The 144,179-nt window shown below is 41.2% G+C and overlaps 1 protein-coding gene, 1 long non-coding RNA gene and 1 pseudogene across 2 annotated transcripts; 2 read left to right on the top strand and 1 right to left on the bottom strand.

The window, feature by feature from the left end:
* Window positions 1-53,760: 53,760 nt before the first annotated feature.
* Window positions 53,761-54,179, bottom strand: LOC145798915 (uncharacterized). Its single transcript, XR_014340789.1, has 2 exons — window positions 54,103-54,179; window positions 53,761-54,009 (listed from the first exon to the last, which is right to left on the bottom strand). It is a non-coding gene; the product is annotated as an uncharacterized LOC145798915 (long non-coding RNA).
* Window positions 54,180-61,705: 7,526 nt separating this feature from the next.
* Window positions 61,706-62,665, top strand: LOC145798914 (Stigma-specific Stig1 family protein). The gene has a single exon (XM_082888275.1). It carries the CDS (start codon window positions 61,968-61,970, stop codon window positions 62,433-62,435), a length of 468 nt encoding a protein of 155 aa, XP_082744401.1. The 5' UTR covers window positions 61,706-61,967; the 3' UTR covers window positions 62,436-62,665.
* A 4,761-nt stretch (window positions 62,666-67,426) lies between these two features.
* Window positions 67,427-139,451, top strand: LOC114285377 (putative pectate lyase 2; annotated as a pseudogene).
* The last annotated feature ends 4,728 nt before the right edge of the window (window positions 139,452-144,179 follow it).

Below are 144,179 nucleotides of genomic sequence, written 5' to 3'. Positions count from 1 at the left end.
CTCCAAGCACAAACCCTAAACTCCATTGTTATCCTTCTCAATTCTCCAAAAAACCCTAACTTCTTAACCTTCATTCCTTCTACACCACCAAGCTCTACCACCACCATCTCATTTCCAGTAGCAAGGGAGGATTCTTGAAGGCTAAAGAAGCTGCAAATCAACCCAAGAAGCAACAAAAGCTTGGATCTTCAAGGGTAAGTTACACTTTGATCCTTTTGACCCTTTTCCTTGATCTATTTCTAAGCCTCATTTATTTTTGGTTTCAAGCTTCGGCCCTAACTGAAAAGGGCCATATTTTGAGCTCATCTTCACTTCTCATTAAGGGCTCAACCCTGTTTGAGCCCTCCATAATACACTTGCTTCATTGATCATCTTGTATGTCATAGTTTTGCATGCTATTTTTGACCCATGAGCAATTTATTTTCGAGCATGTTGTAAACTGATATGAGGCATATTTTGAGCCCCTCTTCAACATTGGAGAAGGGCTCAACATTGTTTGGTGTTTCCATATGTCACTTGTAGTTATATCCCCTATTTGGCCCCATTTTTGCATAAATTAGTATCCCTCTTTGCTTCTGTTTTTGGACCTTGGTCCGAACTGAAAGTGGTCTTATTTTGGCCTATACTTCATGTTTCATTCACACTTTTTTTCTGTTTGGTGATTATTTTATATACTTCATGTTATAGCACCTTTTGAGCCTTGTTTTGCATCACATTTTTAGCATGTTTGTATACTGATTTGAGGTCTGCCATATACTGTAAATGTTCATATTTTTGGTTCATCTTTAGTGTTATAGAAGGAAATTTTTCAGTTTGAGTTTTTCTTATACCACTTGCTTCATTACCCCTCTTTTGGCCCCTATTCTTGCATGCTATTTTTGCCATACCTATACTGGCTGTTTGGCCTTGTTTATAACTGGAAAAGTGCTTATTTTTGGGCTTTCTAGCTTCTGTCTTTGCATTGCATGTCCATGTTGTGCATGTTTAGCATGGCTATAGGCCATTTTGGGTGCCTAATGTTGCATTTCGGGACAATTTCATGCATCTGGTATCATTTCGCTACATTTCGGGACTGTTTTTCCCCATATTTTGTTGCTGAAATTCTGTTAGTATGCTTGCATATCTTTTTTTGCCATTTCCATGTCATTTTAGCATCGCCTCGGTTTGCGTGCCCGTGTGCACGCATTTCGAGGCACTCCATTTTTATCCGACGGCATCCGATGTGAGTGTGGCTGAGGCTCACTCATGTTGGTATAAGCCCATTTGCCATTTTCATGTCATTTTAGCGTCGCCTCGGTTTGCGTGCCCGTGTGCACGCATTTCGAGGCACTCTATTTTTATCCGACGGCATCCGATGTGAGTATGGCTGAGGCTCACTCATGTTGGTATAAGCCCATTTGCCATTTCCATGTCATTTTAGCGTCGCCTCAGTTTGCGTGCCCGTGTGCACGCATTTCGAGGCACTCCATTTTTATCCGACGGCATCCGATGTGAGTGTGGCTGAGGCTCACTCATGTTGGTATAAGCCCATTTGTCATTTCACTGCATCTATCATCGCCTCGATTTGCGTGCCCGTGTGCACGCACTTCGAGGCATCCCATTTTTACTGCATCTATCATCGCCTCGAATTGCGTGCCCGTGTGCACGCACTTCGAGGCATCCCATTTTTACTGCATCTATCATCGCCTCGATTTGCGTGCCCGTGTGCACGCACTTCGAGGCATCTCATTTTCACTGCATTTAACATCGCCTCGATTTGCGTGCCCGTGTGTACGCACTTCGAGGCACCTCATTCGCATCGTTTCTGCCATCGCCTCAGTTTGTGTGTCCGTACGCACACACTTCGAGGCACCTCATCTTCATATCATTCTGCCATTTTCTCGGTTTGCGTGCCCGTGTGCACGCACTTCGAGGCATGTCATTCCATAGCATTGTGTATGTTAGGATTATATCTTAGTTACATTTCATGCATATCATGCATATTGCATCATGTCCGGAATAGGAGTTAGCCCGGGCACGGGAAACGAGGTACATTTCGTACTCCGAGTGACGGAATGTGTCTCAATTCCCCAGTCACCGACACTCCGGATTATCCATGATGGAGTTAGGTTTTAGCTGTAATTTCATGTGCATTCATCCTATATTGAGTTGTGCATTTCGATTTCTCGGCCATCATGCCTCGGTATGCGCGATTGGTGGCACGAGGATCGAGACATGCATATATCTGTGCAAATACATTGCTATGCCCCTTTCCTGCTCTCTGTTGCAGCAAAACGAAGAATCAGCAATTTTTCAGGGCTCAGCACACATTTCAAGAACAGGTGTAAACAGAGGCTAATTGGGGCATTCCGGTGGATTTCCGCGCAAGACAACCCGGACATGCATCGTCCATCAGAAGCAAGACAGTCCCTGGCCTGCACGCCAGTTTTATCTGCTTTCTTAGTTAATGCATTAATTAATTAGAAATTTGTAATATTCTTTTATTCGGGACTGTAATATTTGGACTGTATATTTATTCGGACCCTCTGTGCGAGGGCACAACTGTAATAAGTGTGCGTGGGTGTGTTGTATGTCTTCCAACCCCACGTCTTTCTCCCTTTTATTTATCCGCTTATGATGGTTAGATTAGGGCATATTTAAATTAGCATACGGTATGACAGCATGTTTGCATCATTCATCTGTATTGCATGCACCGGGCTCGGCGCATCATACTAACTGCATTGTACTTTCAATTTCAAAGTTGAATACATGATAGCTGTAGCATCTCATATACCATCTTAGAACAGCCGAGCCTACTATAATTGCATTTTTGCATATGTTGCGTTAGGCATTTCTGTATACTTAGGATTCATGCATGATTTCTAATAAGTGTCTATTTTGGCTTGGAGTACTCGGTGAGTTTTTATGCTTTAGCATCCTTGCATGCGTGTGAGTGAATGCCATGATAGCATGCTTACCATGAGGCTATGTGCTTATCTGATATAACTGCCTGAATGCCTGTGGGTGAAGGTTGGGTTGTTTAAATTGGAATAAATCATCAAATGTGTTAAAGCCTACCTGCGGGTAGCAAACCCTCTTTCAAAAACAAACATGAAATGTTTTCATTCCAATTCAGGCGACCCGATCTATATTTATATGTTGTGAGCATCACATAGTAACCTAGGCTAATAAACCGGAATAAGAACACACAATGTTTTCAAAAATTGATATCATGGTTAGTAGAGGCCGGTCTATGACCGGGTGAGCGGGGGTGCTCACGAAGTGACCTTCCCTAATCGTACCCAAGTTCCCGAGCCGAGGCAACTTTGGTGATGACGGACACGTGGCCTTTTGGCACCGAGTCAGGGTTTCCTAAATTTCCCAAAATAAAATATTTAGGTGGCGACTCTGTATCTGGCAAAGCAGTCCATGTTTGGCACTTCTTTCAAAAATCTGTTTTCTCAAAACGATTTGCCGGATTTGGACTCTTTGGTTCAGATTAGGAACCGTGACATTTTAAGAGTCCGAGCTGTAGTGACCCCAAATGAACAGAACGGGAGCTAAACCCTTCCGGGGCGTTCGGGGGACGTCTACACTTCGCTCCGCTTTATATGCCCCTGTCCAAAGCTTTGGGGGTTTTGATCAGAAAAGGGCATCTGAAGCCCCTAGAGCCGCGGCCCTTACCGGAAAGACTCCACGCTGCCCACAATCCAGCCAAGTATTGTGCATTTCACCAGCAGCACGGTCACGACACCGACCTGTGCTTTCGATTGCGTCATGAGATTCAAGATCTCATTGATAATGGGGTGATTTTACCTCCTGAGAAACCCAATATTACTACAAATCCTCTCCCCACACATAACCAAGCTCCACCACCCAAAAGAATCAATTTCATCCACACTGGGGTCGCATCCTACGATCCTAGTATCTACTTCACACCCTCCTACCTGCCTAAGCTGAAGGTTTTCCTTCCTGATTGCACCGATTTGTGCATGATGGATGTCTCCATAACCAACCCAAGCCTATGGTGGTGACCATCGAGAGCAGGAGAGAGAAGACTCCAAAGGAGAAGGGGGTTATCGGGCCAGAGTCTACGGAATCTGGGAGTGATGTTGGGAATGCTTATAGTCCGAGTGACTACATTTCACCGATGGGCCAGAATAGACCAGATGTGGAATTTCCAGCAGAAGGAGAGCTGTGTCCAATCCAAGGGGACAGTTCAGGACAGGGAACGGATGATTTGACGGCTGTGGAAAGGGATCTTGCCAAGTTCCAGTTTTACGATAACCAAGATCCAGAAGACTCAGCCATCAACTGGTTCGATTATGAGGAATCGGCGGAGGCCACGGGATGGTTGGACGATCAGCCAGATGTGGTAGGAGAGTTTCAGTTAGAACAAGGCCCGATAGGGGCAGGAATGTCAATAACAACCGGGAGGGTCGGAGAGCAGAATACATCGTCGTAGAGCGCCGGTGTCGAGAGTTTCGCTCGGGAATGGAGCATTTTGAGTACAGGGATCATTGAACAATCTACTGCATTAACACAGTCAAAACAGGAAAGATTCGAAGATTCTGAGAGGATCAGGAAGGCAAAAGCCCACGTGGGGGTTGAGACTGCCACAAGTACAGAAATGGAGAATGCTGCGAGCATAGGAGTAAAAGGTACTGCAGGTATCGGAACAGTCATGCCAGAACCGGACAGGTGCCTGTCAGCTGCAGATGGCATGTGGTGGGAAGACGATGATCTATGTCTTGCCCACACGGACGAGGATTGGGGAGGTAACCAACCAGATGATACCTGGTATATCGGCGAAGTCGATCACATGACTAGGAGTGGACGGTACTTCAAGCATCCACACCTAGATCAACCGGAGGCGTCTGGAAAAGATAAAGAGGCAGAGAAGCAAAAGGAAAAGCAACTCGAAGATGAGGCCGTATTGAGACAATTAAAGAAGATACAGGCAGACATCTCCATCTGGGGACTGCTTATGGCTTCTCGAGTACATAGACAGGCTGTCCTTTCAGCCATGGACAAAGCCAAGCTTTCTATAGACACCACGCCCGAACAGCTGGTGGGCCTAGTTTTTTCGGGAGGAAGTTCCCCGGCATTGAGCTTTTCTGACAAAGAACTGCCACCTGAGGGTGCGAACCACAACAAGCCACTCTACATCTCTGTGGAATACCGAGATAAATGGATACCCGTGGTGCTTGTCGACACGGGGTCCGCCATCAACGTCTGCCCAGCAAGGACAGCCTATGCGATCGATTTGAAAGTCGCGGACTTTGTGCCAACGGCCCAGGTGATTCGGGCGTATGACAACACAAGCCGGGAAGTAATGGGAACAGTTAAGATTCAAACAAAGGTTGGGCCGGGACAGCATGAGATAGATTTCCATGTCTTGGAGGTTCCTACAACTTTCAACCTGCTTTTAGGGCGGCCGTGGCTACATCAGGCAAAAGCAGTCTCCTCCACCCTACATCAAGTGGTGAAATACCCCTATGGGAAGGGAGTAGCTATCGTTTTCAGAAATTCATCGATTCATCCGCCGCCAGAAGTATCTACGCCTGTTTTAGAAATTGAGCACAGTATGGAAGATGTCTTCATATCGAGTTTTACCTTGGCTGAGGCTCGGGTTGTACAGAACATTATGGCTGCTAGTGAAGGGGTATATTTCAGTGCTCAGGCAGTCTATCTCATGAACAAGCTCCAACACATCCCCGGGATGGGATTGGGCAAGAGCGGCCGGAAAGGCGTCGCAGCATTGGCCGAAGTGCCACACAACCCTCATACCTTTGGATTGGGTTATCTACCCACCAAAAAGGACTGGATAAGGAAAGGGAAGGAAATGGCCGGAAGAGCCAGAGCAAAGAAGGCTGGGAAGCCTTTCGAGTTGATGCATAGGCCCATTCAGGGCACCCTAAACGGACGCTTCGTCCGGGAGGGGGAGGACTTTCCGTTTTGTGGCTTCCCAGAACCATGGCTGAACGCGGAGAAGAAGCGCGTGCCGGGTTTTGAGATTTTCTTTGACCTGCAGCTACCTGAGAATGACATCGCCGAAGGGCGGGCAGATCTGTCGGCCGAGACTGAACAGAGTAAGGAAGAACAGTCTGAGGACGCTGAGAATGAAATGGGGTTAGCACTGGCATGTCTACTTTCAGATCCTCCGATCGAACAGAAGTGCTTGAGGGATAGCTCCTCGGTATGTGTGATAGGGAATGAGACGGCTGCGGGCCTACCATCAACTATTTTGGATGCATCCATCACACCCTCTCTCATTTGGCAGTACGAAGAAGGATTTTTGTCCAGCAGCACCGGGTCAGGTAGTGAGCCGGAATCTGATTCCACCGAGTCCTGTGAGTCGGAATCAGGTTCCAGCTCGACTGAGTCTGAGTCCGGTATTCCTGGGGGTGATAACCCGGATGCCACAGTCCTGTCTAGGTCGTCATTTTCTTTCTCTTTTGAGTCTGTTGTAACAGAAGAATCAGACGGCTTGGAAGCATTTAATAAGAACGACGTGGATGTGGTTTCTGAGTATTTTTCTGTGCCTTTGATTTATTGCTTAAATCAGGATTTTCAAAATTTTGATGAAAACGATGAGAAAGAAATTCTTCCGGTTTTGCAACGGTTAATTGATCAAGAGCAGGAAAGATTTGTTAAACCCTTAATGGATGAAATCACTACCGTGAATGTTGGTACTGAGAAGGACCCGCGGCTGGTCCAGATCGGGTCCACGTTGTCTTCGGAGGAACGCGAGCGCTTAGTCGCTTTATTAAAAGATTTCAAAGATGTTTTCGCGTGGTCCTACGAAGACATGCCTGGAATCGATCCTGAGATTGTACAGCACCGGATCCCTCTTGATCCCGAGGCCCGACCTGTCAAGTAGAAGCCCAGAAGGATCCGCCCTGATTGGGCCATTAAGATCAAGGAAGAGGTCACCAAGCAAATCGATGCAGGCTTCCTACTGGTATCCGAATACCCGACTTGGTTGGCCAACATTGTTCCGGTGCCGAAGAAGGATGACAGAATTCGGGTATGTGTAGACTTCAGAGATTTGAACAGGGCCAGTCCAAAGGACGACTTTCCCTTGCCGCACATTGATGAATTGGTGGATTTCACGGCAGGACACGCCTTGCTTTCATTTATGGATGGCTTCTCAGGCTATAATCAGATAGTAATGGCACCCGAAGACCGGGAGAAGACTGCATTCACTACCCCGTGGGGTACATATTGCTACAGAGTGATGCCATTTGGGTTGAAGAATGCTGGAGCTACTTATCAACGGGCAGCAACCACAATATTACATGATATGATCCATAAAGAGGTCGAGGCGTACGTGGACGACATGATTGTCAAGTTCAAAGAAAGAGAGGGCCACCACACCGCCTTACAAAAGTTTTTTCAAAGGATCAGAGAGTTTCGGCTGCGGTTGAATCCCCAGAAGTGTACTTTCGATGTTACAACAGGAAAAATGCTTGGGTTTCTGATTACACAAAGGGGCATCGAGGTCAACCCTTCAAAGATCAAGGCCATCTTAGGAATGGCACCACCAATGACTGAAAAGGAGGTGCGAGGCTTTCTGGGTAAGGTGCAATTCATAAGACGGTTTATCTCGAAATTAACCTTGACTTGTGAACCACTTTTTGGTCTCCTGAAGAAAGGAAAGAAGTTCCAATGGGACGGCCGATGTCAAGCAGCTTTTGAACAAATCAAAGAATATCTATAGAACCCGCCCGTGTTGTCACCACCAGAGCCGGGGAGACCGTTGATATTGTATCTTTCAGTTACTGAGACTACCATGGGCTGCATGCTCGCACAAGAGTCAGAGGACAAGGTGGAAAGGGCCATCTACTATCTGAGCAAGAAGATGCTGGATTACGAGACCCGTTACACTCCGCTGGAGAAGGCTTGTTTGGCCTTGGTATGGGCTACTAGGAAGCTGCGGCATTACCTGTTCGCTCACTCTGTAATGTTGGTTTCACGCTTGGATCCCATCAAATATCTTTTCGAGAAACCGGCACTTACGGGTAGGCTAGCTCGTTGGCTGCTGTTGCTTTCCGAGTTTGATCTGAAGTACATAACACGCAAGTCAGTGAAAGGAAGAGCAGTAGCGGAGTTCCTTGCCGACCACCCGGTTGAAGGGGATGAAGCGGTTGAGTACCTGTTCCCAGATGAAGCCATTCTGCACATCGAAGATGAAACTTGGATGATGTATTTTGACGGAGCATCGAACCAATATGGGTATGGGATAGGAGTGTTGCTGATAGTGCCAGACGATTCCCGTATCCCTTTAGCATTCAAGCTCCGGTTCAAAGTCTCGAACAATGAAGCAGAATATGAGGCATGTATTGCCGGCCTAGAAGCAGCCCTAGAACTAGGGGCAAGACGGTTGGACGTCATTAGGGACTCGAACCTTGTTGTATCCCAAGCAAAAGGAGACTGGAAAGTTAAAGAGGAAAGGATGATAATTTACCACCAAACCTTGGATTTGTTAATTCCTCGGTTTGAGAAGCTAAATTTCACCCACCTAGTAAGAGAGAACAACAGGTTCGCAGATTCACTAGCAACTCTATCTTCCATGATAGACATCCCGTCCGGAGTCCGGATGCGTCCAGTCATTATTGATCAGAAGTTTGCGCCAGCATACGAGTCAATTTCCGCCATAGATGAGGCTCAGGACGACAACCCCTGGTATTACGACATTTGGAACTTCTTGGAAAAGGAGGCGTATCCACCAGGGGCAAATGCCAAGGATAAAAGGGAAATCAGAAGAATGGCTGTTCAGTTCATCATCTGCGGGGGTAAACTGTATAAGAGAGGTCATCTGGGAATGCATAAGCTCTGTGTAGAAGCCGAAGAGTCGAAGCGCCTGATGGAGGCCATCCATGGAGGGGAGTGCGGTGCACACATGAATGGAGTAATGCTGGCCAGAAAGATCCTCAGACAGGGCTACTACTGGTCTACCATGGAAGAGGATTGTATCGGTTTTGTTCAGCGATGCCACAAATGCCAGATCCATGCGAACCGTATGAACATCCCGCCGTCAAGGCCATACAACATGACGTCCCCATGGCCATTTTCCGTTTGGGGAATTGATGTGATCGGGGCTGTTACCCTGAAGGGATCGAATGGGCATGAGTTTATCCTAGTAGCGATAGATTATTTCACAAAGTGGGTCGAGGCCCAATCATACGCGGTGTTGAAGGCGTCGCACGTCACAAAGTTCATCAGAAACAACATCATCTGTCGTTACGGGATGCCAAACGAGATTATTTCGGATAACGGTTCCCACTTCAAGAAGGAAGTGATTGACTTATTGGAGAAATATAACGTGGCTTTTCATAAGTCATCCACATACCGGCCGCAAACCAACGGAGCAGTTGAGGCCGCCAACAAGAACATCAAGCATATACTGCGGAAGATGGTGGAAACCTACCGGGATTGGCCAGATAAGTTGCCGTTTGCTCTGTGGGGCTACAGGACTTCAATTAGAACTTCTATCGGAGCGACTCCGTATTCATTAGTTTATGGAATGGAGGCCGTTCTGCCTATCGAAATTGAGGTTCTGTCCTTGCGGGTATTGGCTGAGTGTCAAATAGCCGAAGCAGATTGGCAGCAGAGCAGGTTTGAGGAACTCATGCTTTTTGACGAGAGAAGACTAAAAGCACTGTACCACGTTCAAAGTTATCAGCGCAGAATTGCCCGGGCTTTCAACAAGAAGGTTAAGTCCGAAAATCTAAAGGAAGGGGATTTGGTGCTCAAGGACAACCGAGCTCCCATCCACGACCCAAGGGGCAAGTTCAGACCCAATTGGACCGGTCCCTACATCATCAAAGCTATCTGGTCAGGTGGAGCTGTGGTTCTGATGGACCTAGATGGCCTGGAATTTTCCCAACCGATCAACATGGACAAGTTGAAGAAATATTACCCTTGAGAGGCTCGCTAGGTCGAAAACCCGAAAGGGCCACCTAGGCAAAAGTTAGAGCACAAAAAATTAGAAAATATAAAAACTGAGCTCGCAAGGCTGAAAACCCGCAAAGGGCGGCTTTGGCAAAAGTTAGAGCGCAAAAGGAGAGTGAAAATACTCGAGCGAACCTAAGCCTGAACTATGTAAGGCTTGATTCCCATCTTTGGGATACGTAGGCAACTTCATCCTGAAGTTCAGCCATAACACTTCCCCGATCAACTTTGTCCATTCGATCGTCTCGGCCATCTTTGTCTATTCAGCATTCAAGGGTTCGGTTATAATCTCCAGTGCAGTGCCACTCAGACTAGGGGCAACTTTCCGTTGCTGTGCAGTACTGCAATGCTCTTCAGACTAGGGGCAAATTTCCAGTTGCAGGGATCTGGGATTGTGCATCTCAGTGACAGATCTCAGGCGTGTCCAGTTCTGATCCACATCGAAAATGATTTTTGAGAAGTTTTAATAAAAGCCGACTTTGTTCAAATAATCTTTTTACAACTTTGACCATTTTTGGACCAAAGCGGAAAATTTTCAGTACCACAACCTTCAATTTCATTGATTTCAAAACAGAGTTCTCCTGCTTTCGCATACAATCGAAGTTGCTTTTTATTACATTCATAAAGAAAACTTGAAAGTACTAATAAAGCAATAAATTTGGGGCATAGTCAAGTCAGGTGCTCCTGTGCCCCCTCCCAGAGCTGGTCGAAGCCTCTGATGCCAAGCTAGGCCCAATCTGTGCTTCTTCGTTGAGCCAATCCACGCACTTGTCAGACAAAGTGCAACTGAAAGTAGGAGCGGGGGCCAGGAGTTCTCTCATCCTCCACGCGGTGGCCTGCCAAGCAAGCTGTGCGCCTCGGGCTGGGAATGCAGCAGGATACTCTATCCCCTCTGGCGGGCAAGTCTGATCATGGCCAAATTGGCGTCGAATCCGAAATGGGAAGTAGAATACACAGTGAGTGAGACCAACCAATTGAATCCCAGTCTTCCGGTGCATATTGTAACTCATTGCCGGAAGGCTCAGCCAAGGGCACCACCAAGCGATACGGTCTGCGGACAAACGGCACATCCAAGCGAACCACCATCCCTCATCCAAGGCATTGACTAGATGGTGCTGGAAGAAGTAGCCGCGAGCTGAATATGCTAGGCAAGAGTCCACAACCTGCAGTTTGTCCATCAACCATACCTGGGGAGGGATGAAAAATGAGAGAGTAAAGAATAGAGAGATGTACGAGGAGAGAAAAGTGAGAATAGGGTTTTGTGAGAAAAGACCGAGCTTGAGGGCCGAGTGATGTGAGCAATGCATAAATGCAAGATTGGGTGAGAAATATTACCTGTAGTAGTAGTGGACTTCCTTCTAATCTGGTCGTCTCATGACGATAAAAGGCGTCTAAGCCCATTAACGTCTCGGCCAGAGTCATGGCAATGCAACTCTTGCCATCCTTCAAGCCTTGGGCAACCTCAATCAACAGGACACTAGCCCCCCCAGAGCCTGAGACGAATAGAAAATGGGATAGCATGCACAAACAGAGGGCGTGTCGCCGGAAGCCTTGCCAGTGATGGTTGTTGCGATCACCAGCATCAGAAAATCGATTGGTCAAACTCGGAATGTCCAGCATCCCGTCACAAATCAGAGACCGAGTGTCGCGCACGCTGAGACCACACATTCGCCTTAGGGATTGGGTATAGCCAAAATTAAGTTGGGGCAGAAGCTCCTCGTCGCACTCGGACTCCATTAAGGCTCGAAAATCTTCAAAGGTAGGACATATCTCTTGCCCGGCGAAGCTAAAGACATGTGTCACCGGATTCCAAAACCTTGCCGCGGCTTGAAGAAACGGAAGGTGCAACGGGGTACGACCCAGAGTGAATAGTGCATTTATGCCGAAACCTCGGAAATTCAACTTTTCCGGGCCATCCAAGCTAGCAATCCAAGTTGTGAGATTTTGAGCTAGAAACTCTTCCATTAGAGCAAATCAGTGTGGAATTGAGAAAAACTACGAAGTTGGGGTCTTTTGTAGGAGATAAGGTTGGGTGGAGGACAGGTGTCAGCATTCTGGTGATTCCCTCATTCATAGCCGGCCGGCCAAACATTCTGCCGACCGGCCATCATATTTTGCCGACCGAACAAATTTTTGGCCGATGGCCATTCCTCGTGGCCGATGGCCTCTCCCCCTGGCCGATGGGCTTCCTTCTGGTTCCCTGAGCTGTTTATGCTAGGGATTGGGGAACTCCACCACCTCCGATCCCTCCCCCGGTGATTGATTCTTCCGAAGTCACGCCTGTCTGCTTGTCGAGTTTTTGAACATTTGCTTATCGAGTTGTATTTCACTCTCTTTGAGTCTTTGATTTATTTATCGAGTTGTACTCACGCTTGTTTGGTCCTATCATGCCTTTGTACATTTGCTTATCGAGTTGTAAGTCGGTTCACTGCCTGATTATTACGATGCGAATACTCGGTGTTTAAAATGAGTTCAATTTCGTTCACATTGTGGTGTGATACCTTGCGATGCGATGCATAGAAAGTTTACAAACGCAAACATCTTTTGAATAAAATGGTTGTTTCATTCCCGTCACGTGCTTTGCAAAATGTGTAATTTTGAGAAAGAATAAAACCTGCCCGAGGCAGTGCAATGTGTTTAAACTACTAGTAAAAAGGAAAGTAAAACATAGAATGACAGGGTAGCCAAGTGTCGGAATAGATACCAGCAAAACTCCCCCTGCGGTCAACGCACCTTCCATGCCTTTGTTCGGGCCAACAACGCGGTTTCGCACCTTCGTTACTTAAGACCATACGGGGACGTGCACTTTTGAAACGTGGACCTTCGAGTTGACCTCAGGCCACAACTTCTGCGAATGATGCTCGATACGCACGAAGAACGTTCCTTCCCGTATCCTTTTCATATCTTGAGGATTCCCACAAATCGCTTCAATTACGCTGTGTTACAGTGTTTTACATCTTTGCATTATGAATGATATGTCCTCACTCACATATGCTCAAACATGTTAATTACATTACCTGCGTAGACCGCATGTTTGTAATCACTTTCTTTACTTGCGTAGACCACATGTTAATTACATTACCTGCGTAGACCGCATGCTTGTAATCACTTTTTTTGCTTGCGTAGACCGCATGTTAATTACATTACCTGCGTAGACCGCATGTTTGTAATCACTTTCTTTACTTGCGTAGACCGCATGTTCCCTTCAATAGAACTTACTTGGCTCCTTTCCTTACTACGGCAAGCAGCGAAAGCAATGATGGTTTCAATATGGAAGGATCAAATCCATCATCATCCTCGGTGTGTCTTTGTGTGAGCACAACCGAACCTTCTGGTGAACAAAAAACGCTTTGGTATATAAGCAATTTCAATGAAACAATATCTATGCTTGGCCCCTGTCACAAAGAAAATGTCAAGAAAATGGAAAAAGAAGCCAAGAGAAGAGCCAATCTGGTTAAGAAGATAACTGAGATGTTTATTAGTGGAGGAAAAGCAGAGGAGATGGAGGAGTTCTTCTCCACACCGGTCACTCCGGTGTATGAGACCCCTAATATGGCATTTGGTTGTTTCTGGACTACATTAGGATAGGTTGTATACCGCTTTGGGGCCACACGATGTAGTCACAAAGTCAAGTATTGGGACCTTGCAAAGATTCAAAAAGGCATGGAGGTAGTTCCTCCTATGATTAGCCGCCGAAGTTGTGGTAAAACTGTGGCTATTGATAGGAAAATTTATGTCTTTGGAGGCACTATGCCCTAGGGTGGTTCTAGCACCAACTATAGTTCAGAGGCGTGGACGAAAGTGTTTGATGCTTCCAATAATGAATGGAAGTCATTGAAGCAACCTTCCTTCCGTGTGCCCTCTATGTATTTGTTTATGTTACCAATGTATAATGAAAAAATCATTATTATTGGATCACTGTATAAGCGCGGGTTGTATGCTTATCATGTTTGTCAAGATTTGTGAGATGTGGTGGATGAAAAATTTGGGTTCATATCTCCTTATTGTGATCCAGTATTGGCTGGTCATATCCTTTATTAGATTGGAGATGAGATCATTCACATGTATGATCTCAATCAGAAAAAAATATTTTTGTGGTAGTATTCATTTTTGGGCATTGAAACAAGTTTTGTCAGTTTTGATTGATGATCCATGTTTTCCACTACTCTTCTTCCACTTACATGATGAAACATTTTGCTTGATATATGAGGATTATGAGTATTCTGCTGGATGTGACCGTTCCATGCTTGTTGTTCATCAGTTGTGTGTCTCCAAGCACATCAAGGAAGGAGAACTCGGTTTGAGTGTGAAGCCATTGTCTACCGAATATTATCTCCTTGATGGAATTGCTTTCAAGTCCTTCGATGGCATAGTGTTGTAAGTTCATCTCTTTAGCTTCTTCCTTGGCATTTTTTCCCCCCATGCACTGCCAATAAATTAATTTGATACTTGAAAATTTGGAACAACTTGACAAGCTGATTGTTCAAGCTAAGCTTACCATGACTAGGTAATTTTCTTCATTTTTCCTTTTTAATCTATATCTCATGCTCTAACCAAATTACTTTTTGTATGATGTTTATGAACATACAATGTCATTGTAATCCGTGTTATCCAAATTCTTAAACCATTTTGTCAAATTCTTGCGAAAAGTATGTTATGCCAAATAGATAGTCGACTTTGTCAATCATAACATTGTATTAATTCATGGTGAGGTTTAGATGCTCATTTATGTATTTTTGTTGTATGATTTTCCGTGTTGTGCTCATATTGATTATGTGCTTTAGAGGTTAGTTTGTTGTTGCTTGCTGCTGTTACTACTTTTATGTGTAATTTTTAATGCATCGATGCACATCTTACAGTAACATGGGTGGAATGGGGGCACCTTCTGCTTCTTATTGAAGATGCAGCATTGTGGGAATGATTGGGGATGGTTCTTTTTGGAAGACTTTTTTAATACTAGTTTTTGATTTTGTGATTTTTTTTGGGAGGGGGGGTACAACGGAAAAAATTTGTGAACTTGATGAACAATTTATTTTTAATGCTTTTTTTTTAATGTAACTTATGTCTGCTTGTTGCTGTGTACTTGTTTTTCCATTGGCTTTAAGCTCGTACATGGCGTGGTGTTGCTAGACTATATTATTCAGGATATTCAACTATTATGTAATGTATTTCAACTTTTTATTATCCTTGTTAAGGTACTAGGACAAGTGGTTTATGTAAGCCCATTTTGGGCCAATGCTGTTCTATCTTAGTTTTCATTTCGTAAGTAATTTTAAAAATGTACATTTGGACTGAGATATATTTATTATGTCATATCATGCTTTTGAAGGTACATTGAAATACTTTAATAAGAAAAATGAATGTGTTCGCATAGTAATGTTCAATGTGTAGACGTTGTCTCTTTTTTTGGAGTGGGATATGTTAGGATTCTTTTGAAAGTACATTGAAATACTAATTTAGGAGAGGGGAAAAAAAAAGAGAATGTGGTCACATATTTTTATAGTGTAAAACTAGGAAAAGAAAAATATTGGTTTCAAAAGAGATTAATTTCATTCAATTATGGATCATCTATTTATACAGGAGGTATCCTACAATAGCTCTAACAGTGCTAATCTATTTTAGGAATACAGATATTTACTACAAACAGTACATATTTACTTCCTTATCTATCCCACAAATCTTGGGATATATCTTTGATCTTTTCAACACTCCCCCTCAAGTTGGAGAGTGGATATCAAGAACTCCCAACTTGCGTATCATGGTTGAGAAAACTTCCTTTCCCAAAGGTTTAGTGAACACATCTGCAAGCTGATTTGCTGAAGCAACATATTTGGTGACAACTAAACCATCTTGTATTTTGTCGCGAATAAAGTGACAAAGGATTTCTATGTGTCTGGTCCTTTCATGAAAAACAGGATTGGCTACTATGTGCAAGGATGCTTTGTTTTCACAATGTAGTGTTGCTGGTTTTGGATGAAAAATGCGTAGATCCTTCAACAATGAACGTAACGAAGACAATTCACAACACGTACCTGTAGACGTCCCCGAACGCCCCGGGAGGGTGAGTCCCATTCTGTTCATTATTAGGGGTCACTACAGCTCGGACTCTCAAATTGTCACGGTTCTTAATCTTGAACCAAAGAGTCCAAATCCGGCAAATCGTTTTGAGAAACAGATTTTTTTGAAAAGGAGTGCCAAACATGGACTACTTCGCCAGATACAGAGTCGCCACCTAAATATTTTTTATGGGAGAATTTAGGAAACCCTGACTCGGTGCCGAAGGCCACATGTCCGTCATCACCAAAGTTGTCTTGGCTCAGGAGCTTGGGTACGATCGGGGAAGGTCAGCTATGAGCACCCCCTTTCGCCCGGTCCGAAGACCGGCCTCTACTAACCATGATATCCGATTTTGAAAACGTTATGTGTTCTTATTCCATTTATTAGCCTAGAACTACTACGTTATGCGCACAACAAACAAGTATAGACTAGATTGCCTAATTTGGAAACACGCATTGCATATCCGTTTGTTTTGAAAAGCACTTTGAAAATTGCTACTCGCAAGTAGGCTAAAACACGGATTTCAACGAGTTTTTCCAATTCAAACAATCCAACCTTCACCCACAGGCATTCAAACAGTTTATAACAAATAAGCATCTAGCCGCATGGTAAGCACGTTATCATGGCAACATTCACACGCATGCAATATGCTAAAGCGAAAATACTTACATCGCACTTCGTGCCAAAACAACAAACTAGTTAGCAAACATGCATGTCCTAGTTCATGTCAAGTTGACTAATGCAGCACATACAGGATGCAATTAGATAGGCTCGGCTAACCTAAACATGGTATGTGAAATGCAACCAATTGATGCACGTATTCAATTTGGAATTGAAATACAAATGCAGTTAGCGTGATGTACCGAGCCCGGTGCATGCAAGACAAATGTATGAATGCACGCATGCATTGCATCCGGTATGCTAAATTAAACGTGCCCTAGTCTACCATCATAAGCAGGTAAATAAAAGGGAAGAAAGACGTGGGATTGGAAGACATACACCCCACTCACACACACTTATTACAGATTTGCCCTCACTCGGAGGGACCGAATAAATATTACAGTCCGAATAGCAAATAAATTAATTATTACAGAATTTCTACTTAATTAATAGAAAGAATGCAAAATAAAGGAGAGAGATGGCCACAGCCTCCACCTCGAGATGCGCGAATGATGCATGCTCGAACCCGCCTTGCCCGGAAAGTCCGTACCATACCAAAGCTGTCTCTGTTTACACTGTCCTATCTCTCTGAAAAATTCCAAAGTGCTGGGACAGGTTTATTGCATACTGCAGAGGACCACCGGCTGGGGGAAATTCCCACCGGCAGTACACAATTTCCATCGGCTGCTCCTGGATTTATCGGCCATTCATCAATGGCCGGTCGGCACTGAATTCTGCCGGTCGGCAGAAACTTCCTGCAAGAGACAGTTTTGACAGCAACAGAGAACAGACAGTATATGGCATGGGATTTTCAGGCACATGTGAGCATGGTCATGTTTCCCATCATGTGTTGAACTCAGGGGGAACATGGCCCTCGATACTCGAGCCATCAATGGTGCATGATAGCCCAAGAGATCGAGCTTGCCATTTGATGAAAGGAATGCATGCAACACACAAATGAGGACCAAGGCCTTATCATGTTGAAGTCAAAGGCCCCGGTGACTGAGAGTTAAGGCACGTTGCATCACTTATGGTATGAACGCCCCTTTACCCTCACACTTGGTTTGACACCCCAAACCAAGTAATGCAATGCATGTTATGCATAACATGGCTCAAAATGCAACATGATATCAAGATACAAGGCATACCAAGTGTCATGCAACTAATATGGCAAGCATGCAATGTTTAGGCATCAAATATGGACAATTTAAGCAATGGAATCATCATGCTACAACACCTAATGAAGCAACCATGCAACAAACATGAAACAAGCATGCGATGGTGGCTTAAAATGGTAAAGGGGCAGACCTTCACCCACCTCAAAACAGTGGCCAAAAGTGTCCAAAAGGTGGACCAAAACTCATGCCAACAATCAAACCAATGGTCCTAAGGTTAAGGCACAAAAATGAGGCATTTCACTCCCACCAACATGGCCACTCATGGCATGACTTGGACAAGCCAAAACAGAATTTTAACATGCAAAAAGGGACTCCAAAACCTCCTAATATGGCAGCTAAAGTGGCTCCAAAGAGATGTATGCACTAAGGCTCATATGTAGGCATAAAAGGGCACACCCTCAAGGCATGAAAGAGGTCTCACATGCACACATATAAACATGATTTATAGGCTGAAATATGACCCTAAATGATGGTAAATCATGAGGAGGGCCTAAGTTATGCATGTTGGAGGTCAATATGCTCAAAGCTTACAAGCCAAAACACAAAGAGATGACATCAAACAAGGCAAGCATGACTGAAATGGATGGCCAACAGACCTTAAACATGGTAAAATAATGCCGACACCTTCATGGAACCAAGCCAACACATGCAAGAATCATGGCCTAAACACAAGGTACAATTCTAGGCCAAATGGGGGAATGTAAAGCAAGTATATTAAGCATGCAAATGGGTACAAATCCGGCCAAAAACAGAGATCACATATGACCCAAAACACCCAAAAAACTTCTGAAATGGGGCCAAAAATGATCAAGCATGCATGTTACCCTTTTAAGCCAAAAAACAAGGAAACAAGACAATGAAGGGAGAGGGGTGTCCCTCCCCTATGCAAGGATTCAAACCACCTTCCTCACCACTGAAAATACACTGGTTTTTAGTGGTGAGAAGACCAAAACACTTAAGCAAACAAGGCCTTACCAAAGAGGCAACAAAAAGGCCAAATAAGGCCTAAGAGGGTGAGTTTGAACTCAAACCATGAAAGACTCTTAATGAAAGTTCTTAAGCATGAAAATACAAGCCTTTTTTATGTTATGCACAAAAACTAAATCAGCAAGTAAGATGGGTAAAAAGCTAGTGCAAGTTTGGGGAAACTAAAGTAAAATGCTCACCCTTGAAGCACACTTCAAGAACAGCCAAGGCAACCTCCTTCTTTTGATCAAAAACAGCCCAAAAACTCAAGAATCAACCCTCAAAGTCCTCAATCTCGAAGCAAGGTGTAATAGTGTGTGTATTGGTGCAAAAGTAAGGTAAAATCACACTTTTAGGCCAAGAAACACACACAAAGGAGGAGAGAGAGGGAAATATAGAGATAGGGTGTATCTATATGTGGGAGCTCTGGTTTTACCTTCAAAGTCTCTAACCTAAAACAAGGAGAAGACCCCTCCTCTTATAGAACTCCCTCTTACAAAGCTTATACAACAAGCTTGCTTAGAAGGAGATCCCTCCATACACGTGTATCTGGAGGCAGAGTTGGTGCCAGCTATCACAGCTGGCACAAAATATCTACATAAAGTAGATGAACAGTGGTCGGCTGCCCAAAAATGTCATTTTGACAAAATTTAGTGCCGACCGGCAACAAACAGTGCCGACTGGCAACAAAAAGTGCCGATGGCAACAAAAACTAGCCGGCGACCTCTAGCCACTGCCGGTGGTGTGTGGGGATGCCTCACAAGGCATTCCCTGCCCCTCCAAGGCAAAACACAGGTGTTTGGTGCAAAACCAGACACAAAACGGTCAAGTTCGGAGATCCTGAGGCAGGGCGCGTAGCCGAGGCCTCCGGGAACTCCAAACGAACACAAACATGGATGATCACCGAGTGTTCAAACGGTGGCGTCCAAGTCTTGAGGACGGTAAAAAATGGGGTGTCTACAGTTGCCCCTCTTTGACAGAACTCGAAAGTCATAACAATGACGGGAGTGAATGTCAAAGCCTAGAGACGACCCATTTTTGACAAGGCCGAAGACTCAGATAAACATGCAAGACAAATAAGATATGTGCCCGAAGGCAGGGGCAAAATGCAAGACAATGTACAGAGCCGGACATAACTTATGATCATGCAAAGAAAGCTGTAACGAAGCACACATGCGACAATTTTAAGCTAGCATACACCGAACTACACTACAATGCAGAAGGGATGTAAGAGAATTATGTAATTCTCAATGCGTCTCACTCAGAGGATATAATACCTGTGCGGCTCGTCTGGTTACACCAGCCTCAAATGAACCGTACATACAATATCGTGCCTGCAAAGAAAACAAACTTAACAGGTTCAATATCGTTAACAACATGCATAATAGTGTACTCGAAATGCGTGACAACGCAAAGCAAGTGGGGAGCATAACAATGCTGCGAAGGTACAGATGTGTAAATGGGACATGCGGTCTACGCAGGCGATGAATTTGATCATGAGCATGCGGTCTACGCAGGCAATGAAATTGGACATAAGAATGCGTTCTACGTAGGCAATACATGCGGTCTACGCAAGTAATGGAATTGATTAATCATGCGGTCCACGTAAGCAATACATGCGGTCTACGCAAGTAATGAAATTGATTAATCATGCGGTCTACGCAAGCAAAACATGCGGTCTACGCAGGTAATAAAATTGATTAATCATGCGGTCTACGCAAGCAAAACATGCGGTCTACGCAGGTAATGAAATTGATTAATCATGCGGTCTACGCAAGCAAAACGTGCGGTCTACGCAGGTAATGAAATTGATTAATCATGCGGTCTACGCAAGTAAAGAAAGTGATTACAAACATGCGGTTTACGCAGGTAATGTAATTAACATGCGGTCTACGCAAGTAAAGAAAGTGACAGGTAATGGTTGGGTTCAATGGAACGCCGACATGGCCACTGGGAACAGTAAGCTTGGAGGTGTAGGCGGGCACCAGGAAGGTAACAACAGAGTTCACCATAATCGACACACCCTCTCCTTACAACATCATCTTGGGAAGGCCATGGTTGCATGCAATAGGGGCAGTTCCCTCAACATTGCATCTACTATTGCGATTCCCAATAGAGCATGGGATAGAAGAAGTCAGAGGCGATCAACTGTAGGCGAAGAATTGCTCCATGGAAGCAATGAAATCTACTTGTAGCATACGAGAGCCAGAAAAGACAGAAATTGAAATGAGGACGTGGAAGTCCTAGAAGATGTCGGCAAGGAGCCAGCCGAGAAGAGCGAAGAGGCACTAAAGAATATCCTCGTCCAGGATGGAGATGAAGAATGCTTCTTTCTTCTCGGCTCGGGCTTAGCCAAAAAAGAAGAAAAAGAGTTGGAAACTTTTTTGAGAGCAAATATTGAGGTGTTTGCTTGGACACCTTACGAAATGCCTGGCATTGACCCCGAGGTCACTTGCCACAGACTGAATGTTGACAGGCCAGCTAAACCTTTAATTCAACGAGCCAGAAAACCGACGTTGATGCACGTCAAAACAGTAGAGAAAGAAGTAGACAGACTTCTGGAGGCCTGGGCCATTAGAGAAGTTCACTACCCGACATGGCTATCTAATATAGTGGTGGTAAAGAAGGAGAACAGTAAATGGAGGGTCTGCGTAGACTTTACCAGCCTCAACAAAGTCTGTCCCAAAGACAGCTTTCCTCTACCCAAGATTGACCAGCTAGTAGATGCCACTTCAAGGCATGGAAGAATGAGCTTCCTAGACACCTACAGGGGATACCACCAGATAGCCATGTACCCCCCCAGACAAAGAGAAGACGCGTTCATCACCCCAAAAGGCCTGTACTGTCACAAAGTAATGCCTTTCGGGTTGAAAAACGCAGGAGCAACTTACCAAAGGCTGGTAACCAAAATGTTTAAACACCTGATTGGCCGAACAGTAGAAGTCTACATCGACAACATGGTCGTTAAGACCAAGGAGCCTGAGGGTCATCTTGCTAATCTAAAAACAGTCTTTGAAATCCTTAAAACATATCGGCTCCGACTCAATGCATCGAAGTGTGCATTTAGAGTTGGATCTGGAAAGTTTCTAGGATACCTGGTGACCAGAAGGGGCATCAAGGCCAGCCCAGATCAGATCAAGGCCATCCTAGAGTTGAAGACCCCGACGTCAGCAAAACAGGTGCAGATGCTAACTTGAAGGGCCGCAGCCCTGAATAGATTCATCAGCAGAAGCTCAAATAAGTGCAGACCTTTCTACAACTTGGTGAAGAAAGCCACAGACTTCCTGCGGACCGAAGAATGCGAAGCCGCTTTGGCCGACCTGAAGAAGTACCTGACCACAGCTCCAGTTCTTTCAAACCCAGAACCTGGGAAGGAGCTGTTCCTATACTTAGCCGTTTCAGAACATGCAATAAGTGCAGTACTAATCCGACAAGAAAAATAGGAGCAAAGGGCTATTTACTGGAGTACAGGCCAAATACAACAATCAAAGGCCAGGTTCTGGCCGACTTCGTGGCTGAGTTCACGCCAGATTCCATCGAACATCGGGCTCAATTGAGCCAAGATGAACGATGTCCAGACAAGCAAGGAGAAGCCCAGGCAAAGGCAAAAGAACAAAAGAAAGAAGAAAAACTCAGACCCTGCAGCATCTACATCGGCGACTCCTTTCGACTGTTCGTTGATGGGAGTTCAAACCGATAGGGAGTGGGGACAAGAGTAGTATTGATATCCCCAGATGGGCAGGTACTAGAACAAACAATTCATTTGGGGTTTAAAGCCTCAAACAATGAAGCAGAGTCTGAAGCACTCATTACAGGACTGAAACTGACAGCAGCAGCGCAAGCAGATGAGGTAATAGTTTTTTGTGATTCACAACTGATAGTTAACCAGATAATAGGCGAGTTTACAGCCCGAGATGAACGAATGTCAGCCTACGCAAAGGAGGTCATCAGGCTGTCAGCCTTGTTTCAGAACTGTCAACAACTTCAGGTAAGCCGAGATGATAACAGCCACACCAATGCATTGGCCAACATAGCTAGTGCAGTACAACCTGAAAAAGCAAGAACAATAATGATTGACTATCTGTCGGGCCCGAGCATTGAACCAGTAACCACAGAGCGTGAAGCAATGTGCGTAGACATGGGACCAAGCTGGATGGACGCAATTGTTGCATTCCTAAAAGAAGGAAAGCTGCCAGATGACCGCAAGGAGGCACACAAGATCAGATTAAAGTCAGCAAGATTCAGTCTAATAGCAGAGGGACACCTCTATAGAAGATCTTTCACTGGACCCCTTTTAAGGTGTGTACACTCTTTGCAGGTTGAAGATTTTTTATATGAAATCCATGAAGGAATTTGTGGAAGCCACGCTGGGGGCAGATCACTAGCTCACAGGGCCATTACCCAAGGATATTGGTGGCCTTACATGCAAAAAGATGCAAAAGCCTACGTGAAGAAGTGTGAACAATGCCAAAGGTTTACACCCTTGATACACCAGCTAGCTGCTGACCTGAACCCTGTATCTAGCCCTTGGCCATTTGCCCAATGGGGTATGGATCTCGTTGGGCAATTACCCCAAGCAACTGGACAAAGGAAGTACTTGCTGGTAGCAACGGACTACTTTCACTAAATGGATAGAAGCTGAACCTCTTGCCAAAATCCGAGATGTGGACGTAAAGAACTTCATTTGGAAAAACATTATCACCAGGTTTGGGATTCCAAGAGCAATTGTTGCAGACAATGGAACTCAATTTGACAGTAAACTAATCAAGAACTTCTGTGCAAAGTTCAAGATCAAGAACTACTTTTCAACCCCAAGCTTTCCACAAAGCAATGGACAAGCAGAAGCATCCAACAAAGTAATTTTGGATAGGATAAAGAAGAGGCTGCAGGCAGTAAACAGAAAGTGGGTAGACGAACTACCCAATGTACTCTGGGCATATCGGACTACGCCGAGAAGATCAACAGGGGAATCCCCCTTTGCCATGGCTTATAGGACAGAAACAGTCATTCCACTGGAGGTCGGCGTCCCTGGGATCAAAACCCAGGGGGTAGAGAACGGGACTAATGATGTACTCTTAGCCCGAGATCTAGATCTCCTAGAAGAACGAAGGAAGAAAGCTGCAATTCAGCTCGCAGCATACCAGCAACAGCTTGCCAGAGCTTATAACAAGAAGGTTAACCTAAGGGAATTTCAGATTGGTGACCTCGTCTTAAGAAAAGTCGTCGACAACAAGAATGATCCCAGAGAGGGCAAACTTGGCCCAAATTGGGAAGGACCTATAGAATCATCTCGGTGCTGGGCAATAGGGCATATCGACTTGAAGATAATGAGGGCAAAGAGTTGCCAAGACCCTGGAACACTTGTAACCTGAAATTTTTCTATCATTGAGATTTGACTTATTTTTTGCCGACGTCATAAATAAAATTTTAGCAAGATTCTTCAACACTTGTGATTGATAAAAATACATAATGTTGTTTCTGGAATACATAAATAATGAGAACCCAAGTGGAACTCAGGTTCACATTAGGGGACAGAGAGAAGACAAAGATGTTTAACACTTGTTGAAATTTGTGGACAATTTACAAGTTGAAATTAAACCGAAATCATTGTTTAACACTTGTTGAAATTTATAGAGGCACCCCCATGGTTCTAAGGTTCATAATTTATATTCTGTCTAGTGAGTTAAGCACTATTGATTATCTTTGAGAGATATACTGACTTGATTGTCGGAGTGCCCCCGGGTGGACGAACCACCACCGAAATCTTCTCTTTCTGTTACAGGTTAACTAGGTGTCATCTATTCTGTCAGTGTTCTCCAGCTAAATACTGAGTTGGCCAGTGTGATCAGAAAATCACTCACACAGTTTCAGAAAATGATAAGGTATGCCTTAGCACTAAGTAGAAACTATCATTTTATTGCAAGCGACGAAAGCTACTTTTACTTACAACAATTTATCATGTTACTGGAAACATTGTAATCTGTCTTTATTCCCATCAATTTTTATAATCAACATGTTGGTATTCTCTATTTGCATTTATTTGGGGGCCCTGGTTTTTTGGTGTTTTGGTTTTTGTTTTTTTGTTTCTTGATTTTGTTTTTTTTTTTCTTTTTTTGAACATGTTTCCTTTCTATTCATTATTGTTTTTCAAATTTTATAGTCCAACGGACTAGCATGACTCGTTATTCATGTCATGGTTACTGGTCTAAACTCTAAAAATCTAGAACATCATTTATTAAATGATAAGTTAAATCTAATAGATGGATGAATAAAAATATAATAAGAAGATGCATTAGAGCCATCAGATTAGAGGTATGCGTACTAATGAGCTTTGAAATTGATGTATTTTTAGAGAAGTTAGTGGTTAGGATCAACAGCTGCCCCAATGACGAAGGTTTCTGATCAAAATAAAGCCTTTATAAGGCAAAGAAATGGACACAGAATAATTGGTTGAGACTACCTCCCAGCTTTGGCATAAATGGGATGATGCAGTACATTCAGCATTAGCTTATAACATTGGTTGAAACTTTGGGCGCCTTTCTGATGTTTAATTTTTGAACTTGACCATGTTCTGATGACATGTTCCTTTAGCTCTTGGTGTATTCATGCTGTGAAAGTGTATATGATCATCCTTTGGTAGATGGCACTTGTTCAGGTCTGAAGTATAGTAAAACCTTCATGAAAGTGGTGTAGATGGAAGGTTATTGAAGCTTCATTAAGTTAGTGGATGGTAATGGTTAGATAAAACTTGCTACTCAAAATGCTTAATTGAATTTGAGAATGTGATATTGGAAATATTCTGTCTATGGGGACAATTTCATTGGAGATAAGCCGGGGATCTGCTAATTAATTTTGGGGGTGCCATGTGGTTGGGTGGTGATTGTCGTCGAAACTGACAATTCCATTTTTATCCCACCTTTTTGAGTTGACAATTCCATTTTTATCCCACCTTTTTGAGATTTTGCTGATGTTAACAATTTCATACCATTGTTGGTTACAAGTAGGACTGCAAATGAACCAAGCCAAGCCGAGTATTATAATGTTCAAGCTCGGCTCGAGCTCAAGTCAAGTTACATTAACTAATCTCAAGCTCGGTTCAGATTAGCTCGATTAAGGTAACTTTTGCTATTGAAGCAAATATTTGAGAAGGGAAGCTTGCTCCCATCCCCGCTTATCAAGAGCCAGACGCACACTTATATAGAGGTGCTTTAGTAACTATTAACCTTGTTGGAGACCTATGTGGGACTCAAAGACTATAAAAAGACAAATGAGCATTCTAAGGTATTTTATATATTTGTACTTGTAAAAAAGTTCAAATTGGGTCTCAAAATTCAATTGCAATGTATCCAATACAAGAATTATGTGGATTAATAAGTTCATAACAAGTTGACCGCCAACCTAGTTGGGATCTAAACGTTTCACTGTGATGCTTTTTGCACCCTCTTCTTTACTGATGTAAGGATCATCTTGTTATTTTTCTTTTTCCATCAATAATATTTCTCTTTTGCCGATCAAAAAAAAAAAACAAGTTGACCGCCAAAAACTCACAAGAATTATATATTATCAATCTTAAAACCATATTATATGGGGAATTTTATACGTTTTGTGGTCTTTGGTTATGATTAATTGTAGTGTTAGTTATGATTTGGTTATGACTCATTGTGATTATTATTTTAGTTATAGTTGCAAAGGTCTTTAGTTATACCTTATGTAATGTTTGGCTATGATTCATTATTTTTTTAGTTATGACTAAAATTGATTTCATTATGAGATTTATGATAATCAATACCATAAATGTAAACTTCACCCACTCCATCTCTCTCCTTACCCTCTAGTCTCTATGTTAACTCTTTCCCATTTAATTTGCTCCGTGTTAGTCAATTAACTAAAGTTCTTCACTGTTCTGTAATATTTTCTCCTTCTTCATGTGTTTTACAAGACCTCCAGACTTGCATGATACACATCCTTTTGAGGGTTTGTATTCTAGTATGACCTCAATACACATCCTTTTGAGGGTTTGTATTCTACTCATATAGTTCTCAATTAGGGATTACTTTTTCACTCTCTTTTTTGTCTTTTGATATTTATCAATAGATTCTATAATTCTCTGATATCTAAGTTCAAAATTCATGGTTTCATTGTAACACTTTTTAAGCTATACAATAGATTCTAAACATTTTATTTCAACAAATATTTACACTCCATTTGGTTCCATTGAAAGGGTTTAGGCTTTCCTCACATGTACACTTGAAACCCAAATGCCCTCTTGTGGGTGCTTCTATGACCATTGAAGAAGAAGCAACTCTCTTGACGTCTAGTTCACTTGGAGGACTTCTCAATTTTTTTTTGGGTAAAAATCAATCCTCTCATCTCATCTCTTTAATTTTGTGGTAAAAATTAAAGGGTATGATTTTCTAAAGTAAACATGTTTACGGTGTTCTTAATTTTAAAAGCATTTTTTTGTTATTTTGTTCTTAGATGCGGAATTTTGTGATGTTCCATGTATGTATTTTATTTTCAATATTAGGTAATTTAAAAAAATCATGAAAATGGGATGTTTGATGCTACTACTTGTTAGATGCCATGCCTTGGGTGTTTTATCTTGAAAGTCTATGAAAAAAGTAGCACTCAAAATTAATTTATCTTGAATAATTATGATTGGGAATTTTTCCAGAGTAAATATAGAATAATTACTAACTTTTGGATTCAATCAACAACCTCGGAATAATCACAGAGAATGCCAAGGTGTTGACTGAAAATTGGTGGACAAGGAAATTTTAAAATAACAAGTGTTTAATCTATTTTCATGCTAAAATGAATTAGTATCATTTTTCTAGTCATCTTAATTTCAGAGCAACAATTGAGCAAAGAGGGTGATTTTTTCAATTCAACTGATGATTGTCATTAATATGTGTTACTTATATCATTATTTTGCTTCATTATTTGCAATGAAGCAAATTCTAATAATCTAATGACTATTAAAGATACGAAAACACCTAGAAGTTACAAAGTTGAAGATTTCTATACTTCTGAGAATATTTCTAAGCTTTCCCACTCTACAAATTTTCTGGTCAAAAGAAATTTGAGACACCCTTTATGTCTTTATTTTTTTAGAAGTCTAGAAAATAGTGGTAGTATTTTTGTTGATTTTGAAAGCAAAGCGACAAGTAAAAAATACAAGAAAATGCACAATCGTTATTCTTGTTGTTTTGATACAATATTATAAACCTTTAAATTATAAGTACTTCAGCTCTCAAATTAGTTGTTTTTGTTTAGGGGTTGCATTTGCTTGAAATCATAGTACTCCGAGTAATGTGCAAATATTTTCATAAAAAAATTACTTGACATTATTTTTGTTTTTCTTTTGTACAGATGGATGAACTCGTGCATAAAGTTAAATTGTACAAGACTATTTGACACTTGTTACATTTTTTGAAGGATTATATATTTTTGGATAGATGTGTATGGAAAGTATTTGGATAGACGACTATTTATATTTTTGGATAGATGTATATGGTTAAAAATTTAAAACATAATAACAACTCCTTGTTATGTTTTAAATTTTTATACTAGATGAATGTGAATTGGATAATTATATAGATTACATGACCATTTTAATTGGACGGTTATGTAGTTTGGAATTACTTGTAGATGAAAACTTATAATAGTTGATAACTTTAATTAAACAAGTTAAGTATTGGATGATTTATATATTTTGTTGGATGTTCATGATTTAGTTAATTTTGTTGGTTTGAATGATTCTTGCAAATTACAAGTTATATTGAATGGTTTAGATGGATTATTATATATCATACAGGTCAAATGAAATTCTTTTTATATTTTGTTTCTATTTTCATAAACAAAAAGATTTGAATTGGTGACCAAAATTTGGTTTGGTTTTCTATCTTTTGGCAACCAAGTGATTAGTCGGTGTTTCACTATTCACATTTGGCGACCAAAAGGTTGGTAGGCGAGAAATGGTACATTTGGCGACTAAATAATTATTCGGCAAAATTATTAATTTTAGTAACCAAAGTGTTTGGTTGCGAATAGGTCTATTGAGGACTAAAGTTTTAGTCATGCAAATATTACTTTTGGCGACTAACACTTTTGGTCAAGAAATGTGGCAATTGGTGACTAACATATTTAGTCGGGAAAATATCACTTTTGGCGACTAAAGTGTTTTAGCAACAAAACGGTTTAGTCATGGTAATATAACATTCAACAACCAAAAACTTAGTCGGCAAATATAACTCTTTCCCAACTAAAAAAATTTTTAGTCGCTAATTACTTATCTCGCCCTCAATTGGCAACCAAAGTGGCTACCAAAAAAATTAGTTGCAAATAACTTTTGCCGATTAGATTTTTAGTCGGCAAAAATGAGATTTCCTGTAGTGTATGCACTCATGATTCCTCGCTGGCACAGCTCCAATATTATAAAATGGGCTTTCACTAAGGTCACCCAAAATCTTTACGACCACTTACTTTGCAATGGGTTTTCAATAGGATCACCTACCAACCTTTTCCACAATTACTACTCTCTCAAATATAATAATAAACAAGGTTTTCTCAACTCTCCTAAAACTAACAACCACTAAACACAATCCTAAACACTTCAACAGGGATGCTCATCTAGAGCTACTATGGTGTCTATGTGCGTGACTAGAGTATAGGTGTGTGATAGAATGAGTAATTATACCTTCCACTAGACAAAAGCTCAAAGATTACGCCAAACCAAGTGTTGAAGGTCACACAACAAAACACACACACAAAAGGTGGAAAACCTCTATACGATGTGATCTAGAGTGTATAGAGATAGTAGAACACTCAACAATCATTGTAATGAAGTGCTAATTTTATTTATTATGCAATTGTGGGCCCCATTCTCCGTAAAGTCTTTTTGGTGTTATGAACTATTAATAAAAACATTATTTGAAATGCATTCAGTTGATTTTTAAATAGATATAATTAGTTTTGCACATGATTAATGCATGAAAAATCACTTGATAAATGTTTCTACTTATATATATATATTGACGCTTTTATGGGACTCTTGCTCTCAAGATATTTTTTCAAATGGGCACTCAAACTCGCACTTAACTAATTGATCACTTGATGTTCAGATCTTCCTGTTCTTTGATTTAGTAGTCTAAGTTACTTGTTAGCAGTGGTTGAGTTTAATACCATCGCTAGTTACACCAGGGTCAACTCAAACTGCAAAAATAAGAATGGACATTCAAACAACAAAACCCTCATCCACTTCTAAGCTATAATATTGGGGTTTCAAGTGCTCAGTAGAAAGAGATTTTCTAAACTACCAAAGAGATAATTCAATATTCAATCTAGGAACCCAAGGTAACTCTTGTGCAGCATTTAGGCAGAGCACAAAGAGAATTGCATAGAAAAAATCCGTGATAACTACAATTAACATAAAAGAATGATTTAAGCATTTAACGATTGAACGTACCAAGATTGTAAAAGTTAAACCAGCAACGACGCATATGGCAAACCCTTGAAGCCTCTGTTAACATGTACGAGTAAAAGAGAGATCAATTAATCAAAACCCATCAAGGATCTTAGAGTGAAATCTATCTTAACAGTATAAACAAAGTATAACTAAATCTTAAGTGAAACTTATAATTCAACACAAGCACCACAGTTTAACCAATAATGAAAACTAAATGCAGTTCCAAGTCATTACTAGTTGAAGCTGAGCTTAGACCCCAATTTCCAAGCAATTATTCAAGTAACAACATTACATAAGGAGTTGCAAATTTTTATATCTTTTACATGGCTAATGACAATAGTCCTTTGAAACCACTTGTTTCCCAGCATACAACAACAATAATTTTTTCCCCTGTATTAAAACTGCAGTTTTAGTCCCTTCAAATGACTCTTGTAAAACATGAAACATCTTCTACATCCTACTACTAATAAACCAATAATGTTTTAGTTTCCCTCTCCTTAATACCTCATTCTTCAAATGAATCTACCAAATCAAAGAGAGGTTGAGAAACAGAGTCTTTATTTGACTGGCAAGGCAGTGGACATGGAAGAAGTCATTGGAACTGTAAGAGAGTGAGAGAGAGTGTGTGTGTAGTCACAACATCAAACCCGCAAAAAAACCCAATAAACCCATAAAACTAAAATCCATAATTTCAATTCAAACACAATAAACCCATAATTTCATAAGAACAAAATCAAACTTACAAAACTAAAATTAAACCCATTTTGGACATGAAGAGTTAACTAATTTCGTACAAATCAAAAACTACAACCAAGCCCATTTACGAAATCAACACAAAAAATAAACCCTAGATGAAGTGTGAGAGATGGTAAAATACGAGAAGAAAGTGAGAGAGAGAGAGAAACAGAGAGATGGCTCAAGAGGGAGAAGACCCAAATTGACAGAGAGGGAGAAGACCGACAACGACACAGAGAGAGAGAGGGAGACACACACACACACACAAACCTGTGATTTGCAACAGTGGCGGTGACGATTTCTAACGGTGACAGTGGCAACCTGTGATAGTGGGGAGCGATAGTGGCCAACGACGTACGACGATGGAGCCGGCGTCAGGTTTGGTAGTGAGTGGTTTGTGTGTTTGTGAGTGGTCTGTGTGTGTGTGTGTGTGTGAAACAAAGGGGAGGGCACCAATATTTATGCTTCCCTCTGAAGCAAATTTCTTGCCTTTAGCGACTAAATATTTCTTTTTGTCGGCAAAAACTAATTAATCAACGACTAAATTATTTATTCAGCAAAGAGTTCCCAAAAAAACTAACCCTTTTTTAGCGATGAAAATTTTTTGGCTGGCAAAAGGCAGCGTATGCCAACTAAAAGCAGAATTGGTAGCCTAAAATTTTGACAAATGCCAACTAAAATCTTTTTAGTCACCAATAACTATTATATGGCTACTAAAATACTTTTTGGTCGCCTATTTTGAATATTTTTAGCGACTAAATTTTGTTTTAGTAGCCAATAGCTATTATATGGCTACTAAAAAAATTTAGTAGCTAAAATTCACAACATTGCCGACCAATAGGAAAATTAGTCGCTAAAGGTCTGACTTTTGGCAACCGAAAATGTTTTAGTCGCCAAAGGTGCATTTTGTTATAGTGAAGCCACTACTTTTCTTTTTTTTTTCCCCTTCTCTCTCTCTCTTTTTTTCTTTTTTTTTAACACACAATCTTCCATTTAAGTACTACTTTTTAGAATTTTAGTTTTATGTAGTTGTTGGCTTTTTGGCTTTCGAAGGTTATTATTGTAATTATGAGCGTGCCAGCAAGGATCAATCAGTCCTTACAGAAAATTAATTGCCAACCAATTATCAGACGATTGTGTTTTAGTTCTTTCAGCCTCAATGAAGATGACTTTTACTAGTGGTTTGATTTAAGAGAATTAAGCAAATGACAATCAAATGAAGAGCAATTGAAGCATTTAAATAAAATGAAAACTTACAATGATCCAATTCAGCCTCGTAGAGGATTACAACAACAATCTACTTGAAACTACTCCTATGAACGAAGTGCAGTGTAGGAATTAAAGTACATAAATGTAAAGAACGGGAAATGTAAAAATTGGAAAGGGAATAAAGTAGAATAAAGCTGATTTTTTGGATCTGAGTCTGGGGCTTTTTCTAGGGCCTTCTCTGCTATTTATACTTCTCAAGGAGAACCATTGAACTGTGCTTCCAACCGTCAAACTGCTCCTCCATGATTGTTGATCATGTTGCCTTATAATTAGCTCCACTATGCCAATACTTGCAGTTAGGGTTCCCTCCTGATTTTGAATTTGAATGTGAGCAACCATTGAAACCACATCACTTTGTATCTCTTTGCTGATCCAGTATTACGTAGGTCTCATGAAAATCAATATCAACTGCCACGTGTACGATCATGATCGAAGGTTTGGATTGTCTTCCCGTATTGCCCTCAACTTGCCATGTGTCAAATTGTAATTGACTTATACAAAATATGTAGCCAACTTTACCCCCCGCACTAATATACCCAGTACTTGGTGATATTAGTGGATCAAGGACTTTTATTCACGTTTCAAAACGTGCATGGGCTTTGCATTTTTAGAAACACAACCGGCATTCATTAATGAACATTTGCATTAACTCCTCTTTGATTCCTTAAACAAACTCACCATCTTAGTATTCGAACAGACTGATACATCTTTTATGGCCAAATCAACTCTCTTTTCTATTGATCGAGTATACGAGGAGTCATCTGATGATGTTGTTTTTCCTCGAAAAAACCTTCATGCATTATTTAGCTACCTTTACCCACCTTCATATATTCAAGTCATGGAAGCTTTTGCAAACTACCAACCTTTGGATTACGCACTTGCTACTCATAATTTTCTAACCCAAAATTTTGCAAAAATGGACGTTGGAAGCTCTTCCTCTAATCCACAATCTTCCGCATGGGATGAGGCTGTGGCTTCTTCTTCCTCTAGGGCCTCTAGTTGGAAAAGCTGGTCAGAACCTGAGGCATGTTAGTTAAGAGAACGAGTTAATCATCACTTTGTCGAATTCACTAATCCTCTAGAATTCCCTTCTGATGCTCGAAGTTCGGTGGTTTATCTTTACGTGTCCATCGACCGCCGACGCAGTTTAGAAGACAATCTGCTTGTAGCATGGTACACACCATCCATTCCTACAAAGAGAGTACAAGCTACCCGACGCCTAGAAAAGGCACAAGGGTATAACCCATCGTTCTTAGCCTAGAAGGCGAAGCTTTGCCCTTCTGACTGGCTTGATTGTGTTAATGTTCCTCGTTTTCTCCTTCTTTCGAAATGGAAGCCTCTATACCGCTTCCTCCACAAAATCCCTGCTGGACAGAGAGACTACGGTTTACCCTTTTTACAGACAAGGTTTTTCCTCCTTATAAGCCTCCACCTTCTCCTACTCCAACTCAGCGAAAGCAAGCCCAACTTCTGCTTGCGGCCTTTTCTCACTTGCTTTTCAATGTTCTTGAGGACAATGTTCCTCTCAAGAACCTTCGATGGGCTTGTGATATTGTGACTCAGGGTCATGTTCTCAACCCCATTGCCCAAGCAGAACTACACATGTTTTTGGACGAACTCCCATTGCTTCTTCATTGGCACCAGATTTCTTTGGCCACCACCCAATCTTTGGACCAACATTCATCCTCCAAGTTCATACCCAGTATGAAGCAGAGAACCTCGTCGAGGAATACAATGACTTCAAGAACAAAGACTCTGCGTACTGGGATGGCTTGGATATGGACGAGCTGGAACAAGGGTTAAAAGAAACAGCGTTCGAAATAAAGACTGAAGAACTGGAACAAGGGTTAAAAGAAACAGCGTTCGAAATAAAGGCTGAAGAGCTCTTTTATCAAGTGAGAGCACATCAACTTCAGTAGCCAAGCCTGGACAAAATAGAGGATAAAATAAAAAAGGAACAGAAATTTATTGACCATAGTTGGACTAAATTCCATAATCTCGTTATTTATTTCATTCCTTACTTTTATGAACTTGAATTTGTACCCAAAGAGGAACTTTTAATGTAATTGCTTTTGTTTTAATACAGCTAAGTCTTCTCTCTTTGTTTGGGCATGGTTCGAATTTATCTTTGTTTGCCTTTATAAGCAAATTTAGGGCTTCAAACTAACCAATCTCATCCTTCGAATATGGATTCAATCATCTCAAATGAAACACTGAAAAACCAACATGAATTTTCCAATTTATGGAATACGGTTGACAACTTTTGCTAATTTTTGTTTAGAATCAGTGCTTCAAATTTTAACAATCTTGCCCTTCAAAACTTGTTTTTAAACATATCCAACATATGGTCATATGGTTAGTACAATCAATTAGTTTTAAATTGACCATTCTTCGAATCAACGGTCCATAATTTCAAAAATATGGAAGCCCTTCTCAAGGGTTGCATTGTTGAAATTCGAAAAAACAAACTCTTCTATATATTGCCAAACCAACTATTGGTTTTGATACTTCAAACAACAATTTCCATTGCTTCGAAGGATTTATTCTTTACTAAGAAACCAGAGAACAGGTTCTTAATCCTTTGAAGTAAACAAATATCAAAACATTCTTTCACCGCGAGGCATGGAATGTGCTTCGAAGTAAGCTTTCAACGTTCGAAGCCGTTTGTCATTTCATTTTGGCGCCAAAAATTGGCTTCGAAGCCAAACAATTTATTTCGAAGCTGACACTAGTATTTGAGATGTGTTACCCTCCAAAACTATCAACATTGAGGGAAACCTTTCGCATCCATATTTTTAGTACTTTTTGTGAATTCCGTCTGTGTCACACAACCAGGTATATTTTCAGACACAAAAGTTTTAAAACCCTTTTATTTTGTACTCTGAAATCACTCGTTTGCTTAACACACAAACCCTTCCCTTCTATTAACCCTCTCTTCCTTGTTACTTGCCACCAATGGACTCTTCTTCTCTAAAAGTACTACTTGGCGACCGTATAAGCCCAACAATGGCTTTGAAGAGATGTATTAAGGAAAAGATCGCCAAACTTACAGCTGATGGGCCAAGTGCCATAGACGGACGCCTCTTTGTTCCTCGCCATAGTGATAAACGAGAATATGTCCTAGGTCCCATCTTTCGAGAAGCTCCCACTCAACTTCCAGCTTTATACCCTCGCTTGGAAGACCACTTTCTTCTCTATGAAGGGGGGCTTGACTGGGGAAATTGGAGAATGACTCGACCTCACCGTTGTTGGCCGACATTGAGAGCTGAGTGGGAGGAATGGTACGACAGAGTTGTGCTTGCAAGAGAAGGTGACATGCAAGAGCTCTATATTTTCGACACCCTTCGTCTTTCCAGGTTTATCATTCCTGAAGACCCTTTTTTGATTCTTGCTGCTCTTTGCTTTTGGAACATGGCTTTTAATTTTTTTCAGTTTCGATGTGGTATGATGGCCCCCACCGTTCTTGATATCTATCATCTCCTAGGGCTTTCACCCCTTGGTACTCCTTTTACACCCAGCTACCCAGACCTTTCTATTGAGTTTTCCCTTCCACCGTTAAATTCCCCTTACAGTGATTTTGTAAAGGCTGAAAATAAAAGGGAAGGCCTGTGAGAGATAGAAAATTTTTTTCCTTTATTTTATACTGGTTGTGTAAATTTCTCTTTTGTACATTATCTTAGCGGATTATACCTGAATTCGCCCCACTTGCGAAGGCCCTTGTTTTGAAGAAACGCATAGCCTTGGCCTCATATCTCTTAGGCCATGCTTATAGAGCCTACTCCCAATTTTGTGAGAAACCTCTTGACATCAACCAAGGAGGCCCCCTTTGGGTGTTCCAACTCTGGCTCTTTGCTTACTTTACTGATTTGCATCCCAAATGCTTAAAATTCCTTGTTCAGGATCCTAGCACTTATGGGGAGAAATATGCTAGAATTATTCTTTATCCTGCTTCATTTGCCTATTACCTCACCTTTTTTCATCAACTTTCCATTTCTCCATCTGCCTCCTTCTTCTGCCCCTTTGATGCCAACAAAGGACCTGCCTGGCTGCAAACATTCTTGGCTGATAAAGAGTGCTCCACCCCACAACACAAAGATATGTGGGCTTCTATTTTGTTACCGAGGGAGCTGTTCATTGGTACTTTAAACCCTCGAGCTTATAAGTGTATATCTAAGGTATACTGCCCTTCTCAATTTCCCAGGCAATTTGGGTTTACTCAGGGGATTCCCGTTCCACTTTGCAGCCTCTCGAATGTCCATCTTACAGCCAGAGACCTGAGAATACCTAAATCAAAACTAGAGGCGGCAACATTTAAACTGTTGAAAGAATTGAGTGAGTTCAAATTTGTCTCATTCCTTCCCTCTGGCTTGGCTTTGAAAAAATTTCAAAGCTGGTGGACAGCCAATATAGAAGTGCCCCTATCAGTACACCCTTATGATTTGTTGATAGGGCTAGGAGTGCCTTCTAAGGCTAAACCAACAACAGTCGAGAACATTCCCTCTCTTTCCACAGATGCCCAAACTGTTCCTGTAGCCTTACCCACTCCAGCTAGACTTACCAGAGCTACTTCGAAAAAGGGTAAGTATTTTCAGGTTCCTTTTCTTTTGGACTCTTTTGTTTGTTTCCTTTACACTCATACCTCTTAGTGCAAGGTCTCCACAAGAAGAATCTCCTAAGAGAGCTGAAACTCTAGTTGCTCTCAAAGACAAACAACAACATAAAAAGAAGAGGAAGCTAATACTCACTCCTGAAGAATCTGAATCGCAGACTTATGAGAGAGAGATTGAGAAAGAGCAAGAAATACTATTACAGAGAACAAAGAGGAAAAAGATGACTGTCTCTCCTTCTGATTTGGTCGAAGACCCTACTCATGAGACAGCTGCCAAAGCAGTGGAAAAGAAACTTACTCCTGAAGAGCCTGAATCCCAGATTGAATAGAGAGAGAGAGATTGAGAAAGAGCAGGAAATACCATTATCGAGAAGAAAGAGAAAGAAGGTGACTGTCTCTCCTTCTGATTTGGTCGAAGACCCCACTCATGAGGTGGCTGCCAAAACAGTAAAGGAGGAACATTCCAAAGAAATAATTGTTTTTCAAAGAGCTGAGAAGAGGCGGCAACAACAACTATTAAGAGATGAAGCTGACGCTGCTGATGCAATCCAAAGAGAAACTGCGAGAAGGCAACACATTGCTGAGCACTATTCCCTTCGTAGCTCTCCCATCATTACTATCATTTCTACAACAAGTAATTTCTTTAATGTCTCTATTCTTTTATTTTCTTGTCAAATTCTTGCCATTAAGACTTGACATTACCTTGTATTCCTTCTTTTGCAGCAACCACTACTGAGCTTATTCTTCAAATAAGGACTCCCTCAATTTTGGTCGAAGTTGATCAATCTCACAATGTGAAGTCTATTCAAATAATACTCCCACTTTCTAGGCCTATATTCTCCGTACCCTCCTTATAGCCAAGTATTCCTACTACTTTTCCCTTGCGCTTAACTCCATTCCTCCCTCATTTATCTTTTGATTTTACTCAATTTGATTCTCTCTCGAGCCCTGTTTCTCCTTTTCTTCCAAAAGAAATTCCAACTACTACTTTATCTTTAATGGTAGTTGATTCCCCTGTAGAGGGTACTGGTAGGTCTCCAACTTATGGTCTATCACCTCTTCCTAGTTCTAGCCCCTCTTCCCTCGACTTATTGGTGGCTAGAACTATAGATACTACTGAAGATGCCCCACCCATTTCTCCTATCCGTATGCAGTCCTTTGTGCCTTCCACCAAAACTCTTTCTGCACCCTTCATGTCCACGGATGAGGTAGACATCTTCGAAGCTAGACTAGCTAGTCTCTTCGAAATACCTTCCACCTCTCCAATGACTAGTGATGAGACTGAGCCATTAGCCCTGGCTGATTCCTTACTAGAAATTTTTTAGAGCTTTTCCACCAGTAGTAAGACTTCTTCGCCTCTGATAGACTTGGACAGCTGTCTGGAGCTGTTGACATCCTTTTCGAGGATCCCTTTCGAGGCCTTACAAAGGCCTATAATAAGAAATGGCTTCCTTCAGTGCTGCAAGATCGTTGAGCAATCTGGCATGACTGTCTCAAGTAATTTATCTCAGGCAACAGCCACCATTGACTTTTACATCAACATTTGCCATGCTGCCAAGGCTGCAGAGGAGAAATTGGTAAGAGACCAGAGCTTTGTTTCCAAAGTACATACTGAAGTATCAGAGCTAAAGGAACAACATTCCTCTGTCTTCCACTTTCGAACTCAACTACTGAAGAAGAAAGATCAACTTCAGGAAGAGTTATCCGCAGTTAACCAGGCCTTAGTCCGAACTGACACCAAGTTACAGATTACCAATCAAGGACTGGCCGACCGAAAGCAAAAAATGACCACAGCCATCCAGTTGTTTTCATCATTTAAGAATAAAACATCCATTGTAAAAGAACAACTGAGGCATTGTACTGACTTTTGGGCCAATTTATGGCAAAATGTATTAAACTCTTTATGAAAAGCAAATTCTTATTTATCATTTGAGTATTCTTATGTTCTCGTTCTTAGCATTTATTTTATTCCTTGTGTTTCCCATATGGTTGGAAAATAATGCTTCAAATATCTGCCATTAATCTTTTTGGGATGTGTGTATCCATTTAAATTTCTCAAATGGTATGCTCCAAAAGGCAGGACTCTATGAACTTGATATGGTCCTTCCCAGTTAGGTGACCATTGCCAAACTTATGGCTTTTAATCCGTATTGGGAGTATTGTCCTCTATACCAAATCACCTTCATCAAAACCAATGTGTTTGATTTTCTTATTATACTTTTTGGCTGCTTTCTTCTTTTGGAAAAGAATCTTATTTAATGCCAGAATTCTAGCTACATCTATACCTTCTAACTCCAAGCACATACTCTGATGTTATTGCTCAGGATTGAACTAATCCTGGCATCTCACCCTCAAGGACTTAACATTAATTTCTACATGTAGCACTGCATCATGCCCATACACTAAGGCATATGGAGTGATTCCTGTATTTGATCTTGGTGAAGTCCTATAAGCCCACAATACATCTAACAACAAGTTATGCCAATCCCTAGGATTATCTTCCACAACTTTCTGAATTCCTTTTTTCAAAGATTTATTGGATGATTCAGCTTGACCATTGGCTTGTGTATAATAGGGTGTAGAATTAACAAAACTAATCACAAACTCTGCTTCAAAAGACTTTACTATTTTTCCATCGAATACAGTCCCATTATCAATAGTTATAGTCTGTGGGATGCCAAATCTATGGATTAAATCCTTAATGAATCCAATGACTTTAGTCTGGTCTACAGCCTTGTATGGCTTATCTTCGACCCACTTAGTGAAGTAATCAGTGGCCACTAAGATGAAACAATGATGCTTCGAAGAGGGTGGGTGTATTTTCTGCATCATGTCTATAGCCCATCCTCTAAATGGCCAAGGCTTCACAACTGCATGCAGGTCAGTTATGGGCACGTGCCTTATTGTGCCATGCTTTTGGTATGCTTGGCAACCTCTTGCATATTCTATGCAATCTTTAAGGATAGTTGGCCAAGAGTAGGAATGCCTTCAAAGTAACCATCTCATCTTCACACTGGGCTGATGAGCACCACAGATGCCTTCATGAACCTCCGTCATAGCTGTCAATGCTTCCTTTGGGCCTAAACATTCCAACAATAACCCATCTTCCCCCCTTTTGTAGAGAGCATTACCATACATTATGTATTGCATAGACTATAATTTAATTTTTCTGCTGGCCTTCGAAAATGGGCCAGCCAGATACTGCATTATTGGATGCCTCCAATCTTGTTCTTGTAAGTCATCATGATTGACTTCCAGGACCACATTCTTTTTATTCAAGGATAGTATTTTTTTCTGATATGTTGCCTGGCTTATATCTCTTCCAGTATTATCCATTCTCTTGAAATTCGAGGCTTTCTGAGCTATATCATTAGCTTTATTATTCAAGAATCTTGGGACATGAGTTACATTTGCTATCTGAAATTGAGAAAGCAGATGTAATGCAACAACATAGTATGGAAACATGCTTATACTTTGACATTTGAAAATCCCTTTCACCTGGTTAACTACCAATTGAGAATCTCCAAATATGTCAACTGCATGAGCTTATAATCCAATAAGTATTTCTAGTCCCATTATTAAGGCTTCATATTCAGCTTGATTATCCACTCTGAAACAATGCGTGGTTTCTACTCCTTGTGGTGACTTAATTACTATACCAATTCCAATTAAACCATTGGCTTTTGATCCATCGAACCACATTTGCCATGGTTCAACACTAGCCATACCAAGTTCCATTATCTCTTGGCTTTCTGCTTGACATGGATGGTTTTCTAAAAAATTACCTAAAACTTGTCCTTTTACTGCCTTTTGGGGAACATAGTCTAGATGAAATTCTGACAAAGCTAGTATCCATTTGCTAATTCTTCAAATAACATATATTTAACCAAATCTGTGGTTACAATTACCAAGACAGTTGTAGGTAAAAGATAGTATCTTAATTTCATTGCAACAAAATACAGTGCAAGGCACAGCTTTTCTACAACTGAATATTTACATTCACAAGAATTTAGAAACCTACTAAGGTAATAAACAGTTTGCTCCTTGCCTTCTTCATTGTCTTGGGCTAAGAAAGCTTCCAATGAATCTTCTGCTGCAGCTATATACAACTTCAAGGGCTTATCAGCCTTTGGTGGCATCAGCACTGGAAGGTTGACCAAGTAGGCTTTGCTTCCTTCGAAAGCAATTTGATGCTCTGCTGTCCACACAAACTCCTCTTCATCTTTTAGCCTTAACAAACTCCTCTTCATCTTTTAGCCTTAACAAGGAAAAAAATACTTTAGTTTTCCCTGCAGTATTAGAAATGAATCTTCGAAGAAAATTAACTTGTCCAAGGAACTTTTGTAATTCTTTCTTACTTGATGGAGGTCTGGCTTCAATGATGGCTTTGGCTTTATTCTGGTCAATCTGTATTCCTTTCTTGTGTACTACATAGCCCAAGAAGTTTCCAGATGATACACCAAAAGCACATTTAAGAGGATTGAGTTTCAACTTAAACTTTCTTATTCTTTCGAAAGCTGCTTTTAAGTGAAACAAATGTTCCTCCATGGACTGGGATTTCACTACAATGTCATCAATATAACACTCTAAATACCCTCTGTAGACACGCACCCCGGGAACTCCCCGACATCCGCGCGCGCGACGAGGCGGCGCGATATCTCGCTTTGTTCTCTGAGCTACTACAGTTCAGACTCAAATGTCACGGTTCTGAATCTAATCTTACAATGTGCGATGTAAGACCAATAAATCACCAAAAAGTCCAAATCTGGCAAATCGTTTTGGAAACTAATTTTTATAAAGAAATGTCAAACATGGACTGCTTTGTCAGATACAGAGTCGCCACCTAAATATTTTATTTTGGGAGAATTTAGGATACCCTGACTCGTGCCTAAGGCCACGTGTCCGTCATCAGCAAAGTTGCCTCGACTCGGGAACTTGGGTACGATTGGGGAAGGTCATGTAATGAGCACCCCCGCTCGCCCGATCAAAGATCGGCCTGTACTAAGCATGATATTTTGTTTTTGAAAACACATGTGCTTTTATTCCAGCTAATTAGCTAATCTTACTACGTGATGCACACAGCATACAAATATAGACTAGATCGCCTAATTTGGAACAAAACATTGCATATCCGTTTGTTTGGAAATGGTTTGAAGTTTGCTACTCGTAAGTAGGCTAAATCGAGGATTTTAATGAATTGTCCCAATTCAAGTAATCCAGCCTTCACCCACAGGCATTCAGGTAGTTAATCAACTAAGTAGTTAGCCTCATGGCAAGCATGCACACATGCAGTAAGCTAAAGCGTAAACACTCACAGTGTACTCCGAGCCAAGACAAAGAACTAATTAGAAATCACGCATGATCCTAGTTCATGTTAAGATGGTTAATGCAACACATGCGATAATGCAACTAAAATAGGCTCGGCTATCTAGAATGTCATGTGAAATGCAACTTAGTACATGTATTCAAATAGGAATTGAAATACAATGCAGTTAGTATGATGCGCCGAACCCAGTGCATGCAATACAGATGAATGGATGCACGCATGCAAACATAAGGTATGATAAATTAAATATGCCCTAAAACTAACCATCGTAAGCGGTTAAGTAAAAGGGAGAAAGAAATGGGGATTGGAAGACATGCATTACACACACGCACGCTTATTACAACAATGTGCTCTCTCAAAGGAGGGACCGAATAAGAAGCTAACTAGCTAATCTAAGCTAATTAAACTAATATTTACATCACAAATTAATTAACTAATCCTAGTTAACTAACTATTACAAAACAATTAAGCCGCTAAACGCATTAACTGCTTAAATACAAAACAAAGCATAAGCTAGCTATCTAAGCATGGCAGCTAAGGAAAGAAATAAAAGCAGGAGGTTCTCAGAGAGACAAGACTAAATGCATGCACGGTCTCGTCGTTCGGAAATCCAATGCGATGCCCCGATTTGCCTCTGTTTTCAATTGTCCTCAAAACACTGCACCAAGCTCTAGAAAGTTGAAACTTCAACTTGGGAGTCCTTGGGAGGGTGGCCGACCACTTTTGGTCTCTCCAGCCACCTGCCGACCACTTTCTTTGTTGAAAGCTAGAAAAAGTGGTCGGCCAGCTAGTTTTTCTGGCGAGCCGACCAGTTGTTGCTGCTGAATTCCAGTTTGCTACAATAGAGAGCAAGAAAGGGCATGGCGATGTATTTGCAAGATATGTGTGCACAACCACCCTCCTTATCATGTCATGAACTCAAGGGAGAGTAGTTCTCGACCCTCAGGCCACCAATCGCGCATTTCAATGCATGATGGCCCAGAGGCGAAGTTGCACAATTCAATATGAAAATGAATGCACAAGTAAACACATAAGGCCTAAAACTCTATCATGTCTGATCAAGAGCGTCGGCGACCGGGAATTAAGGCATGTTTCATAACTTCAATTATGAAACGTCCCTCTTTTCCCGTTTTTGGACTAACACCTATTCCAAACACAATGCAACACAAGAATGGCATACACAATGCGACTCAAACATGTAAACATGCAATGTAACTAGAGCATGCAAACATGCAATGCAATGAAACAAGCATATTAACAATATGCATGAGACAAGCATGCAAACATGCAAGGCAACTTAACATAGCATACTCAATGCTCGATGGCATGCATGCTCAATGCAAAGCAACTTTAAATTCCAAATACAATGTAATGCGTGCATGCACAATGCAATGCAACAAGGGCAACTTATCAATGCTAGGGACATGCATACTCAATGCAAGCAACAACTAGCATACACAATGCGATGGACCTCATGGCATACACAATGCTCAATGGACTTAAACCAAAATGGATGGGCCTCAACCATGCCCAAATTAGTGGCCATTAGTGATGCAATTAAGGCACAAAAGGCAAGGTATGCATGCACAATGCATTGGCCATCCAACTAGGCCCAAGAGCACAACCCTCAAGAAGGCTCGAAGAGTGACAAATGTGCAAGTGTGGCAACACTAAGTGCACTGAAATTAGACAAGAAATGATGCCAAATCACTTAAACAATGCAAGTAAAGCATGCTAGGGTTCTAAAGCATGAAAGCTAATAAAGAGGACTACAAAGGAGGCATGCAATACATGGAAAATAAGTATGAACTAAGCATGGACAGAGCTCAAGGAGGTCAAAACAAAGACCTAAACCTACTGAGATGAGGACTCAAAGACCTAGGCATGCAAGCATACAAGCTAAGCCATAAATTAGGCAACAATGCACAACACTCAAAGGCACTTAAAGGGTGAATGAAGTGGGAACATGGCGATGCTATAAGCTCTGAAATGAAGTATTAAATGATGCCAAAATATCTAAATAGCTCAAAAATAGCATGCATGAGTCAACAAAACACAAAGCTAGCAAGGCCAATTGCACTACAGCTATACAAAGCATGAAGGATATGGCAAAGGCAACCCAAAACAGTCCTAGAATATGTTAAAATAAGTCTAAAACATGCATGGAAGGAAGCCAAAATAAGCTAGCATGAAAGGCATAAGTCATGATGCATACAAGGCAAATAAGGTGGATTGCACTACACCTATTAAGACCAAGTATGGGGTGACTTAACTAACAAAAATCAGAGTTATATCATGGCATAATAATCCCAAAAACACATTGAAATGATGGCTCGCAAGCTAAGGCATGAAGGCATACACAATAACTCATGTTAAGACATACACAATAGCTCATGTTAAGACATAAAGGGGCAAACCCTCCAATGCATTGAATGAGTGATAAATGCAAGTGCATGACCATGAAACATGGACTGAAATCACATAATAAATGATGCCAAATCATTCAAATAGTCCAAGTAATGCATGCTAGTGGACTTGATGCACAAAGCTAACAAGCTAGAATGAACCAAAGCTATACAAAGCAAGGCATGCATGGTCAAAACAACCCAAATCAGAGCTAAAGCATGTTAAAACATGGACAAAAGTTTCATGAAGTTAAGCCAAAAGCATGCTAGAATGACATGTTAAAACATGATACATGTTAGGCTGCTTCATGGAAATACACTACAAGTGCATGGAGCTTGCAAAGGGTGACCAAACCAAACCCTAACAAAGGTATGACATGGCAAAACATCACCAAAAACATGCTGAAATGGAAAGAAAACAAGCTAGAATGACATGCTACTTCATGAAGCATACAAAGCTAGTGTGTGTGATTTACACTACAAGTGTATAAGGCATGCATGGAGTGAAAAAACCAAGCAAAAACAGTGGCATGCCACAGAAAAATAACCACAAATACAAGCTAAGATATGGCCAACACAAGCTTAAAACACATGCTCAAACAAGAGGCTAATGAAGACAAGTATTTAAGACACAAGGAGAGGGGATGACCCTCTCCTTTTTGGGACCTCAAAACACCCTTGCCACCACTGAAATCCCTTTGGATTTCAGTGATGAGAAGGCCAAAACAAGGTGATCCCAAAGCTCACAAAGAAGGCACAAAAGCAAGGCCAAACAAGGCCTAAGAGGGGGTAAACAACCCCAAGCACAAAAGTAATCTTAAACAAACTTCTTAAGCATACAAAATCAGAACTTTTTATAGTTTAGAGTTAAGCTTAAAACAGCATGAAAAAGGGCTCAAAAGCTTAAGCAAAAATAGGGGTTTTAAGGGTTAAAGACTCACCCTTGATGAACTGCTTCAAGGCTACAACTCCAGCAGGTTTTTCAATCTCAAACCAACCCAAGAACACCAAACCAGCTCCTAAGTACCTCAGTAGCAAAATGATGGTGTTTGAGTGTGTGTTTGTGTGTAAAGTAAGACAAAATGACCCTTTTGAACACAAAACAAGAGCAAAATGAAGAAGTATAGATACAAAACTATATGCATCACTCAAGCCCCTTTTTTTCTGAACCTAGAGGAGGGAGGAGATGGTTCTCTCTTATAGAGAACCGAAAGGAAAGCTTCTTGGAGAAGCTAAGGTTCAAGGTAATCCCTCCATATGGAGGATAGCTTCAGTGCCCTCCAACTGTGCCAGTTGGAGGAAAATATCTCTAAAAAGGTGGCAAAAAGCAGTCGACCACTTGAAGTGGTTGGCCAGCTACTTTAAGTGGTCGGCCGACCACCACAAGTGGTCTCCCAAGATAACAAGTGGTCAGCCATGGTGGGAGATGATCAGCACACTGAAAACAAGCCAGAGGTGGGGTGGTCGACCAGAAAAGATGGCTCAAAGACCTAGAAGACTAGTTGTCAGATCAGAAAACTGGCTGGCGGGAAGAAAAGTGGTCTCTAAGGAAAAAAACTGGTCTCCCACCCTTGTACCGCCTTCGAAACAAGGAAAACAAGGTTTGTACCAAAAACAAACCAAAATGGATGCAAGACGAAAGTTTGGGAGTTAAAGCGCGCAGTCGGGAGCCTCGAAAACTAGCTGACAAGCACCAAAAGTGGTTTACGACCACAAAAGTGGTCTCCCAAACCACAGTGGCCCTCTAGGCCAAGGAAACAAGGTGTGGTTCAAAAACCACGCCAAACGGAGAACGTTAAGCGGTCCCGAGACAAGGCACGCGGTCAAAGGCTCTGAAAAACTGAAAACTAGTCTCCAAACGGGAAAAGTGGTCTATGACCATGAAAAGTGGTCTACGACCACAAAGAGATGGTCTACAAGACTTCTCCCTCCCTCAGGAAAGAGAAACAAGGCCTGGTCCGCAAATCGAGTCGAAGCACAAAGAGTTAAGAAGCCCGGGAGCAAGGCACTCAGCCAAAACTCCAAGAACTCGAAACGAGCACAACATGCACTATCACCGAGCGCTCAATCGATGACGTCTGAGTCTTAAGGTCGGTCAAAAATGGGGTGTCTACACCCTCTAATAAGGTCATGAAAGATAGTATTCATAACTCTCTGATATGTAGCCGCAGCATTCCTCAGACCAAATGGCATCTTAACCCATTCGAAGGTGCCAATATTCCCAAGAAATCTAAATGCTGTCTTGTGGACATCCTCCTCTGCAATGCAGATTTGGTTATAACTAGAGTGCCCATCCATCATTGATAAAATTTGATGCCCTGCTGAACTGTCTACCAACAAATCTACTATAAGCATAGGATACTTATCTTTTGGAGTTGCTAGATTTAAGTTTCTGAAATCGATGCATACCATCATTTCACCATTCTTCTTAATTACAGGCACAATATTAGATAACCATTCAACATACCTGGCTATCCTAATAGAGCCTGCCTTGAGGAGTCTAAGAATTTCCTCTTTAACTTTCTGAATCACTTCTGGACTCATTCTTCTTGGTTTTTGCTTGTATGGTTTGAAATTAGGCCTCATAAGGAGCCTATGTTCTGCTAATAACCTATCCAATCTTGGTAGTTCATTATAAGAACATGCAAAACAATCTTTGTATCTCTTTAAGACCACCAACAACTAGTCCCTGTTAAGAGCATCCAAACAAGCACTCATATAGGTGGGCTGTTGTATGGAGCCTTCCCCTAAGTCCACTTCTTCCAAGGGGTCTTGTACCTAAGAACTCACTGTTACTTTTTCTTTGATTCCTTCTGACTTCGAAGCAATCTCCTTACTTTGTTCTGCCCCAGTTTCTTTGGTTCGACATCCTTACCCTTCTCCTCATAGACAAAGTTTGTCCACAAGGCATCTTCCTCCTGTATTTCTTGGACTTTTGTTTCAATGTCCAAAGCACAATAGTTATCTAAGGCCAAAAATATGACCTGTTGTTGTTCCTTCCTACAACCAATCGTCATGGCTTCTTTCTCTTGCTCTTGCACTTTTTGGATTATTGATTTTACATCCAATACTGAGAACTTAATTAAAGCCAAAGACTTGGCTTCTTGGGCTTCATCTCTTTGCCTACAACCAGGCATCATTGTCATCCTTAACGACAAACTCTTCATCAGCACTCTCCTGGACCAAGTGCTTTAGATGTGCAAATTCTTCATTAGCCGTCACATCGGCTGATCCATCAGGCTTTCTCAATATACTGAGTGGCGCCACTCCTTCAACATATAATTTGGCGTCTGCAAAATCTGCACAAGCTATGAAGGGTTGAGGATCTGTATTGATCTCCTCCGTCTCTCCATTGCACAAGGCCATCATGATTTTCTGATGTAAAGAGAAAGGCACACATTTGTTGGTCTGAATCCAATCTCTTCCAAGTAAAGCATTATACTTAGCATTGTTGTCGATAACGAAGAATGCTATCATGCAGTCCCTGGTTTCCACACTCAGGTTGATGGGTAGAATACCTTGGGCCATCTGTTTGTCTCTTGCAAAACTAGCAATGGTTGTACTGGTTAGGATTAGTCCAGGGTTCTTCTTTCCTAGTTTCTTCAACGAAGATTTTGGAAGCAAGTTTACTGCTGCCCCGTTATCCACCAGCACTCAATTCATTGGTATTCCATCGAAAAAGGCCTTGATATATAAGGGTTTGACATGCTGTGTCATGGATGCCGTGGGATACTCAAAAGGGTATGAGAGGTTAATACTTACCTCTTCCTCACTCCCGTCTTCAGTTTCCATTGGTGTGGCTGCTTCGGATTCATCTTGCACCGTACTTACTAGTGAGTCTTCACTGGATACTAGAATTGGGTCAACCTCCTGACCTTGATTTTCATCTTCAGCTTGAAACTCCTACGGTAATATAAGTACCATATTCACTGGCACCAGAAGGAACAAGCCAAATTGGACAATTGGTTGTACCCGTTTTCCCTCTTGGTCAACTTGTTCAATTACTTCAGAAGCGTCCTCCATGTTGCATTCTGGCACTTCTGTGTTAATAACTTCCTTCAAATGATCTGTTTCCGTTGATTTTTCGACCAAAAATGTCTGTTCATCCATGAAGACTTCAAACATTTCTTCCTCAACCACCCCTTTCCTTTGGCTTGGGATGACCTCATCTTCTATTTCACTATCACTTTCCATCAGAGATTTTTCCAATCCTACCAAATTGGATCGTTCCTTGGCCTTTAGCTCAAAATGAACTTTGGCTAACTGCTCCCTGCTACAACTCCTTTTGTCTGGAAGAGTCAATTTCAAACTATGGTCTAGATTTGAATCTTCTCCTCCTTCTGCCTGGCTCTTTAGCTGAACCAATGAAGAACTTTCTCCACCTTCCTTCAGATCCTTCTGGTACTGGGTGTACCTTCGTTGGATCTTCCTTCTTTGGGACGTAGAAATCACTGGAACCATATTTGGTTCTTTTGTTTTTGGGTGCTTAAGTAACAACCAATTGTTTGGAGATACCAAAGGACGTTTGACCATCCTACCTAGGTTTCCAACCACATTTCTTTGGGTAGACATTTCCTTAGGTTTGTTTTCCATGACAAACCAATCTGGAACTCCAGGTACCCACGAACCTCTGACCCAGCTGTCGAATTGTTCCTTTCTTCCTTCGAAGCTGGCTGTAAAGGCCACTACTTAGCCTTGACTCCCTGCCTCTAGCCTAACTCAGGCCTTTAATGAAGGTAGCCACTTTCCATCTTGCGTGAGGCTGGTCTAGGAGGAGGCCAATCTCTGCCTTTGATTCCATAAATTGAACCCTTCTCCGGCCTCCTTTCAGGATGACTGCTCTCCATTCTGTAATAATTAGGTGGTCAAGATTCATATAAAGGCCTCTTGCCTTTAGAATGCATTCTAGCGGCTGTCGGCTCAGCTATTAATGGTTGCTGCCTAATGCTAGTTGGATATGGCTTTTTATTATAAGCACTAGTTGGTTTGGAACGCCTTTGCACATCCTTGTAGTATTATTTCCCATCAATTGGAAGCCCTTTCAACCACTTATAACTCAGCCTGCATCTGGGACACATTATTTGCATGACAGCTGCTTCTAAATAATCGTCATCCAGTGCTTCTTCATCAGAGTCTTCTCTCTGGCATGAGAAATCTTGTCCAATAATTGGTAGATTTTCATTGTCTTTCTTGACAATTGTCTGGCTGGCCACATGCATCTGCACATTGCCTTCTTCCAATTCTTTCAAGGTCAAGTTCTGGAAGTCTGGCATAATAACATTAGCTGCCACCTCTCCAATTTCTGGAAATAGATTAGTATCAATCCCCATGGCCTTTTCCGCTTTACCTGGGAATTTTAAACTTCCCTTTCGAATTTGCTCTTAGATCTTGTCTTGAAAAACAATGCAGTTTTTAGTTGAGTGAGACCAAGAATTATGCCATTTGTAATACACTTTTCCTTTAAGTTCCTCTGGAGGCAAAATTTTGACTCCTTTTGGTAACTTCAGAAAATTTACAGCAACCAAACGATCAAAAATGTCATTTGCCTTTGTTAAATCGAAAGAGCATTTCCTATGAAGGTCTTTCTTTTTAAACTGCTGGTCAATTGTTTTATCTTTATGAATTAATACTTCATAGATCACAGGTTCTTTCCCTACAATCTCTGCTGCATCAATCTCATAATTAGGATATCTATAATACGTCTTGTATGATGCATTACTTTGATCTTGTTCTTCTTCTAGTAATGCTTCATACCTAGACACCTTATAGGTTAATTCCACTAAGTCTCTAAACTCAGTTGAGTCAAACTTTCGAAGCCTAAACTCTAGACCATTTTGAGCCAATCTCACAAATTCAAGCTCCGGTAAGATGATGCTACATTTATTTCGTGCTCTTTTAAATCTGGCAATAAACTGAGTAGCCTTCTCATCAGGGCTTTGACTCAATCTTGCCAAATCTGCCATGGAAACCTCTGGCTCTATTTGGAAGAATTGGGCATAAAATGCCTCTTCCATTTGTTACCAAGTTTGGATAGAGCTAGGTGTAAGGTTAATATACCATGCAAATGCTCCCCCACTTAGAGAATTTGAGAATAATCTTAACTTCATATAGTCATTATTGATAAATTCACCGCACTGAGCCGCGAACCTAACAATATGCTCAACCGTTGATTGGTTTCCATTCTCATAAAAAAGGGCAAAATCCGGTATTCTGAAACCTCTTGGGTATTCATGTACCCTATCTACCCATTCTGGGTATGGTTTCCTGTACACAAGAGTCTGAACCCCCCGAGCCATTGGCCCACACATCTCTCTAACAATGTTAGCAATTTGGTCTCTAGGGACCACATTTTGTGCCTGTTGAACCACTACTGAAGGAACAAACACAGGATTTGGTAGACAATCTTGTGCTTGGGGTCCCCTTGGTCCATAGGGTGATATATTTGGGACTGGTTGTCCCTGTGGTACTGGCTGCTGTTAAGGGTATGGATGACCTTTTGAGCCTGTCCTGCAAAAGGACCTACGAAAGGTGTTAGAATAGGTGTTGTGTCTCTTCCAGTTGCAGGAAAACCTTCAAACCCCCCGGGCATAAATTCGAATAAAGGGTTAGTGAACCCTTTTGTGCCAGGTATGGCTTCGAACATGGGATTTGGAACCATCCTTATGCCATTTTCTTGTACTAAGGCAGATCCGCCAGTTTGCATGGCTTCACTGTTAAGTAATGAGGCATTTTGACTTGCCATAGGCCTCGAAACCAAGACTGAAATGATGGTCTTTCATAGTTTTGATTGTTAGTTTGACCATTAGAATGTTCATTAATTTGCATAGGCTGTTTATCTCTAGCTAATCTTTACTGAGGAACATTTGAAATTTCCTCCATGTGTCTTGTGTTTGTTGGTTGGTGGGTATTCATTCGATCCAAAAAGGATGTTGCCCACCTTTCCATTGTATTCATTAATAGTTGTCCCATAGCATCTACTAGGCCACCCCATGGATTCATTGGCTGAGTAGATGGAACAGTAGATAGTCCAATTCCTTGGCCTCGTCCAATATTATGAACATGTGGTACTTATTCCGAAGTGCTGGTCTATTCGACCAAAAGTTCTAATAAAATAGGTGTTTCCACATTATGTGTTACCACATTATCCTCGGGATTAGGTATTTCTACCTCTCTTTCCACGCCTTCTTCCAAGCGTTCATTTTCTCCTTATCTCCTACGTCTAGCCATTTCAATTAGTCCCACTGGGCGTGCCAAAAATATATGTTGACTTTTTGGCTTTCGAAGGTTATTATTGTAATTATGAGCATGCCAGCAATGATCAATCAGTCCTCACAGAAAATTAATTGCCAACCAATTATCAGACGATTGTGTTTTAGTTCTTTTAGCCTCAATGAAGAGGATATTTACTGGTGGCTTGATTTAGGAGAATTATGCAAATGACAATCAAATGAAGAGCAATTGAAGCATTTCTTTAAAACGAAAACTTACAATGATCCAATTCAGCCTCGTAGAGGTTTACAGTAACAATCTACTTGAAACTACTCCTATGAACGAAGTGCAGTGTAGGAATTAAAGTACAGAAATGTAAAAAATAGGAAATGTAAAAACTAGAAAGGGAATAAAGTAGAATAAAGTTGGTTTTTTAGATCTGAGCCTAGGGTTTTTTCTGGGGCCTTCTTTGCTATTTATACTTCTCAAGGAGAACCATCGAACTGTGCTTCTAACCGTCGAACTGCTCCTCCATGATTGTTGATCATGTTGCCTTATAGCTAGCTCCACTATGCCAATACCTGCAATTAGGCTTCCCTCTTGATTTTGAATTTGAATGTGAGTAACCGTTGAAACCACATCACTTTGTATCTCTTTACTGATCCAGTATTACGCAGGTCTCATGAAAACTAATATCAACTGCCACGTGTACGATCATGATCAAAGGTCTGGATTGTCTTCCCGTATTACCCTCAGCTTGTCATGTGTCGAATTATAATTGGTTTATACAAAATATGTAGCCAAGAGTAGTGTAATAAGTAGTGTTAATTATGTGATAGGTTACCAAGAGAGAGAGTAATGAAGATTGGAAAAATTGGAAATGGAGATCCTCAAAGGATATGTTTGGGAATGGAGCTTATTTTGTTCCATCTGGATATGGAAGCTGTGCTCCACCTTGCACCTCATCTCAGTTATTCACTGCTTCTCAAGGATCATGGGTTCCCTTTTTAACTTCTGATGCTGGTCCTCTTCAATGCGTTGCTGATAAAGCTTGTTAATTTCCTTGTGAATTTTCTTTCTTTTTAGTTATGATTTGTCTTTATTTGATATTATTAATTGTCTTTAATATCATAAATTATTACATTGGTCGAAAATATTATGCGACAGTATGTCTGACCAATAGCAACTTGTAGTTTCTCTATATTATTCTTATCTTTTAGAGCTTTATATATGAATGAATATACAGTAAACATGATATTATGAGAAGACACAATAATTACTCCTCTATTTGCTAAGAGTAGATCTCTCTACGAAAAATGCTTGGGAGCACTAGAAATGAAGCACTAGAAGGATCACTAATGATGTGGCAGTGGGTTCCGCCCATTTTCTATGCCTTGTTTCTTTTTTTTTTTTCTTTTTTTTACCAATCTCAATGCATTAGTGCTATTAGTGGTGTATTTTTTAGTGGTCTAAATCATTATTGATCTCTCTAGTCCCTATGCAATGTGATCCTCTGTAAAGCATATTTAGGCTTATGTACCATTTATAAAATAAATAAATAAATAAATAAAATTATTCAATAATTGAATTTACATAATTTTATTATATTTGTTTTTAAAAAAAATCAATAAAGTATGATTTGTGATAATAAATTACATAATAAATATAATGAAATAATAGGATTATGATTATCAAATTAATTAATTTATTTTTATAGATAGTCTATACATATGGACTTAAAAGATGAACTCATCTGAATAAATGGTCCAATCCATTCATTGGACAGGAGAGGATTTAAACTCTGCCAAATTCTGGAAGAAAAAAAATAAATAAATCAAGTTATTTATCACTGGATTTATTCTTTTCTTTTAATACAAGCATACATGTTGATTCTTATAATTTAATAATCATAAATAACAAAACAAAAGTAGCCATTGACAGACTTGTAAAACTGCAAAAAGTTGTATATATTAAAAAGAAAAAAGAAAAGAAAAGAGAAAACAATATGAATAAGAAAAAGAAAAGATGTGTTTGGTATCACACTTCCACTTTAGTTGATTTCACTCAGAAAAGTCTATTCTCATTGCTCTGGACTCCATGTGTTACTGGTGCTTTTGCTCTCAGCTTTCTCAGATACCAAGCACCAGCTCCAATTCCTATAGCCCCAGCAACAGAAACTGCTGTCACAGTCCCTGATAAAGAGAAAAGAAAAGAAAATAGTAATCAGATAACACTGGATTTAATTCAAAGCATTTCAAGCTTTTCATTGAATTACAACATTTCACCTGCAACAACTCCTCTCTTATTGCCATGCCAAGAAATGTTTGGATCTGCAGATTTGAACAATAAGTTAATCACAAAACCAATTGCCATGTTCATCATTTCAACAAGAAAATTAAACTCTGTTCTTACAAAATCATATACAAAATTTATGATTAGAATGATGTAATAATAATATTTTTTTTAAAATTGACGTCATCTTGACGAGCCTTCTGCATTTAAAAATATTAAAAAGAAAAATCAATGACTCTGTTTGGTAGAGTTTTAGAACTTTAGTTCTACCCTTTGGTTTGCACGTGATGTTTATTTATAATTTTCAAAAATTAATTCTACACTCACTTTTGAAAACTCTACACTTACTTTTGAAAACTCTGTCCAATGCGGGAAATTTTGGGCTAACCGATCATCCTCCCGGACATCCGACAAGTCGTCCTCCAGGACATCCGGCCAGTTGACCGGAACAGTGTAATTTTTTTTTTTATACAATTGTCACCTGTTATTTTTTATATTTTAAATAAAATAAAAATAGAATTTTTAAAAAAAATTTATGGGCTTTGAATAATATTTTGAGTTGTGTTTATTTATAAGTTGTAAGTTTTTATATCAAATATCATATGTCATATCAAAAATTCTTCATTTAATTCAAAACTCTCAAAACTCATTCACCAAACAAATTTTCCACACTGAAATCATAATTTCAAAACTCACAACTCAAAATATAACTCTTATTTTCAAATCATATTTGAAAAAGTCTACCAAATACTACCAATATTTGTCACACCGTTTGGTATTTGATTTTTTATATAATTTTTTTTATTCGTATATCATTAGTATTTCATTAAGTTGTTTTTGAATAATATTAGGCATGCGTTTTGTGACACATTACAGAGGTTAGGGATCATTTGTCCCAAGAAATTTTCTATCTCTTTGTCCAATGCACTCCTAGTGGCATGATTAGATAGAAATTTCAAAGCACGATTTGTCTCAAAAGCTCAACTCCTTAAACCTCTCTAAAGCCAAGCCCATTCGTAGGGCAGACCAATCTCCTTTCCATTGGGTACTAGCCGGGTGAGATTTTATTTTATTTTTTTAACATGAAAATTGATGATTAAAAAGTAAAATTAAAATATATTTTTTTTTTTACTTTTTAATTAGAGGTATGCAAAAAAAAATCCACCAACCCAAACCGACCTCTTTAGTTTAAGAAGTTGAACAGGTTGAGTCCGAGGGATTGCGTAATAAAAACCAATGGGTTGATTTTTTTTTAGAAACCAACCCCTACACACCTCTACTTTTAATAATATATATATATATATATATATATATTTAACTTATTTAAATTATTTCTATTCATATATTGAAAAGAAAAACAAGTTATAACAAATATTTTGACACATATTTTTAACATAAAAAAGTAATAAATAATCCAATAAACTACACTAATAAACCCACCGCCAGCTCAACAAACACTATAGCCTCTCCTTATAAATTAATAATAAATCTACATACAAAGAATTAAATCACAAAAAATATGAAAAATGAATATATCATAATGTGGGAGCCAAAAAATATATATATCAGCTTATTGGAGTTAACTCAAACAAGGCCTACAATGGATATAGTCCAAACAAATATCACACCTCCCCATTTATATAAAGGAGGGCCTCCCAGAAGAGGGGTATGCATCTCTTTCTGCCATATATCATACAAACACTTCATTCTCTTCATATTTTTTTCTCTAATTTCACCATCGGAGTGTCTCCGTCCAGTAACCCCGGTTGGCTAGCGCCGACTATATTCATCTTTGCAGATATATAGGGGCAAAACTCATCTCTTCGTTGGATCTCTACGATCCATATGAGGGGATGTTTTATGGTTTCACAATTGGCGCCGTTTGTGAGAAACGTCTGAGAATTCAATAAAGAGCATAGCAAACACCATATATGTATGTATAGGTCTCTATCTTTATACTCACTGATTCTGTGAAATAAATATTAGTTTTGTTTAGGAAAGCTGAAAGCATGAGACGAATGTAGTGAATCTACAATAGAGTCTAAATTTTCTCTCTCTAAAAATGGATTTCACACTTCTTTGTGAGAACATCTTTTCGACCTTACAAAAAAGATTTTCGGCCAAACCCACTCTGGGACTTTATTTATTAAATTATTGTCTCACAAAAGTTGATTCTTGGAATATATATACATATGCATGTGCTAACAATTAACGGGAATTAAAGAATTGTTGTTCAATAAGCCGAATGGCCGACTCGCCCCAACTTCAATTCAGCAACTTCAGTTATGCAAGACCAATTCAAGGATTGGTCAAATGGGTACATCGGAAGATCTATGGCCATGAACAAGCTTTGTACACAATTTCCTCAACCTCTTAGATCCTTCGTCGTAGTCACAGATTGATAGACAAATAATTAATCATCGAGTTCCAACCCCATCAACAACAACTCCGACCCAAACTGATCATTTTTTGTAGTTTGTTACCCAAGCAACTCACACAGCAAGAACAATCGGAGACAATGAGGATGAATCGGCTTCAAGAGATTGGCAAACAGCTTAGACGAGGATGACACCAAGACTATATCTGTAATAACAAACAGTGCACGGTCAAAACAATTCCGAGCTTGATTTCGCCATCTTCGACTTCAGTATCGTCTTCGGCTTCAATTTCGGCTCGGACTATTTGTCCAAAACATACCTCAAAATTTGACTATCACAACTACGTCTATTTGGCAACCACCAACGAACCAACTTACATCCACCGGCCCAAGGAACAAGTCGGTAACGTATTGGCTTATTCGGCATATTATCAACAAGGAGTTTCGTCAACTTATCGGCTTATTCGACAACTTACTCGGCTTATTCGAGAACTTACTCAGCATATTAGCAACTACAAATCCACATATTATCAATTCACAACTTATTCAGTATTTTACTATTACAATCCACAGATCATTCGGCATATTATCAAGAGCAAATTAATATCAACTTTGCATTTTATCTAGCATAGACAACTTGTTTGGCACTATGATCTCGACATAAGACTAGCACCTCAGCTCACTGAAATCCACATTTAACAATACCAGAGGATTCGCATCAGGAGTCTAAAGCCACTAACCAGAGGAGCAAAAAAGTAGCCAACATTTGCCGATAGTTGCACAACAGCCCATATTTTCAAAAAACTTACAATTTTCAACATTATCAAAATCAAGTTTTGATTATACCAATGTGAAGTACTTATCCAGACGAGTCCAACACAACAAACCACGTCAAAATCGAAGCTAAAACGAAGTCGTACGAGCCAATTAAAATTTGCCCAAAAAATCACATATTTTGCCAAATAAGACGACCCAAGAGTTAGCAAAATGTAAGAAATTATTCAATAGATTGCAGCTAAGTTACATCCTGCAATAATCGAACCATTAAGTTTAAATATATAATGTACAAAATATGGACACAAGGCATGTCATAGCAGAGTGGTTCAGTGTTAATCTGAGAGTGCGGGTTCAATTCTTTCCAGTAACTAATTTTCTTTTATTTTTTGCAATATAAGAACAATTATCCAGTGAATCGCAAAGCACTAGTCTCCACCGATCTAAGCCGTCAGAATCATTTTGGCTACAACTACGCCATCAGGAGTCCGAGTACAGCGATCCCATATTCATTTCTAACTATTTGGATCATTCTGAACGCATCCATATGATCTGATTTTGCAAATTTCATACCAGAAATTTGTAAATTTTATATGCAGTGCCACATATCGCAGTTCAAACAACACTTTTGCTGCCAAGCCTGGCATTTGATCAAATACCGAATTCAATAATTTTAGCGTCTTCCTGCCACTATAACAACCCGCATCATTCGGCAATTTTGGCTCAAGTCTATTCTAAATTCCTTTCGAATAACCACTGTCATTCGAAAGCAATGGGGCAACTATACTTTGTTCTCGGCTTACTTCTCGGCAATGTTGGCCAACGTCCAATCTGAATTTCTTCCAAATAACTAACGTCATTCGCAAGCAATGAGGCAATGGCGATTCAATGTTACATGTTCACGACAATGGAACCAATTTTCCAACTAATTCCATGACAGTTCAATGTGGTGATGGTACAATTTAATTGGATTAACGCTCATCGCCGAACTCCACTCACTCGACCCTCTCAATTCGGCAACTTGGTAGTTCAATCTCCATTCAGCCGCGTCAAAACCTATTGCACAAATACCTATGTCGGCATTCGTACACCTGCAACTGGGTCACTACTGTTCTCAGCAACCCATTGTCTCGATCGAACTTTATGCCCTCCATTTCCAAGCAACCCAACTCAATTTTGCCGATTCGCGAACTTGGCAGCATCTGCATTCACAAATCAACTCCCAAGTACTCAACATATTTCCCACTTCCCCCAATAATCCAGTGAGCCGAATATAAACAACAATTCTGAAATCAAATTGGAGTCTAATTCTACAAATTTCATATCTTTCGCGCATATTATTGGGATCAACGACCTGGAACAATCGGGCATTACAAGATTGTTCCACAGTCACATCATATCTGATCGGCATGCAATTTCAGCAGCAAGATTCTGGGGCTAGGAAAAAATCCTCCATCCTTCCCGATCATTTATTTCGTTACCTTGGCCATTTATTGCCAACTGAAACATCTTAGTCTATTTTTCGCTTTTCACTTGGGGATATCAACCGTTTATCATCTTGGCACCTCTGCTATGTATGTCTACTCGACCCACATGGTACAAGAATTACAAAAACAATTACTTGAGTTACAAACTCCCGCTCCTTTTCACACAGCTCCAAGCAAGCAACAGTTTTGGGGCAATACACTCATACTACATATTCGGTTACACACTCAACAATTCTTTGCATATTTTTGCGGCTTTTACAACTTCCCATTTTTTTGTGGCTGATATATCTGTATTATTTAGTATAGGCAATCATTGACACGGATTATTATCCTTGCAATGCTGCAATTGATCGCCGCCTGACACCAATAAACGTCTCCATATTTTGGAGCTCTCCGTACTCGACACATAGAAATGTCTCTAGCTTGGCACGGAAGTCCATATTTTAAAGTAATTTTTGCACTCGACAATACGCTCCACCCTCGCCCGGGGATTATAATACCGCGGCCTACACCTTTACTCGGGAGTTACAATACCGTGGCATACACATTCGCCCAGGGGTTATAATACCGTGGCCTATCGTTACAGAGATATCTAATGTAGACTCGCTTATGATATAGTTTGTCTGGAACGCACCCCTCTTCCTTATATACGTATAGTTATACATATATTTGTATATTCATCCATGCATATATTCATACATACATGCATTCATCCAGTCATTCATTCATGTTACTCATTTTTAAATGTATTATTTATCACGAGACCTAACATCTATTTGAACAGCATAACTCGGTGATAGAAACTCTCATTCATTCTACCATAGACAATGAAAGTTTTGAGACAATTGTGTGAGCCAAATATATATATATATATATATATATATATATATCAGCTTATTGGGTTAACTCAAACAAGGCCTACGATGGGTCCAACCCAAACACATACCACACCCCCATCAATATAAAGGGGGGCATCCCAGAAGACAGAGTGTGCCTCATCTCTCTCTGTCATATATCACACAAACACTTCATCCTCTTCATATTTTTTCTCTAATTTCAGTGGCTAATTTCACCATCGAAGCGTCTCCGGCCGGTAACCCCGGTTGGGTGGTACTGACTACGTTCATCTTTATAGATATATAGGGGCAAAGCTCATCTCTTTGTTGGATCATTACAATCCATATGAGAGAATATTTCATGATCTGACGCAAAAGGATGAATCTTATCAAATATATGATACCCTCGTAAAAATCATAAAAAATGGGCTCTTTTGATTAACATATGCATTCTTAGTGATTAAAACAAGGAGAAATATCATATTCATGGAAAGCACAAAAAATAATATCAATTTAGTGATAAAGTATATGAACTTTTCTTTTAATATTGCAAAAAATTTCAGTAATTGGATAACAATTGCAATGTTGGAGCTCAAATGCTCTTTTGATTTGTTTGTTTAAACTATTGTAGACTTTGATGGTTGAAATATTTAAAACCATGACTCAAACCCAACAGATTAAATATTTTTAAATGAAAGTCAAAACAAGACGATGTTGAACACTTAGGTGCATCTGTAACGGTTTTTTTATAGTCCAGGTATACTTGGCTTCTTTTTCTAGACTTCTCAACAAGTTGGATTTCATATATATGTGGGTTATATTGTGTTTGAATCTTAAATTTAGATAGAATTTTAAAAGAAAAGAAAAAAAAAGTGCTAAAAATATAAATAAAATATAAGGTTTTTTTTTTTTTTTTTTTCATTTCACTTGTCTTTTCTTTTCAAAATCTCTACTTAAAGTTATGATTCAGATACAGTCTTATATTTCTTCTATTTGTATAGAAATCACTCAAATAATCATACATAATTTTTTCACACTGATGTCCAATCCACAAAAAGTGTGACCCATCTCATATAAAAAAGTTATGTCCTACTCTTAAACAGATTTTGTGAATAATACGTCAATATAAAATAAGAATAGTATTATTCTAACCAAACAATTAGACTCATTTTTTAAACTCAATAGTATGACATTCTATTGGAATATTTAAAACAACTATCTTCTCTTGTATTTTCTTTAATCATCAGTTAATTATCATTTTTATACATAATTGAGTATTAAAAATGAATCTAAATATTAAACTTTTATATCATTTTCCATGGTATAATTTGTATATATCTAAACTTTTCAAAGTTTGTTCCCCTACTTGGAGTGATATAAATAGAGCCTAACTTTCTTTTACTTGAATTCGTACATAGCCGTCGAATATGACCACCCCACTCAAACACTTAACATGCATTTCAACTCACATGCACACGCATGTATAAGTCTTAATTTGTTCATACTATGCCAAACTCGTTTTGAAAATGTTGAACATAAAATCAATTTTATTTCTTAAAATTTTTAAATATTCATATAGAATACAAATTATAGTAATATGTTTTTCAACTTCTTATAATTAATAAATATAAATAAGACACATCATTTTGTATATTTTTTGAATGTATTTAATGTACTATCTATCTAATAATTGTAATACTTATACTTATTTAACTTAAAAAGTTTAACTATGCGTGAATAATAAAATTTTGCTTTCATATTTTTTGCATTTACTTTTTTTCTTTTATTGATATTTTCAATTGTTTTGTACTCTAATTTTCATCAATAAAATTCTCATATATATATATATATATATATATAAACATGAATAATAAAGTTGTTTGTTTTATAATAGTTTAATTTTTTTTTTTAATTTAAGAGTGTTAATATTGCCAAACTTGTTTTCATCAATGAATACACTCATTTTCAACCTAATTTTCCATCCAAAGCAATATTTCTTAGCTTGTTCGTTATCGCAAAGCTCTCTCTCTCTCTCTCTCTCTCTCTCTCTCTCTCATTTGTTCATACCATACCAAACTCGTTTTCACCTATAAACAACCTCCTTATCAACATACATTCTCCATCCAAAGCAATCAAACACACCTCATTTCTTAGCTTGTTCATTACTCCTCTCTCTCTCTCTCTCTCTCTCTCTCTCTCTCTCTCTCTCATTTGTTCATACCATACCAAACTCGTTTTCACCTATAAACACCCTCCTTATCAACCTACATTCTCCATCCAAAGCAATCAAACACACCTCATTTTTTAGCTTGTTCATTACTCCTCTCTCTCTCTCTCTCTCTCACACACACACACACACACACACATAACCAACAACACACAACATGATGTCCCTCAAGATGTTGTTCATGTTGGCTATACTCATGGCTCTAGCCATGACATTAACACCAACATCAGCTGAAGAAGAATTACCCCTCAACGACAAAGAAGACATTCAAACATCTGAAACTTACGACATTCCTTCACACCAAAGCCCAGAGCCAATTTCCCTTCGTGGGACAAATCGGTTTCTTGCCCAAAAAATGGTACGTGTCAACATGACATGCGATAAGTACCCTAAGGTTTGTCATGCAAAGGGCAGCCCGGGGCGTGACTGCTGCAAGAAGAAGTGTGTTGATGTCAGGACCGATAGGCTCAACTGCGGCAAGTGTGGGAAGAAGTGTAAGTACTCGGAGATTTGCTGCAAAGGCGCGTGCGTGAACCCGCGCGATAACAAGAAACACTGTGGAAGTTGCGACAACAAGTGCGACAAAGGAAGCTTATGTGTGTATGGAATGTGTAGCTATGCATAAAAACATATGATAACATAGAACATTTGTGTAGCTAGAATGTACTTTGTAGTACTATTGAAATTTTTTGTGTTTTTAAGGTTTAGGAACTTGTTGCGTGTGTAAGAGTAATAAAGGGCAAGCCATCAATACATGGAGGGCTTTGCCAATGTCTATTTATTCTTTAATTTCGTGTGTGTAATTGTAACATTGATTATCATTGATTCAGTAAACATGAATAGTTGAATTCTTAACCATTCGGTGTTCAAAATAATTCTAGAGGATCCTTGTGCATTTTTTTTTCTCTCAATCTATTTGTCTCTTCATGTGAAGTGGGGCCACACATGAGAAGAAGTGTTTGCTTTAGGTTTCAGATGAGTTAGTATTCCATTATTTAACATGATATTAGAGTAGATAATAAATCATGTGTTCAAATTTCACAGTCTACCAAATAATTTAAAATTTGCACATGTTTGATTTGTTTATGACGTCGAGTCTATTCACACGTAAGGAAATGTGTTAAAAATATGAATAAGAAAATAATCACTCACATAATTTGTTGTAACAATTGGCAATTTAATGATTTATTGTTCTTTAAAAATATATATATATATATATATATATATTGTTAAAAATATTCACCTACTTCATCCAAAAAGTTCAATGAGTTGGCAATAGACTCAAAACATCACTATCCAAAAGTTAAGAAAAATGATATACAAACTCATTTTTTAAATTCATTTTCTAGACCCAATAATGTATAAATAATATAATTAGTTGATGATTAAAGCAGATATGAGGAGTGTTGTCTGAGATATTTTAATTAATTGCAACATCATTGGACTTGAAAATTAGTTCTCCACTCTACTTTTTTTACACGTTTTTTCATAAAAAATTAATTAAAATAACTTATTTTCAAAATACTTACCAACTAATTTTCAAAGCAACTCTAAGTTTCATCTTCTCCTCGAAGGCCTATGGGCTGGCTGCTGGCATTTTATTTGGAGCAAGGATCCTCGACCGCCGTTTTCGGCAGCCGTTCCATCAACCCCCCAAAACGACATCGTTTTGGGGGTTTTTTGATTTTTTTTCTTTTCTTCTTCCTCGTCGAGCTCGACAGAACCAGAGGGGAGGGGAGGGGAGGGGAGGGAAAGGAGAGAGAGGGGGAGGGGAGGGGAAGAAGAGCCGCCGGTGGGCCGGATTGGAGGGGGCCATAACCAGTGGGGGAGGAGGAGGAGGAGGAGGAGGAGGAGGCGGAGGCGGAGGCAGAGGAGACGGCGGTGCTGCGACGGCCGGCGGCGAGGCGACGAGCTGCGACGGCGTGCTGCGACGGCCGGCGGCGAGGAGACGAGCTGCGATGGCGACGATCGGACCTCCCCCTCCCTCCTTCCTCTTCTCCCCCTCCCTTCTCCTCCCCTCCCCTCTGGTTTTGGATCATCGAAGAGAGAGAGAGAGAAAACAAGAAGGAAGAAGAAGAAAGAAAAAATAAATAAATAAATCTTAAAACGACGTCGTTTTAGAAGTTACCAAGTAAGACGGTCGATGATCCAAATTCTTTTATTTGGTCCACATCTATATTTTGAGTGGCCTCGGCCTTGGCCTAAGTGTTAAAACACGGCTTGTTGTCCCGTGAAAAGTGGCCTGATCGTCGGCCTGGCCCACGAGCCGTACATAAAATAGTAAAAAAAAAAAAAAGGCTTGAATCTCGTCCATCAAGCTTAGAGTATAGCTTGGTCTACTAGCCTGTCTAGGACAAGCTCATCGGCCAAGGTTTGACCTTGGACTGGCGAAGTTTAAATAGGGTAGTGGTGCTTAAATTCAAATAATGGTGTTTAATATGTAATAAGAAAATATTATACAAGTCTATTTTTTAAATTTATTTTTTAAATTTGATGATATGTTAAGAAATAATTGATTAATAATTAGAGAATATTTAATTATCAGTTAATTATTATTTTGACACCACTAAATTTAGAAAATAAATCTAAGTTTTTAACCTGAATAGTGATGCTCTATATAATAATACCTCATAACTTTCTGGAAAGATGTCAATATGGAAATGTAGGGTAATAATGTGTCGCATATGTAAATTATTACAAAGTTGATTTATATAAATATCATAAATTAATTTTATAGAAGTCATATTTAAAATAAAAATAAAAATAAAAAATCAAACATAATATAACAAAAAAATTTGTTGTATCATAACCACAACAATATCATAAATATAACAAAAATATAAAAGTCATAACTAACATCTTAATAGGTAATAAGAAATAAAACCTTTAAACTTCTCATTTGGACCAATCCATAGGGGACTTTACTATATTTTTACATCTCCTATTGGTATATTGGTGGGATTAGTCTTTCGGATTAATCGATCTATCAAGTTGAATATTGAATTATCATAAAAACCTCAAAAAAATAAATAAAATAAAATAAAAACATTTGGCCAAACCAAGTTTAAGAAATCTAGGATTGGGATAGGGAGTGTATAATAGAATTTCCCTTACAATTGATATGTTTTGTGATTTATATATGGTTTTTGTTATAAAACACCATGCAGTCTTTTTCATCCGTACCACATCCGTACCATTTTCATTGAATAACTTGATTCAGAGGAAATATACTTCAAATTATATATATTATCAACTATTTTGGAAACCTAAGTTACAAGGCAAAAATTAATTTTTAATTTATTTTAAGTCATATCATTTTTAAGACAATATAATAAAAAAAATTTAAAAAGTCTAAAAATTAACTTTTAATCATATTTCTAAAACATCTCTCAATACTTATGTGTTTTTATATCTTCATTTATTTTTTAAGATCAATAGTGAAAAATCTAGAAATCCCCTACATGTTGATTTGTGATTATGTATCAATTTTAAGCAGTATATAACAATCACAATCAAACAATCAAGACAAATCGACACAACGATTTTACGTGGAAAAATTACAATTGGACACCTCCAATTGTGATAAAAAAAATCACGGGCAACAGCCACAAAACAATTCACTAAGAAGATATAAAAGAATTACACAAGTATACTCTCAATTACCTAACGAATCCACGCTCGAATTGAACCAACCTCTATGTGCCTCTTCTAACCTCGTCTTTACCTCGGAATTGTCTTGACGATGAACCACTACGGAATCCACCAAAGCTTTAGGCTCGAATTCTTCAGAATCCACTAAAGAACAACTCTCTTTTTTGTGTAGAATGAACAAACAAACCTTTGATGTATACTGTTTAAACCATGAGTTGAATACTCAATGAAAACATCAAAGAAAATTAGCAAAATATCTCCAGATATAAACCTTAGAATCCAAAAAGAAGATTTAGAGGACTTGTACAAGTTTTGGAAGAAAAACCAACTACTTATAGAAATCCAAAGTAATCCTAATTTTGGAAGAAAACCAATTCCTTATAGAAATCCAAGAATCTGTGTTCGCGCGGTCCGCTCGAGCGTGATAATTCCCGCTCAAGCGGAGGCTTCAAAATTGTGTGATTCATATAGGCTTCACGCTCGAGCGGAAGTTCCCACGCTAGAGCGTCGAACCAGACCATCCAGTACTTTTTCAGGCGACGCAGAGATGCTGTGAGCTTGCAATCCCCGCTCGAGCGTCTCTTTCCCTGCTCGAGCGAGACGACAGAAATTGAAAAATCTGGAAAACTAGATCCTATTACAACTTCGGTTTTGATCCATGGAATTTGACAACAAAGAGTCCTAACAAATAGCTATTAAAATTTTCATATCTAATAAAGATTGTGACCTCTAATTTGCATAGAGTCAAACAAACTCGAAGTTCGTGCCACCACGTCTCTCGTAGAAAACAGTCCTCTTGTCATGTTCACCACCTTGTCTATCTACTAGTCTATCTACTACTACAAGTGTATAGAGTAATGATATATAATAATAATAATAATAAATGCATATAAAAATATATATAGAATAATGTAAGAAATACTAGGAAAAATTGGTCTAGGGTCTCTCTCTCACTTTTCGTAATAGAAGAGATCCACAAAATTATTTTTTGATATCTAAGGTCCCTAAACATATATTAGAGAAATTTCAGTCCTTTATACTATCTTCATCATCTGACCCACTGCCACCCCAACAACCCGACTCTGAGTCCTCCTCATCTTCCAACACTTCCCAAAGGTTTACCCAGTGGAGATTCCCACTCCCAAACTCACCCATCTCACACCACTCTCACCCACCACCACCACCACCACCACCGCCGCCGCCGGAATCTGACCCATTACCATCCCAAACCCACCGCCATTCTTACCTACAACCACCGCCTCCAGAACTCTTCCACCTCGCCAAGCTCCAACCCACTTCAAACTCCAATTCTGACCGATTCGACGCCCTCCACATGCTTGACCGCTGGCTCGTTCTAAATCCCTCCACAGCTGCCGTGGCCATGGACGGAGGTGATGAGGTGGCCTGTCCGGCAGCGGTGATGAGGGGTGTGGTTGGGTATTTGAAGGAAAGTTCAGGAGCAAAACCTCTTCACCTCAATTAGGATCTTTGTCCTCCTTAAAAGCCACGGGTTTGCCAGTTCCAGTTGCAGTTGTAGTTGCGGAACAACAACAGTATGGCTCATCACCTAATATGAGCGTGAGTGGCAACTCTAAGAAGGGTGATCAACATGGAAAGTTTCCATTCGTGAGGGACGACAGACAGAGGTTTGACTTGCAAGACTTGCTGAGAGCCTCTGCAAAGGTGTTGGGAAGTGGCAACTTTGGGTCTTCCTACAAAACTATGCTCACAGATGGCCATGTTGTGGTGATGAAAAGGTTCAAGCACATGCTCTGGGGATCTGACCGCGGCGATTCGAGCTATTGAGTCCGATCAGTCCTTGACTGTGCAAGAGAAGGCTAAGCGAAGGCAACAGCTCATGAGCGGAGGCCCTAAGAATTTCTCAAATTTCTCTGGATTCAACCCAGAGAAATTTGAAATTTTCTCTGGACTCCACCCAGAGAAAATTCAAATTTCTCTAGGTTCATGATAACGGATACCATAGATGAACTACATAAATTTGTTCCATTATCACTGCTTCGTATTCATGGCCTGGACCAAACACCTCTCTGCATCTATTTTTTGGAGGCTCCTCGGTTAGAGAAGTTCCTTGAATTCTTGAAGCTTCTGTCCAATGTTTTTGGCTTAAACAGGAGTCCTTGCATGGGTTATTCCTTGGATGATCCACTTAATGTCCAGGAGATTATGGGGAATGAAGTTAAGGAGAGCATTGTTTTTAATGGTGATTCATTGTGTCTCTTTCTAGATGAGCATTTACTGCAGGGGGGACTTACGCCACATAAATACAAGGATGCTGTTGCAGATGATGGTTCAGCAATAACTAGTACCACTCATCATGATGAAGTTGTAGTGTTTACAGATACTGATGCTTTGTTTTGGCATTTTGCACTATAAATGGCATGCAAAAATTAGAAAAGAGCCAGAGAAATTTGTGCAGTGAGAGAATTTTCCTGAATAGATACACAAATTTTCTCTTCACAATTTTCTTTGGATTTCTTTAGTACTCAGAGAAATTTCAATTTTCTCTGGTTTGAATCCAAAGAATTCCTCTGGAGAGAAGTTCAATTTTCTCTGGAGATAATTTCTTTGGGACTAAAATTTCTCTGGATTGATGTTGAGGGACCTTAGACATCATGAAAATACTTGATGTCCTTTATACTATAAAATCATAATATCAGGGACCTTAAAAAAATACCCCGAAATACTATTACGGAATTTGTTAATATATATAAAAAAAAAAGTAGGTACACATTATTCTGTATAAAAATTTTGCAAGACTATCAAGAAAAATTATAAAAATGTGTTTTTTTAAAAAAAATAAAAAGAAAAATTAGTGAATGTTTTTCAAATTTCTTCATAAATATTTGATTTCTTTTTCAATTATATTTGAGTTTGGAAAAAAAATTTATACATTAGGAAAAATGTATATATATATATATATATTCATGCATGTAGGCTCATATCAGTGTCCCAAACCTTGTCTCCCCTAGCCATGGCCTACCAAGCCTCTCTCCTATTGATTTTCACTCTCCTAACCTCTTCTTCAAAATTCCAGTCACTTCATACAAATCCACCAAAAAAACCCTAAACCTAATAGACTCATGCTAGCGCACAAACCCTAAGTGGGATTCCAGCTGCCGCGCCCCAGCTGACTTTGCGGTCACCTTCGGTGCAACAGCCATCGGAGGCAAGTATGGTACCACGTACGTTGTCACCGACCCCTCCGCCGATCCAATCAACCCTAAACTTGGGTCCCTCCGATACCGTGTGGTCCAAACAAGGCCACTTTGGATCATATTTGCTAGGGATATGGTCATAACCCTAAAAAATGAACTCGTGATGAACAGTTATAAGACCATAAATGGGAGGGGAGTGAAGGTTGAGAATGCTTATGGGCCTTGTATTACAATACAAGGTGTTAGTCATGTGATTGTGCATGGGTTTAGCATTCATGATTGTAAGAGAGAAAAATCGGGTACGGTGAGGAATAGTGAATTTCATGCTGGTCATCGTCGCGGATCAGATGGCGATGCCATTGTTGTATTTGCTTCTTTTCATATTTGGATTGATCATTGCTATCTTGCAAGGTGCTTTGATGGTCTCATTGATATGATCCATAGTTCCACTGCTATTACTATCTCTAACAACTACTTCACCCAACATAATAAGCTAAGTTAAACACTAAATTAAAAAGTTGAGAAGAGAAGAGTTGGTGGTAATGGTGCAAGGCAAGAACGGTGGCTGGATTCCGGTGGTGAGGCAGTGGAGAGTTGGTGGCACTCAGAGTAAAGAAGGGAAACAAGGTTTTTTCACTGTGTTTGTTGATAATATCCCTTCATCACTAGATGCCAAAGCTCTGTTCAGGTTTTTTACCAATTTCGGAATCGTGAAGGATGCCTTCATCCCTTTTAAAAGAAGAAAGGCGACAAATTCAAGATTCAACTTCGTACGCTATGACTGTCGTATAGCAGCATCTGTTGCCATCCAAAAAGCTAATGGCCTTTTGGTGGATAATATGACGCTTATGGTTAAAATTGCTCTCTATGATAGGAGCAGCAGCACTGAACAAAACAGAAGGAAGTCTCAGAAAGCCAAAAGAGGACTGGATACAACTCATATCAGAGGTAAGGCTGCTTATGTGGGTCACAGATCTTTTGCTGAAGTATTAAAAGGGGAACCCCCTATGGAGAATGGGAACTCACGGTTAATCATAAAAGTCAATGAAGAGGGCAATGGTTGGCTTTATGACACTGCAATAGTGAGATTCAACACAGAGTATACTACTCTCAGCATTTTTCAAGCTTTGAAAGAGGAAGGGCTAGAGCAGATAGAAGTCAGGAAAGGGGAAGGTCGAGACATAATACTATCCTTTAAATCCACCATTGAGCTGCAGTCAAACATTGATAAGATTAAAGAGTTGTTTAAGGGCTGCAGTTAATCTGTGATGGCTTGGAAGCCAAATTTTCATCTGCAGCCGGAAAGGTGTGCTAAGTTGAGATGCCATGGCATACCTCTGCATCTCTGGAATAGGACTACACTTAATAGCATTGGGAGCATTGAGGGTACCGTTCTTAGCCTAGATGGTGATATTTGTCATCCTAAAACCTTCTCCCACACTAGAATCCGAGTTGCTATTGTGTGTATGGAACTCATCAACAAAACCATACTTGTGGAGTGCAAGGGCAATTCTTATCCCTTTCTTGTATGTGAAGACCACTCAGCAGATTCTGGTGGTCTGAAACTATCAAGCATGGATGAACCCAGTTTCATCGGAACCAGCTACAGTGTGGCAGGTAGAAACATCCCAGCAGCAGTTGTCAAGAACAAACTAGATGGGGATGAGGTGGCAGAAATGAGAGCTCCAACAGGAGCTGACCTGGCTTGTACACACGAGCTTGTGCAACGGAAAGAGCCTACTGGCAGTCACATAGGTGAGGAAATAGGCACTGTTGTTGAAGAGACTTTCTGTGAAGGAGACTCCAACAGGACAAAGGAGGCATGCGTTGAGAGGACTTTGATGGAAAGGTCAGAGCAAAATTCAAAAAATTCAAATAATAATGATGGCAACTTAAGGTGTGTTCAGCAAGCTCCTTCACCTGGTGTATCTAGAGATGGTTTTGGACCTGGTATAAATTTGGAAGTCTTTTTAGCAAACGAACCTGATAATGTTTTTGGGCCTAGTATTGGGCCTGATATTAACTTGGAGGTCAACTTGGCTCATTCACCTAACAGGTCCTTTGGCCTTTCGACCCATTTGTAACCTGCTGGGCCTTCAAACAAGACAGGGTCAAATGGAATCAGTTTACTACATCTTAACCACTCAGCCCAGGTCAAGTCTCTTGTCCCTAATTCAGAATACCTGCAAACAGTGAGGAAAAAAGGAAAGAAGAAGACCCATATCGAGGGATTCAATAGCTTTGCTAGATTTCAGGGCTTTAGATCTGTAGCAGCACATAAGCATTCCTCTAAGTCCATCATTTTCAGACCAGCAGCATCTACTTTAGGAAAATCTGATTTATCTTAAAGCAGTTCTTCTTCGAACAATTGTCTTCTTGAAGAAGCCAAAGCTACTTTACATTTGGGAAAATCATTGGGTATCAACTACAATGAGGAAGAGGATGTTGTATTGAGCAAGATAATTGACCTTGAGCTCAAGGATCAAGAGAGAATCACCAATGAAGGGAAGGCTCAATAATAGAATCTTGCAGATGGGTGATGTAAGTGTATCACTTTGTTTACTTATGAAGCTACTATCTTGGAATATTAGGGGTTTGGGTAAAACAGAGAAGATGGGCAGAATAAAAGTCTTATTCAGGACAAGCATGTGGACATTGTTTTCCTTCAAGAGATCAAGAAAGCAGTGGATTCGGATAATGTTGTTAGAAGGCTTTGGGGGTGCAGAAATATGGATTCCATGTCTGTGGATCCTGAAGGCTCTGCTGGTGGGCTACTATGCATTTGGGACCCTGCTGTCTTCCAACTATCTAGCTGTTGTTGTAATAGAAGGTACATCTTGCTTTTTGGCTCTCTGTATAACTCTTTTGACTATGTTTTGATTAACATATATGCACCAAATGATACCAGCGCTAGATCATCTTTATGGGTTGATATTCTTAAGCTTAAAGATCATTTCCCTGCTCCATGGTGTATGGGTGGAGATTTCAATGAAATCAGACATATATGTGAAAGGATAGGCTGCTCCAGAAGGGATAGGGGGATGAAACACCTCAAAGAGTTCATTGAGAAATGTGAGCCTAATGATCTGCCTCTGCATGGAAGGACATTCACTTGGTGTAATGCCCAGGAGTCTGAGAAATGGAGCCGTATAGATAGAGTACTGCTTGGTCCAGAATGGTTGATTAATTTCAGAATGAAGCTTTGGGGGCTGTCTAGATTAATTTCATATCACTGTCCTCTGTTGATGATTGAGGATTAAAGAGATTAGGGGCCTAGACCCTTCAGGTTCCTAAATGCCTGGTCTCTTCATCCAAACTTCTCCAAGTTCTTTGTGAATACCTGGAGCAGCATCTCAGTTTCTGGATGGGCTAGCTACATTCTTGTACACAAATTAAAGCATTTAAAGCTACAATTAAAGAAATGGAATGTTGAGGTGTTTGGTAATGTCTCTTCCAAACTCAAAGTTTTAGAGGAGGAATTACATGCATTAGACATCTTGGCAGAAGGAAGACCTTTGGCTGAAGTTGAAATGGTAAAAAGAAGAGTGGTCCGAGGAGAGATGTGGAAGCTGCACAGAATGGTGGAATGGATCTGGCATCAAAAATCCATATTGAATTGGACTATAAATAGAGACAAGAATACTAGGTTTTTCCATGTTTTTGCCAATGTCAGGCAGAGTAGGAATATGATTAACTCTATTGAAGTTAATGGGGAGTCTTATGAAGATCCTAGCAGGGTTAAATTTGAGGTCAATCAACACTTCAGGAAACAGTATGCTGAGGATTGGGCTAATTGACCTGTCTTGGGCGGGGCTTTCAAGACCATTGAGGCAGATTATGTTTCTCAACACCTGGTCTCAGATTTCAGAGAAGCTGAAGTATTGGCTGCAATCAAGGATTGCAATAGCAACAAAGCTCCTGGCCTTTATGGTTTTAACTTGCTGTGCTATCAGAAATTTTGGAAGGTCATGAAGCCTGAGATCATGCAATTTTTTGCAGACTTTCACAGGAACAGCAAGTTGACCTATGGCATCAATAACACTTTTATTAGTCTAATTCCCAAGGTGGAAAATCTCATTGGTCTATCAGACTTCAGGCCTATCAGTCTTGTAAGTTCTCTATACAAAATTCTGGCCAAGGTATTATCACATAGGCTGAAGCCAACTCTTCCTTCAATCATTGGTGAAACACAAACTGCTTTTATTAGTGGGAGGAACATCTTAGATGGGGTGTTCATTGCCAATGAAGTGGTTGATGGATGGAAGAAATCCAAGAAGCATGGGCTGATTTTAAAGATAGACTTCGAGAAAGCCTTTGATTCCGTTAACTAGGAATTCCTATTCTCTCTGATGAACAACTTTGGATTTGGGGTTAAATGGATTTCTTGGATGAAAACTTGTGTTTCTACAGCTAGAATCTCCATTCTTGTGAATGGCTCACCAACAAGCGAATTCTCTCCACAAAGAGGTCTTAGGTAGAGCGACCCGCTCTCACCCTTTCTATTTAATATAGTTTCTGAAGGTTTAAACATCCTTTTGGGCAGAGCAATTAATCTTGGCATACTTAATGGGGTGCAAGTTGGGTCTAAGAATGTTCTTTTGTCTCATCTGCAATTTGCAGATGATTCAATTCTCTTCTCTGAAGCAGATTGGGATCAGTTGGTGCTTACTAAACGAATTCTAAGATGCTTCGAAGTCTTATCTGGTCTTAAAATTAATTACCACAAGAGTATGGTGTGTGGTGTTGGTGTGGATGATGCTGTTTTGCTCTCTTTTGCTAAGCTTCTCAATTGTCAAGTTCATAGCTTACCTATAAAATTTCTAGGTCTGCCTCTTGGAGCTAACCCTGGAAAAAAGTCTACTTGGAAACCTGTGCTTGATAAAATCAGATTCAGACTTTCAGGGTGGAAGAGAAAATTGCTGTCTTTTGCAGGTAGACTAACTCTAATCAAGTCTACCTTGAATAGTCTACCTGTTTATTTTCTCTCTTTATTTAAAATGCCAAAAGGTGTGGCCAGAGAATTTGAGAAGATTGAAGCAGCCTCTTTATGGGGTGGAAATGGCCTTAAAAAGAAAGTTCACTTAGTAAAATGGGGGGTGGCAACAAAAAGCCTTGATCAAAGGGGCCTAGGCATTAGAAGAATCAAAGATGTAAATGCTTGTCTATTGCTCAAATGGTGGTGGAAATTTGGAACTCAAATTAATTCACTTTGGAGGAGGGCTATATGTAGCAAATACAAGATAGATGAGGCTTCTTGGTATCCACCAGTAAGATTCTCTAACAAACATTCTAGAGTTTGGAAAGACATCTTATCTATTGGAAATCATAATAGCATTATTTACAATTTTTATGTGGATAACTGCCAAATTAAAGTGGGGGACGGAAATAGAATTAAATTTTGGCATGACAGGTGGTGTGGTAACTCCTGTCTTAAGATTGATTTTCTCCTCCTTTTTAATCTTTCAACTGATAAAGATGGCACCTTTCATCAATTTTTTGCAAGAAAGACCAGCCTAAATAATTGGAATTTTCCCATTAGACGAGTGCAGTTCACTTGGGAATTACATGAAGAAACTAGATTGCTTGGAGTCCTAGCTTCAGCCCCCTTCTCTGACTCTCCTCAGGGCTAACTGTCTTATTTGGGCAAATGCTTCTGCAAGCTCTGGTGAGTTCTCTGTTTCTTCCCTCTACTCTTTGAGTAATTTCACCCTTCGTCCACATATTCCAATCTGTAAACATATTTGGAACAGAGCTGTCCCTCCTAAGGTTTCTTTTTTCTTTTGGTTGGCCTGGAAGAATAAAATCAAGTCAGCAGAATTTATACGCAGGATCGGTATTTTAGATTCTTCAATCCCCATCAGTTGCCCCTTCTGCAGCTTTGAATTTGAATTTGCTACCCATCTATTGCTCCATTGTTCTTTTTCATGGCAGATTTGGTCCTCTATAATTCAAGATTGGGGGCTCTCTTGGTGCATCCAAGATTCAATTGATGGCCTTCTCCAATGGTGGATGAGTGTCAAATTTAAGCATTTTGATAGGTTAATCTGGAGAGCTATCCCACATATTGTCCTTTGGTTGCTTTGGAAACATAGGAACGAATGTATTTTTGCAGAGGCTATACCCAACTTTCTAGAAACTATTGATTTTATCAAAATAAGGTCAGCTCTCTAGCTAAAAGCATCTATAAAGGATCTTCCCTACTCAGTAGCTGACTTAATCTACAATTGGAGACAAATCAGAGTTGGGTTTCCAAACCATTAACTGGGCAGGTATCTCAGATTTTACTGGTTTACTCTGTTTGTTCTGGTTCTTCATCTCAGGTTTTGGCTGCTTAATAGTCTGAGTTCAGTTGGGCAAAGTTCTAACTGTTGTTATGTTGTTATGTTCTAGTTCTTTCTGGTTGAGTTCATGGTCTGCTGACTGCACTGATTTGTATTGGGTTCTGTCTGCTGTTGTGGGAGAATTCTGCTATGGTGTGATTGTATGCTGTTATGCTCGTATGCTGTACTGCTGGTATGGTGTATTGCTCTGTTGTGTGGTACTGCTGTTTTGATATATTTGCTGCTTGGTGTATTGCTCTGTTGTACTGTTGTTCTGTTTTGTGGTTGTGGCTTGTGAGGTATGCTGGGCTGATATGGTGTTTTAGTGGAAGGTTTTTGGTCTGCTATGGAGGTTCTGTTTACTTAGGGGAAGGCTGCTTCAGTGTTTACTACATTTGGCAGTGAGGCTTGGGCTAATGAGATATATCAGAGTGTGGAGCACAGAGCAGTGGTGAACTCAGAGAAAGAAAGGCTATCAATTGCTTTCTCCCTCAACCCAGCACTCCATGTCAATGTGGAGCCCCTTTCTGAGCTCATAGATCACCAAAACCCTCCAAATTTTGTGCATAAGGGAATTTCTGGGTGCTAGCAGTTGTGGCTACCTTGGAGTTTGTGTTGGAGGAGATGGTGGCAGAATTGCATAGAGTCTGCAGTGTTTCTGTCCCATCCTGCTGCAGTGTGTTTGTTTTGGTGCATGTTCCTTGTCATGCAGTATTATTCAATGATGGTCAAGTTAAAGCTAGCTTCGGTTGTTTGGTTTGGTTCTTTTTCTTTTTTTTTTCGGATGGTCTCTCACCAACTTGGGGTGCTAGCAAATGATAGGGTGTACTCGATGGTCCCAACCTAGTTGGAATCATTTAGCTCACTGTGATGTTTTTGCACTCCCCTTTCCTTTATTGATGTAATGTGTCCTGTACATTGTACTTGTTTATTTCATCAATAAAGTTTCTTTTTTTGCCGATCAAAAAAAAAAGTTGAACACTAGATTGCAAAAAGTCTATTAAAATGATTACATTAACATTTTTTATTATAGGACAAATTTCGCCAATAGTTCTTATATTTTGGTTTTTGTATCATTTTGATTTTTGTAAATTTTAATTAGCATAATTTTGATCACAAATTTATGACTTTATTTCAATTTGATCGAAGATAATTACAACTCTCGACATTTTTATAAAAAAATACGTATATAAGTAGCATGTGTTGTATTTTTAAAAATAAAATTATAAATTTACTCAATTCAGTAAGTTAATCTCAATCAATTTAGTAATTATTTTCTATCAAAACATTAACGGCATTATCAATTAGACCAAATTGACACATTATCTAAAATCGAAGGTTAAAATTGGGCCAATTTAAAGTGTAAGGACCAAAATGACACAATGGGCAAATGTAGAGACCATCAGTATAATTTGGCCTTTTTTAAATTTTAACATATTTAAATGGGCTTTTTATTTTTAAATGGTAAAATCAAGTTCCATAATAGGGGAGAACATACTAATTTTTGCATTTAGCAAGCATTGATCCCCTGACTATATGAAAATGTATATTTAGGTGACCAAATTAACTAGTTTAATTGGTTAGCAAATGAGTAGTCTTATACAAACATATTTTTATTGTACTTAATTTTCATACTAGATAATGTGGCCATGTGAGTTCTTTCATTTTAAATGAAAGCACTCACTATTAGTTATAACTCATAATTTTAAAATATCACTGCTATGTTGTCAATGAATTTTTCATATATAAGATTTATGATTTTCCGGTACCCAAATATATCTCCTCTCTAGGTCTAACACCATAATGAGGCCCTTTTAGACGAATTGGACCTTCAACAAAAATGAATTTTTTGATGGATCCTACACAAGGTGCTAACTTGCCCATAGGTTCAGAAAACACTTCATTCCCATCATCCCATCTTGTTGGCTTCTAACCAAGTTGAATTTGTAGGTTATGTTATTTGGACATAATGATTACAATACAGAAGACAAGAATATGAGAATTACAGTAGCGTTCAACCATTTTGGAAGTGATCTAATTCAAAGGATGCCAAGGTAATTAGAAAGGCAAATTAATCATAGCTATAGTTGATTTTCCAATAATTTAAGGGCTTCAAATAAATCTAATTCTATAATCTAAATTAAATGGATTGCAGGGTAAGGCTAGGGCATGCCCATGTTGCCAAGAACAAGTATGATGAATGGCAGATGTATGCAACTGGTGGAAGTGCTAATCCTACCATTTTTAGTGAAGGGAACTACTTCATGGCTCCTAACAATCCTAATAACAAACAGGTAATTATCTACAACTAAGATGTTCTCTTAATCTTATAAAATTGTATTTAGATTTTGAATTTGAATAAAATTAAAATTTTAAAAGGAAAAAAGAGAGAGAGAGAGAGAGAGAGAGAGAGAGCAGAAGCTAAGACATGTTTAAATGTGTTTTCTTAATTTACAATTTTTTCGTACTGATGTAGAACCTATCCCATTATTATTTTAACTAGCCAAAAAAATGAGAGTTCGTTAAAATGGGCCTTGTTTCAGATTTTGTTTTGTTATTTGATTCACATATGGTTTTACCGTGAACCCCAATGAATTACAATCATAATAATGAAAATCAACATGCATAATTAATACAAAAAAACTCCCAAAATAAGAGAGAAAGTTCCATTTATGCAGTGTTTGATTAGAAGATTTGGGAAGAGATTTAAAAAGTGAAAAAGAAAAGGTAGGTGAAATTGTTGGTTTTTTGACTTTCGAAGGTTAATAATGTAAATTTAAGCGTGCCAGTCAGGATCAATTAGTCCTTACAAAATTTATAATTGCAGACCAATTATCAAGTGATTGTGTTGAAATTCTTTCAGCTTAAATAAAGAGAACTTTTACTAGTGGCTTGTTTAAGAGAAAATTATGAATGATAACAAGTAAATATCATTCAAAAATTGAATTTCATTAAGCAAATAAAAACTTACAATGAAGTTACAATGACCCAGCCTTAACAAGGTTCACAACAACAAACTACTGAAAAACTACTCCTAGGAAATGAAGTGCAGTACAGGAATTGAAGTGCTGAAGATGTAAAAACCAGAAGGAAATAAGACGAAGTAAATAAACTGATTTCTGGATCTAAAACTGGGTCCTTCATTTTGGGGCATTCCTTACTATTTATACTTCCCAGTGGTAACCGTCGAAGTGGTCTTCCAACCGTTGAAATGTCCTCTCATGATTACTAAACATGTTCTCTCACAGTCAGTCCCACTACACCATTCTTGCAGTTAGGCTTCCCTTCTGATTTTGAATTTAAATTTATGAGTAACTGTTAGGTCACATCATCTTGTGTCTCTCGACTGCTCTAGTGCTACACAGATCCATTATTACCAATACAAACTGCCATGTGTCCGACTTTAATTGGCAACTTATATTAATTTCCCAAATTTCCCTTTTCGTGCCACATGTTAAGTTGCGATTGGCTTATACAAAATATGTAGCTAACATTACCCCCCGCACTGATATATCCAATACTTGGTGATATTAGTGGGCCAGTGCACTTTGCCCACATCTTCGGACGTGCATGGACTTGGCTGAAGTATAACCGTCTTCTTAGAAACAAAGCACTGACCTTCATTAAATCCTTCCACATGCTTTAAATACTCCTTCCATATTTTGCGAATACGAAGACACTGGTACATTTCTAATGGCCAAACCAACCTTTTCTTAAATATGATCTAGCATACGATGAGGCATTTCACAATGATGACCACCCTCAAAAGAATCTTCATGCATTTATTAGCCACATTTATTTGTTCCAGTTCATACAAGTTATGGAAGCTTTTGCAAATTATCAACCTTTGGACCAAGAATCTACTAATTACAATTATCTGGACCAAGAACTTCCGAAAATGGATATTGGAAATTCCTCCTCTGCCCCAAAACTTTCTGCATGGGATGAAGCTGCTTCTCCTTCCTCTGGTGCCACTGGCTGGGGTGCCTAGTCAACACCTGTTAAACCCTAATTAAGGGAACGGATTCATTACCGGTTTGTTGAATTTGATGACCCCCTTTTGGTACCCCTTACCTCTCGAAGCTCAGTGGTATATCCCTACATACCCATTAACCACCATCATTGTCTAGAGGATAACCTGCTTTTGGCATGGTACACTTCCTCTTTGCTACCAAAGATAGTGCAGAAGACCCTCGTCCTACTGAAGCACTGGGATTTAGTCCTTTCCTTTTGGCCAAAAAAGCAAAGCTTTGTTCTTCTGATTGGCTTGAATGCGTGAACACCCCTCAGTTTCCTCCTACTTTTGGGATAGACCCTTTTGCACCCCCTCCTCCTCAGAATCCTCACTAGGTAGAGGAATTGAAACTCACCCTTTTCGAGGGTCCTTATTTCTCTTCTTACCAACCTCTAGTTCCTCCAACAGCATTTGAGAGATACAATGCTCAGCTTCTACTTGTTGTCTTCTCTCATTTGTCTTTCAAAGTTCTAGGAGATAAGGCTCTTCTTAAGAACTTTAAATGGGCCCGTGACATTATGACCCAGGGACACATTCTCAATCCTATAGCCCAGACAAAGCTCCATACCTTTTTAGAACAACTTCCTCTCCTCCTTCATTGGTATGAAAATTCTTTGGCCATCAGTAACTCCGTGGATGAAATCTCAACCAGTTGAACTCCAACTCAATATGAGGCAGAGAACTTTCTTGAAGAATATGATGCCTTCAAGAACAAGGACTCAGCATACTGGGATGATTTAGATATGGACGAGATGGAGCAAGGTTTGAAAGAGACAGAGTTTGAGGTGAAAACTGAGCAGCTTTTTCACCAAATAAGAGCATACCAACAGCAACAACCTAATTAGATAGAATAGAAGATAGAATAAAGAAAGAACACAACTTCATAGAATATTGTTGGGTTAAATTTAATGATCTTGTTACCTTTTCTATTCCTTATTATTACAAGGTCGAATTTGTAGCCAAATAGGCTCCCATGTAACTATTCGTACATTAATATACTGGGTTTTTCAACTTGCATTGCCTGGTTCCATATTCCAATTGTATGCTTGATTGTATGGTTAATGTAACCTTACTCCTTACTTTGTTTGCGAAAGCTTCGAATTGACCAATTTAACCAAGTTTTGCTTTGAAACCTAACTTTAGTGTTTTCGAAGTGTGGAACTTCTCTTAAGCAAAGGAAATTTTGTCCTAATTTTTTTACATTCGAATTGCATGGTTAACATAATTTGTATAAATAACAGCTTCGAATTAACCTGTCTTGCTTCGAAGCTCAATCTGAGTACTTCAAAATATGGAATTTTCCTTAGGAACTACACTGCTCACTCTTAAGAATTTTCTCAGATAGAAAATTCAAAGATGAAATTTCATGTAAAGGTAAGCCTTTTGGGTTTCTTCACTACTTGACCTTTTGGGTTTCTTCACTACTTGACCAAGTACTGGTTTTATAGTGCTTATTTATTTCAGAACCCAAAACTTTAAGATAAGCATTCCAAAGAATCCTTCGAAGGATATTACCTTATAAAGATGTCCTAGGAGGATGCTTATAAAACCTTCGAAGAGAACAAGCCATATCTAATGTCTTTCTAAGGCATAAGCTTCAAAGATCTTGGAAGGAAATTGGTTTCGAAGCTACCTACAGGTTTTTGAAGCCAAGCTGAGCGTTTAAAATATACTTTCCTCCCAAAACTTACTCTTGAAAGAGACTCTCTATGATGTGGTTTTGAGACCCCTTGTGTTTTAAAAAGAGTTTTAATTCCACACGAGTCAAAACCATCAAATAATTTATTTCGGGTCTTAATGAACCGTTGGGTCGACTTGGTAATTTTTTAGACAAAAGGGTTTAAAACCCTTTTTCTTCGCGCTTTACCTATTCTTTTGCCCAAAATTTCCCTTCTCACCCCTATTGCTCTTGTCTGGAAGGTTTCACTCCTCATCCTCCTTCTTCTTTTAACTCCTTGATAATGGCTTCTTCTCCTCTAAAAGTACCAGTCGTTGAGCATGTGAGCCCATTTGTGGCTTTGAGGAGACTTATTAATGAGAAATGTGACAAACACAGAGCCCGTGAATGGTGTGCTGTCGATGGACGAATCCTCATTCCCCATCACCATGCTCAAGGAGAATATGTACTTGGATCCATTTTCAGGGAAGCCCCTACTCAGCTCCCTGCCTTATACCTGCGTCTAGAAAATCATTGCCTTCTTTACGAGGGTGGCCTTGACTAGGAGAACTGGAGGTTGAACCGACCCCACAGCTATTGGCCTACCTTGAGGCCTGAATGAGAGGAATGGTACAATCAAGTTGTTGCTGCTAGGATGTTGGACCTTTAAGAGTTCTGTCTCCTCGACGCCCTTCAACTAACCAGGTTTTCTATTTCTAAAGACCCTTTTCTTATACCCGCTATACTTTGTTTTTGGAATCCATCTTTCAATTTTTTTCAATTTTGATGTGTTATGATGACCTCTACTGTTCTTGGTATATGCCATCCCTTAAGGTTGTTCCCCATTGGCACTCATTTTTGCCCTAATTACCCCGACCTTAACATGCCTTTTTTCATTCCGTCTCTTAACTCCTCCTTTAGCGATTTCGCAAATTCTGAAAACCAAATAGAGGGCCTTGTAACAGACCGAGAGTTCTTCTATATTGGCTTTGCAAATTGTTATTTTGCACTTCTTCTCAGAGGATCATGTCTGAGTTTTCCCCTCTTGCCAAGGCTCTTGCTTTAAAAAAAAAGATAGCCCTAGCTCCATATGTTTTAGGCCACATATATAAAGTCTGCTCGCAGTTTTGCAAAAACCTTTGGATACCAACCAAGGGGGGCCACTCTAGATATTGTAACTTTGGCTCTTTGCCTACTTCACTAATTTACGCTCTAGATGTCTGAGATTTTTGGTACCAAACCGTACTACTTGTGAAGTAAAATACGCCAAAGTTTCACTTTACCCTTCCAACTTTGCTTACTACTTCACTTTTTTCCACCAACTCCCAGCTTCCCCTACTTCTCGCACCTTTTTCTGTCCCTTCGAAGCTAATGTTGGCCCAGCATGGTTGAGGACCTTCTTAGCTGACAGAGACTGCTCCCAACCTCAACATAGGGACATGTGGGCTTCTATCTTAACTCTAAGGGAGCTTTTTATTGGCACTTTACACCCTCAAAAATGCATAGCAGAAGCCTACTGCCCTGATCAATTTGCTAGGCAATTTGGGCTTACTCAGGGGATCCCTATCCCTCTATCCAGCCAAACTAACCCAAATCTTGCCACTAGAGAGCTGAAAGTGTAAAGAACCAGGATGGAGGAAGCAACCTCCAAATTGATTCAAGACTTGATCGAATTTCAATTCACTCCTTTCATCCCATATGGCACTGCATTGAAAAGGTACCAGAATTGGTGGACGGCCAACATGGAGGTGCTCTTGGCCATTTCCCCTAAGGATTTGTTAGTAGAGTTAGATGTGCCCTCTCAGGCTAAACCCAAGGAGACTGGGATTTTTGTTACTACTCTTATCTCTCCTACTATCCCAACTCCTACTCTTGCTGTGTCAGCCTCTCTTCCTAGAGTCACCAAGGCTACTTTGAAGAAAGGTACTCATTTCTTCTTTCCCTTTTCCTTTCCTTTTATGATAATCCGTTTATTTGCTTATGGCTTTTATTTTATGCTGGAACTTCTCAGGACAACTCTCCTCAGAGAGCTCAAGCCTTAACCATTCTTAGGAGCAAGCAACAACAACAAAAGAAGAAAAACTCCTGCTTGAACCTAAAGAAAAAAAAGTATCTGCAACTTATATGGACAAGGAGAAGGCAGAGGAGAAGAAAGAAGTGCCATTAAAAACGAAAAGGAAAAAGGTGACAGTCTATGTAGACACCCCATTTTTGACCGTCCTTAAGACTTGGACGTCATCATTTGAACACTCGATGATTACCCTTGTTTGTGTTCGTCTTGAGTTCTCAGAGGTTTCGGCTACACGCCTTACCTCATGGCCTCTCAACTTGTTTGTTTTGTGTTTGGTTTTGCATCAAACACTTGTTGTTTTGCTTCTAAGGGTGGGAAATAGCTTGTAGGCCATCCCCACACCTCACCGGCCATGGCTTGAGGCCACCGGCCTTGTTTCCTTGCCACCGGCCGTTGGTGATAGCCGGTCGGCACTATTGATGGTCGGTCGGCATTGTGTTTGGTCGACCGGCCACTGATTTTGGTCAATCGGTCACTTTTTTTGGCTGAGACCTTTCCTTGAGGGGGTTTCAACCTTTTGAACCCGTGGTTTTAGCTTCTTGAGGAATCTTGAACCTTTTGAACCCTTGGTTTTAGCTCTTGATGAAGCTTGAACCTTTTGAACCCCTTGGTTTTAGCTTCTTGAGAAAGCTTGAACCTTTTGAACCCTTGGCTTTAGCTTCTTGAGGAAGCTTGAACCTTTTGAATCTTTGTTCTAGTTTTTCCAAGAAGCTTGAACCCTTTGTTTAGCTTCTCCAAGAAGCTTGGCCCTTTTGCCTAGCTTCTCCAAGAAGCTTGGCCCTTTTGGCCCTTTTTGCTCCAAGCTTCTAAGAGAAGCTTGGACCCTTCTTCCTCTATAAAAGAAGAGCTTCGCTTCCATTGCAAGGGTTCCAAGAAATTTTTCTAAGGCAAAAGCCATACACTTCCCTCCATATCTCTACATTCCAAGCTCCAAAGTCCATAGTTCTTGGCCCCTTTGCACCACAACTCCTAAGCACACACCACCACCACTCATCTAAGGTTCTTAGAGGGTCTTGTGGGGACTCAAGACTTGGTTTTGACTCAGAAAAACCTGCTGGAGTGCTGATTTTGAAGAAGGTCTTCAAGGGTGAGTTTCTCCCTCTTTATTCCCTGTTTTTGCACACACTTTTAACCTATCTTGCATGCTGTTTTGGGCTTTGGCATAAACTAAAAAAAGTCTTTTTTTTGAGTGATTTAAATATTTGTTTAAGGTCACTTTGTTGTTTGGGGTTGTTTGATCCTTCTTAGGCCTTGTTTGGCCCCCATTTTGTGCTATTTTGGTGAGCTCCGAGACCACCTTGTTTGGGCCTCCTCACTACTGAAATCTTGAGGGATTTCAGTGGTGGGGATGGTTCTTTAAGGTCCTAAGAAGGAGAGGGCCATCCCCTCTCCTTATTGTCTTCAAAATGTGTCATTTTAGCCTCATGTGTAAGCACCATTCTTGAGTTCATGTTGGCCATGTCTTAAGTGTTATTTGTGCTTATTTTGCCATGATATAGCACTGTTTTAAGTTGGTTTAGACACACCATGCATGCTTAGCATACTTGTCTTGTAATGCCATGAAATTGCCTTAACATGCTTTGTGCTTTGAGCCTTGTTTCTAGCATGATTTTGGCTTAGCTCTGTGAAGCTTTTATGCATATTTTGGCATGATTTAGGTCTGATTTTGGTTGTTTGGGTCATCCATGACTTGCTTTGTATAGCTACCATGCAATCTAGCTTGTATGCTTTGAGTGTTGGCTCCTCTACCATGCTCTATTTGCATCATTTCAGTGGTTTGACACCATTAGTTATAATATTTCAATCCTTGATCCATGCTTGTATGCTTGCATTTGATGCCCCTTTAACGCTTTAAAAGGTTGGTATTTCATGCCCCATATTTGGACCTTTGTGTATGCTCCCTTGTGTAGGCCATTTAGATGCCATCTAAGTGTGTTTTGGGCCTGGTCTTAATCTACATTGGGACTGTTTTGAGTCCCCTCAGCCCTTTGGGACTTCCTTCACATAGCCATGATTTAAGCCCCTTGGCTTGCCTTGAGTTTTGGACATAGTTACATACCTTCCTTGCATTGATAGGTTGATTTGGCATCATCCCTCATGTATTTTTCAGAGTTTAATGTGCTTGCCATTTGTCCATAATAGTCTCTTTTAAATGTGTTTAAAAGTTGTTTCTTTGTGCTCAAGTGTTGGACCATGTGTGCATGCATGTTTGTATGAACATTCGCCCTTATTTCCATAGCATTTGGCCACTGTTTTGGGCTTATTTGAGAGCTGCCCAGATTAGTCTAAGTCCACCTTTTGCATGTTTCTCAAATGTTGTTACATTGTTTCATGCCTTGCATGCTTGCTTGCTTAGGTTGTGTGCCTAATGTACATTACTTGCTTGCATGCTCATATTGCATATTTAGCTCACATGCTTAGGTTGCATTTGGCATGCATGCCTTGCCTCTCGAATCACCATGATTGAGGTTGGGTTCCTTATGTGTTTATGTGCATTACATTTGACATTAAAATACACAACTTGGTTTCTTGGGCCGTCACGCATTGAAATGCGCGATTGGTGATCCGAGAATCGAGTACCATCCCCCTTTGAGTCATAAACATGATAAGGGGTGTGTTGGTGCACACATTTGCTTGAAATGCATTGCCATGCCTTGTTTTGCCCTCTGCTGCCGTCAAAACAGGTTTCTGCAGGAAGCTTTGGCTGGCTGGCCATCTATACTGCCAACCGACCAAATATTTGTGGCCGAGAGCTCAACCAATGGTCGATGACCATCTTTCCATGGTCGGTGACCATTTGTCCTAGCCAGTGGTGATCCGCAGTGTCCATGGAGCATACCTTGGGAGTTATGCAATTTTTAGAGGAGTAGAGCAGGGAAAATAGAGGCAACTTGTGCATGGCGATGGATTTCCGAGTAAACCCGAGCACGCATGCATCGGACCCTCTTCCCGAGACTGTTTATTTCTTTCTACTAGTTAGGTGGTCTGTAATAATTAATTAGTTTGTAGGTTAATTAGTTTGTATATTCTTTTGGTTCCTCCGAGCGAGGGCGAATTTGTAATAAGTGTGGGTGCGTGTGTGCATGTCTTCCAACCCCCACTTCTTTCTCCCTTTTACTTACCTGCTTTCGATGGTTAGTATTAAGACATATTTAAATTAGCATACCTTATGTTATGCATGTGTGCATTCATACATTTGTCTTGCATACACCGGGCTCGGCATATCATGCTAACTGCATTGTATTTCAATTCCAAATTGAATACGTGTTATCTGTCGCATTTCACATGCCATGTTTAGGATAGCCGAGCCTATCTAGATTGTATCTTTGCATGTGTTGCATTAGCCATTTTAAACATGAACTAGGATCATGCATATGATTACTAACTAGTTTCTATTTTGGCTTGGAGTACTCGGTAAGCATTTATGTTTTAGCATCCTTGCATGTGTGTGAATGTTGCCATGATAGCATAATTACCATGAGGCTAGCTGCTTATGTGATATAACTGCCTGAATGCCTGTGGGTGAAGGTTGGGTTATTTGAATTGGAACAATGCATTGAATGCGAGTTTTAAGCCCACTTGGAAGTGGCAAAACCATATTTTCTAAGCCCACTTGAGGGTGGCAAAATTCATGTCTTAGCCTACTTGCGGGTAGCATCATCAAACCATTTTCAAACAAACAAACATGAAATGTTTCATCCCAATTCAGACGACCCAGTCTATACTTGTTTACTGTGTGCATAACATAGTAAATCTAGGCTAATAACCGGAATAAGAACACATAATGTTTTCAAAACAAGATATCATGGTTAGTAGAGGCCGATCCTCGGATCGGGCGAGCGGGGGTGCTCATAGCTGACCTTCCCCAATCGTACCCAAGTTCCCGAGCCGAGGCAACTTTGGCGATGACGGACACGTGGCCTTAGGCAAACGAGTCAGGGTTTCCTAAATTCTCCCAAAATAAAATATTTAGGTGGCGACTCTGTATTTGGCAAAGCAGTCCATGTTTTGCACTTCTTTCTAAAAAATCTGTTTTCCAAAACGATTTGCCGGATTTGGACTCTTTGGTTCAAATTAAGAACCATGACAATTTGAGTCCGAACTGTAGTGAGCCCAATATGAACAAAACGGGGGATTCATCCCCCCGGGATGTTCGGGGACGTCTACAGTTTCTGGCGACTCCGCTAGGGAGAAAGAGAACTTGACTCGAACGCATGATATCCTGTTTTGATTGCACTTATGTGTTTCTTTGCATTGCATGTGCATTGGTGCGCCTAGGACACCGTGTTTGCCATCTGCTATTCCTGAACAGTTTGCTGGAGGCTTGCTTTGTCAAAGCATGCCATAAGGCTGACCGGTTATGGGCTCTGCCAGTATGGGAGCACAAACCCCGGTTGTTACCGGGGCACCCTTTTTGACCATTCGACCTAGTGCATATTTGGAATCCATAGTGACCATTCCAAACTAGGACAGGTTGCTTCCCCGATTGTAGGTTGTTTGAAACCACTGTGTGCGTAGTGAAACCCTAGTTCCTGACAAAATAGGACAAGGAAACCCTACCACAACATAGGGGTGTTTTGGCTCTCACTTATCTGCTATGTGCTTTTAGAGTGTACCTCTACAGGGAATGCATGTATCAGTTTGCAAGTTTGAACATCAGGCCTGCGGGCACTAGTTCAGTATTTTGGAATTCAGTTTACCTGAGGGTATCGGTTTACAAGTAGAATTTTGGGGCAGAATTCAGTAGAGAGCACAGTCGTTCAGCTATGTGTATACCTGTTCTGGTGAAATCAAGCTGAGATGCTCTCTGTTTTCCCTTTTGCTAGGTAGTCCAGGAACCATAGTTTCAGAAGGCTCTAATATCCCCCGGGTACATTGGATTTGTGCTGATAGACTTTGTCCGGTCAGAGACTCAGTTCAAGGGTAATCAGGGCCGGAGAAGGCTAGTCAGGCACAGACCACCAGTACAACAACTACCAGATCAGTGATCTTTGAGCAGTTGGGTTGAGATTTCCGAGCCTACTGCAGACACAGATATATCGGTTGCTCAGTTAGATCAGGACAATATGTCAGGTCTGGAAGAGATGGTGCGCCAACTCCAGGATAGTATGAAAGCCATACAGCAAGACGTTGTCCGTCAAGCAGAATTCACCAAGCAACAGACCGTGGTCATAGCCTAACAGGCAGAGACAATCACCAAGCTACAGCAGCAAGTCGGGGCATCTGCTTCGCACCAAGCTTCTCCCCCACCAAGAGTCCCAATACCCGGGGAGACGGCGAATGTTCAGAATGTCCAGGAGGATACAGACATCCCAACGGGGCCGGCTCTGCCCCCGATTCTACCTCAACTATCCAAGGCACCCACTCCTATCAATCAACCAGATTCTCCCTTCGAGTTCGAGGCGGAGCCCACGGCATTAAAAGTGAGCAAGCTTGAAAAGCTGTTCAAGAAATCTCAAGGTGTGAAGTCCATTCCGGACATTGAGGACGGGTATACCGATGCAGCTGTGACGCTGCTGGACAGATTCAAGATGCCACAAGTTGACCACTTTGACAGATCTGGGGATCCCATGGTGCATCTACGGTTGTTTTCAGACATTCTAAGGCCGATGGGCCTCACCAAACTACAAAAGCTTTCTTTATTCGGCCGGACCCTATCAGGTGAAGCAGCCATCTGGTATGCAAAACTGGAAGACGATGTTAAGAGGAATTAGGATAAGATGGCCGAGGCTTTCGTCGATCAATACTCCTATAATACACAAATCGAGATTACAACCCGTGATCTCGAGACGACTAGGCAGGAGCCAAAGGAGGGTTTCTCCGATTTTGTAACCCGGTGGAGGGCCAAGGCCTCAATGATGACCATTAGGCCAACTGACAAAGATCAAATTCGGATGGTGTAGACACCCCATTTTTGACCGACCTTAAGACTCAGACGTCACCGATTGAGCGCTCGGTGATGATGCATATTGTGCTCATTCTGAGGTTTCAGAGTCTCGGCTGAGAGCCTTGCCTCCGGACTTCGGGGCTCTTTTGTGCTTTGCCTCGATTTACGAACCAAGTCCTGTTTTTTCTGTTTTCTCTTCCCGAAGGGAGGAAGAGGTCTCTTAGACCATCTCTCAGTGGCCGTAGGCTACGTTTCGTGGTCGTAGGCCATTTTTCCCGTTTGGAGCCCAGTTTCCGATTTTCGGAGCCGTCGGTCGTATGCCTCAGTTCGAGACCGCTTAACTACCTCCGTTTGCTCCGGTTTTTGGTACACACCTTGTTTCCTCCCTTTAGAGGGACACTGTGGCCCGGGAGACCACCTTCGTGGTCATATGCCATTTACGGTGCCTAACAGCCTATTTTCGGGGCCCCAGACTGCGCGTTTTGGCCCCCGTACCTTCGTTTTGCATCCGTCTTGGTCCATTTTTGGTAGGGACCCTATTTTCATTGCTAGGGAGGTGGTAGGATGGTGGGACGCCACCTTTTCCACTGAAAAACCAATTTTCTATTTTTCTCTCTCCAAAAGTCAATTTTTCTGACAAAAAGTTGGTTTTTCTCACTTTTGAGCCACAATTTCTGGCTTTTCATACCACCATTGTGTTGTGCTCATCTGGGAGGCCACGAATATGGGTAGGCCAACCAGTATATCATCTTGACCCTTTTGAACCTTGCTAAAAAGCTATTTTTACTTTCTCCTGGGTCACTTTTTCTAGTTTTCCACTATACAGCTGTGTTGCACTCATCTAGGAGACCATCTTTTTGGGGTGGCCGGCCAGAAATTCTTCTTGAACCTTTTGACCCCTGGTCGGCCGACCAGGGGGAGTGGCCGGCCGGCCACTTGAACTGGTCGGCCTGCTTCTTGCTTTTTGCCCTCTCTGAATGCATCACACCTGTGCCAGCTGTGAGGCAATTGGACCATCCTCCATGGAGGATATGTGAAGCCCTTTTGGGATATTTTAGAGCCTCTCCTCTATAAAGGGGAGGCTGATCTTCTATGGCAAGGGTTGAACCCCTTTGAAGGCTTACAACTCTCTCTCTCTATATATATCTCTACACTTGAGCCTCCAAACCCTAGTTTTCTTGGACCATTTGCACTACAACCCTTAGCACCACACCTCCTGCATCCATTCCAGCACTTTGGGACTGATTTTCAAGGGTTGAAGGTTCACCAACTTGGTCCAAAAGCTCCAGCTTTGCTGCTCTTCAAGGGTAAGCACCTATTTCCCTTAAACTTGAATCTTTTTTCTCCATTGATTAGCCTTACTTTCAAGTATTTATGGACTTTGTCATAAACTAAAAAGTGTTATATTTTGAGCTCCTATTGAATATTGATTAAGGACACTTTTCTGTTTGAGGTCTCCTACACCCTTGTATGCTTTGTCCCTCTTTGTAGGCTTATTTTGCATCATATCTTAGCCCTACTTGTGAGCATTTTTGAGATTTGTCATAAATGTGAAAAAGTTTCCTTTTGAGCTTATAAACATGTTTGTTTAAGATACTTTCTCTGTTTGGGGCCATCTCCCCCCTATGCATGCTTCATCTCTTCATGATTAGGGCTATGCATTAGAGAACTTGCATTGGCCATGCTTTGGCCTCTTAGCCACTAAAATCCAGTGGATTTAAAGTGGCTTAGATGCATTTTTGAGAGCCAAAATCAGAGGGGAGTGACCCCCTCTCTCCTTGTCTTGTTTGGTGGTTTTGTTGGCCTTCCAAAGGGACCCCTTTTTGCATGCTTTGAAGTCATGTTCCAGGCCTTATTTTGAGGGTTTTGAGGTCTTCCTTAGCTCTGTCCAAGGCCCTTTTGGCTATATTTTATGTCCCTCATGCATGTGTGGAACAACCCTCCTCAAGGCCTTTCAAGAGGACCTTTCATTGTATGCTTTATTGATCAATATCAGGCCCTTTTTGGCGAGTTTTAGGGCTATCATATTTGATTTCAAGAGTTGGTTTCACTATGCTAAGTGTCCATCATGTATGTGTTGAGTAACCCCTTGCATGCCCTTTCAAAGGAGCTCATCATTTTCGCACATGTTGGCTGCATTTCAGTGATTATTTGGGCATATTTTGTCATATTTTATTCACTGTTTTTGGCTTGTTTGATGAGTTCTCATACGCTTCATATACATTCCATGTAAACCATGCTTGCTAGCCAAATTTGCATGCTATTTTAGTCCATCATGTTAGCACTTTTTGGCCATGCTTTAAACTAGAAATGTGCATGTTTTGGGACTGTCTTAGCTCTATCTTTGTACTTCATGGCCAAATAATGCTTGTTTTGCATAGTTATAATTCAATACATGTGCCTAGCTTTGAGTTTCGGGGCTTATTTCATACATCGGGTGCCATATTTCCATGTTTCGGGACCATTTAGCATCATGTTTCAGTGCTGAAAATTACATGTTTGTATGCCATCTTTCATCCCTTGCCATGCTTTGGTAGAGTGGCATTTTATGCCTTAGGTTTGGTCCTCGATATGCGTGCACGTGTGCACGCATTTCGATTGTCTCTTTTCCATCTCATGGCCACTGATGTGAGTGTGGCTGAGGTCTATTCATGTTGGTGTAAGTCCATCGTGCATTGTGTATGTCATTTCGGTCCATAGCATTGCGTATGCTAGATTGCATGTTAGAGTATCGTGTATGCCATGTCACATCGAGCATTGTGTATGCCATTCCATAGCATTGCGTATGCTAAGTTGTATGTTAGTCGCATTGTGTATGCCATCTCATTTGCATTGTGTTTTGGATAGGAGTTAGCCCAAGTACGGGAAACGAGGGACGTTTCGTACTTCGAGTGACGGAACGTGTCTCAATTCTCGGTCGCTGACACTCCGGATTACCCATGATGGAGTTTAGGTCTTGTTGTGTTTTCATGTGCATTCATTTCACATCGAGTCGTGCAATTCGACTCCTCGGCCATCATGTATCGATATGCGTGATTGGTGGCATGAGGATCGAGGACTACACTCCCTGAAGGGTAGTCATGCATACATATGTGAAAATACTTTGCAATGCCCCTTTGTTGCTCTCTGTTGCAGTAAATCAGAAATTAACGGCCTTCTGGAGCGTTGCGCAATATTCCAAGAATAATTGCAAACAGAGGCGAACTGGTGCATCGTAATGGATTTCTGCGCAAGGCAACTCAAACATGCATCATTCATCATTTGGAACAGAGCTGAGGCGGTCCATGGATTTGCATGCTAATTTACCTGCTTTCCTAGATTAATTTGTTAATTAATTAGGATTTTGTATTTATTCAGACTGTACTATTTATTCGGACTGTATATTATTTATTCGGACCCTCCGAGCGAGGGCACAGTTATAATAAGTGTGCGTGCATGTGATGTATGTCTTTCAACCTCACGTCTTTCTCCCTATTATTTACCAGCTTATGATGGTTAGATTAGAGCATGTTTCAATTAGCATACTTATGCTTGCATGTTTGCATCATTCATCTGTATTGCATGCACCAGGCTCGACGCATCATACTAACTGCATTTGTATTTCAATTCCAAATTGAATACATGTTAGCTGTGGCATCATCACATGCCATTGTAGAATAGTCGAGCCTATTGTAGTAGCATTTTGCATGTGTTGCATTAGGCATTCCAGCATAGTTAGGATCATGCATGGATCTCTAACATAGCTTTTTGTTTTGGCTTGGAGTACTCGGTAAGTTTTATGCTTTAGCATCCTTGCATGCGTGTGAGTGATTGCCATGATAGCATGCTTACCATGAGGCTATTTGCTTATGTAATATAACTACCTGAATGCCTGTGGGTGAAGGTTGGGTTATTTGGATTGGAACAACTCATCGACTACGAGTTTTAAGCCCACTAGATAGTGGCAAAACCACGTTTTCTAAGCCCACCTGAGGGTGGCAAATCCACATTTTAGCCTACTTGCGAGTAGCAAACCGTTTTCAAAACAAACATGAGATGTTTTGTTCCAATTCAGACGATCCAGTCTAAACTTATATGCTGTGCGCATAACATAGTAAATCTAGGCTAATAACCGGAATAAGAATGCATAGTGTTTTCTAAACTAGATATCATGGTTAGTAGAGGCCGATCTTTGATCGGGTGAGCGGGGGTGCTCACGAAGTGACCTTCTCCAATCATACCCAAGTTCCCAAGCCGAGGAAACTTTGGTGATGACGGACACGCGACCTTAGGCAACGAGTCAGGGTTTCCTAAATTTCCCAAATTAAAATATTTAGGTGGCGACTCTGTATCTGGCAAAGTAGTCCATGTTTGGCACTTCTTTCAAAAAATCTGTTTTCAAAAATGATTTGCTGGATTTGGACACTTTGATGATTTTATCGGTCTTACATTGCACTCTGCAAAATTAGATACAGGGCCGTGACATTGAGTCCTGAACTGCAGTGAGCCCAATGAACAGAACGGGATTTCCCTCTCGGGACGTTCGGGGACGTCTACAGATGGTTTTGCGCAACCTCTAACCCAAGCTCATGCAGAAGATGATCGTTCTCCCCTTCCCCATCTTTTCAGATTTGCATGAGATGGGGGTACATATTGAGGATTCCTTGAAGCAGGGTTTGATTGACAATGATAGGGAGCAGCCCAAGAAGGAATTCAACCGCAGTTCGAATGCGACCACCAGTGGTGATACCGTTGCAAGATCTTTTGAAGTGGGCATGGTCGCTACCACCACACTAAGAACATCCACCCCCTTTGTTGGTGCATCCAATCCAAACCCCCAAACTTCGGACTATCTACCCCGAGGCAAGAGGGTTTTCACCCCACTCTATATGCCTTTGTCTAAAGCCCTAGGGCTCTTACTTAGGAAAGGACATCTAAAACCGTTAGAACAATGGCCTCTACCCAACCCTCTCCCTGCAAAGCATGACCCGGCTAAGTACTGTGCTTTCCATCAACAAATCGGTCATGACACTGACAGTTGCGTCCGTCTTCGTCACGAGATACAAAATCTGATTGACAATAAGGTCATCGTCGCACCAAGCTCTGCAAAGTCTATCGGCACTTGATCAGTGAACTTGTGGGGGATAATGTGACTATATGATCGGGGATGAACCACTTGCGGGCGGCGTTCAGTTTATTTCAGATGTGGTGTATGGCACGCACTGTTTTTAGCATTTGTGAATGCTGGGTTTTGTATGTTCTGGCTTGGGCATTGAGTCAGTTCTGTTGTTTTGTTTTGGGTCTATCTCTTTGTTTTGAGTCAGTCAGGTCTCTCTTGTTGTATCGAGTCAGTCTTGTTTTGTTAAGAGTCGGGTGATTTCGAGGATGTTACCTCAAACATCACTTGCTTGTTTTGTGTTTGTCTTCTCGTTTTCTTTTGAGTCTGTTTCTGCCATGGAGCCAGTTGCGCCAACAGATCTAAATGAAATAACAGTAGTTTTCGCACCCTTGTGTTTGCTTCTGTCGTGTGCTAGTTGTGCCAGGATTTGAATGAAATGGCAGAGCACCTCACCAGCTCTACTGCACCTCGAACTCATTACATTGACCTAAGTTTTTCAAAACTTTTTGAACACTGCGGTGAAAACGAAGAGGAAGGAATTCCTCGGGTTTTGCAAAATTTGATCACTTGAGAGAAAGAGAGGTGTGCTAAGCCCTTAATGAATGAGATCATGCTTGTTAATATGAGTACTAAGAAGGATCCTGGCTTGATCCAGATTGGTTCTACACTATCTTCAGCACAAGCAATTTGTCGCTTTCTTAAAAGATTTCAAAAAATGTTTTTGCGCAGTCCTGCAAAGACCTATGTGGAATCCCTCTTGAGATTGTGCAACTTAGGATCGCTCTTAGCCTCGAGACCCAAATCCCCTGCTTTCAAACCTAGAACCTTAATTCAGAATATTCAAAGGTCAATCACAATGTAAGGCATGTGTGGCCAGATTTGCGGCAACTCGTGAATCAGGGACAGGGAAGTCAGATCAAGAAGATCAGATATCGTCAAAAGAAGCTTGCAAAGCTAGATCAGAAGCATCCCTCGAACTAGGGGCAAAAGATGCCAGATTGTGCTCAAAGAGCCAAAGATGGATCATTCCACAAATCAATGAAGATCGGCAAGCATGCCAAACCCCAGAAGGGAGGAAAGAAGAAGACATTGCTAAAGGACAACCGAGTTTCTATCCACAACACTAGGGGCAAATTCAGCCCCCCCCATTAGATGGACTCCTGCATCGCCAGCGAACAGCAGCCATTCTCCTGGATTCAGATGACTTCAGAATCTCAAAACCATTTGACATGGACAAAGCTACACTTTTACCCTTGAGAGGCTCGCTGGGTCGAAAACCCAGAAGGGCGACCCAGGCAAAAGTTAGAGCAAGAAAAAGAAGAAAAAGAAGAAAAATGCAAAGAATGAAAAAAAGAAATGAAGAAAAATGAAGAAAATAAAAAGAAAAAAAAAAAGAAAAAGAGAAGAAATAAAAAGAAATGGAAAAAGAAAAGAAAAACATAGCTCGCAAGGTTGAAAACCCGGAAGGGCGGCCTTGGCAAAAGTTAGAGCGCAAAAGGAGAGGTTAAATACCCGAGTGTACCTTACCCCAAACTACGTAAGCTTGATTCCCATCTTTGGGATACGTAGGCAACTTCGTCTTGAAGTCCAGCCACAAACACTTCAAATTCGACTGTGTCCATGTGATGGTTCTGGTCATCTTTGTCTTCTCTGTATCCGAGAATTTGGTGGTAAGGACTGGTCGCCACGTGCCGCGGCGCTATTCAAACAAGGGACAACTTTCCGTTGCCGTACAGTACGCTGTAGTGCCATTCAGACAAGGGACAACTTTCTGTTGCCATGCAGTATCCTTCAAAACAATTTCCATTATTATGGATCTGAGGTTGTGCATCTCAAGAGTAAGTTCTGTGCTCGTTGAGCAGTGGCTGTTTGCAAAAATAATTTTTGAGAATTTTTACTGAGGTTGACTGATTTCTCGAAAATTATTCCATCTTTTCCAAAACTGGACCATTTCTTAGACCTAAGAAAAGAAAATTTTCAGTGCTCACAGCCTAACTTGCATGATTTACAAATCAAAAATCGAACAAGCATGTTAATCTAACTCTCATGTTGGTCAAAACTGGTCTAGTAGAAAGCAAAAAAAAATGGTCAAAATGATGAACTAGGGGCATAGTTGAGTCAGGTTTTCTGTTCTTTCCCCTTTATCAACGCACTTGCTAGAAAGGGCACCATACCTGCCGGAAAAGGGCACCACTGAAGCTAACCAGAAAAGGCTCAACATCCTCCAAGCAACGAGGTATCAAGCCAAGTGCGAAGCACGAACTGGAATGGATCAAGATATTCCGCTCCCTCATTTGGACGGATCTGATCACGTCCAAACTCCCCAGCAGAGCATCATCAACCGATGTCAACTGCAGATTTGCTACACACCCAATTGTAGCGCAGCCCCTCTGTGGAAGAAACTCACTAGCTGTGAGCGGAAGAAAAAGAATCTAGCAGCAAGCTAGGGATAAGAGCCCGTAATTTATTGTTTATCCATCAACCACCCAGGGGAGGGATAAAAAATGAGAGATTGAAGAATAGAGAGATGTGCGCTGAGAGAAAAAGTGGGGAAAAGAGCTTTTTCAGAAAAACAGAGCCTGAGGGCTGAGTGATGTGAGAATCACAAATGAGAAAAAGGGTGGGAAATAATACCCGAAAAAAACTGGCTCCTCGCGTACTGAGAAGTCTCTCGTCATTGTAACACATCTGTGTGTCGTGTCTTTTGTTTTGTTTGTCTCGATTCTTACTTTGAGTCATCCCGAGCATGACTCGATGTGTTTTGGTTGTTTACCTTTTGTTTTCCGTTGATGAGTCGTAGTGCGTTGTGTTCAGTCGTAAGCTCAATACCCGATCGAGAACTCATTTCTCAATTTCAATCAAATCGTTTTGTGCTCGGAGTGCTGTGCCATTCTCCACATTTGTGCAAAACAAGAATTTGTTCTTTCTTAAAACTGCAGGGTTCACCCCAGGTCATGCAAGAACAGTAAAACAAGGACCTATTTGAAGCTATATGGGTTCTATACTACAAAGCAAAAGAACAGAGGGAAAACTGAAGCATCTGAGTGTGTTTCACCTTCAGCAAATTCCATGATTGTACTCTGGATGTACCTCTTCAGGCCTTGTCAGTGCTCCGAAGAATGAGTGTGCCTCTACTCCAAGCTTAAGCCTGCTTCAAGTCAGAATGGCAATTAAAGCAGCAGCAAATGTTATCTCTCGCCAATATAAACAGGGTGTACCCTTTTCAAGCGAAGTGTGTTACAAACCCCTCCAAGAGGTAAATCGGAGGTCGCGTTTGGATTTGGTCTCGTTAAGGCTTGTATTTCCTTATTCGGCATTTTGTTTAAAACGCGTTTTTGAAGTTGCACATTCGTCGCATCGTTATGCACACCATTTCTCGCATTGTTACGCACACCATTCGTTGCATTGTTATACATATCTATCTAGCATTGTTATGCACCGTTACACCTGCATTGTTATGTACATTATATTTGCATTGTCATGCACCTCTTCACTTGCGTAGTCACACACATTTCACTTGCATTGTTATGCACGCCCTTTTTCGCCTTTCTGAAACACGGGGATACGTCCCTATGTTTCTCTACCTCTCTGAAACACCGGGATACGTCCATATGCTTCTCCCCTTTGGTTAAGAGCATTTGGAATATGTTCCAATGCTTATACCTTTTCGAAACACCGGGATACGTCCCTACGCTTCTCTCTCTTCGAAACACCAGGATACGTCCCTATCTTTCTATCTTTCTGAAACACCGAGATACGTCCCTATGTTTCTCCTTCTTTCTGAAACACCGGGATACGTCCCTATGTTTCTCATTCCTTCCGAAACACCGGGATGCGTCCCTATGTTTCTCATTCTTTTCCGAAACACTGGGACATGTCCCTATGTTTCTTCTTTTTTTCCAAAACACCGGGATACGTCCCTATGTTTCTCATTCCTTTCCGAAACACCGGGACACGTCCCTATGTTTCTTCTTCTTTTCCGAAACACCGGGATACGTCCCTATGTTTCTCATTTCTTTTCGAAATACCGGGATACGTCCCTATGTTTCTTCCCCCTTCTTTCCGAAACACCGGGATACGTCCCTATGTTTCTCTCTCTTTCCGAAACACCGGGACACGTCCATATGTTTCTCCCTCTTTGGTTAAGAGCAATTGGAATACGTTCCGGCGCTTGAACCACTCTGAAATACTGGGATACGTCCCTATGTTTCTCCTTCGTTTCGAAACACCAGGATACGTCCCTATGTTTCTCTCTCTTTCCAAAACACCGGGATATGTCCCTATGTTTCTCATTCCTTCCGAAACATCGGGATACATCCCTATGTTTCTCATTCCTTTCCGAAACATCGGGACACGTCCATATGTTTCTTCTTCTTTTCCGAAACACCGGGATACGTCCCTATGTTTCTCATTCCTTTCCGAAACACCGGGACACGTCCCTATGTTTCTCCTTCTTTTCCAAAACACCGGGATACGTCCCTATGTTTCTCATTTCTTTCCGAAATACCGAGATACGTCCCTATGTTTCTTCCCCCTTCTTTCCGAAACACCGGGATACGTCCCTATGTTTTTCTCTCTTTCCGAAACACCGAGATACGTCCCTATGTTTCTCCCTCTTTGGTTAAGAGCATTTGGAATACATTCTGGCGCTTGAACCACTCTGAAACACTGGGATACGTCCCTATTGTAGACAAGCCCGCGGGGGACCTCGCTACAGCTTGGACTCGACTTTCGTTAGTCACGGTTCTAAGTCTGAACCAAAGAGTCCAAATCCGGCAAATCGTTTTAAGAAAAAACAGATTTTTTGAAAGAAGTGCCAAACATGGACTGCTTTGCCAGATACAGAGTCACCACCTAAATATTTTATTTTGGGAAATTTAGGAAACCCTGACTCGGTGCCAAAAGGCCACGTGTCCGTCATCACCAAAGTTGCCTCGGCTCGGGAACTTGGGTACGATTAGGGAAGGTCACTTCGTGAGCACCCCCGCTCGCCCGGTCATAGACCGGCCTCTACTAACCATGATATCAATTTTTGAAAACATTGTGAGTTCTTATTCCGGTTTATTAGCCTAGGTTACTATGTGATGCGCACAGCATACAAATATAGACCGGGTCGCCTGAATTGGAACGAAACATTTCATGTTTGTTTTTGAAAATGGTTTGCTACCCGCAAGTAGGCTTTAAAACATTTGATGATTTATTCCAATTTAAGTAACCCAACCTTCACCCACAGACATTCAGGCAGTTATATCAGATAAGCACATAGCCTCATGGTAAGCATGCTATTCATGGCAGTCACTCACACGCATGCAAGGATGCTAAAGCATAAAGCTTACCGAGTACTCCAAGCCAAAATAGGAATTCATTAGAAATCATGCATGATCCTAACTATACAGAAATGCCTAATGCAACACATGCAAAATGCAATTATAGCAGGCTCGGCTATTCTAAGATGGCATATGAAATGTTACAACTATCATGTATTCAACTTTGAAATTGAAAGTACAATGCAGTTAGTATGATGCGCCGAGCCCGGTGCATGCAATACAGATGAATGAATGCAAACATGCTGTCATACTGTATGCTAATTTAAATATGCCCTAATCTAACCATCATAAGCGGATAAATAAAAGGGAGAAAGACGTGGGGTTGGAAGATATACATCACACTCACGCACACTTATTACAGTTGTGCCCTCGCGCAGAGGGTCCGAATAAATATACAGTCCCGAATAAAAGAATATTACAATCCAAAATATTACAAAATCCTAATTAATTAACAAATTAACTAAGAAAATAAATAAAACTGGCATGCAAGCCAGGGACTGCCTTGCTTCTGATGGATGATGCATGTCCGGGTTGTTTTGCGCGGAAATCCACCGAAATGCCCCAATTAGCCTCTGTTTACACCTGTTATTCTTGAAAAGTGTGCCAAGTCCCGGAAAGTTGCTGATTCCTGATTTTGCTGCAACAGAGAGCAGGAAAGGGGCATAGCAATGTATTTTCACAAATGTATGCATGTCTCGATCCTCGTGCCACCAATCACGCATACCAAGGCATGATGGCCGAGGAGTCGAAATGCACAACTCAATATAGGATGAATGCACATGAAACTACAGCTAAAACCTAACTCCATCATGGATAATCCAGAGTGTCGGTGACTTGGGAATTGAGACGCATTCCGTCACTCGAAGTACGAAACGCACCTAGTTTCCCGTGCCCGGGCTAACTCCTATTCCGAACATGATGCAATATGCATGACATGCATGAAATGCGACTAAGATACAATCCTAACATACACCATGCTATGAAAGTGAGATGCCTCGAAGTACGTGCACACGGGCACGCAAACCGAGAAAATGACAGAATGCATTCTAAGATACAACCTAGTATGCACAATGCTACGAAAATGAGGTGCCTCAAAATGCGTGCACACGGGCACGCAAACCGAGAAAATGACAGAATGCAATCTAAGATACAACCTAGTATGCACAATGCTACGAAAATGAGGTGCCTCGAAATGCGTGCACACGGGCACGCAAACCGAGAAAATGACAGAATGCAATGCAAGTGTCTAAAATGGCATGGAGAAAGTAATATGGACTTATACTAACATGAGAGAGCCTCAGCCACACTCATATAAGAAGCCGGTGGCTGAAAAATGAAGTGCCTCGAAATGCGTGCACACGGGCACGCAAACCGAGGTGATGGCGGAATGCGATGTAATGACATGAAAACATAATATGGACTTATACCAACATAAGTGAGCCTCAGCCACACTCACATAGGATGCCGGCGAATGAAAAAAAGAGGTGCCTCGAAATGCGTGCACACGGGCACGCAAACTGAGGCGACGACATACACAATGCGAATGACATGAAATGATGATGTGGGCTTATACCAACATGAGTGAGCCTCAGCCACACTCACATAGGATGCCGGCGGATAAAAATGAAGTGCCTCGAAATGCGTGCACACGGGCACGCAAACTGAGGCAATGGCAGAATGTGATGCAATGACATGAAATGATGATGTGGGCTTATACCAACATGAGTGAGCCTCAGCCACACTCACATAGGATGCCGACGGATAAAAATGAAGTACCTCGAAATGCGTGCACACGGGCACGCAAACCGAGGCAATGGCAGAATGCGATGCAATGACATGAAATGATGATGTGGGCTTATACCAACATGAGTGAGCCTCAGCCACACTCACATAGGATGTCGGCGGATAAAAATGAGGTGCCTCGAAATGCGTGCACACGGGCACGCAAACCGAGGCGATGGCGGAATGCGATGTAATGACATGAAAATGGCATGCAATCATTCTAATGGAATTTCAGCACTAAAATATGGGGGAAAACAGTCCCGAAATGAGGCGAAATGACACCAAATGCATGGAATTGTCCCGAAATGCGAATTTAGGCACCCGAAATGGCCTATAGCTATGCCAAACATGCACAATATGGACATGCAATGCAAAGACAGAAGCTAGACAGTCCCAAAAAAAGGCACTTTCACAGTTATAAACATGGCCAAATAGCAAGCATAGGTATGGCAAAAATGGCATGCAAGAATAGGGGCCAAAAGAGGGGTAATGAAGCAAGTGATATAAGCAAAATCCAAACTGAAAAATTACCTTCTACAACACTGAAGAGGGACCAAAAATATGAATATTTACAGTATATGGTAGCCCCAAAATCAGTATACAAACATGATAGAAATGTGATGCAAAATGAGGTTCAAAAGTGGCTATAACATGAGGTATGCAAAATATTCACCAAACAGCCAAAGACCCTTAATAAAACATGTAGAATGGGCCAAAATAGGACTATTTCCAGAACTGTAAAATGGCCAAAAAGAAAAGCATGGTAGGCTGCCATTGCATGCAAGAATGGGGAAGAAAAGAGGAGTATAAAGGTAAGTATAACATGGAAGTCCCAAATGGTGTTGAGCCCTTCTTCAATGTTGAAGAGGGGCTCAAAAAAAGCCTAATATCAGTTTACAACATGCTCAAAAACAGATTAATCATGGGCCAAAAATAGCATGCAAGATTATGACATATAAGAGGATCAATGAAGCAAGTGCATCATGGAGGGCTCAAACAGGGTTGAGCCCTTAATGAAAAGTGAAAAGGAGCTCAAAAGAGGGCCCATTTCAGTTAGGGCCGGAGCTTGAAACAAAAAGCATATGGGGCTTACAAATGGATCAAGAAAAAGGGTCAAAAGAGGAGAAGTGTTACTCACCCTTGAAGATCAAAGCTTTTGTTGCTTCTTGGATCAATTTGCAGCTCCTTTAGCCTTTGAGAAGCCTTCCTTGTTGCTGGAAATGAGGTGGTGATGGTAGAGCTTGGTGGTGTAGAAGAAATGGTGCTTAGGGACTTAGGAGTTTCAAGGAAATGAGAGGTATAGAGATGGCTTTGTGTATGGAAGCTTGAAGAACAATTTTTCTAACCCCAACAAATGATATAGCTTGCTTGTTATAAGGGCCAAAAAGGGGGTGTAAAGGTGGGGGAAAAGGAGAGCAACTTTCCCCCACAAAATATCTCCCGGATAAAGATATTTTCTGGGGGATAAAGCTCCACAGCTGTAAAGTGCACAGTGCAAGGAGCTCGGCCGGCCTATTACTTTTGCTGCAGGTGGCCGGCCGGCCACACCCCCTAGCCGGCCGGCTAGGGGTCAAAAGGGTCAATCAGATTTAGTGGCCGGCCACCAACTGATGGTGTCCTCCTATGTGTGTACAACACAACCCTGTGGTTAAAAGTCCAAGAAAGTGGGTCCAAGGGGTTCAACATTAGCTCGAAAAGAGGGGTTCAAAAGGGTCAGGTGGAATTACTGGCCGGCCACCAACTTTTAGGGTCCTCCCATGTGTGTACATCACAAATATGTGGTTCAAAGTTCAAGAAAATGGGCCCAAGGTGTTCAACATTAGCCCGGAAGGAGGGGATCAAAAGGGTCAAGTAACATTAATGGCCGGCCACCAACTTTTAGGGTCCTCCCATGTGTATACATCACAAATATGTGGTTCAAAGTTCATGAAAAAGGGTCCAAGGGGTTCAACATTAGCTCGGAAGTGCGAAAAACGGGCGCCGGAGGGCGTCGGAGGATGTATAACTGGTTGCTGCAACAATTGCTGGCCTCCCACCCTTCAGTAACCTCTCCGGTGATAAAACAGAGCTACCTGCCAAAAATGAACGAAAACCGTTGCAAAACGAATGCTCGGGGACCAAAACGCGCAGTTCGAGGTCCCGAAAATGGGCTGTTAAACACCGAAAGTGGCATTCGGCCACGAAGTGGGTTTCTCAGACCCCAGTGTCCCTCAAAAGGGATTAAATAAGATGTATGTCAAAAATTAGAACAAACGGAGGTGGTTAGGCGGTCCCGAACCGAGGCACACGGCCAACGGTCCCGAAAAACCGGAAACCAGACTCCGAAATGGGCAAAATGGCCTACGGCCACAAAATGCAGCCCACGGCCACTGAGAGATGGTCTACTGGACCTCTCCCTCCCCTCAGGAAAAGAAACAGAGAAAACCGAGTCTGGTTCGTAAACCGAGACAAGGCACAGAAGAGGGTTCGGAAGTCCGAAGGCAGGGCTCACGGCCGCAACTCTGAAACTTCTGAACGAGCACATTATGCAACATCACCAAGCGCTCAATCAGTGACATCTGAGTCTTAAGGTCGGTCAAAAATGGGGTGTCTACAGTTGCCCCTCTTTGACAGAACTCGGAAGTCATAAGTGACGGGAGTGAATGTCAAAGCGCAGAGACGACCCATTTTTGACAAGGCCGAAGACTTAGACAAACATACAGGATAAACAGAGATGCGCCCGCAGGCATGCCCGCAGGCAGGGGGCAAAATGAAAATGATAATGCAAAGAGCCGGAGGTAACCCAATGATCATGCAAATGCAGCAAGCTGTAATGAAGCAAGTATTCGCAAATAGATGCAACAGTTTTAAGCAAGAATGCAAAGCAACAACTACATTTCATGCAGTTAAGAATGCGGAGGATTATTCAATCCCCGCCACATCTCACACAGAGAAGATACGATACCTGCGCGATTCGTCTGGTCGCATCAGCCTCAATTGAACCGTACATACAATATCGTGCCTGCAAAAGAGAGAAACTGCAACAAGTACAATATGCTACCAACATATATTTAATGTGATTCCGAAAGTTTGACACACGCAGCGCCGGTGAGTGAATGCATCGCAATGCAAAAGTGGAACATGCGTGACAACGTATGCTCAAACATAGAGGTATGCCAATATCAAGAAATGTGCATGTTAATGCAGGTATGCTCATGAGAATGCAAGTTATGTGCATGATAGTGCGAAACGAGCATGAATCAGGGTGTCCGTTTGTCCTGAAACAACGAGTATGGAAACGCGTGTTTCGGCGAAGGCGACTCAATTACGGCCTCCGACCCACTTCCTGGAAAGGCTACAACTCGTTCAAAAAGGATACACTTTGATTTCGATGAATGATGATGAGACACATGTCAGATCTCGAAGTCGAAGTTCCGACGGAGCAATTTCGCGACCGGAAGTGTACTTTTCTTGAACTTTTTCAGGTCCCGGGAATTCCGATCTTCCTCAAAATTTGCAGAGAGCTAGGTGGGCATGTGGGGGACATGGCCGGCCGTTTATCTTCCCAAGGGGAGGTGGCCAACCGGTTTTCCATAAAGCAAATAGCTGGCCGGCCAGTTTTCCAAAAAGGAAATGGCTGGCCGGCTAGAAAAGAGGGCCGGCCGGCCATATGCCCAAATCCGAGGGTAGTTCGGTCTTTTCACCCCCTTTCTTTATGCTTCTTCAACCAAGACCTTGAGCCTATATAAGGCAACCGAGATCCCTTCCTTTCTTGCCTCCTATACCACTTTCTTCTCCAGATCTGAGTTCCACACACGTTTTCCAACGCCCCGCGCAAATTGTTTTCGCAAAAATATTCAGTTTCAAGCACTCTGAAGCGATTAGATTTCGGTTTCGGAGCTTCTTTTCGCACTTTCGCCACTTGAGGTAAGTTTGCCTCAATATTTGGAAGATTTTCTCGGGAGTTGACTTCTGTTGACTTTTTTATTTCCCGAGAGTTGACTTTTGTTGACTTTTTCCAATTTTGGCTCATTTTGCTCATTTTTGCTCCCTTTGCAGATCTTCTGAAAATGGCGGGTAATTCTCCCCACGGCGGAGGTTTTCCAGGTGCCGGAGATGATTTCGATCCCATGACTCTACCCCCGAGGACCCGACCTTTTATTCCCAGGAGGTACCGTCCGCCAGCACATGTCCTCCCTCGTGCTGTCTTCCGTCACTTTACTAGCTTTGACGAGCGAGCACTCGGGGATCTGCTTCTCCGAGAGCCGGAGCATCATCTCTCTCATGAGGCCCGAGAGGTATTTACTTCATTTTCTGTATTTTTCGTACATTTCGCACTTTTGCCATGCTTGAACATGCAGTTTAGCTTATGACATAGTACTTTGCTTGCATCCTGAACATGTAGTTTCAACACTCGAATTTCTGAACACTCGGCTCATTAATTAATTGCGAACGCACAGTACACATTAGTTAAGAGGCGAACACACGGCTCAAACACTGATTTGTCGAACACACAGCCCACACTTTAAATTTTCTGAACACGCAGCCCAGATTAGATAGTGAACACGCAGCCCACACTAGTTGAAATTTGAACACGCAGCTCAAACTTTAAATTTTCTGAACACGCAGCCCAGATTAAATAGTGAACACGCAGCCCATGCTAGTAGAAAGTTGAACACGCAGCCCAAACTTCAAATTTTCTGAACACGCAGCCCAGATTAAATAGTGAACACGCAGCCCACACTGATAGAAAGTTGAACACGCAGCCCAAACTTCAAATTTTCTGAACACGCAGCCCAGATTAAATAGTGAACACGCAGCCCACACTGATAGAAAGTTGAACACGCAGCCCAAACTCCAAATTTTCTGAACACGCAGGCCAGATTAAATAGTGAACACGCAGCCCACACTGATAGAAAGTTGAACACGCAGCCCAAACTCCAAATTTTCTGAACACGCAGCCCACACTGATAGAAAGTTGAACACGCAGCCCAAACTTCAAATTTTCTGAACACGCAGCCCAGATTAAATAGTGAACACGCAGCCCACACTGATAGAAAGTTGAACACGCAGCCCAAACTTCAAATTTTCTGAACACGCAGCCCAGATTAAATAGTGAACACGCAGCCCACACTGATAGAAAGTTGAACACGCAGCCCAAACTTCAAATTTTCTGAACACGCAGCCCAGATTAAATAGTGAACACGCAGCCCACACTGATAGAAAGTTGAACACGCAGCCCAAACTTCAAATTTTCTAAACACGCAGCCCACACTGATAGAAAGTTGAACACGCAGGCCAAACTTCAAATTTTTTGAACACGCAGCCCAGATTAAATAGTGAACACGCAGCCCACACTGATAGAAAGTTGAACACGCAGCCCAAACTTCAAATTTTCTGAACACGCAGCCCAGATTAAATAGTGAACACGCAGCCCAAACTTCAAATTTTCTGAACACGCAACCCAGATTAAATAGTGAACACGCAGCCCACACTGATAGAAAGTTGAACACGCAGCCCAAACTTCAAATTTTCTGAACACGCAGCCCAGATTAAATAGTGAACACACAGCCCACACTGATAGAAAGTTGAACACGCAGCCCAAACTTCAAATTTTATGAACACGTAGCCCAGATTAAATAGTGAACACGCAGCCCACACTGATAGAAAGTTGAACACGCAGCCCAAACTTCAAATTTTCTGAACACGCAGCCCAGATTAAATTTGCATGTAGCTTATTTCGCATCATCGGCATACAGCCCATTTCATCTCATTGGCACACAGCCCATTCATCTCATTGGCACACAGCCCATTCATCTCATTGGCACACAGCCCATTCATTTCATTATTGACACATGTATTCATTCTGAATGTAGGTTGGTTCCCGTAGTGTGCGGGGGTATGGTTCCACCATCGCGCGGGACTGGTACACTGAGCTCCTGGAGGGTGTCCGAGACTTGGTAGATTTGGCAGGATTCGGGCCCTTCTGCGTCGGGTTGTCATGTTGTCCTGCTAGGAGGACACTGATGGCAGCCTTGGTAGAGAGATGGTGGGACACCACCAACTCCTTTCATTTCTCTGCTACCGGGGACATTACCATGACGCCTCTAGACTTCGCTGTGTTGAATGGCTTAGACGTCGGAGGTTGGTCTATCCCCTATGATGAGGATATGGGCGAGTGGGAGGCCGCTTGGATGTATCTATTGGGGGCTCGCCCGCCTGTTGACAGGGTTTCTGGGAGAGTCCGATACACTTGGTTCTCTTCCCACTTCCGGCGGGCGGAGATGGTGCCCGAGACTCCTGAGGAGACGGAGCAGTACGCCCGTGGTTTCCTTATGTTCCTCTTCGGGACTACCCTGTTCGCCGACAGAGGGAACACAGTCGGGTTATACTTGCTGAGCGCTCTGGTTGACCTATCACAGGTCCATCGATATGACTGGGGTGGCGCCGGCCTGGCTACCCTTTACTTTTATATGAGCGCAACCTCCCGCGGGCGGGGCGATTTACTTGGCGGCTACTGGAGAGCCTGGGAGGTACTTTTCTGTCCTCTTGATTTACATTTCTGCTCTTCATTACTTGTACATTGCACTCACAGCGCACTTTTACAGTCTGTATTTTGCTCTCAGCATTTCGTACTTACATTCTGCACTGCTTTTCTCAGCTATGGGTCTATGTATACTTCCCAGCATTAGCCCCAGAGTTGGAGGTGGTAGGGGTTCCCATGACCCCATATTCACTGGTGTTCGAGGGCCCGCACCGGTCGAGACCTCGAGAGACCCTCCTTACCTGCGACAGTACTTTGACACTGTGCGACATTTAGAGGTACTTCAGAACTTTCAGTTCCTTTCATTTTCATCTTTGATTTGCTCTGCATATTCTCGATTTCTGATTGGTTTATGCATTTATCATCTGCAGATCACATGGCAGCCCTGGGTGTCCCTGGGTGATGGTCTCCGACTTCAGTATACCGGAGGGTCGGACATCTCCCAGTATAGGGTCCTGCTTAAAGGGCCGGTTGGCAGGGCATGGTTCCTGGGGGAACGCTTTCTGCGCCAGGTATGGGGGTATCTTTCTCAGGATCCTCCCGCAGTGCCCCCAGTCAGTATACGGACTGCTAACAGGCTCTCTTACTCGGAGGTAGTCGGCGCTATGCTGGGTAGCGCTGCTTTATTATATGTTGAGGAGGGGGACTACGCCACTTACCGTCACATATATTTGATGCCTCCATTGAAGGGAGCTCGTATCCCGATGATGAGGCCTGCCGGTATGTCATCCTCGGGCCAGGCTCAGGCTCGGGCTGCAGACGCCCCTTCTACTAGCAGGGCTGGTACATCCAGAGGTGGGAGTAGACCGGTTCCTCCGGTTCCGTCGACTTATCCTCATCTTGGATGGCTAGATATGCCGACTGAGTTGATGGCGTGGCAGTATGGGGCTATCTCTCCGACCCCGATCCCGCTAGAGCCTCCGATGCCCAGTGATCGATACGCCATTGATCCTGACTCACCGCTGGTATGCTCCACTATTTTTCATTCATCATTCAGATGTTTAGACATTCTTTTGTTCACTGATGATTATGAGCTCATATTTGCAGCCATCGCGAGGGTACATGGAGGAGGTGGTTGGACTGGTGGCCACACTCGAGGGCATGGCCCTGCGTAGGGAGGCACAGTTGTCTGTCGCGGGCATTCAGGTACCCTTCAGTTTTCTGGCATTTATCATACTTCTGATGACATGCTGATTTCTACTTCATCGATAGACTACTTGTGTAGAGCACATCTGACACACACCCCACTTGGACACTGCATTTACATGCACCTACTTCACGTAGCCTTTGCTTGTATCTGCATCTGATGTATATATTCGGACTGATGTATTTGAATTGAACTCTTTGTTTTCAGATGCCTTCATGGTCCGGTCAGCCGCAGGCCAGGCCACCCGGGCCTCCTTGGGGAGCTGGGCCATCTGGGCCTTTTCAGGGAGTTGGGTCACCCGGGCCTTTTCGAGAAGCCGGGCCATCTAGGCCTTTTCGAGGAGCTCGGGGAGGGTCTGTCCGCAGACGCAAGGCTCACGTTGTAGAGGTGGAGCCTGATGAGGAGGAGGAGGACGCTGAGGAGGAGGAGGAGGCTACCGATCGTCAGTCAGAGACATCTCCTGAGGAGGGGGGCTCCGGTTTTGGTTCGGGGAACAGAGGTGAGGCTGAGGGGGATCCTGAGGATGACAGCTCTGACCCAGATGATGATGATGGCGCAGAGGTTGTCCCGCAGAAGAGGATGAGGAGTGCTTCTCATTCCCGCTCCCGAGGACATTGATGCCACTGTTTCCTGCTTTATTTTTCTTTTTGCTAGTAGTTTGTAGCACTTTGCACATTGTTAGGCAGTCTTATTTTTTGTAAAACTTGTACCTTTGTTTGTTGTAAAGCATGATGGAATGAAATAGCTTTTGAAAAGGTGTTTGTATTTTAAACTTTTAGCATCGTATCGCATCATTTTATTTCGCACAAAAATGAAATTGAATGAGAATGTGCATTGTGTAATCACCAAGTCAGGTAGTGAACCGACGCAACAAACTAAGCAACTCAACTTACTAAGATATAACAGAACCTTTAGCAAGTTTACAACTCGATAAACAAAATGCAACAACGTTGACAACGCAAATAAACAAGACTTAAACAGAGATTGCTTAAACAGAGCGCAATGACTCAAAAACACGAAACACGTCCGCTCGACAAACAACTCGATAAGCAAAACAACAACTCGATAATCAAAACAACAACTTGATAAACAAAACTTGGCAACAACAGAGTGTACTTCTGAACGATCTGGGCACCGGAACGCATCCAAAATGAAGGCCTTTGACTCTCCCGTTGCATGGGAATGCTTGAAACTTTCCTCAAAGGGTAAAACAGGGCCAAGGGGATATACTGCAGCATTGCCGGCCACCTTTGGGAGCCGGCCGGCCATTTTTGTGGAGAGAGACAGCTGGCCGGCCAGTTTTGTAAAAAGTAAATGGCTGGCCAGCCAGAAAAGGTGGCCGGCCGGCCACTCAGTCCTGCAGCCACCTGGTTTTTGACATGTGTCCCCGTGAATAGTGTTTTTTCTTTTATAAAAGCCTCAACTTCGGGAACATTCATTTCATCTTAGTTTTAGACAAAGATGGAGGCGTTTCTCGCAGAAAATGTCACATCTTGGATCTCTTCTCTAGATGGCTCGGAAAAGCTGAATTTCCGGGGTTTCGGCTTAAATGCACTATTCACGCTGAGCCGTACTCCGCTACAGCTCCCTTTTCTCCATGCCGCGGCAAGGTGCTGGAATCCAGTGACGCATGTTTTTAGCTTTGGCGGCCAAGAGATGTGTCCCACTTTCGAAGATTTTCAGGTTTTGATGGAGTCTGAATGCTCTGAAGTGATCTTGCCCCAGCTCCGTTTTGGCCATGCTCAGGCTTTAGGGCGGATGTGTGGGCTTACGGGGCATGACGCTCAATCTCTGATCTGCAGTGGGGAACTGGACATCCTCGGTTTGATCTATCGTTTTTCCGACACCGGTGACCACAGCAACCATTATTGGCAGGGTTTCCGGCAACACGCCCTCTGCTTATGTTTGTTGTCTCACTTTCTGCTTTCCTCGGGCTTCGGCGGGGCTAGCATTCGCCTGATTGAAGTCGCCCAAGGCTTGAGAGAAGGGAAGAGCTGTATTGCCATGACCTTGGCCGAGACACTGATGGGCTTAGATTCTGTCTATCGCCGGGAGGCGACTAGGTTCGCCGGGAGTCCACTGTTGCTGCAGGTAATGTTTCCCACCCGACCTCACATATATATTTGCTCACATCATTCGACCCTCAGGCTCGGTTTTTCTCGCAAAACCCTTGTCTTACTTTTCTCTCATCGTACATCTCTCTGTTCTTTATTCTCTCATTTTCCATCCCTCCCCTAGGTATGGTTAATGGATAAGTTGCAGGTTGTGGACTCTTGCCCAGCCTATTCAGCTCGAGGCTACTTCTTTCGGCAGCGCCTAGTCAATGCTCTTGACGAAAGGTGGTGGTTCGATTGGATGTGCAACTTGTCCGCAGATGGCATTGCTTGGCGTTGTCCTTGGCTCAACCTCCCGGCAATGAGCTATAGTATGTCCCGGCTGATTGGGATCCAATTGATTGGTCTAACCCACTGCGTATTCTATTTTCCGTTCCGGTTCCTGCATCAATTTGGTCATGATCAGACCTGCCCACCGGAGGGGATTGAGTACCCAGCTGCTTTCCCGGTCCGGGGTGCACAGCTTGCCCGATATGCCACGGCATGGAGGACTAGAGAGCTCCTGGCCCCTGCTTCAACTTTCAGTTGCACTTTGTCCGATGAGTGCTTGGATTGGCTCAATGAGGAGGCACAGGTTGGGCCTAGCTTGGCATCAGATGCTCCATCCAGCTCTGGGAGGGGACGCAGAGATACTTGATTCAACTATGCCCCAAATTTATTGCTTATTTAGCATTTTCAAGTTTTCTTTATGAATGTACTAAAGAAGCAACCTCGATTGTAATGCAAGAGCAGGAGAACTCTATTTTGAAATCAATGAAATTGAAGGTTGTGGTACTGAAAATTTTCCGCTTTTGGTCCAAAAATGGTCTTAGTCGTAAAAAGATTGATTTGAACAAAGTCGACTTTTATTAAAACTTTTCAAAACTATTTCGATGTGGATCAGAATTGGACACGCCGAAGATCTGTCACTGAGATGCACAACCCCAGATCCCTGCAACTGGAAAGTTGCCCCTAGTCTGAAGAACAATGCGGCACTTCATAGCAACGGAAAGTTGCCCCTAGTCTGAGTAACTTTGCACCGTCGCGGCAACGGAAAGTTGCCCCTAGTTTGAACAGCACTGTACCGGAGATCGCGATAAATGCTGATGGATAAAGATGACTGAGATGATCAAAATGGACAGAGTTGATCGGGGAAAAATTTATGGCTGAACTTCGATGTGAAGCTGCCTATGTATCCCAAAGATGGGAATCAAGCCTTACGTAGTTCAGGCTAAGGTTCACTCGAGTATTTTCACTCTCCTTTTGCGCTCTAACTTTTGCCAAGGCCGCCCTTTGCGGGTTTTCAACCTTGCGAGCTCAGTTTTTATATTTTCTAATTTTTTGTGCTCTGACTTTTGCCTAGGTCGCCCTTTCGGGTTTTCGGCCTAGCGAGCCTCTCAAGGATAGTATTTCTTCAACTTGTCCATATTGATCGGTTGTGAGAACTCCAAGCCATCTAGATCCATCAGAACCACAGCTCCACCTGACCAGATAGCTTTGATAATGTAAGGACCAGTCCAATTGGGTTTGAACTTGCCCCTTGGGTCGTGGATGGGAGCTCGGTTGTCTTTGAGTACCAAATCTCCTTCTTTCAGATTCCTGGACTTAACCTTCTTGTTGAAAGCCCGGGCAATTCTGCGTTGATAGCCTTGGATGTGGTACAGTGCTTTCAGTCTTCTTTCATCAAAGAGCATGAGTTCTTCGAATCTGCTTTGCTGCCAATCTGCTTCGGCTATCTGGCATTCAGCCAATACTCGTAACGATGGAACCTCAATCTCGATGGGTAGAACAGCCTCCATTCCATAGACCAATGAATATGGAGTTGCTCCAGTAGAAGTTCTGATTGAAGTCCTGTAGCCCCACAGAGCAAATGGCAGCTTGTCTGGCCAATCCCGATAGGTTCCCACCATCTTCTGCAGTATATGCTTGATATTCTTGTTGGCGGCCTCAACCGCTCCGTTGGTCTGCGACCGGTATGTAGATGACTTATGGAAAGCCACATTGTATTTCTCCAACAAGTCTACCACTTCTTTCTTGAAGTGGGAACCATTATCTGAAATTATCTCGTTTGGCACCCCGTAGCGACAGATGATGTTGTTTCTGATGAACTTTGCGACGTGCGACGCCTTCAACACCGCGTATGATTGGGCCTCGACCCACTTTGTGAAATAATCTATCGCTACCAGGATAAACTCATGCCCGTTTGACCCCTTCGGGGTAACAGCTCCGATCACATCAATTCCCCAGACCGAAAAAGGCCATGGCAAAGTCATGTTGTACAGTTTTGACGGCGGGATGTTCATGCGGTTTGCATGAATTTGACACTTGTGGCATCGCCGAACAAAACTAATACAATCCTCCTCCATGGTTGACCAGTAGTAGCCCTGTCTGAGGATCTTTCTGGCCAGCATCACTCCATTCATGTGTGCACCGCACTCCCCCCCATGGATGGCTTCCATCAGGCGTTTCGACTCTTTAGCTTCTACACAGAGCTTATGCATCCCCAGATGACCCCTTTTGTACAGCTTACCCCCGCAGATGATAAACTGAGCAGCCATCCTTCTGATGGCCCTCTTATCCTTGGCATTTGCCCCTAGTGGATATGTCTCATTTTCCAAGAAGTTTCAGATGTCGTAATACCAGGGGTTGCCGTCTTGAACCTCATCTATGGCGGAAATCGACTCATATGCTGGCGTAAACTTTTGATCAATAATGACTGAACGCATCCGGACTCCGAACGGGATGTCTATCATAGAAGATAGAGTTGCTAATGAATCTGCAAACCTGTTGTTCTCTCTTACGAGGTGGGTGAAATTTAGTTTCTCAAACCGAGGAATTAGCAGATCCAAGGTTTGGTGGTAAATTATCATCCTTTCCTCCTTGACTTTCCAATCTCCTTTTGCTTGAGACACAACAAGGTTCGAGTCTCCAATGACGTCCAACCGTCTTGCCCCTAGTTCTAGGGCTGCTTCCAGGCCAGCAATACATGCCTCATACTCTGCTTCAGTGTAGGAAACTTTGAACCAGAGCTTGAATGCTAAAGGGATACGGGAATCATCAGGCGCTATCAGCAACACCCCTATCCCATACCCATACTGGTTTGACGCTCCGTCAAAGTACATCGTCCAAGTTTCATCTTCGACGTGCAGAATGGCTTCATCTGGGAATAGATACTCAACCGCTTCATCTCCCTCAACTGGGTGGTCGGCAAGGAACTCCGCTACCGCTCTCCCTTTTACTGACTTGCGCGTTACATACTTCAAATCAAATTCGAAGAGCAACAGCAGCCAACGAGCTAGCCTACCCGTAAGTGCTGGTTTCTCGAAAAGATATTTGATGGGATCCAAACGCGAAACCAACATTACAGAGTGGGCTAACAGGTAGTGCCGCAGCTTCCTGGTTGCCCATACCAAGGCCAAACAAGCCTTCTCCAGCGGTGTATAGCGGGTTTCGTAATCCAACATCTTTTTGCTCAGATAGTATATGGCCCTTTCCACTTTGTCTTCTGACTCCTGCGCGAGCATGCAGCCCATGGTAGTCTTAGTTACCGAAAGGTACAATATCAACGGTCTCCCCGGCTCTGGTGGTGACAACACGGGTGGGTTCTGTAGATACTCTTTGATCTGCTCAAAAGCTGCTTGACATCGGCCGTCCCATTGGAATTTCTTTCCTTTCTTCAAGAGACCAAAAAGTGGTTCACAAGTCAAGGTTAATTTAGAAATAAACCGTCTTATGAATTGCACTTTACCTAGAAAGCCTCGCACCTCCTTTTCAGTCCTAGGTGGTGGCATTTCTAAGATGGCCTTGACTTTGGAAGGGTCGACCTCGATGCCCCTTTGTGTAATCAGAAACCCTAGCATCTTCCCTGCTGTAACACCAAACGCGCATTTCTGGGGATTCAGTCGCAGCCGAAACTCTTTGATCCTTTGAAAGAATTTTTGTAAGGCGGTGTAGTGGCCCTCTCTATCTTTGGACTTGACAATCATGTCGTCCACATACACCTCGACCTCTTTATGGATCATATCATGCAATATTGTAGTTGCTGCCCGTTGATACGTAGCTCCAGCATTTTTCAACCCGAATGGCATCACTCTATAACAATATGTCCCCCACGGGGTAGTGAACGCAGTCTTCTCCCGGTCTTCGGGTGCCATTACTATCTGATTATAGCCTGAGAAACCATCCATAAACGAAAGCAAGGCGTGTCCTGCCGTGAAATCCACCAATTCATCAATGTGCGGCAAGGGGAAGTCGTCCTTCGGACTGGCCCTGTTCAAATCTCTGAAGTCTACACAGACTCGAATTCTGCCATCCTTCTTTGGCACCGGAACAATGTTGGCCAACCAAGTTGGATATTCAGATACCAGCAGGAACCCTGCGTCAATTTGCTTGGTGACCTCTTCCTTAATTTTGAGAGCCCAGTCCGGGCGAATCCTTCTGAGTTTCTGTTTGACAGGGCGGGCCTCAGGATCAAGAGGGATCCGGTGCTGTACAATCTCAGGATCGATTCCAGGCATGTCTTCGTAGGACCACGCGAAAACATCTTTGAAATCTTTTAATAAAGCGACTAAGCGCTCGCGCTCCTCTGAAGACAACGTGGACCCGATCTGGACCAGCCGCGGGTCTTTCTCAGTACCAACATTCACAGTAGTGATTTCATCCATTAAAGGTTTAACAAATCTTTCCTGCTCTTGATCAATTAATCGTTGTAAAACCGGAGGAATTTCTTCCTCGTCGTTTTTATCAAAATTTTGAAAATCCTGATTTAAGCAATAAATCAAAGGCACAGAAAAATACTCAGAAACCACATCCACATCATTCTCATTAAATATTTCCAAGCCGTCAGATTCCTCTGTTACAACAGACTCAAAAGAAAATGAAAATGACGACCTAGACAGGATTGCGGCATCCGGGTTATCACCCCCAGGAATACCGGACTCAGACTCAGTCGAGCTGGAATCTGATTCTGACGCATAAGATTCGGTAGAATCAGATTCCGGCTCACTACCTGATCCGGAGCTGCTAGATAAAAAGCCTTCTTCATATTGCCAGATGAGAGAAGGTGCGATAGATGCATCCAAGATCGGCGCTGGAAAGCCCGCAGCTATTTCATCTCCAATCACAGAAACCGAAGAGTTATCCCCCAAGCACTCTTGGCCGATCGGAGGATCTGATAGCAGACTCGCCAGTGCTACCCCCATTTCAAGCTCTGTGCCCTCAGGATCCACTGCTTCACATTGCTCAACCTCAGTTGGTGGGTCTGTCTGCGTTTCGGCAACGTCAGCCCCAGATAATTGTATGTCGAAGAAGATTTCAAAACCAGGCACGCGCGTCCCCTCCGTGTTTAGCCATGGCTCCGGGAAGCCGCAGAACGGAAAATCTTCCCCCTCCCGGACGAAGCATCCGTTTAGGGTACCCCAGATGGGCCTGTGCATTAATTCAAATGGCTTCCCGGCCTTCTTTGCCCTGGCCCTTCCGGCCATTTCTTTTCCTTTTCTCACCCAGTCTTCTTTGGTGGGCAGATAACCCAGTCCAAAGGCGTGAGGGTTGTGTGGCACTTCGGCCAACACTGAGACGCCCTTCCGGCCGCTTCTCCCTAATCCCATCCTGGGAGTATGTTTTAGCTTGTTCATGAGGTAGATAGATTGAGCACTAACGTACATACCGTCATTCACAGCCATGACATTCTGTACAATTCGGGCCTCCGCCAAAGTGAACTCCAACAAAAACACATCCTCTGTGTCGTGCTCGATCTCCAAGACAGGTGTGGACACCTCCGGCGGCGGATGGATTGATGAATTCCCAAAAACGATCGCTACCCCTTTCCCGTGAGGGTACTTTAGCATCTGATATAGAGTGGAAGATACTGCTTTGACCTGGTGCAACCACGGTCGCCCCAAAAGTAGGTTAAAGGTTGCGGGAACGTCCAAGATATGAAATTCAATGCTGTGTTGTCCTGGACCAACCTTGGTTTGAATTTTAACAGTCCCCATCACTTCTCTGCTGGTATTGTCGTATGCTCTGATCACTTGGGTAGTTGGGACGAAGTCCGCGGGTTTTAACCCGATTGCATATGCCGTTCTGGTTGGGCAGACATTAATTGCAGACCCGGTATCAACAAGTACCACCGGTATCCACTTATCTCTACATTCCACAGAGATATAGAGAGGTTTGTTATGACTTGTGCCCTCAGGCGGTAGCTCCTTGTCCGAAAAGGTTAATGCCGGGGAACCTCCTCCCGGAAAAACCAGCCCAACCAGCTGTTCAGGCGTGGTGTCTATGGAGAGTTTGGACTTGTCCATAGCAGATAGGACAGCTTCTCTGTGTACTCGTGATGCCATTAGCAGTCCCCAAATGGAGATGTTTGCTTGTATCTTTTTTAACTGTTTCAACACAGCTTCATCTTCAATCTGCTTCTCCTTCTGTTTCTCCACTTCTCTATCCTTCCCGGATGCCTCGGGTTGGTCCAGGTGTGGGGGTTTGAAGTACCGCCCACTTCTTGTCATATGGTCAACCTCATCGAGGTACCAAGTGTCATCCGGTTGATTATTTCCCCAGTCTTCATCCGTGTGGGCAAGACATAAGTCATCGTCTTCCCACCACATTCCATCGACAGCCAACAGACACCTGTCTGGCTCCGGTTTAGTTGCACTTGCAGTGCTCCCTGTCAACATGCTCGCAGCATTCTCTATCTTCGTGCACGCAGCACTTTCAGTCCCCTCAGGGCTTTTAGCTTTTCTAATTCTCTCAGCCTCCTCGAACTTTTCTCGTTCCAGCTGCATCAGTACAGCTGTTTGTTCAACATTTCTCATATCCATAATGCCCATGTCTCGAGCGGAATTCTTAGCACCGGCGCTCTCCGGCGATACAACTTGACTTTCGGCCATTCCGGCCACAACTGATACTTCCGCCCCTGCCGGGCTCTGTTCTGGTTGGGCTTCCCCCACTGCATCTGGTTGATCCTCGAGCCATCCAGTGGCCTCCGCTGATCCCTCATAATCATACCAGTTGATTGACGCATCCCCCAGTTCCTGGTCATCGAGAAATTGCAAGTTGGCAAAGTCCTCCTCTACGGCTGTCAGATCATCTGCCCATAGCCCAGATCCATCCCCCCGGATCATGCATAGCTCTCCTGTCTCTGGCAATTCTACACTTAGCCCAATTCGGCTCGTTGATAGGATGTACTTGCTTGGATCATAGGCTCCCCTAGCAAAACTCTGTCCAGTCTCAGATTCAACAATCTCATTCTCTCCCAAAATCTGCCCTACCCTGTCTTCGACGGTCACCACCATCGGTTCTGGTTGGGTTTTAGAGTTGTCCACCATGCACAAGAAGTCAGTGCAATCGGGAAGGAGCACCTCCGGCTTGGGTAGGTGGGTGGGCGTAATATAGATGCTAGGATCGTAAGATGCGACCTCAGTCTGGATAAAATTAATTCTTTTGGGAGGGGGAGGTTGGTTATGTGGCGGGAGAGGGTTGGTTGTGACATTGGGCTTATCAGGAGGCGCGATCACCTGTTTGTCAATAAGATCTTGGATCTCATGACGCAATCTGTAACAACGGTCGGTGTCGTGACCGTGTTGTTGGTGATATGCGCAGTACTTTGACGGGTCATAAGAGGGGGGGAGTGGATTCGGTAATGGCTTTGGCTCTAGGGGTTTCAAATGATTTTTCCTGATCAATATTCCCAGAACCTTGGTCAGGGGCATATATAGTGGGGTAAAGGTTCTTTGGCCTCGCGGTTGGAATCTGTTGGTTTGTGTGTTGCTTCCGGACGCGCCGGAGAAGGGTGTGGCAGTCATAGGCCTTGGAGGGGGAGGGGGAGTGGTGGTGACCATACTAACTTCCGAGGCTCTTGTATTTGCAGTGCCACTTGGGCCCGCATTGTTGTTACGGTTGAAGGTCCTCCTCGGTTGTTCCCTATCGTGGTCAAACAGACCTTGTTTCATTGCGTCTTCGATTTGCACCCCCATCTCATGTAAATCTGCGAAAGTAGGGAAGGGGACTACAATCATTCTCTGCATCAACTTTGGGTGGAGATTGCGCACAATCATCCGGATTTGATCTTTGTCAGTGGGCCTTAAAGTCATCATTGACGCTTTTGCCCTCCATCGGATCACAAAGTCCGAGAAAGTTTCCTTGGGCTCTTGCCTTGTCGTTTCGAGATCACGGGTTGTGATCTCGATCTGAGTGTTGTATGAATATTGCGCGACAAAGGCCTCAGCCATTTCATCCCAATTCTTCTTCACTTCATCTTGTAACTTTGCATACCAATGGGAGGCCACACCCGACAGGGTTCGGCCGAATAATGAAAGCTTCTGTGGTCGTGTTAGGCCCATTGGCCGCAAGATGTCTGCAAACAGTCGGATATGGACCATGGGGTCACCGGTCCCGTCAAAGCGGTCGATTTGTGGCATTTTGAACCTATCGGGGAGTGTTACGGCCTCCTCGGTATATCCATCTTCGATATCCGGCATAGCCTTGACCCCTTGGGATTTCTTGAAGAGCTTCTCCAGTTTGCTCAATTTCAGAGCTGTATGATCAACCTCGACCTCGAATGGAGAGTCCGGGTGATTGGGTGTATGGACCTTGGACAGTTGTGGTGGAAGCGGGGGCGGAGCTGGCCCCGTTGGAAGATTTGTGTCCTCTTGCAGATTTTGGATAGTCGGCACAGTATTCTGGGTGTTTGGAGGAGCGTTCTGAACAATAGGCGTCTGCTCAGGTAATGGAGCCCCTGCCGGAGGAGGGATTTGGTGTGAAGCAGATGTTGTATTCTGTTGTTGCAGCCTGGTAATCAGCTCAGCCTGCTGGGTCATAATCTCAGCTTGCTGCTTAGCGAGTTCATCTCGGTGAACAATATCCTGCTGCATGGCCCGCATGGTTTCCTGCATTTGGCGCATCATTTCCTCAACTCCTGTTGGTGCCGTCATACTGTTTTGATCTATCTGAACTACCGGCAGATCTGTCTCAATGGGGATCTCAATCTGACTGTCCACTGATGGGGGAAACCACTGTTCTGGTGCTCTCTGTTCAGATACACTGCGCTTTTTCTGCTTCCTTCTGGTAACAGGGGGTAGAGAATGGAACACTGGCTGTCCGTCGATTAGATCCTCAGATCGATGGAGTCGACGACCTCGTGTCCAAAGTGCTTGGGGAATGCCTGTCGGGTTGGAAGCAATTGTGCTAGAACTGACCTAGCAAAAGATAAATAAAGCGAAAAGGAAATAAATAAACAGATAAACGGACAGCATAACAGCTTAAAATAAAATGCATGACACACAGTCGGGCATAACAACACACAGTTGATAAGCTGAAAACACACTGTCCTCAAACACTGATTATTATCCCTGTATCACTGTCCCCTAAAACAGAATCTGATATCCGCAGATAACTAATTCTCAAATACTGGCTGATGCCCGCAGGCCTGATACCCATAATACTGAACTGATGCCCGCAGGCCTGATGCTGACAATACTGAACTGATGCCCGCAGGCTTGATACTCAAACTCATATACTAATCTGATGCCCGCAGGCCTGATACTGTTAATACTGAACTGATGCCCGCAGGCTTGATACCCAAACTCATATACTGATACATGCATTCCTGTAGAGACGCACTCTAAAGCACATAACAGATAAGTGAGGGCCAAAACACCCCTATGTTGGGGGGAGGGTTTCCCTGTCCTATTTTGTCAGGAGCTAGGGTTTCACTACGCACGCAGCGGTTTCAAACAACCTATAAACGGGTAAGCAACCTGTCCTAATTTGGAATGGTCACTATGGATCCGAATATGCACTAGGTCGAATGGTCAAAGAGGGTGCCCCGGTAAAACCGGGGTTTGTGTTCCCATACTGGCAGAGCCCACAACCGGTCAGCCTTATGGTCATGCCTTGACAAGACAAGCCTCCGGCAAACCGTTCAGGAATAGCAGATGGCAAACACGGTGTCCTAGGCGCACCAATGCAAATGCAATGCAAAGAAACACACAAGCGTAGTCAAAAACAGATATCACGAGTTCGAGTCAAGTTCTCTAAATCCCCAGCAGAGTCGCCAGAAACTGTAGACAAGCCCGCGGGGGACCTCGCTACAGCTCGGACTCGACTTTCGTTAGTCACGGTTCTAAGTCTGAACCAAAGAGTCCAAATCCGGCAAATCGTTTTAAGAAAAAACAGATTTTTTGAAAGAAGTGCCAAACATGGACTGCTTTGCCAGATACAGAGTCGCCACCTAAATATTTTATTTTGAGAAATTTAGGAAACCCTGACTCGGTGCCAAAAGGCCACATGTCCGTCATCACCAAAGTTGCCTCGGCTCGGGAACTTGGGTACGATTAGGGAAGGTCACTTCGTGAGCACCCCCGCTCGCCCGGTCATAGACCGGCCTCTACTAACCATGATATCAATTTTTGAAAACATTGTGAGTTCTTATTCCGTTTTATTAGCCTAGGTTACTATGTGATGCGCACAGCATACAAATATAGACCGGGTCGCCTGAATTGGAACGAAACATTTCATGTTTGTTTTTGAAAATGGTTTGCTACCCGCAAGTAGGCTTTAAAACATTTGATGATTTATTCCAATTTAAGTAACCCAACCTTCACCCACAGACATTCAGGCAGTTATATCAGATAAGCACATAGCCTCATGGTAAGCATGCTATTCATGGCAGTCACTCACACGCATGCAAGGATGCTAAAGCATAAAGCTTACCGAGTACTCCAAGCCAAAATAGGAATTCATTAGAAATCATGCATGATCCTAACTATACAGAAATGCCTAATGCAACACATGCAAAATGCAATTATAGCAGGCTCGGCTATTCTAAGATGGCATATGAAATGTTACAACCATCATGTATTCAACTTTGAAATTGAAAGTACAATGCAGTTAGTATGATGCGCCGAGCCCGGTGCATGCAATACAGATGAATGAATGCAAACATGCTGTCATACTGTATGCTAATTTAAATATGCCCTAATCTAACCATCATAAGCGGATAAATAAAAGGGAGAAAGACGTGGGGTTGGAAGACATACATCACACTCACGCACACTTATTACAGTTGTGCCCTCGCGCAGAGGGTCCGAATAAATATACAGTCCCGAATAAAAGAATATTACAATCCAAAATATTACAAAATCCTAATTAATTAACAAATTAACTAAGAAAATAAATAAAACTGGCATGCAAGCCAGGGACTGCCTTGCTTCTGATGGATGATGCATGTCCGGGTTGTCTTGCGCGGAAATCCACCAGAATGCCCCAATTAGCCTCTGTTTACACCTGTTATTCTTGAAAAGCGTGCCAAGTCCCGAAAAGTTGCTGATTCCTGATTTTGCTGCAACAGAGAGCAGGAAAGGGGCATAGCAATGTATTTTCACAAATGTATGCATGTCTCGATCCTCGTGCCACCAATCACGCATACCAAGGCATGATGGCCGAGGAGTCGAAATGCACAACTCAATATAGGATGAATGCACATGAAACTACAGCTAAAACCTAACTCCATCATGGATAATCCGGAGTGTCGGTGACTGGGGAATTGAGACGCATTCCGTCACTCGAAGTACGAAACGCTCCTCGTTTCCCGTGCCTGGGCTAACTCCTATTCTGAACATGATGCAATATGCATGACATGCATGAAATGCGACTAAGATACAATCCTAACATACACCATGCTATGAAAGTGAGATGCCTCGAAGTGCGTGCACACGGGCACGCAAACCGAGAAAATGACAGAATGCAATCTAAGATACAACCTAGTATGCACAATGTTACGAAAATGAGGTGCCTCGAAATGCGTGCACACGGGCACGCAAACCGAGAAAATGACAGAATGCAATGCAAGTGTCTAAAATGGCATGGAGAAAGTAATATGGACTTATACTAACATGAGAGAGCCTCAGCCACACTCACATAAGAAGCCGGTGGCTGAAAAATGAAGTGCCTCGAAATGCGTGCACACGGGCACGCAAACCGAGGCGATGGCGGAATGCGATGTAATGACATGAAAATGGCATGCAATCATTCTAATGGAATTTCAGCACTAAAATATGGGGGAAAACAGTCCCGAAATGAGGCGAAATGACACCAAATGCATGGAATTGTCCCGAAATGCGAATTTAGGTACCCGAAATGGCCTATAGCTATGCCAAACATGCACAATATGGACATGCAATGCAAAGACAGAAGCTAGACAGTCCCCAAAAAAGGCACTTTCACAGTTATAAACATGGACAAACAGCAAGCATAGGTATGGCAAAAATGGCATGCAAGAATAAGAGCCAAAAGAGGGGTAATGAAGCAAGTGATATAAGCAAAATCCAAAATGAAAAATTCCCTTCTACAACACTGAAGAGGGACCAAAAATATGAATATTTACAGTATATGGCATCCCCAAAATCAGCATACAAACATGATAGAAATGTGATGCAAAATGAGGTTCAAAAGTGGCTATAACATGAGGTATGCAAAATATTCACCAAACAGCCAAAGACCCTTAATAAAACATGTAGAATGGGCCAAAATAGGACTATTTCCAGAACTGTAAAATGGCCAAAAACAAAAGCATGGTAGGCTGCCATTGCATGCAAGAATGGGGAAGAAAAGAGGAGTATAAAGGTAAGTATAACATGGAAGTCCCAAATGGTGTTGAGCCCTTCTTCAATGTTGAAGAGGGGCTCAAAAAAAGCCTAATATCAGTTTACAACATGCTCAAAAACAGATTAATCATGGGCCAAAAATAGCATGCAAGATTATGACATATAAGAGGATCAATGAAGCAAGTGCATAATGGAGGGCTCAAACAGGGTTGAGCCCTTCATGAAAAGTGAAAATGAGCTCAAAAGAGGGCCCCTTTCAGTTAGGGCCGGAGCTTGAAACAAAAAGCATATGGGGCTTACAAATGGATCAAGAAAAAGGGTCAAAAGAGGAGAAGTGTTACTCACCCTTGAAGATCAAAGCTTTTGTTGCTTCTTGGATCAATTTGCAGCTCCTTTAGCCTTTGAGAAGCCTTCCTTGTTGCTGGAAATGAGGTGGTGATGGTAGAGCTTGGTGGTGTAGAAGAAATGGTGCTTAGGGACTTAGGAGTTTCAAGGAAATGAGAGGTATAGAGATGGCTTTGTGTATGGAAGCTTGAAGAACAATTTTTCTAACCCCAACAAATGATATAGCTTGCTTGTTATGAGGGCCAAAAAGGGGTGTAAAGGTGGGGGAAAAGGAGAGCAACTTTCCCCCACAAAATATCCCCCGGATAAAGATATTTTCTGGGGGATAAAGCTCCACAGCTGTAAAGTGCACAGTGCAAGGAGCTCGGCCGGCCTATTACTTTTGCTGCAGGTGGCCGGCCGGCCACACCCCCTAGCTGGCCGGCTAGGGGTCAAAAGGGTCAATCAGATTTAGTGGCCGGCCACCAACTGATGGTGTCCTCCTATGTGTGTACAACACAACCCTGTGGTTAAAAGTCCAAGAAAGTGGGTCCAAGGGGTTCAACATTAGCTCGGAAAGAGGGGTTCAAAAGGGTCAGGTGGAATTACTGGCCGGCCACCAACTTTTAGGGTCCTCCCATGTGTGTACATCACAAATATGTGGTTCAAAGTTCAAGAAAATGGGCCCAAGGTGTTCAACATTAGCCCGGAAGGAGGGGGTCAAAAGGGTCAAGTAACATTAATGGCCGGAAATCAACTTTTAGGGTCCTCCCATGTGTGTACATCACAAATATGTGGTTCAAAGTTCAAGAAAAAGGGTCCAAGGGGTTCAACATTAGCCCGGAAGTGCGAAAAACGGGCGCCGGAGGGCGTCAGAGGATGTATAACTGGTTGCTGCAACAATTGCTGGCCTCCCACCCTTCAGTGACCTCTCCGGTGATAAAACAGAGCTACCTGCCAAAAATGAACGAAAACCGTTGCAAAACGAATGCTCGGGGACCAAAACGCGTAGTTCGAGGTCCTGAAAATGGGCTGTTAAACACCGAAAGTGGCATTCGGCCACGAAGTGGGTTTCTCAGACCCCAGTGTCCCTCAAAAGGGATTAAATAAGATGTATGTCAAAAATTAGAACAAACGGAGGTGGTTAGGCGATCCCGAACCGAGGCACACAGCCAACGGTCCCGAAAAACCGGAAACCGGATTCCGAAATGGGCAAAATGGCCTACGGCCACAAAATGCGGCCCACGGCCACTGAGAGATGGTCTACTGGACCTCTCCCTCCCCTCAGGAAAAGAAACAGAGAAAACTGAGTCTGGTTCGCAAACCGAGACAAGGCACAAAAGAGGGTTCGGAAGTCCGGAGGCAGGGCTCACGGCCGCAACTCTGAAACTTCTGAACGAGCACATTATGCAACATCACCAACCGCTCAATCAGTGACATCTGAGTCTTAAGGTCGGTCAAAAATGGGGTGTCTACACCTATGTTTCTCCTTTGTTTCAAAACACCGGGATACGTCCCTATGTTTCTCCCTCTTTGGTTAAGAGCATTTGGAATACGTTCCAGTGCTTGAACCACTCTGAAACACTGGGATACGTCCCTATGTTTCTCCTTCGTTTCGAAACACCGAGATACGTTCCTATGTTTCTCTCTCTTTCCGAAACATCGGGATACGTCCCTATGTTTCTCCCTCTTTGGTTAAGAGCATTTGGAATACATTCCGGTGCTCGAATCACTCTGAAACACTAGGATACGTCCCTATGTTTCTCCTTCGTTTCGAAACATCGGGATATGTCCCTATGTTTCTCCCTCTTTGGTTAAGGGCATTTGGAATATGTTTCAGTGCTTGAGCCACTCTGAAACACTGGGATACGTCCCTATGTTTCTCCTTCGTTTTGAAACACCGGGATATGTCCCTATGTTTCTCCCTCTTTAGTTGAGAGCATTTGGAATACGTTCCAATGCTTATACCTTTCCGAAATACCAGGATACGTCCCTATGTTTCTTGCATGATCATAAGTTATGCTCGGCTTTGTGTATTGTCATGCATTTTGCCCCTGCCCTCAGCTGCATATCCTTGTCTGCTGCTTGTATGATTTGTCTAAGTCTTCGGCCTTGTCAAAAATGGGTCGTCTCTGGGCTTTGACATTCACTTTCGTCATTTTTATGACTTTCGAGTTCTGTCAAAGAGGGGCAACTGTAGACACCCTATTTTTGACCGTCCTTAAGACTTGGACATCATCGTTTGAACACTCGATGATTACCCTTGTTTGTGTTCGTCTTGAGTTCTCGGAGGTTTCGGCTACGCGCCTTACCTCAAGACCTCTCGACTTATTTGTTTTGTGTTTGGTTTTGCATCAAACACTTGTTGTTTTGCTTCTAAGGGTGGGAAATAGCTTATAGGCCATCCCCACACCTCACCGGCCATGGCTTGAGGCCACCGGCCTTGTTTCCTTGCCACCAACAATTGGTGATGGCCGGTCGACACTATTGATTGTCGGTCGGCATTGTGTTTGGTCGGCCGGCCACTGATTTTGGTCAATCGGCCACTTTTTCTGGCCGAGACCTTTCTTGAGGGGGTTTAAACCTTTTGAACCCTTGGTTTTAGCTTCTTGAGAAAGCTTGAACCTTTTGAACCCTTGGTTCTAGCTTCTTGAGGAAGCTTGAACCTTTTGAATCTTTGTTCTAGCCTTTCCAAGAAGCTTGAACCCTTTGTCTAACTTCTCCAAGAAGCTTGGCCCTTTTGTCTAGCTTCTCCAAGAAGCTTGGCCTTCTTGGCCCTTTTTGCTCCAAGCTTCTAAGAGAAGCTTGGACCCGTCTTCCTCTATAAAAGAAGAGCTCCTCTTCCATTGCAAGGGTTCCAAGAAATTTGTCTAAGGCAAAAACCATACACTTCCCTCCATATCTCTACATTCCAAGCTCCAAAGTCCATAGTTCTTGGCCCCTTTGCACAACTCCTAAGCACACACCTCCACCACTCATCTAAGGTTCTTGGAGGGTCTTGTGGGGACTTAAGACTTGGTTTTGACTCAGAAAAACCTGCTGGAGTGCTGATTTTGAAGAAGGTCTTCAAGGGTGAGTTTCTCCCTCTTTATTCCCCATTTTTGCACACACTTTTAGCCTGTCTTGCATGCTGTTTTGGGCTTTGTCATAAATTGAAAAAAGTCTCTTTTTTTAGTGCTTTAAATAGTTGTTTAAGGTCACTTTGTTGTTTGGGGTTGTTTGACCCCTCTTAGGCCTTGTTTGGCCCCCATTTTGTGCTATTTTGGTGAGCTCCGGGATCACCTTGTTTGGGCCTCCGCACCACTAAAATCTTGAGGGATTTCAATGGTGGGGATGGTGCTTTAAGGTCCTAAGAAGGAGAGGGCCATCCCCTCTCCTTATTGTCTTCAAAATATGTAATTTTAGCCTCATGTGTGAGCACTATTCTTGAGTTCATGTTGGCCATGTCTTAAGTGTAATTTGTGCTTACTTTGCCATGATATAGCATTGTTTTCAGTTGGTTTAGACACACCATGCATACTTAGCATACTTGTCTTGTAATGCCATGAAATTGCCTTAACATGCTTTGTGCTTTGAGCCTTGTTTCTAGCATGATTTTGGCTTAGCTTTGTGAAGCTTTTACGCATATTTTCGCATGATTTAGGTCTGATTTTGGTTGTTTGGGTCATCCATGACTTGCTTTGTATAGCTACCATGCAATCTAGCTTGTATGCTTTGAGTGTTGGCTCATCTACCATGCTCTATTTGCATCATTTCAATGGTTTGGCACCATTAGTTATGATATTTCAGTCCTTGCTCCATGCGTGTATACTTGTATTTGATACCCCTTTAACGCTTTAAAAGGTTGGTGTTTCATGCCCCATATTTGGACCTTTATGTATGCTCCCTTGTGTAGGCCATTTAGATGCCATCTAAGTGTGTTTTGGGCCTTGTCTCGACCTACATTGGGACTGTTTTGAGTCCCCTCGGCCCTTTGGGACTTCCTTCATATAGCCATGATTTAAGCCCCTTGGCTTGCCTTGAGTTTTGGACATAGTTGCATACCTTCCTTGCATTGATAGGTTGATTTGGCATCATCCCTCATGTATTTTTCAGAGTTTAATGTGCTTGCCATTTGTCCATAATAGTCTCTTTTAAATGTGTTCAAAAGTTGTTTCTTTGTGCTCAAGTGTTGGACCATGTGTGCATGCATATTTGTATGAACATTCGCCCTTATTTCCATAGCATTTGGCCACTGTTTTGGGCTTATTTGAGAGCTACCCAAATTAGTCTAAGTCCACCTTTTGTATGTTGCTCAAATGTTGTTACGTTGCTCAAATGTTGTTACATTGCTTCATGCCTTGCATGCTTGCTTGCTTAGGTTGTGTGCCTAATGTACATTATTTGCTTGCATGCTCATATTGCATATTTAGCTCACATGCTTAGGTTGCATTTGGCATGCATGCCTTGCCTCTCGAATCACCATGATTGAAGTTGGGTTCCTTACGTGTTTGTGTGCATTACATTTGACATTAAAATGCACAACTTGGTTTCTTGGGCCGTCACGCATTGAAATGCGCGATTGGTGGTCCGAGAATCGAGGACCATCCCCCTTTGAGTCATAAACATGATAAGGGGTGTGTTGGTGCACACATTTGCTTGAAATGCATTGCCATGCCATGTTTTGCCCTCTACTGCTGTCAAAACAGGTTTCTGCAGGAAGCTTTGGCCGGCCGGCCATCTATACTGCCAACCGACCAAATATTTGTGGCCGAGAGCTCAACCAATGGTCGATGACCATCTTTCCATGGTCGGTGACCATTTGTCCTAGCCGGTGGTGATCCACAGTGTCCATGGAGCATACCTTGGGAGTTGTGCAATTTTCAGAGGAGTAGAGTAGGGAAAATAGAGGCAACTTGTGCATGGCGATGGATTTCCGAGCAAACCCGAGCACGCATGCATCGGACCCTCTTCCCGAGGCTGTTTATTGCTTTCTACTAGTTAGGTGGTTTGTAATAATTAATTAGTTTGTAGGTTAATTAGTTTGCATATTCTTTTGGTTCCTCCGAGCGAGGGCGAATTTGTAATAGGTGTAGGTGCGTGTGTGCATGTCTTTCAACCCCCACTTCTTTCTCCCTTTTACTTACCTGCTTTCGATTGTTAGTATTAGGACATATTTAAATTAGCATACCTTATGTTATGCATGCGTGCATTCATACATTTGTCTTGCATGCACCGGGCTCGCCGCATCATGCTAACTGCATTGTATTTCAATTCCAAATTGAATACGTGTTATCTGTCGCATTTCACATGCCATGTTTAGGATAGCCGAGCCTATCTAGATTGTATCTTTGCATGTGTTGCATTAGCCATTTTAAACATGAACTATGATCATGCATATGATTACTAACTAGTTTCTGTTTTGGCTTGGAGTACTCGGTAAGCATTTATGTTTTAGCATCCTTGCATGTGTGTGAATGTTGCCATGATAGCATAATTACCATGAGGCTAGCTGCTTATGTGATATAACTGCCTGAATGCCTGTGGGTGAAGGTTGGGTTATTTGAATTGGAACAATGCATTGAATGCGAGTTTTAAGCCCACTTGGAAGTGGCAAAACCATATTTTCTAAGCCCACTTGAGGGTGGCAAAATTCATGTCTTAGCCTACTTGCGGGTAGCATCATCAAACCATTTTCAAACAAACAAACATGAAATGTTTCGTCCCAATTCAGACGACCCAGTCTATACTTGTTTGTTGTGTGCATAACATAGTAAATCTAGGCTAATAACCGGAATAAGAACACGTAATGTTTTCAAAACAAGATATCATGGTTAGTAAAGGCCGATCCTCGGGTCGGGCGAGCGGGGGTGCTCATAGCTGACCTTCCCCAATCGTACCCAAGTTCTCGAACTGAGGCTTTGGCAATGACGGACACGTGGCCTTAGGCAAACGAGTCAGGGTTTCCTAAATTCTCCCAAAATAAAATATTTAGGTTGCGACTCTGTATCTGGCAAAGCAGTCCATGTTTGGCACTTCTTTCTAAAAAATCTGTTTTCCAAAATGATTTGCCAGATTTGGACTCTTTGGTTCAGATTAAGAACCATGACAATTTGAGTCCGAACTGTAGTGAGCCCAATATGAGCAAAACGGGGGATTCATCGCCCTGGGATATTCAGGAACGTCTATAGTCTCCTATTCTGATTTTAACTGAGGACCTTACTCACAAGGTGGTTGCTAAGGTAGTGGAGAGAGAATAATCTAAGGGAATAATTGTCTTCCAATGATCTGAGAAAAAGAGACAGCAGCAGATACTAAGGGATGAAACTGCTATTGCCGATGCACTCTAAAGGGAAACTGCATGTAGGCAACAAACTACCGAGCACTATACTCTTCATAGTTCTCCAATCATCACCACCACTTTCAAGGATGGTAATTTCTCCTAATCCTTGTGGTAATTTCCTTTCCCAAGATTTCAGCATAAAACTCATTATTGCTTCTTATTTTCTGATTCGCAGCAACTGTTATTCCACCTCCCCATCCTTCAACACTGACTTCTTTTGTTTATCTTGAAGATGAAAGACCATTAGAGGCAGCCTCAAAAAGGAGAAAGAAGAACAACACCGAAGTGCCTTTAAGTGTAGAGCCCATCCAGACAGTACTTCCACTTCCTAGTCCTACACTTTCCATACCTTCTTTGAGGCCAAGCATCCCTCTTTCTTTACGACTGGGCTTAACTCCATATCTGCCTCATCTAAATTTTTCCTTAGCTCAGTTTACTCTCCCTATAGTCCTAGCTGCTCCTTCATCACCTGAGAGGGCCCCAATTGTCACCTCGTCCTCAGTGATAGGTGGTACTCCCAGAGACGGTACTAATCGCCCATCGATTTTTTGTTCACCATCCACCTCCAGTCCTTCTTCCCTTGACCTGCTGGTGGCCAGGACTATAAACACTGCTAGGGAATCTCACACTCCTTCTCCAATCTCCATGCAACCATCTCTTCTTTCCACTAGTGATTTCTTCGTACTTTCAATGTCAGAAGAGGAGATGGAAATTTTTGAAGCCCAACTAGCTAGCTTATTTGACATGTCTTCCTCAGTTCAATTAACCACCAGTGAAGCTAAACCATTGGTCCTTGCTGACTCCCTCCTGGAAAATTTTGAGAGTTCTTCTACTCTCAGCAAAGTTCCTTCGCCTCCAGTGGACTTAGGCACCTGTTTAGAATTGCTGACATTATTCTCAAGGATTCCATTCGAAGCCTTACAAAGACCTATCATTAAGAATGGTTTCCTCCAATGCTGCAAAGTTATTGAGCAATCCAACATCGCTATTTCAAGCCACTTATCCCAGGCAGTAGCTACCATGGATTTCTATGTCAATAGCTGTCATATTGCTAAAGTTGTAGAAGAGAAGCTACTGAAGGACAAGGAATTTGTTTCCCATATACATGCTGAGATATCTGAATTAAAAGGACAACATTCCTCTGCTTCTCAGTTTCAAACTCAACACTTAGAGAAAAAGACCCAATTAAAGGAAGACTTAGTAGCAATTAACCTAGCATTGGATCATACTGCTAAAAAATTATAAATTACCAATCAAGGGCTAGCTGACCGTAGGCAAGACACGGCTACAACCATTCAGTTGTTCTCACCGCTTAGGAGTAGATAATCAATTGTAAGGGAACAACTGAAGCATTGTCCTGATTTCTGGGCCAATTCATGGCTACATGTACTTAAGAAATGAAAACCTTCTATTATCTATCTGAGTGTCTCATGCTCTTTCATTTTTTTATTTAACACTCTCTACACTTCTTGTGTCTCCTACACAGTTGGATAATAAGGCATCAGGTACCTGCCATTAATTTTCTTGGGATGCACATAACCATTCAGGTTCCTTAGATGGTAGGTTCCTCCAGGCAAGCCTCTATGAACCTAATATGGTCTTTTCCAATTAGATGACCATTTGCCAAATTTATGGCTCTTAATGCTTATTAGAAGTATTGTCTTCCATACCATGTCACTTTCATCAAAGCTGATGTGCTTGACTTTCTTGTTATAACTTCTGGCTACCTTTTTCTTTTGGAAAAGGATATTGTTTAATGCCAAGATTCTAGCCTCATCCACATGTTCAATTTCCAAGAGCATGCTTTGATGATATTGCTAAGAAGTTAACTGGTCTTGGCCTTTCATCCTTAAGGACTTAATGTTAACTTCCACAGGAAAAACTACATCATGCCTATACACTAAGGCATAAGGAGTGGCCCATGTACTTGACCTTGGAGAAGTCTTATAAGCCCATAATACATCTAGCAACAAGTTATGTCAATCCCTAGGATTACCTTCCATAACTCCTTGTATTTCTTTTTTCAAGGACTTGTTGGATGATTCTGCCTAACCATTTGTTTGTGCATAGTGAGAGGTGGAATTAATAAGGCTAATTCCAAATTTTGTTGTGAAAGATTTCACCATCTTTCCATCAAATACAGTTTCATTATCTATAGTTATGGTCTATGCGATGCTAAATCTGTGAATCAGATCTTTCATAAATCCAGTAACTTCAATTTGATCCACAGCCTTATGTGGTTTAGCTTTGACCCACTTAGTGAAGTAATCTGTGGCCACTAGGATGAAACAATGGTGCTTCAAGGAGGGTGGATGTATTTTTCCTATCATATCCATAGCCCAACCTCTAAATGGCCAAGGCTTCACGACTGCATGCAAATCAGTTATTGGCACATGTATTATCATGCCATGTTATACTGTATACAGTCTTTAAGGATGGTTGGCCAATAATAAGAATACCTTTGAAGCAACCATCTCATCTTTACACCATGCTGATGGGCACCACAAATGCCTTCATGTACATCAGCCATAGTCGTCAATGTCTCCTTTGGCCCTAGGCATTCCAATAATAACCCATCTGCTCCCTTTTTGTAAAGGGCATTACCATACACTATCTACTACATGGACTGTAATTTAATCTTTCTGCTAGCCTTCGAAGATGGGCCAATTAAGTACTGCATGATTGGATATCTTCAATCTTGATCATGTAAGTCATTATGATTGAATTACAACATAATGCCCATTTTAACTATATGTGGTATTAATTTTTGATACGTTGCTTGACTTATGTTCAATTGAGTGTTATCCTTTCTTTTGAAATTCGAAGCCTTCGGAGCTACATTATTGGCTTTGTTATTCATGAACCTTTGGATACAAGTCACATTTGCTTTCTGAAATTGAGAAAACAAATGTAATGCAGTAACATAATATGGTAACACTCTTGCACTTTGACATTTGAAATTTTCTTTCACTTGGTTGACTACCAGTTGAGAATCTCCAAATATGTCAACTGCATGAGCTTGTAATCCAATAAGTATTTCAAGTCCCATTATTAAAGCTTCATATTCAGCTTGGTTATTGGAACAAGTGATTTCGTCAACTATGAAACCATGTGTGGTTTCTACTCTCTGTGGTGACTTAATTACAACACCAATTCCAATCAGAACATTGGCCTTTGATCCAACGAACCACATTTGTCGGGGCTCAACATTAACCATGCCAAGATCCATTGTTTCTTGGTTTTCTGTTTAACATGGATGATCTGCCAAAAACTTAGCCAAGACTTGCCCTTTTACTGCCTTTTAGGGGACATATTGTAGATGAAACTCTGAAAGAGCCAACATCCATTTGCCAATTCTTCCTTTTAGCATAGGTCTAGATAACAGGTGTTTAACCACAGTCTGTGGTTGCAATTACCAAGACAACAGTAGGCAAAAGATAGTATCTTAATTTCATTACTACAAACTATAATGCGAGGCACAACTTTTCTACAACTGAGTATTTACATTTACAAGAATTTAAAAACCTACTAAGGTAATAAACTGCTTGCTCCTTGCCTTCTTCATTGTCCTAGGCTAGGAAAACCCCAAATGAATTTTCTACTACAACAATGTATAACTTCAAGGGTTTATCTCTCATTAGTGGCATCAACACTGAAGGTTTGGCCAAGTAGGCTTTAAGTCGTTCGAAAGCAGCTTGATGCTCAGATGTCCACACAAATTCTTCTTCATTTCTCAGCTTTAACAAAGAAGAAAATACTTTAGTTTTCCATGCAGTGTTAGAAATAAATCTTCGAAGGAAATTAACCTGACTAAGAAACTTTTGTAATTCTTTCTTACTTGATAGAGGTTTAGCCTCAATGATGGCTTTGGCTTTGTTCCGATCAATCTGTATTCCTTTCTTGTATACTACATACCCTAAGAAGTTTTCAGCTGATACACCAAAAACACATTTGAGAGGATTAAGCTTCAACTTGAACTTTCTCATTCTTTGGAAAGCTGTTGTCAAGTGAGCCAGGGGCTCCTCCATAAACTGGGACTTCACAACAACGTCATCAATGTAACACTCTAGGTATCCTCTAATGAGATCATGGAAGATAGTATTCATTACCTTCTGATATGTTGCCCCAACATTCTTTAAACCAAATGGCATTTTAACTCATCAGTCGTCACTTTGCCTGCTCCATCAGGCTTCCTCAGCACACTAAGCAGTACAACTCCTTTAGTGTATAGCTTGGCCTCAGCAAAATTAGCACAAGCAATAAAAGGCTGCGGATCCGCATTGATGTCCTCTATTTCCCCATTGCACAAAGCTATCATCATCTTCTGATGTAAAGATGAAGGCATACACTTATTGATGTGGACCCAGTCCCTGCCAAGCAAAGCATTATACTTGGCATTACTGTCTATAATAAAGAATACTGTCATGCAATCTCTAGTTCCCACACTTAGGTTGATCGGTAAAATACCCTGAGTCATTTGCTTATCCCCAGCAAAACTAGCAATGGTTGTACTGGTGGGAATCAACCTAGGATTTCTCTTTTCCAGCTTCTTCAAAGAGAGGACTTCGGAAGCAGGTTTACTGTTGCGCCATTGTCCACTAACACTCTGTTCATCTCTATCCCATCGAAGTAAGCTCGGATATACAAGGGCTTAACATGTTGGGTCATAAATATTGTGGGGTACTTGAAGGGATATGAGAGGTTAATGGTCACCTCCTTACCTTCTTCGTCAGTTTCCATTGGCTTAGCCACTTCTGACTCATCTTGAATCATGCTAACCTGTGAACCTTCAGTAGAAATTGGAATGGGGTTATCTTCCTGACCTTCTTGGTCTCCCACTTCAGCTTGGAATTCTTGTGGCATCACATATACCATGTTCACTGGCAGTGAAGGGAATGAGCCAAACTGTACTACTAGCTGCAATTGCTCTTCTCCCATTTAGGATTGTTCTAAAGCTTGGGAGGCATCCTCCATGCTACACGCTGGTACCTTAGTGTTGGTGGTTTCCTTCGAAAAAACTCGTTTGTGATCTGTTCCTATTGGTTTTTTGACCAAAAAGGTTTGTTCAGCCATGCAAGCTTCAAACATTTCATCTTCAGCCAATTATTTCCTTTGGCCTAGTTCAGCTTCTCTTTCAGTCTCACTGTCACTTTCTATTAAGGCCTTTTCAAGATCTGCTAGGCTGGACCTTTCCTTGGCTTTTAGTTCAGTGTGAACCTTAGCCAACTGCTCTCTGCTGACGCTTCTTTTGATTTGAGGAGCCAGTTTTGGACTTTCTTTTCTCTTTGCCTGGCCTTTTGACTGGGCCAATGAAAAACTTTTTCCACTTTCCTTCAGGTCCCTTTGGTACTAGGTATACCTCCATTGGATCTTTCTCTTCTCAAACCTAGAAATTACTAGAACCATATCTGGTTCCTTTGTCTTTGGGTGTTTGAGTAATTCCCAATTATTTGGAGCCACCAAGGGAGGTTTAATCAATCTGTCCTTGTCTCCAAAAACATTTCTCTGAGAAGGTATTTCCTTAGGCTTGTTCTACATGACAAACCAGTATGGAACCCCAAGTACCCATAAACTTACTAGTTCAGTTACTGAACTTGCTTTCCCAGTCTTTAAAGCTACCTTCAAAGCTAACTGTTGAGGCCAATCACTGGCTCTGGAACCCTGTCTCGAGCCTAATTCAGGCCTTCTTTTAGGGTAATTGCTTTCATCTTGTTCGAAGTCGACTTTGGGAGCCAATCGCTGGCTCTACTCTCTTGACTTAAGCCTAATTCAGGCCTTCTCTCAAGATAATTGCCTTCCATCCTGTAGTAATTGGGTGGTCTAAACTCATGTAGTGGTCTCTTACCCTTAGATTGCATTCTAGTGGCTGATGGCCTAGCCAAAAATGGCTATTGTCTAGGACTAATTGGGTATAGCCTTCTGTTGTAGGCGTTAGTTGGCTTAGGATGTCTTTGTACATCTTTGTAATGTTGATTGCCATCAATTGGGAGCCCTCTCAGCCATTTGTAACTTAATCTGCACATAGGACACATTATTTGCATGACAGCTGCCTCAAGAGAATCATCATCCAGTGCATCCTCACTAGAGTCATCTTTTTGGTCTATAAACCTCTGTCCATTTGCTAGTGAACTTCTAGTATCCTTCTTGAAAACAGTCTGGCTAGCAACATGCATCTGCACATTTACCTCCTCCAATTCCTTCAAGGATAGGTTTTGGAAATCTGGTATGCCTACATTGGCTGTAGCCTCCCCAATTTTTAGAAACTGATTGGTGTCAATTCCCATAATTTTCTCTGCCTTGGCTGGAAACTTTGGCCTCCCTTTTCGAATTTATTCTTGGATCATGTCCATAAAAACAATACAGTTTTTAGTTGAATGAGACCAAGAATTGTGTCATTTACAATACATTTTTCCTTTAAGTTCTTCTAGGGTAGGGATCTTAACTCTCTTTGATAACTTTAGAAAATTTGCTGCAAGCAAATAATCAAAAATGTCATATGCTTTTGTTAAATCAAAAGAATACTTCCTATGAAGGTTTTTTTTTTTAAACTGATGGTCTATTGTATTGTCCTTCTGAATTAATGCCTCACAAGTCATAGGTTATTTTCCTACGATTTCTGCTGTATCGATTTCATAATTAGGGTCCCTATAATAGGTCTTATATGATGCATTACTTCGATCATGTTCTTCCTCAAGTAAAGATTCATATCTAGATACCTTATAGGTTATTTCCACTAAGTCTTGAAACTCAGTTGAATCGAACTTCTTTCGAAGCCTAAACTCCAAACCATTTTGAGCCAATCTCACAAATTCAGGCTTTGGTAGAATGACCCTACACTTGTTTTGTGCTCTTTTGAATCTGGCAATGAATTAAGCAGCCTTCTCATCAGGCCTTTGGCTCAGCCTTGCCAAATCTGCCATGGAAACCTTAGGCTCTGTTTGGAAGAATTAGACATAAAATGCCTCTTCCATTTGCTACCGAGTTTGGATAGAGCCAGGTGTAAGGTTAATATACCATGCAAAGGTTGGCCCAGTTAAAGAATTTGGAAAAAGTCTCAATTTCATATAATCATTATTGGTGAATTCACCACATTGGCCTGTAAACCTGGCAATGTGGTCTACTATTGACTGGTTTCCATTTCCATAAAAGAGAGCAAAATCTGGTATTCTAAACCCCCTTGGGTATTCATGTGCCCTATCAATCCATTTTGGGTATGGCTTTCTATATGGACCCTCCAAGCCATGGGTCCACACATTTCTCTGACAATATCAGCAATTTAGTCCTACGAACCATATTCTGTGCTTGTTGGACTACTATTGGAGGAGCAAACGCAGGGTTTGGCAAAACTCCATGTGCTTAAGGTCCTCTTGGTCCATAGAAAAGTATATTTAGGACTAGCTGTCCTTGTGGTACTAGTTGTTGTTGAGGGTATGGTTGACCTCTTTGGACCTATCCTGCGAAAGGACTTGCGAAAGGTACCGCAAGAGGAGGAACAAGTGTTGTTTCTCTCCTAGCCGCAAGAAACCCTTCCAACCCCCCGGTTGTAAATTCAAACAGAGGGTTAGTGAACCCCCCTGTGCCAGGCATGGTTTCGATCATGAGATTTGGAAACATTCTCACGCCATTTTCTTGTGTTGGCCTAGGTCCACCAATTTGTATGGCTTCGCTGTTAGGTAATGGCATATTTTGATTTACTAACGACCTCGAAGAAGATTCATACCATGATTGAAGTACAGGTGATGGTCTTTTATAATGTTGATTACTAGTCTGACCATTAGTATGTCCATTAATTTGCATATGCTGTTTATATCTAGCCAATCTTTGTTAAAGAACATTTGAATTTTTCTCCATATGCCTTGTGATAGTTGGTTGATGCGAATTCATTCGATCCATGAAGGATGCTGCCCATCTTTCCATTGTATATATTAATTGCTATCCCATAGCATCTACCAAGCGTCCCCACAGATTCATTGGCTGGGCAAACGGAACAGTGGATAGTCTAATTCCATGGCCTCGTCCAATATTCTAAATACGTGGTGCATGTTCCGAGGTGCTGGTCTATTCGACCATAGGTTCTGATAAGATAAGTGATTCCATAGAATGTATTATTACATTATCCTTTGGATCAAGTACTTCTATCTCTCCCTCCACACCTTCCAAGCGTTCGTTTTCTCCTTGTCTCCTACGTGTAGCCATTTTAGAGTCTCACCGGGCATGCCAAAAATATATGTTGGCTTTTTTGGCTTTCAAAGGTTAATAATGTAAATTTAAGCATGCCAGTAAAGATCAATTAGTCCTTACAGAATTTATAATTGTCAACCAATTATCAAGCGATTGTGTTAAAATTCTTTCAGCCTCAATGAAAAGGACTTTTACTGGTGGCTTGTTTAGGAGAAATTTGTGAATAGTAACAAGTAAATATAATTCAGAAATCGAATTTCATTAAGCAAATGAAAACTTATAATGAAGTTACAATGACCTAGCCTCGACGAGGTTCACAACAACAAACTACTGAAAAACTACTCTTAGGAAATGAAGTACAGTACAGGAATTAAAGTACTAGAAATATAAAGAACTGGAAATGTAAAAACTGGAATGAAATAAGACGAAGTAAATAAACTGGTTTCTAGATCTGAGACTGAGTCTGGGTCTGGGTCCGGGTCCTTATTCTGGGACCTTCCTTACTATTTATACTTCCCAGTGGTAACCGTCGAAGTGGGCTTCCAACCATCGAAGCGTCCTCCTATGATGGCTGAACATGCTCTCTCACAGTCAGTCCCACTACGCCACTCTTGCAGTTAGGCTTCCCTCCTGATTTTGAATTTAAATTTATGAGTAACTGTTAGGCCACATCATCTGTGTCTCTCAACTGCTCTAGTGCTACGTAGATCCATTATTACCAATACGAACTGCCACGTGTTCGACTTTAATTGGCAACTTATATTAATTCTTCAAATTGTCTTCCTCGTGCCACATGTTAAGTTGTGATTGGCTTATACAAAATATGTAGCCAACAGAAATATAAATAAAATATACCTATATTTTACATAGTTTCGCACCTTTTTCATTTCATTTTCCAAATCATTTCTCTAATCTCTCAACCAAACACAGCATTAGTACATGTAGGTGGAAAAATTTGAATCACTGACCTCTTAGTAAGATGTAGAAGCTTTAGTCAATCGAACTAGTCCTGTTGATTTAAAATGGGCCTTGTTTCAAATTTCAAATTTTCATTATTGTTTGTTGCATCACCTAGTAAGCATTTTTCTTTTTCTTTTTTATTTTTTATTTTTTATTTTTTTTGCAAAATTTGTTAATTTTTATAACATTTTTTTAAATATTAACTTTAGCAATTTTTTTTTTTCCTTTATGATGTCATCTATATTTTTCTCTTTAATGTATTTATATGATGATAATTGCACCACAGATTACAAAGAGATAGGTTAAAAATGGTTGGAAGGATTGGAAATGGAGGTCTTCCAAGGACAAATTTGTAAATGGGGCATACTTTGCTCCATCAGGTTGGGGAAGCTGTGCCCCGCTCTATTCTAGGTCTCAATCACTCACTGTTGCAGATGGATCCATGGTTCCTGCTCTAACTTCTAATGTAGGTCCACTCCATTGTGTTAGATACAAAGCTTGTTGATTTTTGTGTGGGTAGATTTTCATACAATAATGTTAGGGATTAAGAACTTAGATATGAAAAATTACTCAGATAAACAATGTGTGGAAAGGATTACATTTGAAATGAATCTAAACCATAGACTATTTTTCTTGATATTTTTTTTGTGTCTGAGTTCTTAGTTTGTAACATCATGATGTGTCATGTTATTGTAACCTATTTTTCTTTTCTTTTCTTTTCTTTTCTTTATTTCTTCTTCTTTTTTTTTTCTTTTTTTTTTTTTTTTTTGTGAGATTATTGTGATGGTGCTTAGATGCACCCAAAAACCTTCAAAGACAGGTTTGTATTGTAAAGGATTTGTAGATTCTTTATGCTTCGAAACTTGTGAGTATGATGTATAACTATAAGCACGCCAAAGTTTTGGGAATGTTGCTTCAAAGGCAGGTTTGTATTGTAAAGGATTTGTAGATTATTTATGCTTGGAAACTTACACTACAAGAAAAAGCAGAATTGGTGACTAAAAATAGAATTTTCGTTACTGAAAGTAGTAGAATGGGCGACTAAAATGGAATTAGTAGCCAAAAGTGAACACTTTTGGTGACTAAAATAGTTCAGTAGCCAATGTCAATATTTTTATTTATACATTCAATTTGCCCTTAATGTTGAACTTGTTTCAAGCATTTTCACACACTATTTGGTTGAGTAATCATAATCTATTTAAAATCAAAATCAAAAGCTAGTTTGGTGAACGAAATTGGAAAAAACATATATTATTTTTTTATATATTTTCACTTTTTGGGACAGAAATAATTTTGGAAATTTTCAAAATATCTTTTTTTGGTGTTTATTTGTTAATTAATTTTTAATTTTCAACAAAAATTTCGAAAATGAATTTCTAAAAACTCAACCAAACAGATAAACTGGATTGTTACGCTCTCTATTTCTCCTATCCATATAACGACTTCAAATTTGAATCTAAGGCATTCATAAGAATAAAAGTGAAATAAAATAAAATAATCACTTTTTATTCTCTTTATGGAGTAGCCTTTCACTTACAATATTAAATAATAAATAATAATTTCTTTCATAATATGTATTACTATTATTTTTTAATGAACTAATTATGAGAATAAATATTTTATCATTGAGAAATACTATATATAATCTCATTTTTTCATACTATTTAGTGCAATTTTTACTTACAATTTATTAAGTAGAAATAATTTAAATAAATTGGGAAAAAAAATTAATTATATAAAATTGTGAAATGGATACTTTTAACTTCTATTATTATTATTATTAATAAATTGCATCAAACTAGCCTTTTTATATCTGCAAACCATTCAGTGTGTTTGGTTTGAGTTTTTTGAATTAAGTTTTTTGAAAACTGAGTTTTTTAGTTTTCGTGTTTTTTTGTTTTTAGTGAATATTTTTAAAATTTTAAACATTTTTTTATTTTTTTGAATGCACCTTACTTAGATGTATCTAAAAAGTAAAAAATTTGTGAAAAAATATTTTTAAAAATTAATAAATACATAAAAATATAAAAAAAAATGTACTGGATTCTCGTATTTTTTTTGTATTTTTTATATTTAATGAATTTTTAAAAGGTTCTTTTCAATTTTTTTTTTACTTTTTAGGTATATGTATGTTAGGTATGTTTAAAAATTAAAAAAAAAATTGCTTTAAATATTAGAAAAATTCAGTAAAAATAAAAAAACACGAAAAATAAAAAAATAAAATTTTCTGAAAAGTATTTTTGAAAAATAATAACCAAGTATAGTGATTGTTTCTTACTACTAAAAATAAAAGTAACGAAATTTGTATTAATAAATACATATGTAATTTTATACGTACGATTATTTTAATTAGTAAAGTTTTGATTGTCCGGTAGTTTTAAATCAAACATGTGTTTTGGAATAAAATTTGATATCATGAGCTTAAATCATATTTATTATTTATTACTATATGATCTAAAACATATTTTGTAGTCACTTGATCGTATGATTAAATACGTTGGCGGCCCAAGTAAAAGGTCATTGTCTTACCCTCAAATTGGGAAAAGTTCCACTTCAATAATTTGATACATTTATTTTATAAGTCTCTATATAGATTATTCATAAAATAATAATAATAATAATAATAATAATAATAACTTGATCTGAAAGCTAACATTAGACTTTTTTTTTTCTTTTTTTTTTTATAAAAAAAAAAATCGTAATTGTCATGGACCTGGACTTCATCCTTGCAATTCACAAACTGGACTGGGAAAAGCTTGGCCCAATAAAATATTCTAAAAACAAAAGCAAGCTCAAATATTAGCACGGTTTTTTTTAAAAAAAAAACAAAAGCCTCTATTCCTCTACCTCTTCAATTTGATATTATTATTAGTATTATTGCTTTCCATTTATTTTTGGTTGTGTTGGCACCATAAATAGATAATTTTATTATTATTATTATTATTATTATTAATAAATTGTAGGACACGTGACACTCTCCTACTCATTTGGAGGTTATGAGAAGTTATGAATCATTAAACACTTATGAAAAAATGATGGAGAATGTGAAGGATCATGGGGTACAAATTGGAAATTAAAGAAAGTTACGAAGACATAAAGATGAAATGGAAGATCATGGAGTGTGAAGTGTGGGAAATGAAAGAATATGGTAGTTATTACGCAATTTTTTCCTACAAATGTTTGTCTATAAATAGTCATTCATGATTACATTGTAAAAGGATCTAGAACTTAATTCAAAGACAATTAATTTCTATTTTCTTGTCATTTATATTTCCTACACTTAATTTTCTATACTTTATTTTATGCACTTCATTTCGAAGTATAGGAGTAGTGATAAATTTTATGCACTTCTTTTTTGAAGTATAGGAGTAAAGATAAATTAATGGTTAATTTGATTGTTCACTCAATCACCCTGATTATTCACTTAATCATTTTTCTCCGCCTCCCTTCTTCTTTTAATTTTTCTTTTCTTTACACTTGACAATTTTGAAATACTCTTCATTGAGGCAAAAGGACCGTCAATATAATTGCTTGATAATTAGTTTGAATTTAATCTGTAAGAATTTTTCAATCCTTACTGACACGCTCGCATTTATAATATTAGTAGAAAAATAAGCCAATAGGTTGGCATTGACAAATAATGAAATGCCTGTGTACTAAAAATAAAAGTTTAAATTAAATATTAAGTTGCAAATAATAAAATTTGATACCTACGGTGAAAATGATTGTGAAGTGAAGCAAAAATATTATATTGTAAGCAATCCATTTTTAAAGACCTGTACATATATATCGAAGGTCAACAACACATCTTGGCTCGTGCAAGCACGTCTAGGTGTACCTCCAAACCCTCACTGAACATCTAATTACTAAATCCAACATGGACAACTTATTACCAACATATAGTTTCATATTCAATGGAGAACGGTGTTGTCCGAGTCTGTAGAGTTTATTATGAGTTTAATTTTGATAATTCGAATAGTTTATTTTTAAAATTTTTGTATAAATCATTTATAATAAAAGTTAGATTAATCTGATAATTATAATCATATAATTTTATCATAATTATTTGTAAAAAATAGACAAATAAAATGATTTCATCATAATTAGCTATGGCTTTCATCTATTACCCTTTATACTTGTTTATATTTTCCTTTTTACAAATAAAAAAAAAATAGACAATTAAATTTCAAAAATAAATTGTTCATTTTTAAAAACAATAAATATAATAAAATTATGTGACTATAATATTATATTTATATATATATTTCTACATGATCTACAAAGAAGTTAAAAAAAAAACCATTCAAATAATCAAAATAAGATTGTAACGAATTTCATAGGTGTCAACAACACCATCCAATCTACATAGTCAATTAGAAAGAATCTATCCCTAGCAAGCATATATAACCCCAACATGGTCACCACCTTCTCATTTTTTTTAATAATTAGTATCAGCAAAACAAAGGAATATATTTCTTTAGACAAGTAACAAGAAAGTGATGTTGGTGCGAATTTGAAAAATGTGTTGGACGGAGATAAAATAAAAATAATTAAGATTGTTTTAAGGCGTGTTATAAGTTTATTTTTTTTAAGACGATATTTGTCTTCACCAATTTTGTTGAATATGATATGCACCGGGTTATATGCGAATCCGTCGCCAGGATACCATGAAACCCAATTTAAAGACTGATATATGACTGTGATATGCACGAAAGAAATCAGATCTCAAATACCTCTAGGTTTTTTAATCCACCAACTAACGAGGAAAATAATAATATAAATGTTCGAGAGCAATTCCATTAATATTCTATGGATATCGTATTATCTATTGTCAAACCATTTTGCTTTTATATAGACATAGGTTTGTGTCCTTTAGACCAAAGATTGTGTCATTTAAATTTAAAAGTGACACACTGTAGATCCAAGAATCATGTCTTTTGATGTAAATCCAATGATTACACTCCATAGTTTAAATCCAAAACACCCGCCTCTCCAGTAATTCATATAATTAAAATATATATTAAATATATACACATATTATGAAAATGTTATACACCTCTCCTTCAAAGCAAAAGAACACTTCACCAGTCCAAAATCAGTACTACAAAACTAGTCTCTAATCAGCCAGTGATCACTCATCTCCTATTTAGGTGTACCTTTTCTTCAATATGTCCCACAATCACATTCACACCCCTAAACCTATCCATGGCACAGCCAACCTCGCTCCTATTCC

The sequence above is a fragment of the Camellia sinensis genome, chromosome 9 (assembly GCF_055761805.1).
Source record: "Camellia sinensis isolate YWXY chromosome 9, ASM5576180v1, whole genome shotgun sequence".
In the NCBI taxonomy this organism is placed as follows: domain Eukaryota; kingdom Viridiplantae; phylum Streptophyta; class Magnoliopsida; order Ericales; family Theaceae; genus Camellia; species Camellia sinensis.
This window is presented reverse-complemented; position numbering and strand designations above follow the sequence as displayed.

Bases quoted from the DNA above. Each gene is read 5' to 3' on its own strand.
- LOC145798914 (XM_082888275.1), top strand. From the start codon at position 61,968: ATGATGTCCCTCAAGATGTTGTTCATGTTGGCTATACTCATGGCTCTA.